The sequence below is a fragment of the Chiloscyllium punctatum genome, chromosome 31, assembly GCF_047496795.1.
Source record: "Chiloscyllium punctatum isolate Juve2018m chromosome 31, sChiPun1.3, whole genome shotgun sequence".
Lineage (NCBI taxonomy): Eukaryota > Metazoa > Chordata > Chondrichthyes > Orectolobiformes > Hemiscylliidae > Chiloscyllium > Chiloscyllium punctatum.
This window is the reverse complement of record NC_092769.1, coordinates 54,833,883-54,978,061: the sequence shown is the minus strand read 5'-3', so window position 1 is coordinate 54,978,061 and position 144,179 is coordinate 54,833,883.

Genomic DNA, 144,179 nt, shown 5'->3' with positions numbered 1-144,179 from the left:
TGTAATCTAATGTAATCGAATGTAATGCAATCTAAAGGAAAGTAATCTAATCTAATGTAATGGAATCTCATGAAATGTAATCTAATCAAATCTAATCTAATCTAATCTAATGGAATGTAATCTAATCTAATGAAATGTAATCTAATGTAATCTAATCTAATCTAATCTAATGTATTTAACTCTAATGTAATGCAAACTAATATAATCTGATCTAACCTGATGTAATCTAATGTAATGTATTCTAATATAATGTAATCTAATGTAATGTAATCGAATGTAATGTAATCTAATGTAATGTAATCTAATCTAAACTAATGTAATCTAATGAAATCTAATCTAATCTAATGCAATGCAATGTAATCTAATGTTATCTAATGTAATCGAATCTAATGTAATGTAATCTAATCTAATGTAAAGTAATCTAATCTAATGTACTCTAATCGAATCTAATGTAATCTAATATTATCTGATCTAATCTGAGGTAATCTAATGTAATGTAATCTAGCATAATGTAATCTAATGTAATGTAATGTAATGTAATCTAATCTGATCTAATGTAATGCAATGTAATCTAATGTAATGTAATCTAATGTAACGTAATGTAATCTAAGGAAATCTAATCTAATTAATGTAATCTAATGTACTCTAACCTAATCTAACGTAATGTAATTTAATCTAATATAATCTAATTTACTCTAACCTAATCTAATGTAATCTAATCTAATCTAATGTATTCTAATCTAATCTAATGCAATCTAATGTAATGTAATCTAATCTAATGTAATCCAATCTAATGTAATGTAGTCTAATGTTATCTAATGTAATCGAATCTAATGTAATGTATGTAATGTAATCTAATATAATGTAATGTAATCTAATCTAATGTAATCAAATCTAATCCAATGTACTCTAATCTAACCTAATGTAATCTAATCTAATCTAATCTAATGTACTGTAATCTAATGTAATCTAATGTAATGTAGTGTAGTGTAATGTAATGTATTCTAATCTAATTTAATGTAATCTAATGGAATGTAACCTAATGTAATCGAATCTAATGTAATCTACTGTAATGTAATGTAATCTAATCTAATGTAATCTAATGTAGTGTAATCTAATCTAATCTAATCTAATCTAATGGAATGTAATCTAATCTAATGTAATGTAATCTAATGTAATCTAATCTAATCTAATGTATTTAACTCTAATGTAATGCAAATTAATATAATCTGATCTAATCTGATGTAATCTAATGTAATGTATTCTAATATAATGTAATCTAATGTAATGTAATCTAATGTAATGTAGTGTAGTGTAATGTAATGTAATCTAATCGAATCTGTTGTAATCTAATCTAATGTAATCCATTCTAATGTAATCTAATCTACATTGAATCCATCATTAGAATTTGATTCAATGATTCAACGAAAGTTGTTTGTTTCATTGAATGAAAGCGTTAAACTCATCATTGACTGATGAGAGTAGCTCTGCTCATTGAATTAACACGTGCAGTTTGGTTCATGGAGTGAATGTGTGCAGTTTGATTGAGACAATGTGTCATAGCTTGTGACTTTGAATGAATGAGTAGCTGACTTCATTGAATTGACAAATGCAGTTTGCTTCATGAACTAAATGTGTGCAATTTGTTTGGTTGAATCAATGCGTTAAGAGTACCTTCATTGAATTATCATGTGCACTCTGTTTCGTTGAATGAATGAGTGTAGTAGGATTGACTCAATAAGTGAGTTAGGTTTGTTCGAATGAAACAAGGAATAAGGTTTGATTCATTGAATCAATGATTCTAGTTTGATTCAATGATTCAATCAATGCAGTTTGTTTCATGAAATGAAAACGGTGAGCTTGACACATCGAATGAATGAGAGAAGCTCTATTCATTGAATTAAGACGGGCAGTTTGGTTCATCTAGTAAACGTGTGCAGCTTGACAGAGACAATGCGTGAAACTTGTGCCATTGAATGAATGAGAGTAGCTCTACTCATTGAATTGACAAATGCAGCCTCTTTCATTGAATATGCAATGAATATGCAGTTTGGTTCACTAAATAAGGGAGGTAGGTTTGTTCCATTGAAACAAGGTTTGATTCATTGAATTCATTGTTTGATTCAATGATTCAATGAATGCAGTTTGTTTCTTTGAATGAAAGCATTAAGCTTGCCGCATTGAATGAATGAGAGAAGCTCGACTCATTGATTTAAGACGTGCAGTCTGTATCATGAGTGCAGCATGCTCCATTGAATGAATGCGCTTTGCTCGTGGCATTGAATGAATGGCTGGAGCACGACTCTTTTAATAAAGACACACAAAGCATTTCATTGAATGAATGGGTGCAGTTTGATTCACGACGTAAATGAGTTAAGTTTGTTCGATGGAATCCATTAATACTGTTTGATTCATTGAGTCAATGATGGCAGTTTGACTCAATGATTCAATGAAGCATTTGGTTTCATTGAATGAAAGTGCTAAGCTCGAGAAAGTGAATAAAAAAGAAAAGCTGTACTCATTGAATTAACACGTGCACTCTGTTTCATTAAATGAATGCATGCAATTTTTATCATTGCATGAACACGTGCAGTTTCTTTCATTGAATGAATGGCAAAAGCTAGATTCATTGGAATAGGACTTACAGTGTACCTCATCGAATGGATGTTTGCAGTTAGATTCATTAATTGCGTTTAGTTTGTGGATTTGAATGAATGAAGGAACCTCTACTCTAATCTAATCAAATCTAATGTAATCTAATCAAATGTAATGTAATCTTATGAAATCTAATCTAATCTAATGTAATGTAATGTAAACTAATCTAATGTCATCTAATGTAATGTAATCTAATGTAATCTAATCTAATGTAATCTAATGTAATGTAGTGTAGTGTAATGTAATGTAATCTAATCTAATTTAATGTAATCTAATGGAATGTAACCTAATGTAATCGAATCTAATGAAATCTAATGTAATTTAATGTAATCTAATCTAAATTAATGTAATCGAATCTAATGTAATCTAATCTAATGAAATTTAATCTAATCTAATCTAATCTAATCTAACCTAATGCAATGTAATCTAATGTTTTCTAATGTAATCTAATCAAATGTACTCTAATCTAATCTAATGTAATCGAATGTAATGTAATCTAATGTAATGTAATCTAATGTAATCGAATGTAATGCAATCTAATGGAAAGTAATCTAATCTAATGTAATGGAATCTCATGAAATGTAATCTAATCTAATCTAATCTAATGGAATGTAATCTAATGTAATCCATTCTAATGTAATCTAATCTACATTGAATCCATCATTAGAATTTGATTCAATGATTCAACGAAAGTTGTTTGTTTCATTGAATGAAAGCGTTAAGCTCATCATTGACTGAAGAGAGAAGCTCTGCTCATTGAATTAACACGTGCAGTTTGGTTCATGGAGTGAATGTGTGCAGTTTGGTTGAGACAATGTGTCATTGCTTGTGACTTTGAATGAATGAGTAGCTGACTTCAGTGAATTGACAAATGCAGTTTGCTTCATGAACTAAATGTGTGCAATTTGTTTGGTTGAATCAATGCGTTAAGAGTACCTTCATTGAATTATCATGTGCACTCTGTTTCGTTGAATGAATGAGTGTAGTAGGATTGACTCAATAAGTGAGTTAGGTTTGTTCGAATGAAACAAGGAATAAGGTTTGATTCATTGAATCAATGATTCTAGTTTGATTCAATGATTCAATCAATGCAGTTTGTTTCATGAAATGAAAACGGTGAGCTTGACACATTGAATGAATGAGAGAAGCTATATTCATTGAATTAAGACGGGCAGTTTGGTTCATCTAGTAAACGTGTGCAGCTTGACAGAGACAATGCGTGAAACTTGTGCCATTGAATGAATGAGAGTAGCTCTACCCTTTTTTTTGACAAATGCAGACTCTTTCATTGAATATGCAATGAATATGCAGTTTGGTTCACTAAATAAGTGAGGTAGGTTTGTTCCATTGAAACAAGGTTTGATTCATTGAATTCATTGTTTGATTCAATGATTCAATGAATGCAGTTTGTTTCTTTGAATGAAAGCGTTAAGCTTGCCGCATTGAATGAATGAGAGAAGCTCGACTCATTGATTTAAGACGTGCAGTCTGTATCATGAGTGCAGCATGCTCCATTGAATGAATGCGCTTTGCTCGTGGCATTGAATGAATGGCTGGAGCACGACTCTTTTAATTAAGACACACAAAGCATTTCATTGAATGAATGGGTGCAGTTTGATTCACGACGTAAATGAGTTAAGTTTGTTCGATGGAATCCATTAATACTGTTTGATTCATTGAGTCAATGATGGCAGTTTGACTCAATGATTCAATGAAGCATTTGGTTTCATTGAATGAAAGTGCTAAGCTCGAGAAAGTGAATAAAAAAGAAAAGCTGTACTCATTCAATTAACACGTGCACTCTGTTTCATTTAATGAATGCATGCAATTTTTATCATTGCATGAACACGTGCAGTTTCTTTCATTGAATGAATGGCAAAAGCTAGATTCATTGGAATAGGACTTACAGTGTACCTCATCGAATCAATGTTTGCAGTTAGATTCATTAATTGCGTTTAGTTTGTGGATTTGAATGAATGTAGGAACCTCTACTCTAATCTAATCAAATCTAATGTAATCTAATCAAATGTAATGTAATCTTATGAAATCTAATCTAATCTAATTTAATGTAATGTAAACTAATCTAATGTCATCTAATGTAATGTAATCTAATGTAATCTAATCTAATGTAATCTAATGTACTGTAATCTAATGTAATCTAATGTAATGTAGTGTAGTGTAATGTAATGTAATCTAATCTAATTTAATGTAATCTAATGGAATGTAACCTAATGTAATCGAATCGAATGTAATCTACTGTAATGTAATGTAATCTAATCTAATGTAATCTAATGTAGTGTAATCTAATCTAATCTAATGTAATCTAATGTAATATAATATAATCTAATGTAATATAATGTAATGTAATGTAATCTAATCTAAATTAATGTAATCGAATCTAATGTAATCTAATCTAATGAAATCTAATCTAATCTAATCTAATCTAATCTAATGCAATGTAATCTAATGTTTTCTAATGTAATCTAATCTAATGTACTCTAATCTAATCTAATGTAATCGAATGTAATGTAATCTAATGTAATGTAATCTAATGTAATCGAATGTAATGCAATCTAAAGGAAAGTAATCTAATCTAATGTAATGTAATCTCATGAAATGTAATCTAATCTAATCTAATCTAATGGAATGTAATCTAATCTAATGTAATGTAATCTAATGTAATGTAGTGTAGTGTAATGTAATGTAATCATATCTAATCTGTTGTAATCTAATCTAATGTAATCCATTCTAATGTAATCTAATCTACATTGAATCCATCATTAGAATTTGATTCAATGATTCAACGAAAGTTGTTTGTTTCATTGAATGAAAGCGTTAAGCTCATCATTGACTGATGAGAGAAGCTCTGCTCATTGAATTAACACGTGCAGTTTGGTTCATGGAGTGAATGTGTGCAGTTTGATTGAGACAATGTGTCATAGCTTGTGACTTTGAATGAATGAGTAGCTGACTTCATTGAATTGACAAATGCAGTTTGCTTCATGAACTAAATGTGTGCAATTTGTTTGGTTGAATCAATGCGTTAAGAGTACCTTCATTGAATTATCATGTGCAGTCTGTTTCGTTGAATGAATGAGTGTAGTAGGATTGACTCAATAAGTGAGTTAGGTTTGTTCGAATGAAACAAGGAATAAGGTTTGATTCATTGAATCAATGATTCTAGTTTGATTCAATGATTCAATCAATGCAGTTTGTTTCATGAAATGAAAACGGTGAGCTTGACACATCGAATGAATGAGAGAAGCTCTATTCATTGAATTAAGACGGGCAGTTTGGTTCATCTAGTAAACGTGTGCAGTTTGACAGAGACAATGCGTGAAACTTGTGCCATTGAATGAATGAGAGTAGCTCTACTCATTGAATTGACAAATGCAGCCTCTTTCATTGAATATGCAATGAATATGCAGTTTGGTTCACTAAATAAGGGAGGTAGGTTTGTTCCATTGAAACAAGGTTTGATTCATTGAATTCATTGTTTGATTCAATGATTCAATGAATGCAGTTTGTTTCTTTGAATGAAAGCGTTAAGCTTGCCGCATTGAATGAATGAGAGAAGCTCGACTCATTGATTTAAGACGTGCAGTCTGTATCATGAGTGCAGCATGCTCCATTGAATGAATGCGCTTTGCTCGTGGCATTGAATGAATGGCTGGAGCACGACTCTTTTAATTAAGACACACAAAGCATTTCATTGAATGAATGGGTGCAGTTTGATTCACGACGTAAATGAGTTAAGTTTGTTCGATGGAATCCATTAATACTGTTTGATTCATTGAGTCAATGATGGCAGTTTGACTCAATGATTCAATGAAGCATTTGGTTTCATTGAATGAAAGTGCTAAGCTCGAGAAAGTGAATAAAAAAGAAAAGCTGTACTCATTGAATTAACACGTGCACTCTGTTTCATTAAATGAATGCATGCAATTTTTATCATTGCATGAACACGTGCAGTTTCTTTCATTGAATCAATGGCAAAAGCTAGATTCATTGGAATAGGACTTACAGTGTACCTCATCGAATGAATGTTTGCAGTTAGATTCATTAATTGCGTTTAGTTTGTGGATTTGAATGAATGAAGGAACCTCTACTCTAATCTAATCAAATCTAATGTAATCTAATCAAATGTAATGTAATCTTATGAAATCTAATCTAATCTAATTTAATGTAATGTAAACTAATCTAATGTCATCTAATGTAATGTAATCTAATGTAATCTAATCTAATGTAATCTAATGTACTGTAATCTAATGTAATCTAATGTAATGTAGTGTAGTGTAATGTAATGTAATCTAATCTAATTTAATGTAATCTAATGGAATGTAACCTAATGTAATCGAATCGAATGTAATCTACTGTAATGTAATGTAATCTAATCTAATGTAATCTAATGTAGTGTAATCTAATCTAATCTAATGTAATCTAATGTAATATAATATAATCTAATGTAATATAATGTAATGTAATGTAATCTAATCTAAATTAATGTAATCGAATCTAATGTAATCTAATCTAATGAAATCTAATCTAATCTAATCTAATCTAATCTAATGCAATGTAATCTAATGTTTTCTAATGTAATCTAATCTAATGTACTCTAATCTAATCTAATGTAATCGAATGTAATGTAATCTAATGTAATGTAATCTAATGTAATCGAATGTAATGCAATCTAAAGGAAAGTAATCTAATCTAATGTAATGTAATCTCATGAAATGTAATCTAATCTAATCTAAACTAATGGAATGTAATCTAATCTAATGTAATGTAATCTAATGTAATGTAGTGTAGTGTAATGTAATGTAATCATATCTAATCTGTTGTAATCTAATCTAATGTAATCCATTCTAATGTAATCTAATCTACATTGAATCCATCATTAGAATTTGATTCAATGATTCAACGAAAGTTGTTTGTTTCATTGAATGAAAGCGTTAAGCTCATCATTGACTGATGAGAGAAGCTCTGCTCATTGAATTAACACGTGCAGTTTGGTTCATGGAGTGAATGTGTGCAGTTTGATTGAGACAATGTGTCATAGCTTGTGACTTTGAATGAATGAGTAGCTGACTTCATTGAATTGACAAATGCAGTTTGCTTCATGAACTAAATGTGTGCAATTTGTTTGGTTGAATCAATGCGTTAAGAGTACCTTCATTGAATTATCATGTGCAGTCTGTTTCGTTGAATGAATGAGTGTAGTAGGATTGACTCAATAAGTGAGTTAGGTTTGTTCGAATGAAACAAGGAATAAGGTTTGATTCATTGAATCAATGATTCTAGTTTGATTCAATGATTCAATCAATGCAGTTTGTTTCATGAAATGAAAACGGTGAGCTTGACACATCGAATGAATGAGAGAAGCTCTTATTCATTGAATTAAGACGGGCAGTTTGGTTCATCTAGTAAACGTGTGCAGTTTGACAGAGACAATGCGTGAAACTTGTGCCATTGAATGAATGAGAGTAGCTCTACTCATTGAATTGACAAATGCAGCCTCTTTCATTGAATATGCAATGAATATGCAGTTTGGTTCACTAAATAAGGGAGGTAGGTTTGTTCCATTGAAACAAGGTTTGATTCATTGAATTCATTGTTTGATTCAATGATTCAATGAATGCAGTTTGTTTCTTTGAATGAAAGCGTTAAGCTTGCCGCATTGAATGAATGAGAGAAGCTCGACTCATTGATTTAAGACGTGCAGTCTGTATCATGAGTGCAGCATGCTCCATTGAATGAATGCGCTTTGCTCGTGGCATTGAATGAATGGCTGGAGCACGACTCTTTTAATTAAGACACACAAAGCATTTCATTGAATGAATGGGTGCAGTTTGATTCACGACGTAAATGAGTTAAGTTTGTTGGATGGAATCCATTAATACTGTTTGATTCATTGAGTCAATGATGGCAGTTTGACTCAATGATTCAATGAAGCATTTGGTTTCATTGAATGAAAGTGCTAAGCTCGAGAAAGTGAATAAAAAAGAAAAGCTGTACTCATTGAATTAACACGTGCACTCTGTTTCATTAAATGAATGCATGCAATTTTTATCATTGCATGAACACGTGCAGTTTCTTTCATTGAATGAATGGCAAAAGCTAGATTCATTGGAATAGGACTTACAGTGTACCTCATCGAATGAATGTTTGCAGTTAGATTCATTAATTGCGTTTAGTTTGTGGATTTGAATGAATGAAGGAACCTCTACTCTAATCTAATCAAATCTAATGTAATCTAATCAAATGTAATGTAATCTTATGAAATCTAATCTAATCTAATTTAATGTAATGTAAACTAATCTAATGTCATCTAATGTAATGTAATCTAATGTAATCTAATCTAATGTAATCTAATGTACTGTAATCTAATGTAATCTAATGTAATGTAGTGTAGTGTAATGTAATGTAATCTAATCTAATTTAATGTAATCTAATGGAATGTAACCTAATGTAATCGAATCGAATGTAATCTACTGTAATGTAATGTAATCTAATCTAATGTAATCTAATGTAGTGTAATCTAATCTAATCTAATGTAATCTAATGTAATATAATATAATCTAATGTAATATAATGTAATGTAATGTAATCTAATCTAAATTAATGTAATCGAATCTAATGTAATCTAATCTAATGAAATCTAATCTAATCTAATCTAATGCATGTAATCTAATGTTTTCTAATGTAATCTAATCTAATGTACTCTAATCTAATCTAATGTAATCGAATGTAATGTAATCTAATGTAATGTAATCTAATGTAATCGAATGTAATGCAATCTAAAGGAAAGTAATCTAATCTAATGTAATGTAATCTCATGAAATGTAATCTAATCTAATCTAATCTAATGGAATGTAATCTAATCTAATGTAATGTAATCTAATGTAATGTAGTGTAGTGTAATGTAATGTAATCATATCTAATCTGTTGTAATCTAATCTAATGTAATCCATTCTAATGTAATCTAATCTACATTGAATCCATCATTAGAATTTGATTCAATGATTCAACGAAAGTTGTTTGTTTCATTGAATGAAAGCGTTAAGCTCATCATTGACTGATGAGAGAAGCTCTGCTCATTGAATTAACACGTGCAGTTTGGTTCATGGAGTGAATGTGTGCAGTTTGATTGAGACAATGTGTCATAGCTTGTGACTTTGAATGAATGAGTAGCTGACTTCATTGAATTGACAAATGCAGTTTGCTTCATGAACTAAATGTGTGCAATTTGTTTGGTTGAATCAATGCGTTAAGAGTACCTTCATTGAATTATCATGTGCAGTCTGTTTCGTTGAATGAATGAGTGTAGTAGGATTGACTCAATAAGTGAGTTAGGTTTGTTCGAATGAAACAAGGAATAAGGTTTGATTCATTGAATCAATGATTCTAGTTTGATTCAATGATTCAATCAATGCAGTTTGTTTCATGAAATGAAAACGGTGAGCTTGACACATCGAATGAATGAGAGAAGCTCTATTCATTGAATTAAGACGGGCAGTTTGGTTCATCTAGTAAACGTGTGCAGTTTGACAGACACAATGCGTGAAACTTGTGCCATTGAATGAATGAGAGTAGCTCTACTCATTGAATTGACAAATGCAGCCTCTTTCATTGAATATGCAATGAATATGCAGTTTGGTTCACTAAATAAGGGAGGTAGGTTTGTTCCATTGAAACAAGGTTTGATTCATTGAATTCATTGTTTGATTCAATGATTCAATGAATGCAGTTTGTTTCTTTGAATGAAAGCGTTAAGCTTGCCGCATTGAATGAATGAGAGAAGCTCGACTCATTGATTTAAGACGTGCAGTCTGTATCATGAGTGCAGCATGCTCCATTGAATGAATGCGCTTTGCTCGTGGCATTGAATGAATGGCTGGAGCACGACTCTTTTAATTAAGACACACAAAGCATTTCATTGAATGAATGGGTGCAGTTTGATTCACGACGTAAATGAGTTAAGTTTGTTGGATGGAATCCATTAATACTGTTTGATTCATTGAGTCAATGATGGCAGTTTGACTCAATGATTCAATGAAGCATTTGGTTTCATTGAATGAAAGTGCTAAGCTCGAGAAAGTGAATAAAAAAGAAAAGCTGTACTCATTGAATTAACACGTGCACTCTGTTTCATTAAATGAATGCATGCAATTTTTATCATTGCATGAACACGTGCAGTTTCTTTCATTGAATGAATGGCAAAAGCTAGATTCATTGGAATAGGACTTACAGTGTACCTCATCGAATGAATGTTTGCAGTTAGATTCATTAATTGCGTTTAGTTTGTGGATTTGAATGAATGAAGGAACCTCTACTCTAATCTAATCAAATCTAATGTAATCTAATCAAATGTAATGTAATCTTATGAAATCTAATCTAATCTAATTTAATGTAATGTAAACTAATCTAATGTCATCTAATGTAATGTAATCTAATGTAATCTAATCTAATGTAATCTAATGTACTGTAATCTAATGTAATCTAATGTAATGTAGTGTAGTGTAATGTAATGTAATCTAATCTAATTTAATGTAATCTAATGGAATGTAACCTAATGTAATCGAATCGAATGTAATCTACTGTAATGTAATGTAATCTAATCTAATGTAATCTAATGTAGTGTAATCTAATCTAATCTAATGTAATCTAATGTAATATAATATAATCTAATGTAATATAATGTAATGTAATCTAATCTAATCTAAATTAATGTAATCGAATCTAATGTAATCTAATCTAATGAAATCTAATCTAATCTAATCTAATCTAATGCAATGTAATCTAATGTTTTCTAATGTAATCTAATCTAATGTACTCTAATCTAATCTAATGTAATCGAATGTAATGTAATCTAATGTAATGTAATCTAATGTAATCGAATGTAATGCAATCTAAAGGAAAGTAATCTAATCTAATGTAATGTAATCTCATGAAATGTAATCTAATCTAATCTAATCTAATGGAATGTAATCTAATCTAATGTAATGTAATCTAATGTAATGTAGTGTAGTGTAATGTAATGTAATCATATCTAATCTGTTGTAATCTAATCTAATGTAATCCATTCTAATGTAATCTAATCTACATTGAATCCATCATTAGAATTTGATTCAATGATTCAACGAAAGTTGTTTGTTTCATTGAATGAAAGCGTTAAGCTCATCATTGACTGATGAGAGAAGCTCTGCTCATTGAATTAACACGTGCAGTTTGGTTCATGGAGTGAATGTGTGCAGTTTGATTGAGACAATGTGTCATAGCTTGTGACTTTGAATGAATGAGTAGCTGACTTCATTGAATTGACAAATGCAGTTTTCTTCATGAACTAAATGTGTGCAATTTGTTTGGTTGAATCAATGCGTTAAGAGTACCTTCATTGAATTATCATGTGCAGTCTGTTTCGTTGAATGAATGAGTGTAGTAGGATTGACTCAATAAGTGAGTTAGGTTTGTTCGAATGAAACAAGGAATAAGGTTTGATTCATTGAATCAATGATTCTAGTTTGATTCAATGATTCAATCAATGCAGTTTGTTTCATGAAATGAAAACGGTGAGCTTGACACATCGAATGAATGAGAGAAGCTCTATTCATTGAATTAAGACGGGCAGTTTGGTTCATCTAGTAAACGTGTGCAGTTTGACAGAGACAATGCGTGAAACTTGTGCCATTGAATGAATGAGAGTAGCTCTACTCATTGAATTGACAAATGCAGCCTCTTTCATTGAATATGCAATGAATATGCAGTTTGGTTCACTAAATAAGGGAGGTAGGTTTGTTCCATTGAAACAAGGTTTGATTCATTGAATTCATTGTTTGATTCAATGATTCAATGAATGCAGTTTGTTTCTTTGAATGAAAGCGTTAAGCTTGCCGCATTGAATGAATGAGAGAAGCTCGACTCATTGATTTAAGACGTGCAGTCTGTATCATGAGTGCAGCATGCTCCATTGAATGAATGCGCTTTGCTCGTGGCATTGAATGAATGGCTGGAGCACGACTCTTTTAATTAAGACACACAAAGCATTTCATTGAATGAATGGGTGCAGTTTGATTCACGACGTAAATGAGTTAAGTTTGTTCGATGGAATCCATTAATACTGTTTGATTCATTGAGTCAATGATGGCAGTTTGACTCAATGATTCAATGAAGCATTTGGTTTCATTGAATGAAAGTGCTAAGCTCGAGAAAGTGAATAAAAAAGAAAAGCTGTACTCATTGAATTAACACGTGCACTCTGTTTCATTAAATGAATGCATGCAATTTTTATCATTGCATGAACACGTGCAGTTTCTTTCATTGAATGAATGGCAAAAGCTAGATTCATTGGAATAGGACTTACAGTGTACCTCATCGAATGAATGTTTGCAGTTAGATTCATTAATTGCGTTTAGTTTGTGGATTTGAATGAATGAAGGAACCTCTACTCTAATCTAATCAAATCTAATGTAATCTAATCAAATGTAATGTAATCTTATGAAATCTAATCTAATCTAATTTAATGTAATGTAAACTAATCTAATGTCATCTAATGTAATGTAATCTAATGTAATCTAATCTAATGTAATCTAATGTACTGTAATCTAATGTAATCTAATGTAATGTAGTGTAGTGTAATGTAATGTAATCTAATCTAATTTAATGTAATCTAATGGAATGTAACCTAATGTAATCGAATCGAATGTAATCTACTGTAATGTAATGTAATCTAATCTAATGTAATCTAATGTAGTGTAATCTAATCTAATCTAATGTAATCTAATGTAATATAATATAATCTAATGTAATATAATGTAATGTAATGTAATCTAATCTAAATTAATGTAATCGAATCTAATGTAATCTAATCTAATGAAATCTAATCTAATCTAATCTAATCTAATCTAATGCAATGTAATCTAATGTTTTCTAATGTAATCTAATCTAATGTACTCTAATCTAATCTAATGTAATCGAATGTAATGTAATCTAATGTAATGTAATCTAATGTAATCGAATGTAATGCAATCTAAAGGAAAGTAATCTAATCTAATGTAATGTAATCTCATGAAATGTAATCTAATCTAATCTAATCTAATGGAATGTAATCTAATGTAATGTAGTGTAGTGTAATGTAATGTAATGATATCTAATCTGTTGTAATCTAATCTAATGTAATCCATTCTAATGTAATCTAATCTACATTGAATCCATCATTAGAATTTGATTCAATGATTCAACGAAAGTTGTTTGTTTCATTGAATAAAAGCGTTAAGCTCATCATTGACTGATGAGAGAAGCTCTGCTCATTGAATTAACACGTGCAGTTTGGTTCATGGAGTGAATGTGTGCAGTTTGATTGAGACAATGTGTCATAGCTTGTGACTTTGAATGAATGAGTAGCTAACTTCATTGAATTGACAAATGCAGTTTGCTTCATGAACTAAATGTGTGCAATTTGTTTGGTTGAATCAATGCGTTAAGAGTACCTTCATTGAATTATCATGTGCAGTCTGTTTCGTTGAATGAATGAGTGTAGTAGGATTGACTCAATAAGTGAGTTAGGTTTGTTAGAATGAAACAAGGAATAAGGTTTGATTCATTGAATCAATGATTCTAGTTTGATTCAATGATTCAATCAATGCAGTTTGTTTCATGAAATGAAAACGGTGAGCTTGACACATCGAATGAATGAGAGAAGCTCTATTCATTGAATTAAGACGGGCAGTTTGGTTCATCTAGTAAACGTGTGCAGTTTGACAGAGACAATGCGTGAAACTTGTGCCATTGAATGAATGAGAGTAGCTCTACTCATTGAATTGACAAATGCAGCCTCTTTCATTGAATATGCAATGAATATGCAGTTTGGTTCACTAAATAAGGGAGGTAGGTTTGTTCCATTGAAACAAGGTTTGATTCATTGAATTCATTGTTTGATTCAATGATTCAATGAATGCAGTTTGTTTCTTTGAATGAAAGCGTTAAGCTTGCCGCATTGAATGAATGAGAGAAGCTCGACTCATTGATTTAAGACGTGCAGTCTGTATCATGAGTGCAGCATGCTCCATTGAATGAATGCGCTTTCCTCGTGGCATTGAATGAATGGCTGGAGCACGACTCTTTTAATTAAGACACACAAAGCATTTCATTGAATGAATGGGTGCAGTTTGATTCACGACGTAAATGAGTTAAGTTTGTTCGATGGAATCCATTAATACTGTTTGATTCATTGAGTCAATGATGGCAGTTTGACTCAATGATTCAATGAAGCATTTGGTTTCATTGAATGAAAGTGCTAAGCTCGAGAAAGTGAATAAAAAAGAAAAGCTGTACTCATTGAATTAACACGTGCACTCTGTTTCATTAAATGAATGCATGCAATTTTTATCATTGCATGAACACGTGCAGTTTCTTTCATTGAATGAATGGCAAAAGCTAGATTCATTGGAATAGGACTTACAGTGTACCTCATCGAATGAATGTTTGCAGTTAGATTCATTAATTGCGTTTAGTTTGTGGATTTGAATGAATGAAGGAACCTCTACTCTAATCTAATCAAATCTAATGTAATCTAATCAAATGTAATGTAATCTTATGAAATCTAATCTAATCTAATTTAATGTAATGTAAACTAATCTAATGTCATCTAATGTAATGTAATCTAATGTAATGTAATCTAATGTAATCTAATGTACTGTAATCTAATGTAATCTAATGTAATGTAGTGTAGTGTAATGTAATGTAATCTAATCTAATTTAATGTAATCTAATGGAATGTAACCTAATGTAATCGAATCGAATGTAATCTACTGTAATGTAATGTAATCTAATCTAATGTAATCTAATGTAGTGTAATCTAATCTAATCTAATGTAATCTAATGTAATATAATATAATCTAATGTAATATAATGTAATGTAATCTAATCTAATCTAAATTAATGTAATCGAATCTAATGTAATCTAATCTAATGAAATCTAATCTAATCTAATCTAATCTAATCTAATGCAATGTAATCTAATGTTTTCTAATGTAATCTAATCTAATGTACTCTAATCTAATCTAATGTAATCGAATGTAATGTAATCTAATGTAATGTAATCTAATGTAATCGAATGTAATGCAATCTAAAGGAAAGTAATCTAATCTAATGTAATGTAATCTCATGAAATGTAATCTAATCTAATCTAATCTAATGGAATGTAATCTAATGTAATGTAGTGTAGTGTAATGTAATGTAATGATATCTAATCTGTTGTAATCTAATCTAATGTAATCCATTCTAATGTAATCTAATCTACATTGAATCCATCATTAGAATTTGATTCAATGATTCAACGAAAGTTGTTTGTTTCATTGAATGAAAGCGTTAAGCTCATCATTGACTGATGAGAGAAGCTCTGCTCATTGAATTAACACGTGCAGTTTGGTTCATGGAGTGAATGTGTGCAGTTTGATTGAGACAATGTGTCATAGCTTGTGACTTTGAATGAATGAGTAGCTGACTTCATTGAATTGACAAATGCAGTTTGCTTCATGAACTAAATGTGTGCAATTTGTTTGGTTGAATCAATGCGTTAAGAGTACCTTCATTGAATTATCATGTGCAGTCTGTTTCGTTGAATGAATGAGTGTAGTAGGATTGACTCAATAAGTGAGTTAGGTTTGTTCGAATGAAACAAGGAATAAGGTTTGATTCATTGAATCAATGATTCTAGTTTGATTCAATGATTCAATCAATGCAGTTTGTTTCATGAAATGAAAACGGTGAGCTTGACACATCGAATGAATGAGAGAAGCTCTATTCATTGAATTAAGACGGGCAGTTTGGTTCATCTAGTAAACGTGTGCAGTTTGACAGAGACAATGCGTGAAACTTGTGCCATTGAATGAATGAGAGTAGCTCTACTCATTGAATTGACAAATGCAGCCTCTTTCATTGAATATGCAATGAATATGCAGTTTGGTTCACTAAATAAGGGAGGTAGGTTTGTTCCATTGAAACAAGGTTTGATTCATTGAATTCATTGTTTGATTCAATGATTCAATGAATGCAGTTTGTTTCTTTGAATGAAAGCGTTAAGCTTGCCGCATTGAATGAATGAGAGAAGCTCGACTCATTGATTTAAGACGTGCAGTCTGTATCATGAGTGCAGCATGCTCCATTGAATGAATGCGCTTTGCTCGTGGCATTGAATGAATGGCTGGAGCACGACTCTTTTAATTAAGACACACAAAGCATTTCATTGAATGAATGGGTGCAGTTTGATTCACGACGTAAATGAGTTAAGTTTGTTCGATGGAATCCATTAATACTGTTTGATTCATTGAGTCAATGATGGCAGTTTGACTCAATGATTCAATGAAGCATTTGGTTTCATTGAATGAAAGTGCTAAGCTCGAGAAAGTGAATAAAAAAGAAAAGCTGTACTCATTGAATTAACACGTGCACTCTGTTTCATTAAATGAATGCATGCAATTTTTATCATTGCATGAACACGTGCAGTTTCTTTCATTGAATGAATGGCAAAAGCTAGATTCATTGGAATAGGACTTACAGTGTACCTCATCGAATGAATGTTTGCAGTTAGATTCATTCATTGCGTTTAGTTTGTGGATTTGAATGAATGAAGGAACCTCTACTCTAATCTAATCAAATCTAATGTAATCTAATCAAATGTAATGTAATCTTATGAAATCTAATCTAATCTAATTTAATGTAATGTAAACTAATCTAATGTCATCTAATGTAATGTAATCTAATGTAATCTAATCTAATGTAATCTAATGTACTGTAATCTAATGTAATCTAATGTAATGTAGTGTAGTGTAATGTAATGTAATCTAATCTAATTTAATGTAATCTAATGGAATGTAACCTAATGTAATCGAATCGAATGTAATCTACTGTAATGTAATGTAATCTAATCTAATGTAATCTAATGTAGTGTAATCTAATCTAATCTAATGTAATCTAATGTAATATAATATAATCTAATGTAATATAATGTAATGTAATCTAATCTAATCTAAATTAATGTAATCGAATCTAATGTAATCTAATCTAATGAAATCTAATCTAATCTAATCTAATCTAATCTAATGCAATGTAATCTAATGTTTTCTAATGTAATCTAATCTAATGTACTCTAATCTAATCTAATGTAATCGAATGTAATGTAATCTAATGTAATGTAATCTAATGTAATCGAATGTAATGCAATCTAAAGGAAAGTAATCTAATCTAATGTAATGTAATCTCATGAAATGTAATCTAATCTAATCTAATCTAATGGAATGTAATCTAATCTAATGTAATGTAATCTAATGTAATGTAGTGTAGTGTAATGTAATGTAATCATATCTAATCTGTTGTAATCTAATCTAATGTAATCCATTCTAATGTAATCTAATCTACATTGAATCCATCATTAGAATTTGATTCAATGATTCAACGAAAGTTGTTTGTTTCATTGAATGAAAGCGTTAAGCTCATCATTGACTGATGAGAGAAGCTCTGCTCATTGAATTAACACGTGCAGTTTGGTTCATGGAGTGAATGTGTGCAGTTTGATTGAGACAATGTGTCATAGCTTGTGACTTTGAATGAATGAGTAGCTGACTTCATTGAATTGACAAATGCAGTTTGCTTCATGAACTAAATGTGTGCAATTTGTTTGGTTGAATCAATGCGTTAAGAGTACCTTCATTGAATTATCATGTGCAGTCTGTTTCGTTGAATGAATGAGTGTAGTAGGATTGACTCAATAAGTGAGTTAGGTTTGTTCGAATGAAACAAGGAATAAGGTTTGATTCATTGAATCAATGATTCTAGTTTGATTCAATGATTCAATCAATGCAGTTTGTTTCATGAAATGAAAACGGTGAGCTTGACACATCGAATGAATGAGAGAAGCTCTATTCATTGAATTAAGACGGGCAGTTTGGTTCATCTAGTAAACGTGTGCAGTTTGACAGAGACAATGCGTGAAACTTGTGCCATTGAATGAATGAGAGTAGCTCTACTCATTGAATTGACAAATGCAGCCTCTTTCATTGAATATGCAATGAATATGCAGTTTGGTTCACTAAATAAGGGAGGTAGGTTTGTTCCATTGAAACAAGGTTTGATTCATTGAATTCATTGTTTGATTCAATGATTCAATGAATGCAGTTTGTTTCTTTGAATGAAAGCGTTAAGCTTGCCGCATTGAATGAATGAGAGAAGCTCGACTCATTGATTTAAGACGTGCAGTCTGTATCATGAGTGCAGCATGCTCCATTGAATGAATGCGCTTTGCTCGTGGCATTGAATGAATGGCTGGAGCACGACTCTTTTAATTAAGACACACAAAGCATTTCATTGAATGAATGGGTGCAGTTTGATTCACGACGTAAATGAGTTAAGTTTGTTCGATGGAATCCATTAATACTGTTTGATTCATTGAGTCAATGATGGCAGTTTGACTCAATGATTCAATGAAGCATTTGGTTTCATTGAATGAAAGTGCTAAGCTCGAGAAAGTGAATAAAAAAGAAAAGCTGTACTCATTGAATTAACACGTGCACTCTGTTTCATTAAATGAATGCATGCAATTTTTATCATTGCATGAACACGTGCAGTTTCTTTCATTGAATGAATGGCAAAAGCTAGATTCATTGGAATAGGACTTACAGTGTACCTCATCGAATGAATGTTTGCAGTTAGATTCATTCATTGCGTTTAGTTTGTGGATTTGAATGAATGAAGGAACCTCTACTCTAATCTAATCAAATCTAATGTAATCTAATCAAATGTAATGTAATCTTATGAAATCTAATCTAATCTAATTTAATGTAATGTAAACTAATCTAATGTCATCTAATGTAATGTAATCTAATGTAATCTAATCTAATGTAATCTAATGTACTGTAATCTAATGTAATCTAATGTAATGTAGTGTAGTGTAATGTAATGTAATCTAATCTAATTTAATGTAATCTAATGGAATGTAACCTAATGTAATCGAATCGAATGTAATCTACTGTAATGTAATGTAATCTAATCTAATGTAATCTAATGTAGTGTAATCTAATCTAATCTAATGTAATCTAATGTAATATAATATAATCTAATGTAATATAATGTAATGTAATGTAATCTAATCTAAATTAATGTAATCGAATCTAATGTAATCTAATCTAATGAAATCTAATCTAATCTAATCTAATGCAATGTAATCTAATGTTTTCTAATGTAATCTAATCTAATGTACTCTAATCTAATCTAATGTAATCGAATGTAATGTAATCTAATGTAATGTAATCTAATGTAATCGAATGTAATGCAATCTAAAGGAAAGTAATCTAATCTAATGTAATGTAATCTCATGAAATGTAATCTAATCTAATCTAATCTAATGGAATGTAATCTAATCTAATGTAATGTAATCTAATGTAATGTAGTGTAGTGTAATGTAATGTAATCATATCTAATCTGTTGTAATCTAATCTAATGTAATCCATTCTAATGTAATCTAATCTACATTGAATCCATCATTAGAATTTGATTCAATGATTCAACGAAAGTTGTTTGTTTCATTGAATGAAAGCGTTAAGCTCATCATTGACTGATGAGAGAAGCTCTGCTCATTGAATTAACACGTGCAGTTTGGTTCATGGAGTGAATGTGTGCAGTTTGATTGAGACAATGTGTCATAGCTTGTGACTTTGAATGAATGAGTAGCTGACTTCATTGAATTGACAAATGCAGTTTGCTTCATGAACTAAATGTGTGCAATTTGTTTGGTTGAATCAATGCGTTAAGAGTACCTTCATTGAATTATCATGTGCAGTCTGTTTCGTTGAATGAATGAGTGTAGTAGGATTGACTCAATAAGTGAGTTAGGTTTGTTCGAATGAAACAAGGAATAAGGTTTGATTCATTGAATCAATGATTCTAGTTTGATTCAATGATTCAATCAATGCAGTTTGTTTCATGAAATGAAAACGGTGAGCTTGACACATCGAATGAATGAGAGAAGCTCTATTCATTGAATTAAGACGGGCAGTTTGGTTCATCTAGTAAACGTGTGCAGTTTGACAGAGACAATGCGTGAAACTTGTGCCATTGAATGAATGAGAGTAGCTCTACTCATTGAATTGACAAATGCAGCCTCTTTCATTGAATATGCAATGAATATGCAGTTTGGTTCACTAAATAAGGGAGGTAGGTTTGTTCCATTGAAACAAGGTTTGATTCATTGAATTCATTGTTTGATTCAATGATTCAATGAATGCAGTTTGTTTCTTTGAATGAAAGCGTTAAGCTTGCCGCATTGAATGAATGAGAGAAGCTCGACTCATTGATTTAAGACGTGCAGTCTGTATCATGAGTGCAGCATGCTCCATTGAATGAATGCGCTTTGCTCGTGGCATTGAATGAATGGCTGGAGCACGACTCTTTTAATTAAGACACACAAAGCATTTCATTGAATGAATGGGTGCAGTTTGATTCACGACGTAAATGAGTTAAGTTTGTTCGATGGAATCCATTAATACTGTTTGATTCATTGAGTCAATGATGGCAGTTTGACTCAATGATTCAATGAAGCATTTGGTTTCATTGAATGAAAGTGCTAAGCTCGAGAAAGTGAATAAAAAAGAAAAGCTGTACTCATTGAATTAACACGTGCACTCTGTTTCATTAAATGAATGCATGCAATTTTTATCATTGCATGAACACGTGCAGTTTCTTTCATTGAATGAATGGCAAAAGCTAGATTCATTGGAATAGGACTTACAGTGTACCTCATCGAATGAATGTTTGCAGTTAGATTCATTCATTGCGTTTAGTTTGTGGATTTGAATGAATGAAGGAACCTCTACTCTAATCTAATCAAATCTAATGTAATCTAATCAAATGTAATGTAATCTTATGAAATCTAATCTAATCTAATTTAATGTAATGTAAACTAATCTAATGTCATCTAATGTAATGTAATCTAATGTAATCTAATCTAATGTAATCTAATGTACTGTAATCTAATGTAATCTAATGTAATGTAGTGTAGTGTAATGTAATGTAATCTAATCTAATTTAATGTAATCTAATGGAATGTAACCTAATGTAATCGAATCGAATGTAATCTACTGTAATGTAATGTAATCTAATCTAATGTAATCTAATGTAGTGTAATCTAATCTAATCTAATGTAATCTAATGTAATATAATATAATCTAATGTAATATAATGTAATGTAATCTAATCTAATCTAAATTAATGTAATCGAATCTAATGTAATCTAATCTAATGAAATCTAATCTAATCTAATCTAATCTAATGCAATGTAATCTAATGTTTTCTAATGTAATCTAATCTAATGTACTCTAATCTAATCTAATGTAATCGAATGTAATGTAATCTAATGTAATGTAATCTAATGTAATCGAATGTAATGCAATCTAAAGGAAAGTAATCTAATCTAATGTAATGTAATCTCATGAAATGTAATCTAATCTAATCTAATCTAATGGAATGTAATCTAATCTAATGTAATGTAATCTAATGTAATGTAGTGTAGTGTAATGTAATGTAATCATATCTAATCTGTTGTAATCTAATCTAATGTAATCCATTCTAATGTAATCTAATCTACATTGAATCCATCATTAGAATTTGATTCAATGATTCAACGAAAGTTGTTTGTTTCATTGAATGAAAGCGTTAAGCTCATCATTGACTGATGAGAGAAGCTCTGCTCATTGAATTAACACGTGCAGTTTGGTTCATGGAGTGAATGTGTGCAGTTTGATTGAGACAATGTGTCATAGCTTGTGACTTTGAATGAATGAGTAGCTGACTTCATTGAATTGACAAATGCAGTTTGCTTCATGAACTAAATGTGTGCAATTTGTTTGGTTGAATCAATGCGTTAAGAGTACCTTCATTGAATTATCATGTGCAGTCTGTTTCGTTGAATGAATGAGTGTAGTAGGATTGACTCAATAAGTGAGTTAGGTTTGTTCGAATGAAACAAGGAATAAGGTTTGATTCATTGAATCAATGATTCTAGTTTGATTCAATGATTCAATCAATGCAGTTTGTTTCATGAAATGAAAACGGTGAGCTTGACACATCGAATGAATGAGAGAAGCTCTATTCATTGAATTAAGACGGGCAGTTTGGTTCATCTAGTAAACGTGTGCAGTTTGACAGAGACAATGCGTGAAACTTGTGCCATTGAATGAATGAGAGTAGCTCTACTCATTGAATTGACAAATGCAGCCTCTTTCATTGAATATGCAATGAATATGCAGTTTGGTTCACTAAATAAGGGAGGTAGGTTTGTTCCATTGAAACAAGGTTTGATTCATTGAATTCATTGTTTGATTCAATGATTCAATGAATGCAGTTTGTTTCTTTGAATGAAAGCGTTAAGCTTGCCGCATTGAATGAATGAGAGAAGCTCGACTCATTGATTTAAGACGTGCAGTCTGTATCATGAGTGCAGCATGCTCCATTGAATGAATGCGCTTTGCTCGTGGCATTGAATGAATGGCTGGAGCACGACTCTTTTAATTAAGACACACAAAGCATTTCATTGAATGAATGGGTGCAGTTTGATTCACGACGTAAATGAGTTAAGTTTGTTCGATGGAATCCATTAATACTGTTTGATTCATTGAGTCAATGATGGCAGTTTGACTCAATGATTCAATGAAGCATTTGGTTTCATTGAATGAAAGTGCTAAGCTCGAGAAAGTGAATAAAAAAGAAAAGCTGTACTCATTGAATTAACACGTGCACTCTGTTTCATTAAATGAAGGCATGCAATTTTTATCATTGCATGAACACGTGCAGTTTCTTTCATTGAATGAATGGCAAAAGCTAGATTCATTGGAATAGGACTTACAGTGTACCTCATCGAATGAATGTTTGCAGTTAGATTCATTAATTGCGTTTAGTTTGTGGATTTGAATGAATGAAGGAACCTCTACTCTAATCTAATCAAATCTAATGTAATCTAATCAAATGTAATGTAATCTTATGAAATCTAATCTAATCTAATTTAATGTAATGTAAACTAATCTAATGTCATCTAATGTAATGTAATCTAATGTAATCTAATCTAATGTAATCTAATGTACTGTAATCTAATGTAATCTAATGTAATGTAGTGTAGTGTAATGTAATGTAATCTAATCTAATTTAATGTAATCTAATGGAATGTAACCTAATGTAATCGAATCGAATGTAATCTACTGTAATGTAATGTAATCTAATCTAATGTAATCTAATGTAGTGTAATCTAATCTAATCTAATGTAATCTAATGTAATATAATATAATCTAATGTAATATAATGTAATGTAATGTAATCTAATCTAAATTAATGTAATCGAATCTAATGTAATCTAATCTAATGAAATCTAATCTAATCTAATCTAATCTAATCTAATGCAATGTAATCTAATGTTTTCTAATGTAATCTAATCTAATGTACTCTAATCTAATCTAATGTAATCGAATGTAATGTAATCTAATGTAATGTAATCTAATGTAATCGAATGTAATGCAATCTAAAGGAAAGTAATCTAATCTAATGTAATGTAATCTCATGAAATGTAATCTAATCTAATCTAATCTAATGGAATGTAATCTAATCTAATGTAATGTAATCTAATGTAATGTAGTGTAGTGTAATGTAATGTAATGATATCTAATCTGTTGTAATCTAATCTAATGTAATCCATTCTAATGTAATCTAATCTACATTGAATCCATCATTAGAATTTGATTCAATGATTCAACGAAAGTTGTTTGTTTCATTGAATGAAAGCGTTAAGCTCATCATTGACTGATGAGAGAAGCTCTGCTCATTGAATTAACACGTGCAGTTTGGTTCATGGAGTGAATGTGTGCAGTTTGATTGAGACAATGTGTCATAGCTTGTGACTTTGAATGAATGAGTAGCTAACTTCATTGAATTGACAAATGCAGTTTGCTTCATGAACTAAATGTGTGCAATTTGTTTGGTTGAATCAATGCGTTAAGAGTACCTTCATTGAATTATCATGTGCAGTCTGTTTCGTTGAATGAATGAGTGTAGTAGGATTGACTCAATAAGTGAGTTAGGTTTGTTCGAATGAAACAAGGAATAAGGTTTGATTCATTGAATCAATGATTCTAGTTTGATTCAATGATTCAATCAATGCAGTTTGTTTCATGAAATGAAAACGGTGAGCTTGACACATCGAATGAATGAGAGAAGCTCTATTCATTGAATTAAGACGGGCAGTTTGGTTCATCTAGTAAACGTGTGCAGTTTGACAGAGACAATGCGTGAAACTTGTGCCATTGAATGAATGAGAGTAGCTCTACTCATTGAATTGACAAATGCAGCCTCTTTCATTGAATATGCAATGAATATGCAGTTTGGTTCACTAAATAAGGGAGGTAGGTTTGTTCCATTGAAACAAGGTTTGATTCATTGAATTCATTGTTTGATTCAATGATTCAATGAATGCAGTTTGTTTCTTTGAATGAAAGCGTTAAGCTTGCCGCATTGAATGAATGAGAGAAGCTCGACTCATTGATTTAAGACGTGCAGTCTGTATCATGAGTGCAGCATGCTCCATTGAATGAATGCGCTTTGCTCGTGGCATTGAATGAATGGCTGGAGCACGACTCTTTTAATTAAGACACACAAAGCATTTCATTGAATGAATGGGTGCAGTTTGATTCACGACGTAAATGAGTTAAGTTTGTTCGATGGAATCCATTAATACTGTTTGATTCATTGAGTCAATGATGGCAGTTTGACTCAATGATTCAATGAAGCATTTGGTTTCATTGAATGAAAGTGCTAAGCTCGAGAAAGTGAATAAAAAAGAAAAGCTGTACTCATTGAATTAACACGTGCACTCTGTTTCATTAAATGAATGCATGCAATTTTTATCATTGCATGAACACGTGCAGTTTCTTTCATTGAATGAATGGCAAAAGCTAGATTCATTGGAATAGGACTTACAGTGTACCTCATCGAATGAATGTTTGCAGTTAGATTCATTAATTGCGTTTAGTTTGTGGATTTGAATGAATGAAGGAACCTCTACTCTAATCTAATCAAATCTAATGTAATCTAATCAAATGTAATGTAATCTTATGAAATCTAATCTAATCTAATTTAATGTAATGTAAACTAATCTAATGTCATCTAATGTAATGTAATCTAATGTAATCTAATCTAATGTAATCTAATGTACTGTAATCTAATGTAATCTAATGTAATGTAGTGTAGTGTAATGTAATGTAATCTAATCTAATTTAATGTAATCTAATGGAATGTAACCTAATGTAATCGAATCGAATGTAATCTACTGTAATGTAATGTAATCTAATCTAATGTAATCTAATGTAGTGTAATCTAATCTAATCTAATGTAATCTAATGTAATATAATATAATCTAATGTAATATAATGTAATGTAATGTAATCTAATCTAAATTAATGTAATCGAATCTAATGTAATCTAATCTAATGAAATCTAATCTAATCTAATCTAATGCAATGTAATCTAATGTTTTCTAATGTAATCTAATCTAATGTACTCTAATCTAATCTAATGTAATCGAATGTAATGTAATCTAATGTAATGTAATCTAATGTAATCGAATGTAATGCAATCTAAAGGAAAGTAATCTAATCTAATGTAATGTAATCTCATGAAATGTAATCTAATCTAATCTAATCTAATGGAATGTAATCTAATCTAATGTAATGTAATCTAATGTAATGTAGTGTCGTGTAATGTAATGTAATCATATCTAATCTGTTGTAATCTAATCTAATGTAATCCATTCTAATGTAATCTAATCTACATTGAATCCATCATTAGAATTTGATTCAATGATTCAACGAAAGTTGTTTGTTTCATTGAATGAAAGCGTTAACCTCATCATTGACTGATGAGAGAAGCTCTGCTCATTGAATTAACACGTGCAGTTTGGTTCATGGAGTGAATGTGTGCAGTTTGATTGAGACAATGTGTCATAGCTTGTGACTTTGAATGAATAAGTAGCTGACTTCATTGAATTGACAAATGCAGTTTTCTTCATGAACTAAATGTGTGCAATTTGTTTGGTTGAATCAATGCGTTAAGAGTACCTTCATTGAATTATCATGTGCAGTCTGTTTCGTTGAATGAATGAGTGTAGTAGGATTGACTCAATAAGTGAGTTAGGTTTGTTCGAATGAAACAAGGAATAAGGTTTGATTCATTGAATCAATGATTCTAGTTTGATTCAATGATTCAATCAATGCAGTTTGTTTCATGAAATGAAAACGGTGAGCTTGACACATCGAATGAATGAGAGAAGCTCTATTCATTGAATTAAGACGGGCAGTTTGGTTCATCTAGTAAACGTGTGCAGTTTGACAGAGACAATGCGTGAAACTTGTGCCATTGAATGAATGAGAGTAGCTCTACTCATTGAATTGACAAATGCAGCCTCTTTCATTGAATATGCAATGAATATGCAGTTTGGTTCACTAAATAAGGGAGGTAGGTTTGTTCCATTGAAACAAGGTTTGATTCATTGAATTCATTGTTTGATTCAATGATTCAATGAATGCAGTTTGTTTCTTTGAATGAAAGCGTTAAGCTTGCCGCATTGAATGAATGAGAGAAGCTCGACTCATTGATTTAAGACGTGCAGTCTGTATCATGAGTGCAGCATGCTCCATTGAATGAATGCGCTTTGCTCGTGGCATTGAATGAATGGCTGGAGCACGACTCTTTTAATTAAGACACACAAAGCATTTCATTGAATGAATGGGTGCAGTTTGATTCACGACGTAAATGAGTTAAGTTTGTTCGATGGAATCCATTAATACTGTTTGATTCATTGAGTCAATGATGGCAGTTTGACTCGATTCAATGAAGCATTTGGTTTCATTGAATGAAAGTGCTAAGCTCGAGAAAGTGAATAAAAAAGAAAAGCTGTACTCATTGAATTAACACGTGCACTCTGTTTCATTTAATGAATGCATGCATTTTTTATCATTGCATGAACACGTGCAGTTTCTTTCATTGAATGAATGGCAAAAGCTAGATTCATTGGAATAGGACTTACAGTGTACCTCATCGAATGAATGTTTGCAGTTAGATTCATTAATTGCGTTTAGTTTGTGGATTTGAATGAATGAAGGAACCTCTACTCTAATCTAATCAAATCTAATGTAATCTAATCAAATGTAATGTAATCTTATGAAATCTAATCTAATCTAATTTAATGTAATGTAAACTAATCTAATGTCATCTAATGTAATGTAATCTAATGTAATCTAATCTAATGTAATCTAATGTACTGTAATCTAATGTAATCTAATGTAATGTAGTGTAGTGTAATGTAATGTAATCTAATCTAATTTAATGTAATCTAATGGAATGTAACCTAATGTAATCGAATCGAATGTAATCTACTGTAATGTAATGTAATCTAATCTAATGTAATCTAATGTAGTGTAATCTAATCTAATCTAATGTAATCTAATGTAATATAATATAATCTAATGTAATATAATGTAATGTAATCTAATCTAATCTAAATTAATGTAATCGAATCTAATGTAATCTAATCTAATGAAATCTAATCTAATCTAATCTAATCTAATCTAATGCAATGTAATCTAATGTTTTCTAATGTAATCTAATCTAATGTACTCTAATCTAATCTAATGTAATCGAATGTAATGTAATCTAATGTAATCGAATGTAATGCAATCTAAAGGAAAGTAATCTAATCTAATGTAATGTAATCTCATGAAATGTAATCTAATCTAATCTAATCTAATGGAATGTAATCTAATCTAATGTAATGTAATCTAATGTAATGTAGTGTAGTGTAATGTAATGTAATGATATCTAATCTGTTGTAATCTAATCTAATGTAATCCATTCTAATGTAATCTAATCTACATTGAATCCATCATTAGAATTTGATTCAATGATTCAACGAAAGTTGTTTGTTTCATTGAATGAAAGCGTTAAGCTCATCATTGACTGATGAGAGAAGCTCTGCTCATTGAATTAACACGTGCAGTTTGGTTCATGGAGTGAATGTGTGCAGTTTGATTGAGACAATGTGTCATAGCTTGTGACTTTGAATGAATGAGTAGCTGACTTCATTGAATTGACAAATGCAGTTTGCTTCATGAACTAAATGTGTGCAATTTGTTTGGTTGAATCAATGCGTTAAGAGTACCTTCATTGAATTATCATGTGCAGTCTGTTTCGTTGAATGAATGAGTGTAGTAGGATTGACTCAATAAGTGAGTTAGGTTTGTTCGAATGAAACAAGGAATAAGGTTTGATTCATTGAATCAATGATTCTAGTTTGATTCAATGATTCAATCAATGCAGTTTGTTTCATGAAATGAAAACGGTGAGCTTGACACATCGAATGAATGAGAGAAGCTCTATTCATTGAATTAAGACGGGCAGTTTGGTTCATCTAGTAAACGTGTGCAGTTTGACAGAGACAATGCGTGAAACTTGTGCCATTGAATGAATGAGAGTAGCTCTACTCATTGAATTGACAAATGCAGCCTCTTTCATTGAATATGCAATGAATATGCAGTTTGGTTCACTAAATAAGGGAGGTAGGTTTGTTCCATTGAAACAAGGTTTGATTCATTGAATTCATTGTTTGATTCAATGATTCAATGAATGCAGTTTGTTTCTTTGAATGAAAGCGTTAAGCTTGCCGCATTGAATGAATGAGAGAAGCTCGACTCATTGATTTAAGACGTGCAGTCTGTATCATGAGTGCAGCATGCTCCATTGAATGAATGCGCTTTGCTCGTGGCATTGAATGAATGGCTGGAGCACGACTCTTTTAATTAAGACACACAAAGCATTTCATTGAATGAATGGGTGCAGTTTGATTCACGACGTAAATGAGTTAAGTTTGTTCGATGGAATCCATTAATACTGTTTGATTCATTGAGTCAATGATGGCAGTTTGACTCAATGATTCAATGAAGCATTTGGTTTCATTGAATGAAAGTGCTAAGCTCGAGAAAGTGAATAAAAAAGAAAAGCTGTACTCATTGAATTAACACGTGCACTCTGTTTCATTAAATGAATGCATGCAATTTTTATCATTGCATGAACACGTGCAGTTTCTTTCATTGAATGAATGGCAAAAGCTAGATTCATTGGAATAGGACTTACAGTGTACCTCATCGAATGAATGTTTGCAGTTAGATTCATTCATTGCGTTTAGTTTGTGGATTTGAATGAATGAAGGAACCTCTACTCTAATCTAATCAAATCTAATGTAATCTAATCAAATGTAATGTAATCTTATGAAATCTAATCTAATCTAATTTAATGTAATGTAAACTAATGTAATGTCATCTAATGTAATGTAATCTAATGTAATCTAATCTAATGTAATCTAATGTACTGTAATCTAATGTAATCTAATGTAATGTAGTGTAGTGTAATGTAATGTAATCTAATCTAATTTAATGTAATCTAATGGAATGTAACCTAATGTAATCGAATCGAATGTAATCTACTGTAATGTAATGTAATCTAATCTAATGTAATCTAATGTAGTGTAATCTAATCTAATCTAATGTAATCTAATGTAATATAATATAATCTAATGTAATATAATGTAATGTAATGTAATCTAATCTAAATTAATGTAATCGAATCTAATGTAATCTAATCTAATGAAATCTAATCTAATCTAATCTAATGCAATGTAATCTAATGTTTTCTAATGTAATCTAATCTAATGTACTCTAATCTAATCTAATGTAATCGAATGTAATGTAATCTAATGTAATGTAATCTAATGTAATCGAATGTAATGCAATCTAAAGGAAAGTAATCTAATCTAATGTAATGTAATCTCATGAAATGTAATCTAATCTAATCTAATCTAATGGAATGTAATCTAATCTAATGTAATGTAATCTAATGTAATGTAGTGTAGTGTAATGTAATGTAATCATATCTAATCTGTTGTAATCTAATCTAATGTAATCCATTCTAATGTAATCTAATCTACATTGAATCCATCATTAGAATTTGATTCAATGATTCAACGAAAGTTGTTTGTTTCATTGAATGAAAGCGTTAAGCTCATCATTGACTGATGAGAGAAGCTCTGCTCATTGAATTAACACGTGCAGTTTGGTTCATGGAGTGAATGTGTGCAGTTTGATTGAGACAATGTGTCATAGCTTGTGACTTTGAATGAATGAGTAGCTGACTTCATTGAATTGACAAATGCAGTTTGCTTCATGAACTAAATGTGTGCAATTTGTTTGGTTGAATCAATGCGTTAAGAGTACCTTCATTGAATTATCATGTGCAGTCTGTTTCGTTGAATGAATGAGTGTAGTAGGATTGACTCAATAAGTGAGTTAGGTTTGTTCGAATGAAACAAGGAATAAGGTTTGATTCATTGAATCAATGATTCTAGTTTGATTCAATGATTCAATCAATGCAGTTTGTTTCATGAAATGAAAACGGTGAGCTTGACACATCGAATGAATGAGAGAAGCTCTATTCATTGAATTAAGACGGGCAGTTTGGTTCATCTAGTAAACGTGTGCAGTTTGACAGAGACAATGCGTGAAACTTGTGCCATTGAATGAATGAGAGTAGCTCTACTCATTGAATTGACAAATGCAGCCTCTTTCATTGAATATGCAATGAATATGCAGTTTGGTTCACTAAATAAGGGAGGTAGGTTTGTTCCATTGAAACAAGGTTTGATTCATTGAATTCATTGTTTGATTCAATGATTCAATGAATGCAGTTTGTTTCTTTGAATGAAAGCGTTAAGCTTGCCGCATTGAATGAATGAGAGAAGCTCGACTCATTGATTTAAGACGTGCAGTCTGTATCATGAGTGCAGCATGCTCCATTGAATGAATGCGCTTTGCTCGTGGCATTGAATGAATGGCTGGAGCACGACTCTTTTAATTAAGACACACAAAGCATTTCATTGAATGAATGGGTGCAGTTTGATTCACGACGTAAATGAGTTAAGTTTGTTCGATGGAATCCATTAATACTGTTTGATTCATTGAGTCAATGATGGCAGTTTGACTCAATGATTCAATGAAGCATTTGGTTTCATTGAATGAAAGTGCTAAGCTCGAGAAAGTGAATAAAAAAGAAAAGCTGTACTCATTGAATTAACACGTGCACTCTGTTTCATTAAATGAATGCATGCAATTTTTATCATTGCATGAACACGTGCAGTTTCTTTCATTGAATCAATGGCAAAAGCTAGATTCATTGGAATAGGACTTACAGTGTACCTCATCGAATGAATGTTTGCAGTTAGATTCATTAATTGCGTTTAGTTTGTGGATTTGAATGAATGAAGGAACCTCTACTCTAATCTAATCAAATCTAATGTAATCTAATCAAATGTAATGTAATCTTATGAAATCTAATCTAATCTAATTTAATGTAATGTAAACTAATCTAATGTCATCTAATGTAATGTAATCTAATGTAATCTAATGTACTGTAATCTAATGTAATCTAATGTAATGTAGTGTAGTGTAATGTAATGTAATCTAATCTAATTTAATGTAATCTAATGGAATGTAACCTAATGTAATCGAATCGAATGTAATCTACTGTAATGTAATGTAATCTAATCTAATGTAATCTAATGTAGTGTAATCTAATCTAATCTAATGTAATCTAATGTAATATAATATAATCTAATGTAATATAATGTAATGTAATGTAATCTAATCTAAATTAATGTAATCGAATCTAATGTAATCTAATCTAATGAAATCTAATCTAATCTAATCTAATGCAATGTAATCTAATGTTTTCTAATGTAATCTAATCTAATGTACTCTAATCTAATCTAATGTAATCGAATGTAATGTAATCTAATGTAATGTAATCTAATGTAATCGAATGTAATGCAATCTAAAGGAAAGTAATCTAATCTAATGTAATGTAATCTCATGAAATGTAATCTAATCTAATCTAATCTAATGGAATGTAATCTAATCTAATGTAATGTAATCTAATGTAATGTAGTGTAGTGTAATGTAATGTAATCATATCTAATCTGTTGTAATCTAATCTAATGTAATCCATTCTAATGTAATCTAATCTACATTGAATCCATCATTAGAATTTGATTCAATGATTCAACGAAAGTTGTTTGTTTCATTGAATGAAAGCGTTAAGCTCATCATTGACTGATGAGAGAAGCTCTGCTCATTGAATTAACACGTGCAGTTTGGTTCATGGAGTGAATGTGTGCAGTTTGATTGAGACAATGTGTCATAGCTTGTGACTTTGAATGAATGAGTAGCTGACTTCATTGAATTGACAAATGCAGTTTGCTTCATGAACTAAATGTGTGCAATTTGTTTGGTTGAATCAATGCGTTAAGAGTACCTTCATTGAATTATCATGTGCAGTCTGTTTCGTTGAATGAATGAGTGTAGTAGGATTGACTCAATAAGTGAGTTAAGTTTGTTCGAATGAAACAAGGAATAAGGTTTGATTCATTGAATCAATGATTCTAGTTTGATTCAATGATTCAATCAATGCAGTTTGTTTCATGAAATGAAAACGGTGAGCTTGACACATCGAATGAATGAGAGAAGCTCTATTCATTGAATTAAGACGGGCAGTTTGGTTCATCTAGTAAACGTGTGCAGTTTGACAGAGACAATGCGTGAAACTTGTGCCATTGAATGAATGAGAGTAGCTCTACTCATTGAATTGACAAATGCAGCCTCTTTCATTGAATATGCAATGAATATGCAGTTTGGTTCACTAAATAAGGGAGGTAGGTTTGTTCCATTGAAACAAGGTTTGATTCATTGAATTCATTGTTTGATTCAATGATTCAATGAATGCAGTTTGTTTCTTTGAATGAAAGCGTTAAGCTTGCCGCATTGAATGAATGAGAGAAGCTCGACTCATTGATTTAAGACGTGCAGTCTGTATCATGAGTGCAGCATGCTCCATTGAATGAATGCGCTTTGCTCGTGGCATTGAATGAATGGCTGGAGCACGACTCTTTTAATTAAGACACACAAAGCATTTCATTGAATGAATGGGTGCAGTTTGATTCACGACGTAAATGAGTTAAGTTTGTTGGATGGAATCCATTAATACTGTTTGATTCATTGAGTCAATGATGGCAGTTTGACTCAATGATTCAATGAAGCATTTGGTTTCATTGAATGAAAGTGCTAAGCTCGAGAAAGTGAATAAAAAAGAAAAGCTGTACTCATTGAATTAACACGTGCACTCTGTTTCATTAAATGAATGCATGCAATTTTTATCATTGCATGAACACGTGCAGTTTCTTTCATTGAATGAATGGCAAAAGCTAGATTCATTGGAATAGGACTTACAGTGTACCTCATCGAATGAATGTTTGCAGTTAGATTCATTAATTGCGTTTAGTTTGTGGATTTGAATGAATGAAGGAACCTCTACTCTAATCTAATCAAATCTAATGTAATCTAATCAAATGTAATGTAATCTTATGAAATCTAATCTAATCTAATTTAATGTAATGTAAACTAATCTAATGTCATCTAATGTAATGTAATCTAATGTAATCTAATCTAATGTAATCTAATGTACTGTAATCTAATGTAATCTAATGTAATGTAGTGTAGTGTAATGTAATGTAATCTAATCTAATTTAATGTAATCTAATGGAATGTAACCTAATGTAATCGAATCGAATGTAATCTACTGTAATGTAATGTAATCTAATCTAATGTAATCTAATGTAGTGTAATCTAATCTAATCTAATGTAATCTAATGTAATATAATATAATCTAATGTAATATAATGTAATGTAATGTAATCTAATCTAAATTAATGTAATCGAATCTAATGTAATCTAATCTAATGAAATCTAATCTAATCTAATCTAATGCAATGTAATCTAATGTTTTCTAATGTAATCTAATCTAATGTACTCTAATCTAATCTAATGTAATCGAATGTAATGTAATCTAATGTAATGTAATCTAATGTAATCGAATGTAATGCAATCTAAAGGAAAGTAATCTAATCTAATGTAATGTAATCTCATGAAATGTAATCTAATCTAATCTAATCTAATGGAATGTAATCTAATCTAATGTAATGTAATCTAATGTAATGTAGTGTAGTGTAATGTAATGTAATCATATCTAATCTGTTGTAATCTAATCTAATGTAATCCATTCTAATGTAATCTAATCTACATTGAATCCATCATTAGAATTTGATTCAATGATTCAACGAAAGTTGTTTGTTTCATTGAATGAAAGCGTTAAGCTCATCATTGACTGATGAGAGAAGCTCTGCTCATTGAATTAACACGTGCAGTTTGGTTCATGGAGTGAATGTGTGCAGTTTGATTGAGACAATGTGTCATAGCTTGTGACTTTGAATGAATGAGTAGCTGACTTCATTGAATTGACAAATGCAGTTTGCTTCATGAACTAAATGTGTGCAATTTGTTTGGTTGAATCAATGCGTTAAGAGTACCTTCATTGAATTATCATGTGCAGTCTGTTTCGTTGAATGAATGAGTGTAGTAGGATTGACTCAATAAGTGAGTTAGGTTTGTTCGAATGAAACAAGGAATAAGGTTTGATTCATTGAATCAATGATTCTAGTTTGATTCAATGATTCAATCAATGCAGTTTGTTTCATGAAATGAAAACGGTGAGCTTGACACATCGAATGAATGAGAGAAGCTCTATTCATTGAATTAAGACGGGCAGTTTGGTTCATCTAGTAAACGTGTGCAGTTTGACAGAGACAATGCGTGAAACTTGTGCCATTGAATGAATGAGAGTAGCTCTACTCATTGAATTGACAAATGCAGCCTCTTTCATTGAATATGCAATGAATATGCAGTTTGGTTCACTAAATAAGGGAGGTAGGTTTGTTCCATTGAAACAAGGTTTGATTCATTGAATTCATTGTTTGATTCAATGATTCAATGAATGCAGTTTGTTTCTTTGAATGAAAGCGTTAAGCTTGCCGCATTGAATGAATGAGAGAAGCTCGACTCATTGATTTAAGACGTGCAGTCTGTATCATGAGTGCAGCATGCTCCATTGAATGAATGCGCTTTGCTCGTGGCATTGAATGAATGGCTGGAGCACGACTCTTTTAATTAAGACACACAAAGCATTTCATTGAATGAATGGGTGCAGTTTGATTCACGACGTAAATGAGTTAAGTTTGTTGGATGGAATCCATTAATACTGTTTGATTCATTGAGTCAATGATGGCAGTTTGACTCAATGATTCAATGAAGCATTTGGTTTCATTGAATGAAAGTGCTAAGCTCGAGAAAGTGAATAAAAAAGAAAAGCTGTACTCATTGAATTAACACGTGCACTCTGTTTCATTAAATGAATGCATGCAATTTTTATCATTGCATGAACACGTGCAGTTTCTTTCATTGAATGAATGGCAAAAGCTAGATTCATTGGAATAGGACTTACAGTGTACCTCATCGAATGAATGTTTGCAGTTAGATTCATTAATTGCGTTTAGTTTGTGGATTTGAATGAATGAAGGAACCTCTACTCTAATCTAATCAAATCTAATGTAATCTAATCAAATGTAATGTAATCTTATGAAATCTAATCTAATCTAATTTAATGTAATGTAAACTAATCTAATGTCATCTAATGTAATGTAATCTAATGTAATCTAATCTAATGTAATCTAATGTACTGTAATCTAATGTAATCTAATGTAATGTAGTGTAGTGTAATGTAATGTAATCTAATCTAATTTAATGTAATCTAATGGAATGTAACCTAATGTAATCGAATCGAATGTAATCTACTGTAATGTAATGTAATCTAATCTAATGTAATCTAATGTAGTGTAATCTAATCTAATCTAATGTAATCTAATGTAATATAATATAATCTAATGTAATATAATGTAATGTAATGTAATCTAATCTAAATTAATGTAATCGAATCTAATGTAATCTAATCTAATGAAATCTAATCTAATCTAATCTAATGCAATGTAATCTAATGTTTTCTAATGTAATCTAATCTAATGTACTCTAATCTAATCTAATGTAATCGAATGTAATGTAATCTAATGTAATGTAATCTAATGTAATCGAATGTAATGCAATCTAAAGGAAAGTAATCTAATCTAATGTAATGTAATCTCATGAAATGTAATCTAATCTAATCTAATCTAATGGAATGTAATCTAATCTAATGTAATGTAATCTAATGTAATGTAGTGTAGTGTAATGTAATGTAATCATATCTAATCTGTTGTAATCTAATCTAATGTAATCCATTCTAATGTAATCTAATCTACATTGAATCCATCATTAGAATTTGATTCAATGATTCAACGAAAGTTGTTTGTTTCATTGAATGAAAGCGTTAAGCTCATCATTGACTGATGAGAGAAGCTCTGCTCATTGAATTAACACGTGCAGTTTGGTTCATGGAGTGAATGTGTGCAGTTTGATTGAGACAATGTGTCATAGCTTGTGACTTTGAATGAATGAGTAGCTGACTTCATTGAATTGACAAATGCAGTTTGCTTCATGAACTAAATGTGTGCAATTTGTTTGGTTGAATCAATGCGTTAAGAGTACCTTCATTGAATTATCATGTGCAGTCTGTTTCGTTGAATGAATGAGTGTAGTAGGATTGACTCAATAAGTGAGTTAAGTTTGTTCGAATGAAACAAGGAATAAGGTTTGATTCATTGAATCAATGATTCTAGTTTGATTCAATGATTCAATCAATGCAGTTTGTTTCATGAAATGAAAACGGTGAGCTTGACACATCGAATGAATGAGAGAAGCTCTATTCATTGAATTAAGACGGGCAGTTTGGTTCATCTAGTAAACGTGTGCAGTTTGACAGAGACAATGCGTGAAACTTGTGCCATTGAATGAATGAGAGTAGCTCTACTCATTGAATTGACAAATGCAGCCTCTTTCATTGAATATGCAATGAATATGCAGTTTGGTTCACTAAATAAGGGAGGTAGGTTTGTTCCATTGAAACAAGGTTTGATTCATTGAATTCATTGTTTGATTCAATGATTCAATGAATGCAGTTTGTTTCTTTGAATGAAAGCGTTAAGCTTGCCGCATTGAATGAATGAGAGAAGCTCGACTCATTGATTTAAGACGTGCAGTCTGTATCATGAGTGCAGCATGCTCCATTGAATGAATGCGCTTTGCTCGTGGCATTGAATGAATGGCTGGAGCACGACTCTTTTAATTAAGACACACAAAGCATTTCATTGAATGAATGGGTGCAGTTTGATTCACGACGTAAATGAGTTAAGTTTGTTCGATGGAATCCATTAATACTGTTTGATTCATTGAGTCAATGATGGCAGTTTGACTCAATGATTCAATGAAGCATTTGGTTTCATTGAATGAAAGTGCTAAGCTCGAGAAAGTGAATAAAAAAGAAAAGCTGTACTCATTGAATTAACACGTGCACTCTGTTTCATTAAATGAATGCATGCAATTTTTATCATTGCATGAACACGTGCAGTTTCTTTCATTGAATGAATGGCAAAAGCTAGATTCATTGGAATAGGACTTACAGTGTACCTCATCGAATGAATGTTTGCAGTTAGATTCATTAATTGCGTTTAGTTTGTGGATTTGAATGAATGAAGGAACCTCTACTCTAATCTAATCAAATCTAATGTAATCTAATCAAATGTAATGTAATCTTATGAAATCTAATCTAATCTAATTTAATGTAATGTAAACTAATCTAATGTCATCTAATGTAATGTAATCTAATGTAATCTAATCTAATGTAATCTAATGTACTGTAATCTAATGTAATCTAATGTAATGTAGTGTAGTGTAATGTAATGTAATCTAATCTAATTTAATGTAATCTAATGGAATGTAACCTAATGTAATCGAATCGAATGTAATCTACTGTAATGTAATGTAATCTAATCTAATGTAATCTAATGTAGTGTAATCTAATCTAATCTAATGTAATCTAATGTAATATAATATAATCTAATGTAATATAATGTAATGTAATGTAATCTAATCTAAATTAATGTAATCGAATCTAATGTAATCTAATCTAATGAAATCTAATCTAATCTAATCTAATGCAATGTAATCTAATGTTTTCTAATGTAATCTAATCTAATGTACTCTAATCTAATCTAATGTAATCGAATGTAATGTAATCTAATGTAATGTAATCTAATGTAATCGAATGTAATGCAATCTAAAGGAAAGTAATGTAATCTAATGTAATGTAATCTCATGAAATGTAATGTAATCTAATCTAATCTAATGGAATGTAATCTAATCTAATGTAATGTAATCTAATGTAATGTAGTGTAGTGTAATGTAATGTAATCATATCTAATCTGTTGTAATCTAATCTAATGTAATCCATTCTAATGTAATCTAATCTACATTGAATCCATCATTAGAATTTGATTCAATGATTCAACGAAAGTTGTTTGTTTCATTGAATGAAAGCGTTAAGCTCATCATTGACTGATGAGAGAAGCTCTGCTCATTGAATTAACACGTGCAGTTTGGTTCATGGAGTGAATGTGTGCAGTTTGATTGAGACAATGTGTCATAGCTTGTGACTTTGAATGAATGAGTAGCTGACTTCATTGAATTGACAAATGCAGTTTGCTTCATGAACTAAATGTGTGCAATTTGTTTGGTTGAATCAATGCGTTAAGAGTACCTTCATTGAATTATCATGTGCAGTCTGTTTCGTTGAATGAATGAGTGTAGTAGGATTGACTCAATAAGTGAGTTAGGTTTGTTCGAATGAAACAAGGAATAAGGTTTGATTCATTGAATCAATGATTCTAGTTTGATTCAATGATTCAATCAATGCAGTTTGTTTCATGAAATGAAAACGGTGAGCTTGACACATCGAATGAATGAGAGAAGCTCTATTCATTGAATTAAGACGGGCAGTTTGGTTCATCTAGTAAACGTGTGCAGTTTGACAGAGACAATGCGTGAAACTTGTGCCATTGAATGAATGAGAGTAGCTCTACTCATTGAATTGACAAATGCAGCCTCTTTCATTGAATATGCAATGAATATGCAGTTTGGTTCACTAAATAAGGGAGGTAGGTTTGTTCCATTGAAACAAGGTTTGATTCATTGAATTCATTGTTTGATTCAATGATTCAATGAATGCAGTTTGTTTCTTTGAATGAAAGCGTTAAGCTTGCCGCATTGAATGAATGAGAGAAGCTCGACTCATTGATTTAAGACGTGCAGTCTGTATCATGAGTGCAGCATGCTCCATTGAATGAATGCGCTTTGCTCGTGGCATTGAATGAATGGCTGGAGCACGACTCTTTTAATTAAGACACACAAAGCATTTCATTGAATGAATGGGTGCAGTTTGATTCACGACGTAAATGAGTTAAGTTTGTTGGATGGAATCCATTAATACTGTTTGATTCATTGAGTCAATGATGGCAGTTTGACTCAATGATTCAATGAAGCATTTGGTTTCATTGAATGAAAGTGCTAAGCTCGAGAAAGTGAATAAAAAAGAAAAGCTGTACTCATTGAATTAACACGTGCACTCTGTTTCATTAAATGAATGCATGCAATTTTTATCATTGCATGAACACGTGCAGTTTCTTTCATTGAATGAATGGCAAAAGCTAGATTCATTGGAATAGGACTTACAGTGTACCTCATCGAATGAATGTTTGCAGTTAGATTCATTAATTGCGTTTAGTTTGTGGATTTGAATGAATGAAGGAACCTCTACTCTAATCTAATCAAATCTAATGTAATCTAATCAAATGTAATGTAATCTTATGAAATCTAATCTAATCTAATTTAATGTAATGTAAACTAATCTAATGTCATCTAATGTAATGTAATCTAATGTAATCTAATCTAATGTAATCTAATGTACTGTAATCTAATGTAATCTAATGTAATGTAGTGTAGTGTAATGTAATGTAATCTAATCTAATTTAATGTAATCTAATGGAATGTAACCTAATGTAATCGAATCGAATGTAATCTACTGTAATGTAATGTAATCTAATCTAATGTAATCTAATGTAGTGTAATCTAATCTAATCTAATGTAATCTAATGTAATATAATATAATCTAATGTAATATAATGTAATGTAATGTAATCTAATCTAAATTAATGTAATCGAATCTAATGTAATCTAATCTAATGAAATCTAATCTAATCTAATCTAATGCAATGTAATCTAATGTTTTCTAATGTAATCTAATCTAATGTACTCTAATCTAATCTAATGTAATCGAATGTAATGTAATCTAATGTAATGTAATCTAATGTAATCGAATGTAATGCAATCTAAAGGAAAGTAATCTAATCTAATGTAATGTAATCTCATGAAATGTAATCTAATCTAATCTAATCTAATGGAATGTAATCTAATCTAATGTAATGTAATCTAATGTAATGTAGTGTAGTGTAATGTAATGTAATCATATCTAATCTGTTGTAATCTAATCTAATGTAATCCATTCTAATGTAATCTAATCTACATTGAATCCATCATTAGAATTTGATTCAATGATTCAACGAAAGTTGTTTGTTTCATTGAATGAAAGCGTTAAGCTCATCATTGACTGATGAGAGAAGCTCTGCTCATTGAATTAACACGTGCAGTTTGGTTCATGGAGTGAATGTGTGCAGTTTGATTGAGACAATGTGTCATAGCTTGTGACTTTGAATGAATGAGTAGCTGACTTCATTGAATTGACAAATGCAGTTTGCTTCATGAACTAAATGTGTGCAATTTGTTTGGTTGAATCAATGCGTTAAGAGTACCTTCATTGAATTATCATGTGCAGTCTGTTTCGTTGAATGAATGAGTGTAGTAGGATTGACTCAATAAGTGAGTTAGGTTTGTTCGAATGAAACAAGGAATAAGGTTTGATTCATTGAATCAATGATTCTAGTTTGATTCAATGATTCAATCAATGCAGTTTGTTTCATGAAATGAAAACGGTGAGCTTGACACATCGAATGAATGAGAGAAGCTCTATTCATTGAATTAAGACGGGCAGTTTGGTTCATCTAGTAAACGTGTGCAGTTTGACAGAGACAATGCGTGAAACTTGTGCCATTGAATGAATGAGAGTAGCTCTACTCATTGAATTGACAAATGCAGCCTCTTTCATTGAATATGCAATGAATATGCAGTTTGGTTCACTAAATAAGGGAGGTAGGTTTGTTCCATTGAAACAAGGTTTGATTCATTGAATTCATTGTTTGATTCAATGATTCAATGAATGCAGTTTGTTTCTTTGAATGAAAGCGTTAAGCTTGCCGCATTGAATGAATGAGAGAAGCTCGACTCATTGATTTAAGACGTGCAGTCTGTATCATGAGTGCAGCATGCTCCATTGAATGAATGCGCTTTGCTCGTGGCATTGAATGAATGGCTGGAGCACGACTCTTTTAATTAAGACACACAAAGCATTTCATTGAATGAATGGGTGCAGTTTGATTCACGACGTAAATGAGTTAAGTTTGTTGGATGGAATCCATTAATACTGTTTGATTCATTGAGTCAATGATGGCAGTTTGACTCAATGATTCAATGAAGCATTTGGTTTCATTGAATGAAAGTGCTAAGCTCGAGAAAGTGAATAAAAAAGAAAAGCTGTACTCATTGAATTAACACGTGCACTCTGTTTCATTAAATGAATGCATGCAATTTTTATCATTGCATGAACACGTGCAGTTTCTTTCATTGAATGAATGGCAAAAGCTAGATTCATTGGAATAGGACTTACAGTGTACCTCATCGAATGAATGTTTGCAGTTAGATTCATTAATTGCGTTTAGTTTGTGGATTTGAATGAATGAAGGAACCTCTACTCTAATCTAATCAAATCTAATGTAATCTAATCAAATGTAATGTAATCTTATGAAATCTAATCTAATCTAATTTAATGTAATGTAAACTAATCTAATGTCATCTAATGTAATGTAATCTAATGTAATGTAATCTAATGTAATCTAATGTACTGTAATCTAATGTAATCTAATGTAATGTAGTGTAGTGTAATGTAATGTAATCTAATCTAATTTAATGTAATCTAATGGAATGTAACCTAATGTAATCGAATCGAATGTAATCTACTGTAATGTAATGTAATCTAATCTAATGTAATCTAATGTAGTGTAATCTAATCTAATCTAATGTAATCTAATGTAATATAATATAATCTAATGTAATATAATGTAATGTAATGTAATCTAATCTAAATTAATGTAATCGAATCTAATGTAATCTAATCTAATGAAATCTAATCTAATCTAATCTAATGCAATGTAATCTAATGTTTTCTAATGTAATCTAATCTAATGTACTCTAATCTAATCTAATGTAATCGAATGTAATGTAATCTAATGTAATGTAATCTAATGTAATCGAATGTAATGCAATCTAAAGGAAAGTAATCTAATCTAATGTAATGTAATCTCATGAAATGTAATCTAATCTAATCTAATCTAATGGAATGTAATCTAATCTAATGTAATGTAATCTAATGTAATGTAGTGTAGTGTAATGTAATGTAATCATATCTAATCTGTTGTAATCTAATCTAATGTAATCCATTCTAATGTAATCTAATCTACATTGAATCCATCATTAGAATTTGATTCAATGATTCAACGAAAGTTGTTTGTTTCATTGAATGAAAGCGTTAAGCTCATCATTGACTGATGAGAGAAGCTCTGCTCATTGAATTAACACGTGCAGTTTGGTTCATGGAGTGAATGTGTGCAGTTTGATTGAGACAATGTGTCATAGCTTGTGACTTTGAATGAATGAGTAGCTGACTTCATTGAATTGACAAATGCAGTTTGCTTCATGAACTAAATGTGTGCAATTTGTTTGGTTGAATCAATGCGTTAAGAGTACCTTCATTGAATTATCATGTGCAGTCTGTTTCGTTGAATGAATGAGTGTAGTAGGATTGACTCAATAAGTGAGTTAGGTTTGTTCGAATGAAACAAGGAATAAGGTTTGATTCATTGAATCAATGATTCTAGTTTGATTCAATGATTCAATCAATGCAGTTTGTTTCATGAAATGAAAACGGTGAGCTTGACACATCGAATGAATGAGAGAAGCTCTATTCATTGAATTAAGACGGGCAGTTTGGTTCATCTAGTAAACGTGTGCAGTTTGACAGAGACAATGCGTGAAACTTGTGCCATTGAATGAATGAGAGTAGCTCTACTCATTGAATTGACAAATGCAGCCTCTTTCATTGAATATGCAATGAATATGCAGTTTGGTTCACTAAATAAGGGAGGTAGGTTTGTTCCATTGAAACAAGGTTTGATTCATTGAATTCATTGTTTGATTCAATGATTCAATGAATGCAGTTTGTTTCTTTGAATGAAAGCGTTAAGCTTGCCGCATTGAATGAATGAGAGAAGCTCGACTCATTGATTTAAGACGTGCAGTCTGTATCATGAGTGCAGCATGCTCCATTGAATGAATGCGCTTTGCTCGTGGCATTGAATGAATGGCTGGAGCACGACTCTTTTAATTAAGACACACAAAGCATTTCATTGAATGAATGGGTGCAGTTTGATTCACGACGTAAATGAGTTAAGTTTGTTCGATGGAATCCATTAATACTGTTTGATTCATTGAGTCAATGATGGCAGTTTGACTCAATGATTCAATGAAGCATTTGGTTTCATTGAATGAAAGTGCTAAGCTCGAGAAAGTGAATAAAAAAGAAAAGCTGTACTCATTGAATTAACACGTGCACTCTGTTTCATTAAATGAATGCATGCAATTTTTATCATTGCATGAACACGTGCAGTTTCTTTCATTGAATGAATGGCAAAAGCTAGATTCATTGGAATAGGACTTACAGTGTACCTCATCGAATGAATGTTTGCAGTTAGATTCATTCATTGCGTTTAGTTTGTGGATTTGAATGAATGAAGGAACCTCTACTCTAATCTAATCAAATCTAATGTAATCTAATCAAATGTAATGTAATCTTATGAAATCTAATCTAATCTAATTTAATGTAATGTAAACTAATCTAATGTCATCTAATGTAATGTAATCTAATGTAATCTAATCTAATGTAATCTAATGTACTGTAATCTAATGTAATCTAATGTAATGTAGTGTAGTGTAATGTAATGTAATCTAATCTAATTTAATGTAATCTAATGGAATGTAACCTAATGTAATCGAATCGAATGTAATCTACTGTAATGTAATGTAATCTAATCTAATGTAATCTAATGTAGTGTAATCTAATCTAATCTAATGTAATCTAATGTAATATAATATAATCTAATGTAATATAATGTAATGTAATGTAATCTAATCTAAATTAATGTAATCGAATCTAATGTAATCTAATCTAATGAAATCTAATCTAATCTAATCTAATGCAATGTAATCTAATGTTTTCTAATGTAATCTAATCTAATGTACTCTAATCTAATCTAATGTAATCGAATGTAATGTAATCTAATGTAATGTAATCTAATGTAATCGAATGTAATGCAATCTAAAGGAAAGTAATCTAATCTAATGTAATGTAATCTCATGAAATGTAATCTAATCTAATCTAATCTAATGGAATGTAATCTAATCTAATGTAATGTAATCTAATGTAATGTAGTGTAGTGTAATGTAATGTAATCATATCTAATCTGTTGTAATCTAATCTAATGTAATCCATTCTAATGTAATCTAATCTACATTGAATCCATCATTAGAATTTGATTCAATGATTCAACGAAAGTTGTTTGTTTCATTGAATGAAAGCGTTAAGCTCATCATTGACTGATGAGAGAAGCTCTGCTCATTGAATTAACACGTGCAGTTTGGTTCATGGAGTGAATGTGTGCAGTTTGATTGAGACAATGTGTCATAGCTTGTGACTTTGAATGAATGAGTAGCTGACTTCATTGAATTGACAAATGCAGTTTGCTTCATGAACTAAATGTGTGCAATTTGTTTGGTTGAATCAATGCGTTAAGAGTACCTTCATTGAATTATCATGTGCAGTCTGTTTCGTTGAATGAATGAGTGTAGTAGGATTGACTCAATAAGTGAGTTAGGTTTGTTCGAATGAAACAAGGAATAAGGTTTGATTCATTGAATCAATGATTCTAGTTTGATTCAATGATTCAATCAATGCAGTTTGTTTCATGAAATGAAAACGGTGAGCTTGACACATCGAATGAATGAGAGAAGCTCTATTCATTGAATTAAGACGGGCAGTTTGGTTCATCTAGTAAACGTGTGCAGTTTGACAGAGACAATGCGTGAAACTTGTGCCATTGAATGAATGAGAGTAGCTCTACTCATTGAATTGACAAATGCAGCCTCTTTCATTGAATATGCAATGAATATGCAGTTTGGTTCACTAAATAAGGGAGGTAGGTTTGTTCCATTGAAACAAGGTTTGATTCATTGAATTCATTGTTTGATTCAATGATTCAATGAATGCAGTTTGTTTCTTTGAATGAAAGCGTTAAGCTTGCCGCATTGAATGAATGAGAGAAGCTCGACTCATTGATTTAAGACGTGCAGTCTGTATCATGAGTGCAGCATGCTCCATTGAATGAATGCGCTTTGCTCGTGGCATTGAATGAATGGCTGGAGCACGACTCTTTTAATTAAGACACACAAAGCATTTCATTGAATGAATGGGTGCAGTTTGATTCACGACGTAAATGAGTTAAGTTTGTTGGATGGAATCCATTAATACTGTTTGATTCATTGAGTCAATGATGGCAGTTTGACTCAATGATTCAATGAAGCATTTGGTTTCATTGAATGAAAGTGCTAAGCTCGAGAAAGTGAATAAAAAAGAAAAGCTGTACTCATTGAATTAACACGTGCACTCTGTTTCATTAAATGAATGCATGCAATTTTTATCATTGCATGAACACGTGCAGTTTCTTTCATTGAATGAATGGCAAAAGCTAGATTCATTGGAATAGGACTTACAGTGTACCTCATCGAATGAATGTTTGCAGTTAGATTCATTAATTGCGTTTAGTTTGTGGATTTGAATGAATGAAGGAACCTCTACTCTAATCTAATCAAATCTAATGTAATCTAATCAAATGTAATGTAATCTTATGAAATCTAATCTAATCTAATTTAATGTAATGTAAACTAATCTAATGTCATCTAATGTAATGTAATCTAATGTAATGTAATCTAATGTAATCTAATGTACTGTAATCTAATGTAATCTAATGTAATGTAGTGTAGTGTAATGTAATGTAATCTAATCTAATTTAATGTAATCTAATGGAATGTAACCTAATGTAATCGAATCGAATGTAATCTACTGTAATGTAATGTAATCTAATCTAATGTAATCTAATGTAGTGTAATCTAATCTAATCTAATGTAATCTAATGTAATATAATATAATCTAATGTAATATAATGTAATGTAATGTAATCTAATCTAAATTAATGTAATCGAATCTAATGTAATCTAATCTAATGAAATCTAATCTAATCTAATCTAATGCAATGTAATCTAATGTTTTCTAATGTAATCTAATCTAATGTACTCTAATCTAATCTAATGTAATCGAATGTAATGTAATCTAATGTAATGTAATCTAATGTAATCGAATGTAATGCAATCTAAAGGAAAGTAATCTAATCTAATGTAATGTAATCTCATGAAATGTAATCTAATCTAATCTAATCTAATGGAATGTAATCTAATCTAATGTAATGTAATCTAATGTAATGTAGTGTAGTGTAATGTAATGTAATCATATCTAATCTGTTGTAATCTAATCTAATGTAATCCATTCTAATGTAATCTAATCTACATTGAATCCATCATTAGAATTTGATTCAATGATTCAACGAAAGTTGTTTGTTTCATTGAATGAAAGCGTTAAGCTCATCATTGACTGATGAGAGAAGCTCTGCTCATTGAATTAACACGTGCAGTTTGGTTCATGGAGTGAATGTGTGCAGTTTGATTGAGACAATGTGTCATAGCTTGTGACTTTGAATGAATGAGTAGCTGACTTCATTGAATTGACAAATGCAGTTTGCTTCATGAACTAAATGTGTGCAATTTGTTTGGTTGAATCAATGCGTTAAGAGTACCTTCATTGAATTATCATGTGCAGTCTGTTTCGTTGAATGAATGAGTGTAGTAGGATTGACTCAATAAGTGAGTTAGGTTTGTTCGAATGAAACAAGGAATAAGGTTTGATTCATTGAATCAATGATTCTAGTTTGATTCAATGATTCAATCAATGCAGTTTGTTTCATGAAATGAAAACGGTGAGCTTGACACATCGAATGAATGAGAGAAGCTCTATTCATTGAATTAAGACGGGCAGTTTGGTTCATCTAGTAAACGTGTGCAGTTTGACAGAGACAATGCGTGAAACTTGTGCCATTGAATGAATGAGAGTAGCTCTACTCATTGAATTGACAAATGCAGCCTCTTTCATTGAATATGCAATGAATATGCAGTTTGGTTCACTAAATAAGGGAGGTAGGTTTGTTCCATTGAAACAAGGTTTGATTCATTGAATTCATTGTTTGATTCAATGATTCAATGAATGCAGTTTGTTTCTTTGAATGAAAGCGTTAAGCTTGCCGCATTGAATGAATGAGAGAAGCTCGACTCATTGATTTAAGACGTGCAGTCTGTATCATGAGTGCAGCATGCTCCATTGAATGAATGCGCTTTGCTCGTGGCATTGAATGAATGGCTGGAGCACGACTCTTTTAATTAAGACACACAAAGCATTTCATTGAATGAATGGGTGCAGTTTGATTCACGACGTAAATGAGTTAAGTTTGTTGGATGGAATCCATTAATACTGTTTGATTCATTGAGTCAATGATGGCAGTTTGACTCAATGATTCAATGAAGCATTTGGTTTCATTGAATGAAAGTGCTAAGCTCGAGAAAGTGAATAAAAAAGAAAAGCTGTACTCATTGAATTAACACGTGCACTCTGTTTCATTAAATGAATGCATGCAATTTTTATCATTGCATGAACACGTGCAGTTTCTTTCATTGAATGAATGGCAAAAGCTAGATTCATTGGAATAGGACTTACAGTGTACCTCATCGAATGAATGTTTGCAGTTAGATTCATTCATTGCGTTTAGTTTGTGGATTTGAATGAATGAAGGAACCTCTACTCTAATCTAATCAAATCTAATGTAATCTAATCAAATGTAATGTAATCTTATGAAATCTAATCTAATCTAATTTAATGTAATGTAAACTAATCTAATGTCATCTAATGTAATGTAATCTAATGTAATGTAATCTAATGTAATCTAATGTACTGTAATCTAATGTAATCTAATGTAATGTAGTGTAGTGTAATGTAATCTAATCTAATCTAATTTAATGTAATCTAATGGAATGTAACCTAATGTAATCGAATCGAATGTAATCTACTGTAATGTAATGTAATCTAATCTAATGTAATCTAATGTAGTGTAATCTAATCTAATCTAATGTAATCTAATGTAATATAATATAATCTAATGTAATATAATGTAATGTAATGTAATCTAATCTAAATTAATGTAATCGAATCTAATGTAATCTAATCTAATGAAATCTAATCTAATCTAATCTAATGCAATGTAATCTAATGTTTTCTAATGTAATCTAATCTAATGTACTCTAATCTAATCTAATGTAATCGAATGTAATGTAATCTAATGTAATGTAATCTAATGTAATCGAATGTAATGCAATCTAAAGGAAAGTAATCTAATCTAATGTAATGTAATCTCATGAAATGTAATCTAATCTAATCTAATCTAATGGAATGTAATCTAATCTAATGTAATGTAATCTAATGTAATGTAGTGTAGTGTAATGTAATGTAATCATATCTAATCTGTTGTAATCTAATCTAATGTAATCCATTCTAATGTAATCTAATCTACATTGAATCCATCATTAGAATTTGATTCAATGATTCAACGAAAGTTGTTTGTTTCATTGAATGAAAGCGTTAAGCTCATCATTGACTGATGAGAGAAGCTCTGCTCATTGAATTAACACGTGCAGTTTGGTTCATGGAGTGAATGTGTGCAGTTTGATTGAGACAATGTGTCATAGCTTGTGACTTTGAATGAATGAGTAGCTGACTTCATTGAATTGACAAATGCAGTTTGCTTCATGAACTAAATGTGTGCAATTTGTTTGGTTGAATCAATGCGTTAAGAGTACCTTCATTGAATTATCATGTGCAGTCTGTTTCGTTGAATGAATGAGTGTAGTAGGATTGACTCAATAAGTGAGTTAGGTTTGTTCGAATGAAACAAGGAATAAGGTTTGATTCATTGAATCAATGATTCTAGTTTGATTCAATGATTCAATCAATGCAGTTTGTTTCATGAAATGAAAACGGTGAGCTTGACACATCGAATGAATGAGAGAAGCTCTATTCATTGAATTAAGACGGGCAGTTTGGTTCATCTAGTAAACGTGTGCAGTTTGACAGAGACAATGCGTGAAACTTGTGCCATTGAATGAATGAGAGTAGCTCTACTCATTGAATTGACAAATGCAGCCTCTTTCATTGAATATGCAATGAATATGCAGTTTGGTTCACTAAATAAGGGAGGTAGGTTTGTTCCATTGAAACAAGGTTTGATTCATTGAATTCATTGTTTGATTCAATGATTCAATGAATGCAGTTTGTTTCTTTGAATGAAAGCGTTAAGCTTGCCGCATTGAATGAATGAGAGAAGCTCGACTCATTGATTTAAGACGTGCAGTCTGTATCATGAGTGCAGCATGCTCCATTGAATGAATGCGCTTTGCTCGTGGCATTGAATGAATGGCTGGAGCACGACTCTTTTAATTAAGACACACAAAGCATTTCATTGAATGAATGGGTGCAGTTTGATTCACGACGTAAATGAGTTAAGTTTGTTGGATGGAATCCATTAATACTGTTTGATTCATTGAGTCAATGATGGCAGTTTGACTCAATGATTCAATGAAGCATTTGGTTTCATTGAATGAAAGTGCTAAGCTCGAGAAAGTGAATAAAAAAGAAAAGCTGTACTCATTGAATTAACACGTGCACTCTGTTTCATTAAATGAATGCATGCAATTTTTATCATTGCATGAACACGTGCAGTTTCTTTCATTGAATGAATGGCAAAAGCTAGATTCATTGGAATAGGACTTACAGTGTACCTCATCGAATGAATGTTTGCAGTTAGATTCATTAATTGCGTTTAGTTTGTGGATTTGAATGAATGAAGGAACCTCTACTCTAATCTAATCAAATCTAATGTAATCTAATCAAATGTAATGTAATCTTATGAAATCTAATCTAATCTAATTTAATGTAATGTAAACTAATCTAATGTCATCTAATGTAATGTAATCTAATGTAATGTAATCTAATGTAATCTAATGTACTGTAATCTAATGTAATCTAATGTAATGTAGTGTAGTGTAATGTAATGTAATCTAATCTAATTTAATGTAATCTAATGGAATGTAACCTAATGTAATCGAATCGAATGTAATCTACTGTAATGTAATGTAATCTAATCTAATGTAATCTAATGTAGTGTAATCTAATCTAATCTAATGTAATCTAATGTAATATAATATAATCTAATGTAATATAATGTAATGTAATGTAATCTAATCTAAATTAATGTAATCGAATCTAATGTAATCTAATCTAATGAAATCTAATCTAATCTAATCTAATGCAATGTAATCTAATGTTTTCTAATGTAATCTAATCTAATGTACTCTAATCTAATCTAATGTAATCGAATGTAATGTAATCTAATGTAATCGAATGTAATGCAATCTAAAGGAAAGTAATCTAATCTAATGTAATGGAATCTCATGAAATGTAATCTAATCTAATCTAATCTAATGGAATGTAATCTAATCTAATGTAATGTAATCTAATGTAATGTAGTGTAGTGTAATGTAATGTAATCATATCTAATCTGTTGTAATCTAATCTAATGTAATCCATTCTAATGTAATCTAATCTACATTGAATCCATCATTAGAATTTGATTCAATGATTCAACGAAAGTTGTTTGTTTCATTGAATGAAAGCGTTAAGCTCATCATTGACTGATGAGAGAAGCTCTGCTCATTGAATTAACACGTGCAGTTTGGTTCATGGAGTGAATGTGTGCAGTTTGATTGAGACAATGTGTCATAGCTTGTGACTTTGAATGAATGAGTAGCTGACTTCATTGAATTGACAAATGCAGTTTGCTTCATGAACTAAATGTGTGCAATTTGTTTGGTTGAATCAATGCGTTAAGAGTACCTTCATTGAATTATCATGTGCAGTCTGTTTCGTTGAATGAATGAGTGTAGTAGGATTGACTCAATAAGTGAGTTAGGTTTGTTCGAATGAAACAAGGAATAAGGTTTGATTCATTGAATCAATGATTCTAGTTTGATTCAATGATTCAATCAATGCAGTTTGTTTCATGAAATGAAAACGGTGAGCTTGACACATCGAATGAATGAGAGAAGCTCTATTCATTGAATTAAGACGGGCAGTTTGGTTCATCTAGTAAACGTGTGCAGTTTGACAGAGACAATGCGTGAAACTTGTGCCATTGAATGAATGAGAGTAGCTCTACTCATTGAATTGACAAATGCAGCCTCTTTCATTGAATATGCAATGAATATGCAGTTTGGTTCACTAAATAAGGGAGGTAGGTTTGTTCCATTGAAACAAGGTTTGATTCATTGAATTCATTGTTTGATTCAATGATTCAATGAATGCAGTTTGTTTCTTTGAATGAAAGCGTTAAGCTTGCCGCATTGAATGAATGAGAGAAGCTCGACTCATTGATTTAAGACGTGCAGTCTGTATCATGAGTGCAGCATGCTCCATTGAATGAATGCGCTTTGCTCGTGGCATTGAATGAATGGCTGGAGCACGACTCTTTTAATTAAGACACACAAAGCATTTCATTGAATGAATGGGTGCAGTTTGATTCACGACGTAAATGAGTTAAGTTTGTTGGATGGAATCCATTAATACTGTTTGATTCATTGAGTCAATGATGGCAGTTTGACTCAATGATTCAATGAAGCATTTGGTTTCATTGAATGAAAGTGCTAAGCTCGAGAAAGTGAATAAAAAAGAAAAGCTGTACTCATTGAATTAACACGTGCACTCTGTTTCATTAAATGAATGCATGCAATTTTTATCATTGCATGAACACGTGCAGTTTCTTTCATTGAATGAATGGCAAAAGCTAGATTCATTGGAATAGGACTTACAGTGTACCTCATCGAATGAATGTTTGCAGTTAGATTCATTAATTGCGTTTAGTTTGTGGATTTGAATGAATGAAGGAAATTCTACTCTAATCTAATCAAATCTAATGTAATCTAATCAAATGTAATGTAATCTTATGAAATCTAATCTAATCTAATTTAATGTAATGTAAACTAATCTAATGTCATCTAATGTAATGTAATCTAATGTAATCTAATCTAATGTAATCTAATGTACTGTAATCTAATGTAATCTAATGTAATGTAGTGTAGTGTAATGTAATGTAATCTAATCTAATTTAATGTAATCTAATGGAATGTAACCTAATGTAATCGAATCGAATGTAATCTACTGTAATGTAATGTAATCTAATCTAATGTAATCTAATGTAGTGTAATCTAATCTAATCTAATGTAATCTAATGTAATATAATATAATCTAATGTAATATAATGTAATGTAATGTAATCTAATCTAAATTAATGTAATCGAATCTAATGTAATCTAATCTAATGAAATCTAATCTAATCTAATCTAATGCAATGTAATCTAATGTTTTCTAATGTAATCTAATCTAATGTACTCTAATCTAATCTAATGTAATCGAATGTAATGTAATCTAATGTAATCGAATGTAATGCAATCTAAAGGAAAGTAATCTAATCTAATGTAATGGAATCTCATGAAATGTAATCTAATCTAATCTAATCTAATGGAATGTAATCTAATCTAATGTAATGTAATCTAATGTAATGTAGTGTAGTGTAATGTAATGTAATCATATCTAATCTGTTGTAATCTAATCTAATGTAATCCATTCTAATGTAATCTAATCTACATTGAATCCATCATTAGAATTTGATTCAATGATTCAACGAAAGTTGTTTGTTTCATTGAATGAAAGCGTTAAGCTCATCATTGACTGATGAGAGAAGCTCTGCTCATTGAATTAACACGTGCAGTTTGGTTCATGGAGTGAATGTGTGCAGTTTGATTGAGACAATGTGTCATAGCTTGTGACTTTGAATGAATGAGTAGCTGACTTCATTGAATTGACAAATGCAGTTTGCTTCATGAACTAAATGTGTGCAATTTGTTTGGTTGAATCAATGCGTTAAGAGTACCTTCATTGAATTATCATGTGCAGTCTGTTTCGTTGAATGAATGAGTGTAGTAGGATTGACTCAATAAGTGAGTTAGGTTTGTTCGAATGAAACAAGGAATAAGGTTTGATTCATTGAATCAATGATTCTAGTTTGATTCAATGATTCAATCAATGCAGTTTGTTTCATGAAATGAAAACGGTGAGCTTGACACATCGAATGAATGAGAGAAGCTCTATTCATTGAATTAAGACGGGCAGTTTGGTTCATCTAGTAAACGTGTGCAGTTTGACAGAGACAATGCGTGAAACTTGTGCCATTGAATGAATGAGAGTAGCTCTACTCATTGAATTGACAAATGCAGCCTCTTTCATTGAATATGCAATGAATATGCAGTTTGGTTCACTAAATAAGGGAGGTAGGTTTGTTCCATTGAAACAAGGTTTGATTCATTGAATTCATTGTTTGATTCAATGATTCAATGAATGCAGTTTGTTTCTTTGAATGAAAGCGTTAAGCTTGCCGCATTGAATGAATGAGAGAAGCTCGACTCATTGATTTAAGACGTGCAGTCTGTATCATGAGTGCAGCATGCTCCATTGAATGAATGCGCTTTGCTCGTGGCATTGAATGAATGGCTGGAGCACGACTCTTTTAATTAAGACACACAAAGCATTTCATTGAATGAATGGGTGCAGTTTGATTCACGACGTAAATGAGTTAAGTTTGTTGGATGGAATCCATTAATACTGTTTGATTCATTGAGTCAATGATGGCAGTTTGACTCAATGATTCAATGAAGCATTTGGTTTCATTGAATGAAAGTGCTAAGCTCGAGAAAGTGAATAAAAAAGAAAAGCTGTACTCATTGAATTAACACGTGCACTCTGTTTCATTAAATGAATGCATGCAATTTTTATCATTGCATGAACACGTGCAGTTTCTTTCATTGAATGAATGGCAAAAGCTAGATTCATTGGAATAGGACTTACAGTGTACCTCATCGAATGAATGTTTGCAGTTAGATTCATTAATTGCGTTTAGTTTGTGGATTTGAATGAATGAAGGAAATTCTACTCTAATCTAATCAAATCTAATGTAATCTAATCAAATGTAATGTAATCTTATGAAATCTAATCTAATCTAATTTAATGTAATGTAAACTAATCTAATGTCATCTAATGTAATGTAATCTAATGTAATCTAATCTAATGTAATCTAATGTACTGTAATCTAATGTAATCTAATGTAATGTAGTGTAGTGTAATGTAATGTAATCTAATCTAATTTAATGTAATCTAATGGAATGTAACCTAATGTAATCGAATCGAATGTAATCTACTGTAATGTAATGTAATCTAATCTAATGTAATCTAATGTAGTGTAATCTAATCTAATCTAATGTAATCTAATGTAATATAATATAATCTAATGTAATATAATGTAATGTAATGTAATCTAATCTAAATTAATGTAATCGAATCTAATGTAATCTAATCTAATGAAATCTAATCTAATCTAATCTAATGCAATGTAATCTAATGTTTTCTAATGTAATCTAATCTAATGTACTCTAATCTAATCTAATGTAATCGAATGTAATGTAATCTAATGTAATGTAATCTAATGTAATCGAATGTAATGCAATCTAAAGGAAAGTAATCTAATCTAATGTAATGTAATCTCATGAAATGTAATCTAATCTAATCTAATCTAATGGAATGTAATCTAATCTAATGTAATGTAATCTAATGTAATGTAGTGTAGTGTAATGTAATGTAATCATATCTAATCTGTTGTAATCTAATCTAATGTAATCCATTCTAATGTAATCTAATCTACATTGAATCCATCATTAGAATTTGATTCAATGATTCAACGAAAGTTGTTTGTTTCATTGAATGAAAGCGTTAAGCTCATCATTGACTGATGAGAGAAGCTCTGCTCATTGAATTAACACGTGCAGTTTGGTTCATGGAGTGAATGTGTGCAGTTTGATTGAGACAATGTGTCATAGCTTGTGACTTTGAATGAATGAGTAGCTGACTTCATTGAATTGACAAATGCAGTTTGCTTCATGAACTAAATGTGTGCAATTTGTTTGGTTGAATCAATGCGTTAAGAGTACCTTCATTGAATTATCATGTGCAGTCTGTTTCGTTGAATGAATGAGTGTAGTAGGATTGACTCAATAAGTGAGTTAGGTTTGTTCGAATGAAACAAGGAATAAGGTTTGATTCATTGAATCAATGATTCTAGTTTGATTCAATGATTCAATCAATGCAGTTTGTTTCATGAAATGAAAACGGTGAGCTTGACACATCGAATGAATGAGAGAAGCTCTATTCATTGAATTAAGACGGGCAGTTTGGTTCATCTAGTAAACGTGTGCAGTTTGACAGAGACAATGCGTGAAACTTGTGCCATTGAATGAATGAGAGTAGCTCTACTCATTGAATTGACAAATGCAGCCTCTTTCATTGAATATGCAATGAATATGCAGTTTGGTTCACTAAATAAGGGAGGTAGGTTTGTTCCATTGAAACAAGGTTTGATTCATTGAATTCATTGTTTGATTCAATGATTCAATGAATGCAGTTTGTTTCTTTGAATGAAAGCGTTAAGCTTGCCGCATTGAATGAATGAGAGAAGCTCGATTTAAGACGTGCAGTCTGTATCATGAGTGCAGCATGCTCCATTGAATGAATGCGCTTTGCTCGTGGCATTGAATGAATGGCTGGAGCACGACTCTTTTAATTAAGACACACAAAGCATTTCATTGAATGAATGGGTGCAGTTTGATTCACGACGTAAATGAGTTAAGTTTGTTGGATGGAATCCATTAATACTGTTTGATTCATTGAGTCAATGATGGCAGTTTGACTCAATGATTCAATGAAGCATTTGGTTTCATTGAATGAAAGTGCTAAGCTCGAGAAAGTGAATAAAAAAGAAAAGCTGTACTCATTGAATTAACACGTGCACTCTGTTTCATTAAATGAATGCATGCAATTTTTATCATTGCATGAACACGTGCAGTTTCTTTCATTGAATGAATGGCAAAAGCTAGATTCATTGGAATAGGACTTACAGTGTACCTCATCGAATGAATGTTTGCAGTTAGATTCATTAATTGCGTTTAGTTTGTGGATTTGAATGAATGAAGGAAATTCTACTCTAATCTAATCAAATCTAATGTAATCTAATCAAATGTAATGTAATCTTATGAAATCTAATCTAATCTAATTTAATGTAATGTAAACTAATCTAATGTCATCTAATGTAATGTAATCTAATGTAATCTAATCTAATGTAATCTAATGTACTGTAATCTAATGTAATCTAATGTAATGTAGTGTAGTGTAATGTAATGTAATCTAATCTAATTTAATGTAATCTAATGGAATGTAACCTAATGTAATCGAATCGAATGTAATCTACTGTAATGTAATGTAATCTAATCTAATGTAATCTAATGTAGTGTAATCTAATCTAATCTAATGTAATCTAATGTAATATAATATAATCTAATGTAATATAATGTAATGTAATGTAATCTAATCTAAATTAATGTAATCGAATCTAATGTAATCTAATCTAATGAAATCTAATCTAATCTAATCTAATGCAATGTAATCTAATGTTTTCTAATGTAATCTAATCTAATGTACTCTAATCTAATCTAATGTAATCGAATGTAATGTAATCTAATGTAATGTAATCTAATGTAATCGAATGTAATGCAATCTAAAGGAAAGTAATCTAATCTAATGTAATGTAATCTCATGAAATGTAATCTAATCTAATCTAATCTAATGGAATGTAATCTAATCTAATGTAATGTAATCTAATGTAATGTAGTGTAGTGTAATGTAATGTAATCATATCTAATCTGTTGTAATCTAATCTAATGTAATCCATTCTAATGTAATCTAATCTACATTGAATCCATCATTAGAATTTGATTCAATGATTCAACGAAAGTTGTTTGTTTCATTGAATGAAAGCGTTAAGCTCATCATTGACTGATGAGAGAAGCTCTGCTCATTGAATTAACACGTGCAGTTTGGTTCATGGAGTGAATGTGTGCAGTTTGATTGAGACAATGTGTCATAGCTTGTGACTTTGAATGAATGAGTAGCTGACTTCATTGAATTGACAAATGCAGTTTGCTTCATGAACTAAATGTGTGCAATTTGTTTGGTTGAATCAATGCGTTAAGAGTACCTTCATTGAATTATCATGTGCAGTCTGTTTCGTTGAATGAATGAGTGTAGTAGGATTGACTCAATAAGTGAGTTAGGTTTGTTCGAATGAAACAAGGAATAAGGTTTGATTCATTGAATCAATGATTCTAGTTTGATTCAATGATTCAATCAATGCAGTTTGTTTCATGAAATGAAAACGGTGAGCTTGACACATCGAATGAATGAGAGAAGCTCTATTCATTGAATTAAGACGGGCAGTTTGGTTCATCTAGTAAACGTGTGCAGTTTGACAGAGACAATGCGTGAAACTTGTGCCATTGAATGAATGAGAGTAGCTCTACTCATTGAATTGACAAATGCAGCCTCTTTCATTGAATATGCAATGAATATGCAGTTTGGTTCACTAAATAAGGGAGGTAGGTTTGTTCCATTGAAACAAGGTTTGATTCATTGAATTCATTGTTTGATTCAATGATTCAATGAATGCAGTTTGTTTCTTTGAATGAAAGCGTTAAGCTTGCCGCATTGAATGAATGAGAGAAGCTCGACTCATTGATTTAAGACGTGCAGTCTGTATCATGAGTGCAGCATGCTCCATTGAATGAATGCGCTTTGCTCGTGGCATTGAATGAATGGCTGGAGCACGACTCTTTTAATTAAGACACACAAAGCATTTCATTGAATGAATGGGTGCAGTTTGATTCACGACGTAAATGAGTTAAGTTTGTTGGATGGAATCCATTAATACTGTTTGATTCATTGAGTCAATGATGGCAGTTTGACTCAATGATTCAATGAAGCATTTGGTTTCATTGAATGAAAGTGCTAAGCTCGAGAAAGTGAATAAAAAAGAAAAGCTGTACTCATTGAATTAACACGTGCACTCTGTTTCATTAAATGAATGCATGCAATTTTTATCATTGCATGAACACGTGCAGTTTCTTTCATTGAATGAATGGCAAAAGCTAGATTCATTGGAATAGGACTTACAGTGTACCTCATCGAATGAATGTTTGCAGTTAGATTCATTAATTGCGTTTAGTTTGTGGATTTGAATGAATGAAGGAACCTCTACTCTAATCTAATCAAATCTAATGTAATCTAATCAAATGTAATGTAATCTTATGAAATCTAATCTAATCTAATTTAATGTAATGTAAACTAATCTAATGTCATCTAATGTAATGTAATCTAATGTAATCTAATCTAATGTAATCTAATGTACTGTAATCTAATGTAATCTAATGTAATGTAGTGTAGTGTAATGTAATGTAATCTAATCTAATTTAATGTAATCTAATGGAATGTAACCTAATGTAATCGAATCGAATGTAATCTACTGTAATGTAATGTAATCTAATCTAATGTAATCTAATGTAGTGTAATCTAATCTAATCTAATGTAATCTAATGTAATATAATATAATCTAATGTAATATAATGTAATGTAATGTAATCTAATCTAAATTAATGTAATCGAATCTAATGTAATCTAATCTAATGAAATCTAATCTAATCTAATCTAATGCAATGTAATCTAATGTTTTCTAATGTAATCTAATCTAATGTACTCTAATCTAATCTAATGTAATCGAATGTAATGTAATCTAATGTAATGTAATCTAATGTAATCGAATGTAATGCAATCTAAAGGAAAGTAATCTAATCTAATGTAATGTAATCTCATGAAATGTAATCTAATCTAATCTAATCTAATGGAATGTAATCTAATCTAATGTAATGTAATCTAATGTAATGTAGTGTAGTGTAATGTAATGTAATCATATCTAATCTGTTGTAATCTAATCTAATGTAATCCATTCTAATGTAATCTAATCTACATTGAATCCATCATTAGAATTTGATTCAATGATTCAACGAAAGTTGTTTGTTTCATTGAATGAAAGCGTTAAGCTCATCATTGACTGATGAGAGAAGCTCTGCTCATTGAATTAACACGTGCAGTTTGGTTCATGGAGTGAATGTGTGCAGTTTGATTGAGACAATGTGTCATAGCTTGTGACTTTGAATGAATGAGTAGCTGACTTCATTGAATTGACAAATGCAGTTTGCTTCATGAACTAAATGTGTGCAATTTGTTTGGTTGAATCAATGCGTTAAGAGTACCTTCATTGAATTATCATGTGCAGTCTGTTTCGTTGAATGAATGAGTGTAGTAGGATTGACTCAATAAGTGAGTTAGGTTTGTTCGAATGAAACAAGGAATAAGGTTTGATTCATTGAATCAATGATTCTAGTTTGATTCAATGATTCAATCAATGCAGTTTGTTTCATGAAATGAAAACGGTGAGCTTGACACATCGAATGAATGAGAGAAGCTCTATTCATTGAATTAAGACGGGCAGTTTGGTTCATCTAGTAAACGTGTGCAGTTTGACAGAGACAATGCGTGAAACTTGTGCCATTGAATGAATGAGAGTAGCTCTACTCATTGAATTGACAAATGCAGCCTCTTTCATTGAATATGCAATGAATATGCAGTTTGGTTCACTAAATAAGGGAGGTAGGTTTGTTCCATTGAAACAAGGTTTGATTCATTGAATTCATTGTTTGATTCAATGATTCAATGAATGCAGTTTGTTTCTTTGAATGAAAGCGTTAAGCTTGCCGCATTGAATGAATGAGAGAAGCTCGACTCATTGATTTAAGACGTGCAGTCTGTATCATGAGTGCAGCATGCTCCATTGAATGAATGCGCTTTGCTCGTGGCATTGAATGAATGGCTGGAGCACGACTCTTTTAATTAAGACACACAAAGCATTTCATTGAATGAATGGGTGCAGTTTGATTCACGACGTAAATGAGTTAAGTTTGTTGGATGGAATCCATTAATACTGTTTGATTCATTGAGTCAATGATGGCAGTTTGACTCAATGATTCAATGAAGCATTTGGTTTCATTGAATGAAAGTGCTAAGCTCGAGAAAGTGAATAAAAAAGAAAAGCTGTACTCATTGAATTAACACGTGCACTCTGTTTCATTAAATGAATGCATGCAATTTTTATCATTGCATGAACACGTGCAGTTTCTTTCATTGAATGAATGGCAAAAGCTAGATTCATTGGAATAGGACTTACAGTGTACCTCATCGAATGAATGTTTGCAGTTAGATTCATTAATTGCGTTTAGTTTGTGGATTTGAATGAATGAAGGAACCTCTACTCTAATCTAATCAAATCTAATGTAATCTAATCAAATGTAATGTAATCTTATGAAATCTAATCTAATCTAATTTAATGTAATGTAAACTAATCTAATGTCATCTAATGTAATGTAATCTAATGTAATCTAATCTAATGTAATCTAATGTACTGTAATCTAATGTAATCTAATGTAATGTAGTGTAGTGTAATGTAATGTAATCTAATCTAATTTAATGTAATCTAATGGAATGTAACCTAATGTAATCGAATCGAATGTAATCTACTGTAATGTAATGTAATCTAATCTAATGTAATCTAATGTAGTGTAATCTAATCTAATCTAATGTAATCTAATGTAATATAATATAATCTAATGTAATATAATGTAATGTAATGTAATCTAATCTAAATTAATGTAATCGAATCTAATGTAATCTAATCTAATGAAATCTAATCTAATCTAATCTAATGCAATGTAATCTAATGTTTTCTAATGTAATCTAATCTAATGTACTCTAATCTAATCTAATGTAATCGAATGTAATGTAATCTAATGTAATGTAATCTAATGTAATCGAATGTAATGCAATCTAAAGGAAAGTAATCTAATCTAATGTAATGGAATCTCATGAAATGTAATCTAATCTAATCTAATCTAATGGAATGTAATCTAATCTAATGTAATGTAATCTAATGTAATGTAGTGTAGTGTAATGTAATGTAATCATATCTAATCTGTTGTAATCTAATCTAATGTAATCCATTCTAATGTAATCTAATCTACATTGAATCCATCATTAGAATTTGATTCAATGATTCAACGAAAGTTGTTTGTTTCATTGAATGAAAGCGTTAAGCTCATCATTGACTGATGAGAGAAGCTCTGCTCATTGAATTAACACGTGCAGTTTGGTTCATGGAGTGAATGTGTGCAGTTTGATTGAGACAATGTGTCATAGCTTGTGACTTTGAATGAATGAGTAGCTGACTTCATTGAATTGACAAATGCAGTTTGCTTCATGAACTAAATGTGTGCAATTTGTTTGGTTGAATCAATGCGTTAAGAGTACCTTCATTGAATTATCATGTGCAGTCTGTTTCGTTGAATGAATGAGTGTAGTAGGATTGACTCAATAAGTGAGTTAGGTTTGTTCGAATGAAACAAGGAATAAGGTTTGATTCATTGAATCAATGATTCTAGTTTGATTCAATGATTCAATCAATGCAGTTTGTTTCATGAAATGAAAACGGTGAGCTTGACACATCGAATGAATGAGAGAAGCTCTATTCATTGAATTAAGACGGGCAGTTTGGTTCATCTAGTAAACGTGTGCAGTTTGACAGAGACAATGCGTGAAACTTGTGCCATTGAATGAATGAGAGTAGCTCTACTCATTGAATTGACAAATGCAGCCTCTTTCATTGAATATGCAATGAATATGCAGTTTGGTTCACTAAATAAGGGAGGTAGGTTTGTTCCATTGAAACAAGGTTTGATTCATTGAATTCATTGTTTGATTCAATGATTCAATGAATGCAGTTTGTTTCTTTGAATGAAAGCGTTAAGCTTGCCGCATTGAATGAATGAGAGAAGCTCGACTCATTGATTTAAGACGTGCAGTCTGTATCATGAGTGCAGCATGCTCCATTGAATGAATGCGCTTTGCTCGTGGCATTGAATGAATGGCTGGAGCACGACTCTTTTAATTAAGACACACAAAGCATTTCATTGAATGAATGGGTGCAGTTTGATTCACGACGTAAATGAGTTAAGTTTGTTGGATGGAATCCATTAATACTGTTTGATTCATTGAGTCAATGATGGCAGTTTGACTCAATGATTCAATGAAGCATTTGGTTTCATTGAATGAAAGTGCTAAGCTCGAGAAAGTGAATAAAAAAGAAAAGCTGTACTCATTGAATTAACACGTGCACTCTGTTTCATTAAATGAATGCATGCAATTTTTATCATTGCATGAACACGTGCAGTTTCTTTCATTGAATGAATGGCAAAAGCTAGATTCATTGGAATAGGACTTACAGTGTACCTCATCGAATGAATGTTTGCAGTTAGATTCATTAATTGCGTTTAGTTTGTGGATTTGAATGAATGAAGGAACCTCTACTCTAATCTAATCAAATCTAATGTAATCTAATCAAATGTAATGTAATCTTATGAAATCTAATCTAATCTAATTTAATGTAATGTAAACTAATCTAATGTCATCTAATGTAATGTAATCTAATGTAATGTAATCTAATGTAATCTAATGTACTGTAATCTAATGTAATCTAATGTAATGTAGTGTAGTGTAATGTAATGTAATCTAATCTAATTTAATGTAATCTAATGGAATGTAACCTAATGTAATCGAATCGAATGTAATCTACTGTAATGTAATGTAATCTAATCTAATGTAATCTAATGTAGTGTAATCTAATCTAATCTAATGTAATCTAATGTAATATAATATAATCTAATGTAATATAATGTAATGTAATGTAATCTAATCTAAATTAATGTAATCGAATCTAATGTAATCTAATCTAATGAAATCTAATCTAATCTAATCTAATGCAATGTAATCTAATGTTTTCTAATGTAATCTAATCTAATGTACTCTAATCTAATCTAATGTAATCGAATGTAATGTAATCTAATGTAATGTAATCTAATGTAATCGAATGTAATGCAATCTAAAGGAAAGTAATCTAATCTAATGTAATGTAATCTCATGAAATGTAATCTAATCTAATCTAATCTAATGGAATGTAATCTAATCTAATGTAATGTAATCTAATGTAATGTAGTGTAGTGTAATGTAATGTAATCATATCTAATCTGTTGTAATCTAATCTAATGTAATCCATTCTAATGTAATCTAATCTACATTGAATCCATCATTAGAATTTGATTCAATGATTCAACGAAAGTTGTTTGTTTCATTGAATGAAAGCGTTAAGCTCATCATTGACTGATGAGAGAAGCTCTGCTCATTGAATTAACACGTGCAGTTTGGTTCATGGAGTGAATGTGTGCAGTTTGATTGAGACAATGTGTCATAGCTTGTGACTTTGAATGAATGAGTAGCTGACTTCATTGAATTGACAAATGCAGTTTGCTTCATGAACTAAATGTGTGCAATTTGTTTGGTTGAATCAATGCGTTAAGAGTACCTTCATTGAATTATCATGTGCAGTCTGTTTCGTTGAATGAATGAGTGTAGTAGGATTGACTCAATAAGTGAGTTAGGTTTGTTCGAATGAAACAAGGAATAAGGTTTGATTCATTGAATCAATGATTCTAGTTTGATTCAATGATTCAATCAATGCAGTTTGTTTCATGAAATGAAAACGGTGAGCTTGACACATCGAATGAATGAGAGAAGCTCTATTCATTGAATTAAGACGGGCAGTTTGGTTCATCTAGTAAACGTGTGCAGTTTGACAGAGACAATGCGTGAAACTTGTGCCATTGAATGAATGAGAGTAGCTCTACTCATTGAATTGACAAATGCAGCCTCTTTCATTGAATATGCAATGAATATGCAGTTTGGTTCACTAAATAAGGGAGGTAGGTTTGTTCCATTGAAACAAGGTTTGATTCATTGAATTCATTGTTTGATTCAATGATTCAATGAATGCAGTTTGTTTCTTTGAATGAAAGCGTTAAGCTTGCCGCATTGAATGAATGAGAGAAGCTCGACTCATTGATTTAAGACGTGCAGTCTGTATCATGAGTGCAGCATGCTCCATTGAATGAATGCGCTTTGCTCGTGGCATTGAATGAATGGCTGGAGCACGACTCTTTTAATTAAGACACACAAAGCATTTCATTGAATGAATGGGTGCAGTTTGATTCACGACGTAAATGAGTTAAGTTTGTTCGATGGAATCCATTAATACTGTTTGATTCATTGAGTCAATGATGGCAGTTTGACTCAATGATTCAATGAAGCATTTGGTTTCATTGAATGAAAGTGCTAAGCTCGAGAAAGTGAATAAAAAAGAAAAGCTGTACTCATTGAATTAACACGTGCACTCTGTTTCATTAAATGAATGCATGCAATTTTTATCATTGCATGAACACGTGCAGTTTCTTTCATTGAATGAATGGCAAAAGCTAGATTCATTGGAATAGGACTTACAGTGTACCTCATCGAATGAATGTTTGCAGTTAGATTCATTAATTGCGTTTAGTTTGTGGATTTGAATGAATGAAGGAACCTCTACTCTAATCTAATCAAATCTAATGTAATCTAATCAAATGTAATGTAATCTTATGAAATCTAATCTAATCTAATTTAATGTAATGTAAACTAATCTAATGTCATCTAATGTAATGTAATCTAATGTAATGTAATCTAATGTAATCTAATGTACTGTAATCTAATGTAATCTAATGTAATGTAGTGTAGTGTAATGTAATGTAATCTAATCTAATTTAATGTAATCTAATGGAATGTAACCTAATGTAATCGAATCGAATGTAATCTACTGTAATGTAATGTAATCTAATCTAATGTAATCTAATGTAGTGTAATCTAATCTAATCTAATGTAATCTAATGTAATATAATATAATCTAATGTAATATAATGTAATGTAATGTAATCTAATCTAAATTAATGTAATCGAATCTAATGTAATCTAATCTAATGAAATCTAATCTAATCGAATCTAATCTAATCTAATGCAATGTAATCTAATGTTTTCTAATGTAATCTAATCTAATGTACTCTAATCTAATCTAATGTAATCGAATGTAATGTAATCTAATGTAATGTAATCTAATGTAATCGAATGTAATGCAATCTAAAGGAAAGTAATCTAATCTAATGTAATGTAATCTCATGAAATGTAATCTAATCTAATCTAATCTAATGGAATGTAATCTAATCTAATGTAATGTAATCTAATGTAATGTAGTGTAGTGTAATGTAATGTAATCATATCTAATCTGTTGTAATCTAATCTAATGTAATCCATTCTAATGTAATCTAATCTACATTGAATCCATCATTAGAATTTGATTCAATGATTCAACGAAAGTTGTTTGTTTCATTGAATGAAAGCGTTAAGCTCATCATTGACTGATGAGAGAAGCTCTGCTCATTGAATTAACACGTGCAGTTTGGTTCATGGAGTGAATGTGTGCAGTTTGATTGAGACAATGTGTCATAGCTTGTGACTTTGAATGAATGAGTAGCTGACTTCATTGAATTGACAAATGCAGTTTGCTTCATGAACTAAATGTGTGCAATTTGTTTGGTTGAATCAATGCGTTAAGAGTACCTTCATTGAATTATCATGTGCAGTCTGTTTCGTTGAATGAATGAGTGTAGTAGGATTGACTCAATAAGTGAGTTAGGTTTGTTCGAATGAAACAAGGAATAAGGTTTGATTCATTGAATCAATGATTCTAGTTTGATTCAATGATTCAATCAATGCAGTTTGTTTCATGAAATGAAAACGGTGAGCTTGACACATCGAATGAATGAGAGAAGCTCTATTCATTGAATTAAGACGGGCAGTTTGGTTCATCTAGTAAACGTGTGCAGTTTGACAGAGACAATGCGTGAAACTTGTGCCATTGAATGAATGAGAGTAGCTCTACTCATTGAATTGACAAATGCAGCCTCTTTCATTGAATATGCAATGAATATGCAGTTTGGTTCACTAAATAAGGGAGGTAGGTTTGTTCCATTGAAACAAGGTTTGATTCATTGAATTCATTGTTTGATTCAATGATTCAATGAATGCAGTTTGTTTCTTTGAATGAAAGCGTTAAGCTTGCCGCATTGAATGAATGAGAGAAGCTCGACTCATTGATTTAAGACGTGCAGTCTGTATCATGAGTGCAGCATGCTCCATTGAATGAATGCGCTTTGCTCGTGGCATTGAATGAATGGCTGGAGCACGACTCTTTTAATTAAGACACACAAAGCATTTCATTGAATGAATGGGTGCAGTTTGATTCACGACGTAAATGAGTTAAGTTTGTTGGATGGAATCCATTAATACTGTTTGATTCATTGAGTCAATGATGGCAGTTTGACTCAATGATTCAATGAAGCATTTGGTTTCATTGAATGAAAGTGCTAAGCTCGAGAAAGTGAATAAAAAAGAAAAGCTGTACTCATTGAATTAACACGTGCACTCTGTTTCATTAAATGAATGCATGCAATTTTTATCATTGCATGAACACGTGCAGTTTCTTTCATTGAATGAATGGCAAAAGCTAGATTCATTGGAATAGGACTTACAGTGTACCTCATCGAATGAATGTTTGCAGTTAGATTCATTAATTGCGTTTAGTTTGTGGATTTGAATGAATGAAGGAACCTCTACTCTAATCTAATCAAATCTAATGTAATCTAATCAAATGTAATGTAATCTTATGAAATCTAATCTAATCTAATTTAATGTAATGTAAACTAATCTAATGTCATCTAATGTAATGTAATCTAATGTAATGTAATCTAATGTAATCTAATGTACTGTAATCTAATGTAATCTAATGTAATGTAGTGTAGTGTAATGTAATGTAATCTAATCTAATTTAATGTAATCTAATGGAATGTAACCTAATGTAATCGAATCGAATGTAATCTACTGTAATGTAATGTAATCTAATCTAATGTAATCGAATGTAATGTAATCTAATGTAATGTAATCTAATGTAATCGAATGTAATGCAATCTAAAGGAAAGTAATCTAATCTAATGTAATGTAATCTCATGAAATGTAATCTAATCTAATCTAATCTAATGGAATGTAATCTAATCTAATGTAATGTAATCTAATGTAATGTAGTGTAGTGTAATGTAATGTAATCATATCTAATCTGTTGTAATCTAATCTAATGTAATCCATTCTAATGTAATCTAATCTACATTGAATCCATCATTAGAATTTGATTCAATGATTCAACGAAAGTTGTTTGTTTCATTGAATGAAAGCGTTAAGCTCATCATTGACTGATGAGAGAAGCTCTGCTCATTGAATTAACACGTGCAGTTTGGTTCATGGAGTGAATGTGTGCAGTTTGATTGAGACAATGTGTCATAGCTTGTGACTTTGAATGAATGAGTAGCTGACTTCATTGAATTGACAAATGCAGTTTGCTTCATGAACTAAATGTGTGCAATTTGTTTGGTTGAATCAATGCGTTAAGAGTACCTTCATTGAATTATCATGTGCAGTCTGTTTCGTTGAATGAATGAGTGTAGTAGGATTGACTCAATAAGTGAGTTAGGTTTGTTCGAATGAAACAAGGAATAAGGTTTGATTCATTGAATCAATGATTCTAGTTTGATTCAATGATTCAATCAATGCAGTTTGTTTCATGAAATGAAAACGGTGAGCTTGACACATCGAATGAATGAGAGAAGCTCTATTCATTGAATTAAGACGGGCAGTTTGGTTCATCTAGTAAACGTGTGCAGTTTGACAGAGACAATGCGTGAAACTTGTGCCATTGAATGAATGAGAGTAGCTCTACTCATTGAATTGACAAATGCAGCCTCTTTCATTGAATATGCAATGAATATGCAGTTTGGTTCACTAAATAAGGGAGGTAGGTTTGTTCCATTGAAACAAGGTTTGATTCATTGAATTCATTGTTTGATTCAATGATTCAATGAATGCAGTTTGTTTCTTTGAATGAAAGCGTTAAGCTTGCCGCATTGAATGAATGAGAGAAGCTCGACTCATTGATTTAAGACGTGCAGTCTGTATCATGAGTGCAGCATGCTCCATTGAATGAATGCGCTTTGCTCGTGGCATTGAATGAATGGCTGGAGCACGACTCTTTTAATTAAGACACACAAAGCATTTCATTGAATGAATGGGTGCAGTTTGATTCACGACGTAAATGAGTTAAGTTTGTTCGATGGAATCCATTAATACTGTTTGATTCATTGAGTCAATGATGGCAGTTTGACTCAATGATTCAATGAAGCATTTGGTTTCATTGAATGAAAGTGCTAAGCTCGAGAAAGTGAATAAAAAAGAAAAGCTGTACTCATTGAATTAACACGTGCACTCTGTTTCATTAAATGAATGCATGCAATTTTTATCATTGCATGAACACGTGCAGTTTCTTTCATTGAATGAATGGCAAAAGCTAGATTCATTGGAATAGGACTTACAGTGTACCTCATCGAATGAATGTTTGCAGTTAGATTCATTAATTGCGTTTAGTTTGTGGATTTGAATGAATGAAGGAACCTCTACTCTAATCTAATCAAATCTAATGTAATCTAATCAAATGTAATGTAATCTTATGAAATCTAATCTAATCTAATTTAATGTAATGTAAACTAATCTAATGTCATCTAATGTAATGTAATCTAATGTAATGTAATCTAATGTAATCTAATGTACTGTAATCTAATGTAATCTAATGTAATGTAGTGTAGTGTAATGTAATGTAATCTAATCTAATTTAATGTAATCTAATGGAATGTAACCTAATGTAATCGAATCGAATGTAATCTACTGTAATGTAATGTAATCTAATCTAATGTAATCTAATGTAGTGTAATCTAATCTAATCTAATGTAATCTAATGTAATATAATATAATCTAATGTAATATAATGTAATGTAATGTAATCTAATCTAAATTAATGTAATCGAATCTAATGTAATCTAATCTAATGAAATCTAATCTAATCGAATCTAATCTAATCTAATGCAATGTAATCTAATGTTTTCTAATGTAATCTAATCTAATGTACTCTAATCTAATCTAATGTAATCGAATGTAATGTAATCTAATGTAATGTAATCTAATGTAATCGAATGTAATGCAATCTAAAGGAAAGTAATCTAATCTAATGTAATGTAATCTCATGAAATGTAATCTAATCTAATCTAATCTAATGGAATGTAATCTAATCTAATGTAATGTAATCTAATGTAATGTAGTGTAGTGTAATGTAATGTAATCATATCTAATCTGTTGTAATCTAATCTAATGTAATCCATTCTAATGTAATCTAATCTACATTGAATCCATCATTAGAATTTGATTCAATGATTCAACGAAAGTTGTTTGTTTCATTGAATGAAAGCGTTAAGCTCATCATTGACTGATGAGAGAAGCTCTGCTCATTGAATTAACACGTGCAGTTTGGTTCATGGAGTGAATGTGTGCAGTTTGATTGAGACAATGTGTCATAGCTTGTGACTTTGAATGAATGAGTAGCTGACTTCATTGAATTGACAAATGCAGTTTGCTTCATGAACTAAATGTGTGCAATTTGTTTGGTTGAATCAATGCGTTAAGAGTACCTTCATTGAATTATCATGTGCAGTCTGTTTCGTTGAATGAATGAGTGTAGTAGGATTGACTCAATAAGTGAGTTAGGTTTGTTCGAATGAAACAAGGAATAAGGTTTGATTCATTGAATCAATGATTCTAGTTTGATTCAATGATTCAATCAATGCAGTTTGTTTCATGAAATGAAAACGGTGAGCTTGACACATCGAATGAATGAGAGAAGCTCTATTCATTGAATTAAGACGGGCAGTTTGGTTCATCTAGTAAACGTGTGCAGTTTGACAGAGACAATGCGTGAAACTTGTGCCATTGAATGAATGAGAGTAGCTCTACTCATTGAATTGACAAATGCAGCCTCTTTCATTGAATATGCAATGAATATGCAGTTTGGTTCACTAAATAAGGGAGGTAGGTTTGTTCCATTGAAACAAGGTTTGATTCATTGAATTCATTGTTTGATTCAATGATTCAATGAATGCAGTTTGTTTCTTTGAATGAAAGCGTTAAGCTTGCCGCATTGAATGAATGAGAGAAGCTCGACTCATTGATTTAAGACGTGCAGTCTGTATCATGAGTGCAGCATGCTCCATTGAATGAATGCGCTTTGCTCGTGGCATTGAATGAATGGCTGGAGCACGACTCTTTTAATTAAGACACACAAAGCATTTCATTGAATGAATGGGTGCAGTTTGATTCACGACGTAAATGAGTTAAGTTTGTTCGATGGAATCCATTAATACTGTTTGATTCATTGAGTCAATGATGGCAGTTTGACTCAATGATTCAATGAAGCATTTGGTTTCATTGAATGAAAGTGCTAAGCTCGAGAAAGTGAATAAAAAAGAAAAGCTGTACTCATTGAATTAACACGTGCACTCTGTTTCATTAAATGAATGCATGCAATTTTTATCATTGCATGAACACGTGCAGTTTCTTTCATTGAATGAATGGCAAAAGCTAGATTCATTGGAATAGGACTTACAGTGTACCTCATCGAATGAATGTTTGCAGTTAGATTCATTAATTGCGTTTAGTTTGTGGATTTGAATGAATGAAGGAACCTCTACTCTAATCTAATCAAATCTAATGTAATCTAATCAAATGTAATGTAATCTTATGAAATCTAATCTAATCTAATTTAATGTAATGTAAACTAATCTAATGTCATCTAATGTAATGTAATCTAATGTAATGTAATCTAATGTAATCTAATGTACTGTAATCTAATGTAATCTAATGTAATGTAGTGTAGTGTAATGTAATGTAATCTAATCTAATTTAATGTAATCTAATGGAATGTAACCTAATGTAATCGAATCGAATGTAATCTACTGTAATGTAATGTAATCTAATCTAATGTAATCTAATGTAGTGTAATCTAATCTAATCTAATGTAATCTAATGTAATATAATATAATCTAATGTAATATAATGTAATGTAATGTAATCTAATCTAAATTAATGTAATCGAATCTAATGTAATCTAATCTAATGAAATCTAATCTAATCTAATCTAATCTAATCTAATGCAATGTAATCTAATGTTTTCTAATGTAATCTAATCTAATGTACTCTAATCTAATCTAATGTAATCGAATGTAATGTAATCTAATGTAATGTAATCTAATGTAATCGAATGTAATGCAATCTAAAGGAAAGTAATCTAATCTAATGTAATGGAATCTCATGAAATGTAATCTAATCTAATCTAATCTAATGGAATGTAATCTAATCTAATGTAATGTAATCTAATGTAATGTAGTGTAGTGTAATGTAATGTAATCATATCTAATCTGTTGTAATCTAATCTAATGTAATCCATTCTAATGTAATCTAATCTACATTGAATCCATCATTAGAATTTGATTCAATGATTCAACGAAAGTTGTTTGTTTCATTGAATGAAAGCGTTAAGCTCATCATTGACTGATGAGAGAAGCTCTGCTCATTGAATTAACACGTGCAGTTTGGTTCATGGAGTGAATGTGTGCAGTTTGATTGAGACAATGTGTCATAGCTTGTGACTTTGAATGAATGAGTAGCTGACTTCATTGAATTGACAAATGCAGTTTGCTTCATGAACTAAATGTGTGCAATTTGTTTGGTTGAATCAATGCGTTAAGAGTACCTTCATTGAATTATCATGTGCAGTCTGTTTCGTTGAATGAATGAGTGTAGTAGGATTGACTCAATAAGTGAGTTAGGTTTGTTCGAATGAAACAAGGAATAAGGTTTGATTCATTGAATCAATGATTCTAGTTTGATTCAATGATTCAATCAATGCAGTTTGTTTCATGAAATGAAAACGGTGAGCTTGACACATCGAATGAATGAGAGAAGCTCTATTCATTGAATTAAGACGGGCAGTTTGGTTCATCTAGTAAACGTGTGCAGTTTGACAGAGACAATGCGTGAAACTTGTGCCATTGAATGAATGAGAGTAGCTCTACTCATTGAATTGACAAATGCAGCCTCTTTCATTGAATATGCAATGAATATGCAGTTTGGTTCACTAAATAAGGGAGGTAGGTTTGTTCCATTGAAACAAGGTTTGATTCATTGAATTCATTGTTTGATTCAATGATTCAATGAATGCAGTTTGTTTCTTTGAATGAAAGCGTTAAGCTTGCCGCATTGAATGAATGAGAGAAGCTCGACTCATTGATTTAAGACGTGCAGTCTGTATCATGAGTGCAGCATGCTCCATTGAATGAATGCGCTTTGCTCGTGGCATTGAATGAATGGCTGGAGCACGACTCTTTTAATTAAGACACACAAAGCATTTCATTGAATGAATGGGTGCAGTTTGATTCACGACGTAAATGAGTTAAGTTTGTTGGATGGAATCCATTAATACTGTTTGATTCATTGAGTCAATGATGGCAGTTTGACTCAATGATTCAATGAAGCATTTGGTTTCATTGAATGAAAGTGCTAAGCTCGAGAAAGTGAATAAAAAAGAAAAGCTGTACTCATTGAATTAACACGTGCACTCTGTTTCATTAAATGAATGCATGCAATTTTTATCATTGCATGAACACGTGCAGTTTCTTTCATTGAATGAATGGCAAAAGCTAGATTCATTGGAATAGGACTTACAGTGTACCTCATCGAATGAATGTTTGCAGTTAGATTCATTAATTGCGTTTAGTTTGTGGATTTGAATGAATGAAGGAACCTCTACTCTAATCTAATCAAATCTAATGTAATCTAATCAAATGTAATGTAATCTTATGAAATCTAATCTAATCTAATTTAATGTAATGTAAACTAATCTAATGTCATCTAATGTAATGTAATCTAATGTAATCTAATCTAATGTAATCTAATGTACTGTAATCTAATGTAATCTAATGTAATGTAGTGTAGTGTAATGTAATGTAATCTAATCTAATTTAATGTAATCTAATGGAATGTAACCTAATGTAATCGAATCGAATGTAATCTACTGTAATGTAATGTAATCTAATCTAATGTAATCTAATGTAGTGTAATCTAATCTAATCTAATGTAATCTAATGTAATATAATATAATCTAATGTAATATAATGTAATGTAATGTAATCTAATCTAAATTAATGTAATCGAATCTAATGTAATCTAATCTAATGAAATCTAATCTAATCTAATCTAATGCAATGTAATCTAATGTTTTCTAATGTAATCTAATCTAATGTACTCTAATCTAATCTAATGTAATCGAATGTAATGTAATCTAATGTAATGTAATCTAATGTAATCGAATGTAATGCAATCTAAAGGAAAGTAATCTAATCTAATGTAATGTAATCTCATGAAATGTAATCTAATCTAATCTAATCTAATGGAATGTAATCTAATGTAATGTAATGTAATCTAATGTAATGTAGTGTAGTGTAATGTAATGTAATCATATCTAATCTGTTGTAATCTAATCTAATGTAATCCATTCTAATGTAATCTAATCTACATTGAATCCATCATTAGAATTTGATTCAATGATTCAACGAAAGTTGTTTGTTTCATTGAATGAAAGCGTTAAGCTCATCATTGACTGATGAGAGAAGCTCTGCTCATTGAATTAACACGTGCAGTTTGGTTCATGGAGTGAATGTGTGCAGTTTGATTGAGACAATGTGTCATAGCTTGTGACTTTGAATGAATGAGTAGCTGACTTCATTGAATTGACAAATGCAGTTTGCTTCATGAACTAAATGTGTGCAATTTGTTTGGTTGAATCAATGCGTTAAGAGTACCTTCATTGAATTATCATGTGCAGTCTGTTTCGTTGAATGAATGAGTGTAGTAGGATTGACTCAATAAGTGAGTTAGGTTTGTTCGAATGAAACAAGGAATAAGGTTTGATTCATTGAATCAATGATTCTAGTTTGATTCAATGATTCAATCAATGCAGTTTGTTTCATGAAATGAAAACGGTGAGCTTGACACATCGAATGAATGAGAGAAGCTCTATTCATTGAATTAAGACGGGCAGTTTGGTTCATCTAGTAAACGTGTGCAGTTTGACAGAGACAATGCGTGAAACTTGTGCCATTGAATGAATGAGAGTAGCTCTACTCATTGAATTGACAAATGCAGCCTCTTTCATTGAATATGCAATGAATATGCAGTTTGGTTCACTAAATAAGGGAGGTAGGTTTGTTCCATTGAAACAAGGTTTGATTCATTGAATTCATTGTTTGATTCAATGATTCAATGAATGCAGTTTGTTTCTTTGAATGAAAGCGTTAAGCTTGCCGCATTGAATGAATGAGAGAAGCTCGACTCATTGATTTAAGACGTGCAGTCTGTATCATGAGTGCAGCATGCTCCATTGAATGAATGCGCTTTGCTCGTGGCATTGAATGAATGGCTGGAGCACGACTCTTTTAATTAAGACACACAAAGCATTTCATTGAATGAATGGGTGCAGTTTGATTCACGACGTAAATGAGTTAAGTTTGTTGGATGGAATCCATTAATACTGTTTGATTCATTGAGTCAATGATGGCAGTTTGACTCAATGATTCAATGAAGCATTTGGTTTCATTGAATGAAAGTGCTAAGCTCGAGAAAGTGAATAAAAAAGAAAAGCTGTACTCATTGAATTAACACGTGCACTCTGTTTCATTAAATGAATGCATGCAATTTTTATCATTGCATGAACACGTGCAGTTTCTTTCATTGAATGAATGGCAAAAGCTAGATTCATTGGAATAGGACTTACAGTGTACCTCATCGAATGAATGTTTGCAGTTAGATTCATTAATTGCGTTTAGTTTGTGGATTTGAATGAATGAAGGAACCTCTACTCTAATCTAATCAAATCTAATGTAATCTAATCAAATGTAATGTAATCTTATGAAATCTAATCTAATCTAATTTAATGTAATGTAAACTAATCTAATGTCATCTAATGTAATGTAATCTAATGTAATGTAATCTAATGTAATCTAATGTACTGTAATCTAATGTAATCTAATGTAATGTAGTGTAGTGTAATGTAATGTAATCTAATCTAATTTAATGTAATCTAATGGAATGTAACCTAATGTAATCGAATCGAATGTAATCTACTGTAATGTAATGTAATCTAATCTAATGTAATCTAATGTAGTGTAATCTAATCTAATCTAATGTAATCTAATGTAATATAATATAATCTAATGTAATATAATGTAATGTAATGTAATCTAATCTAAATTAATGTAATCGAATCTAATGTAATCTAATCTAATGAAATCTAATCTAATCTAATCTAATGCAATGTAATCTAATGTTTTCTAATGTAATCTAATCTAATGTACTCTAATCTAATCTAATGTAATCGAATGTAATGTAATCTAATGTAATGTAATCTAATGTAATCGAATGTAATGCAATCTAAAGGAAAGTAATCTAATCTAATGTAATGTAATCTCATGAAATGTAATCTAATCTAATCTAATCTAATGGAATGTAATCTAATCTAATGTAATGTAATCTAATGTAATGTAGTGTAGTGTAATGTAATGTAATCATATCTAATCTGTTGTAATCTAATCTAATGTAATCCATTCTAATGTAATCTAATCTACATTGAATCCATCATTAGAATTTGATTCAATGATTCAACGAAAGTTGTTTGTTTCATTGAATGAAAGCGTTAAGCTCATCATTGACTGATGAGAGAAGCTCTGCTCATTGAATTAACACGTGCAGTTTGGTTCATGGAGTGAATGTGTGCAGTTTGATTGAGACAATGTGTCATAGCTTGTGACTTTGAATGAATGAGTAGCTGACTTCATTGAATTGACAAATGCAGTTTGCTTCATGAACTAAATGTGTGCAATTTGTTTGGTTGAATCAATGCGTTAAGAGTACCTTCATTGAATTATCATGTGCAGTCTGTTTCGTTGAATGAATGAGTGTAGTAGGATTGACTCAATAAGTGAGTTAGGTTTGTTCGAATGAAACAAGGAATAAGGTTTGATTCATTGAATCAATGATTCTAGTTTGATTCAATGATTCAATCAATGCAGTTTGTTTCATGAAATGAAAACGGTGAGCTTGACACATCGAATGAATGAGAGAAGCTCTATTCATTGAATTAAGACGGGCAGTTTGGTTCATCTAGTAAACGTGTGCAGTTTGACAGAGACAATGCGTGAAACTTGTGCCATTGAATGAATGAGAGTAGCTCTACTCATTGAATTGACAAATGCAGCCTCTTTCATTGAATATGCAATGAATATGCAGTTTGGTTCACTAAATAAGGGAGGTAGGTTTGTTCCATTGAAACAAGGTTTGATTCATTGAATTCATTGTTTGATTCAATGATTCAATGAATGCAGTTTGTTTCTTTGAATGAAAGCGTTAAGCTTGCCGCATTGAATGAATGAGAGAAGCTCGACTCATTGATTTAAGACGTGCAGTCTGTATCATGAGTGCAGCATGCTCCATTGAATGAATGCGCTTTGCTCGTGGCATTGAATGAATGGCTGGAGCACGACTCTTTTAATTAAGACACACAAAGCATTTCATTGAATGAATGGGTGCAGTTTGATTCACGACGTAAATGAGTTAAGTTTGTTGGATGGAATCCATTAATACTGTTTGATTCATTGAGTCAATGATGGCAGTTTGACTCAATGATTCAATGAAGCATTTGGTTTCATTGAATGAAAGTGCTAAGCTCGAGAAAGTGAATAAAAAAGAAAAGCTGTACTCATTGAATTAACACGTGCACTCTGTTTCATTAAATGAATGCATGCAATTTTTATCATTGCATGAACACGTGCAGTTTCTTTCATTGAATCAATGGCAAAAGCTAGATTCATTGGAATAGGACTTACAGTGTACCTCATCGAATGAATGTTTGCAGTTAGATTCATTAATTGCGTTTAGTTTGTGGATTTGAATGAATGAAGGAACCTCTACTCTAATCTAATCAAATCTAATGTAATCTAATCAAATGTAATGTAATCTTATGAAATCTAATCTAATCTAATTTAATGTAATGTAAACTAATCTAATGTCATCTAATGTAATGTAATCTAATGTAATGTAATCTAATGTAATCTAATGTACTGTAATCTAATGTAATCTAATGTAATGTAGTGTAGTGTAATGTAATGTAATCTAATCTAATTTAATGTAATCTAATGGAATGTAACCTAATGTAATCGAATCGAATGTAATCTACTGTAATGTAATGTAATCTAATCTAATGTAATCTAATGTAGTGTAATCTAATCTAATCTAATGTAATCTAATGTAATATAATATAATCTAATGTAATATAATGTAATGTAATGTAATCTAATCTAAATTAATGTAATCGAATCTAATGTAATCTAATCTAATGAAATCTAATCTAATCTAATCTAATGCAATGTAATCTAATGTTTTCTAATGTAATCTAATCTAATGTACTCTAATCTAATCTAATGTAATCGAATGTAATGTAATCTAATGTAATGTAATCTAATGTAATCGAATGTAATGCAATCTAAAGGAAAGTAATCTAATCTAATGTAATGTAATCTCATGAAATGTAATCTAATCTAATCTAATCTAATGGAATGTAATCTAATCTAATGTAATGTAATCTAATGTAATGTAGTGTAGTGTAATGTAATGTAATCATATCTAATCTGTTGTAATCTAATCTAATGTAATCCATTCTAATGTAATCTAATCTACATTGAATCCATCATTAGAATTTGATTCAATGATTCAACGAAAGTTGTTTGTTTCATTGAATGAAAGCGTTAAGCTCATCATTGACTGATGAGAGAAGCTCTGCTCATTGAATTAACACGTGCAGTTTGGTTCATGGAGTGAATGTGTGCAGTTTGATTGAGACAATGTGTCATAGCTTGTGACTTTGAATGAATGAGTAGCTGACTTCATTGAATTGACAAATGCAGTTTGCTTCATGAACTAAATGTGTGCAATTTGTTTGGTTGAATCAATGCGTTAAGAGTACCTTCATTGAATTATCATGTGCAGTCTGTTTCGTTGAATGAATGAGTGTAGTAGGATTGACTCAATAAGTGAGTTAGGTTTGTTCGAATGAAACAAGGAATAAGGTTTGATTCATTGAATCAATGATTCTAGTTTGATTCAATGATTCAATCAATGCAGTTTGTTTCATGAAATGAAAACGGTGAGCTTGACACATCGAATGAATGAGAGAAGCTCTATTCATTGAATTAAGACGGGCAGTTTGGTTCATCTAGTAAACGTGTGCAGTTTGACAGAGACAATGCGTGAAACTTGTGCCATTGAATGAATGAGAGTAGCTCTACTCATTGAATTGACAAATGCAGCCTCTTTCATTGAATATGCAATGAATATGCAGTTTGGTTCACTAAATAAGGGAGGTAGGTTTGTTCCATTGAAACAAGGTTTGATTCATTGAATTCATTGTTTGATTCAATGATTCAATGAATGCAGTTTGTTTCTTTGAATGAAAGCGTTAAGCTTGCCGCATTGAATGAATGAGAGAAGCTCGACTCATTGATTTAAGACGTGCAGTCTGTATCATGAGTGCAGCATGCTCCATTGAATGAATGCGCTTTGCTCGTGGCATTGAATGAATGGCTGGAGCACGACTCTTTTAATTAAGACACACAAAGCATTTCATTGAATGAATGGGTGCAGTTTGATTCACGACGTAAATGAGTTAAGTTTGTTCGATGGAATCCATTAATACTGTTTGATTCATTGAGTCAATGATGGCAGTTTGACTCAATGATTCAATGAAGCATTTGGTTTCATTGAATGAAAGTGCTAAGCTCGAGAAAGTGAATAAAAAAGAAAAGCTGTACTCATTGAATTAACACGTGCACTCTGTTTCATTAAATGAATGCATGCAATTTTTATCATTGCATGAACACGTGCAGTTTCTTTCATTGAATGAATGGCAAAAGCTAGATTCATTGGAATAGGACTTACAGTGTACCTCATCGAATGAATGTTTGCAGTTAGATTCATTAATTGCGTTTAGTTTGTGGATTTGAATGAATGAAGGAACCTCTACTCTAATCTAATCAAATCTAATGTAATCTAATCAAATGTAATGTAATCTTATGAAATCTAATCTAATCTAATTTAATGTAATGTAAACTAATCTAATGTCATCTAATGTAATGTAATCTAATGTAATGTAATCTAATGTAATCTAATGTACTGTAATCTAATGTAATCTAATGTAATGTAGTGTAGTGTAATGTAATGTAATCTAATCTAATTTAATGTAATCTAATGGAATGTAACCTAATGTAATCGAATCGAATGTAATCTACTGTAATGTAATGTAATCTAATCTAATGTAATCTAATGTAGTGTAATCTAATCTAATCTAATGTAATCTAATGTAATATAATATAATCTAATGTAATATAATGTAATGTAATGTAATCTAATCTAAATTAATGTAATCGAATCTAATGTAATCTAATCTAATGAAATCTAATCTAATCTAATCTAATGCAATGTAATCTAATGTTTTCTAATGTAATCTAATCTAATGTACTCTAATCTAATCTAATGTAATCGAATGTAATGTAATCTAATGTAATGTAATCTAATGTAATCGAATGTAATGCAATCTAAAGGAAAGTAATCTAATCTAATGTAATGTAATCTCATGAAATGTAATCTAATCTAATCTAATCTAATGGAATGTAATCTAATCTAATGTAATGTAATCTAATGTAATGTAGTGTAGTGTAATGTAATGTAATCATATCTAATCTGTTGTAATCTAATCTAATGTAATCCATTCTAATGTAATCTAATCTACATTGAATCCATCATTAGAATTTGATTCAATGATTCAACGAAAGTTGTTTGTTTCATTGAATGAAAGCGTTAAGCTCATCATTGACTGATGAGAGAAGCTCTGCTCATTGAATTAACACGTGCAGTTTGGTTCATGGAGTGAATGTGTGCAGTTTGATTGAGACAATGTGTCATAGCTTGTGACTTTGAATGAATGAGTAGCTGACTTCATTGAATTGACAAATGCAGTTTGCTTCATGAACTAAATGTGTGCAATTTGTTTGGTTGAATCAATGCGTTAAGAGTACCTTCATTGAATTATCATGTGCAGTCTGTTTCGTTGAATGAATGAGTGTAGTAGGATTGACTCAATAAGTGAGTTAGGTTTGTTCGAATGAAACAAGGAATAAGGTTTGATTCATTGAATCAATGATTCTAGTTTGATTCAATGATTCAATCAATGCAGTTTGTTTCATGAAATGAAAACGGTGAGCTTGACACATCGAATGAATGAGAGAAGCTCTATTCATTGAATTAAGACGGGCAGTTTGGTTCATCTAGTAAACGTGTGCAGTTTGACAGAGACAATGCGTGAAACTTGTGCCATTGAATGAATGAGAGTAGCTCTACTCATTGAATTGACAAATGCAGCCTCTTTCATTGAATATGCAATGAATATGCAGTTTGGTTCACTAAATAAGGGAGGTAGGTTTGTTCCATTGAAACAAGGTTTGATTCATTGAATTCATTGTTTGATTCAATGATTCAATGAATGCAGTTTGTTTCTTTGAATGAAAGCGTTAAGCTTGCCGCATTGAATGAATGAGAGAAGCTCGACTCATTGATTTAAGACGTGCAGTCTGTATCATGAGTGCAGCATGCTCCATTGAATGAATGCGCTTTGCTCGTGGCATTGAATGAATGGCTGGAGCACGACTCTTTTAATTAAGACACACAAAGCATTTCATTGAATGAATGGGTGCAGTTTGATTCACGACGTAAATGAGTTAAGTTTGTTGGATGGAATCCACTAATACTGTTTGATTCATTGAGTCAATGATGGCAGTTTGACTCAATGATTCAATGAAGCATTTGGTTTCATTGAATGAAAGTGCTAAGCTCGAGAAAGTGAATAAAAAAGAAAAGCTGTACTCATTGAATTAACACGTGCACTCTGTTTCATTAAATGAATGCATGCAATTTTTATCATTGCATGAACACGTGCAGTTTCTTTCATTGAATGAATGGCAAAAGCTAGATTCATTGGAATAGGACTTACAGTGTACCTCATCGAATGAATGTTTGCAGTTAGATTCATTAATTGCGTTTAGTTTGTGGATTTGAATGAATGAAGGAACCTCTACTCTAATCTAATCAAATCTAATGTAATCTAATCAAATGTAATGTAATCTTATGAAATCTAATCTAATCTAATTTAATGTAATGTAAACTAATCTAATGTCATCTAATGTAATGTAATCTAATGTAATGTAATCTAATGTAATCTAATGTACTGTAATCTAATGTAATCTAATGTAATGTAGTGTAGTGTAATGTAATGTAATCTAATCTAATTTAATGTAATCTAATGGAATGTAACCTAATGTAATCGAATCGAATGTAATCTACTGTAATGTAATGTAATCTAATCTAATGTAATCTAATGTAGTGTAATCTAATCTAATCTAATGTAATCTAATGTAATATAATATAATCTAATGTAATATAATGTAATGTAATGTAATCTAATCTAAATTAATGTAATCGAATCTAATGTAATCTAATCTAATGAAATCTAATCTAATCTAATCTAATCTAATCTAATGCAATGTAATCTAATGTTTTCTAATGTAATCTAATCTAATGTACTCTAATCTAATCTAATGTAATCGAATGTAATGTAATCTAATGTAATGTAATCTAATGTAATCGAATGTAATGCAATCTAAAGGAAAGTAATCTAATCTAATGTAATGTAATCTCATGAAATGTAATCTAATCTAATCTAATCTAATGGAATGTAATCTAATCTAATGTAATGTAATCTAATGTAATGTAGTGTAGTGTAATGTAATGTAATCATATCTAATCTGTTGTAATCTAATCTAATGTAATCCATTCTAATGTAATCTAATCTACATTGAATCCATCATTAGAATTTGATTCAATGATTCAACGAAAGTTGTTTGTTTCATTGAATGAAAGCGTTAAGCTCATCATTGACTGATGAGAGAAGCTCTGCTCATTGAATTAACACGTGCAGTTTGGTTCATGGAGTGAATGTGTGCAGTTTGATTGAGACAATGTGTCATAGCTTGTGACTTTGAATGAATGAGTAGCTGACTTCATTGAATTGACAAATGCAGTTTGCTTCATGAACTAAATGTGTGCAATTTGTTTGGTTGAATCAATGCGTTAAGAGTACCTTCATTGAATTATCATGTGCAGTCTGTTTCGTTGAATGAATGAGTGTAGTAGGATTGACTCAATAAGTGAGTTAGGTTTGTTCGAATGAAACAAGGAATAAGGTTTGATTCATTGAATCAATGATTCTAGTTTGATTCAATGATTCAATCAATGCAGTTTGTTTCATGAAATGAAAACGGTGAGCTTGACACATCGAATGAATGAGAGAAGCTCTATTCATTGAATTAAGACGGGCAGTTTGGTTCATCTAGTAAACGTGTGCAGTTTGACAGAGACAATGCGTGAAACTTGTGCCATTGAATGAATGAGAGTAGCTCTACTCATTGAATTGACAAATGCAGCCTCTTTCATTGAATATGCAATGAATATGCAGTTTGGTTCACTAAATAAGGGAGGTAGGTTTGTTCCATTGAAACAAGGTTTGATTCATTGAATTCATTGTTTGATTCAATGATTCAATGAATGCAGTTTGTTTCTTTGAATGAAAGCGTTAAGCTTGCCGCATTGAATGAATGAGAGAAGCTCGACTCATTGATTTAAGACGTGCAGTCTGTATCATGAGTGCAGCATGCTCCATTGAATGAATGCGCTTTGCTCGTGGCATTGAATGAATGGCTGGAGCACGACTCTTTTAATTAAGACACACAAAGCATTTCATTGAATGAATGGGTGCAGTTTGATTCACGACGTAAATGAGTTAAGTTTGTTGGATGGAATCCATTAATACTGTTTGATTCATTGAGTCAATGATGGCAGTTTGACTCAATGATTCAATGAAGCATTTGGTTTCATTGAATGAAAGTGCTAAGCTCGAGAAAGTGAATAAAAAAGAAAAGCTGTACTCATTGAATTAACACGTGCACTCTGTTTCATTAAATGAATGCATGCAATTTTTATCATTGCATGAACACGTGCAGTTTCTTTCATTGAATGAATGGCAAAAGCTAGATTCATTGGAATAGGACTTACAGTGTACCTCATCGAATGAATGTTTGCAGTTAGATTCATTAATTGCGTTTAGTTTGTGGATTTGAATGAATGAAGGAACCTCTACTCTAATCTAATCAAATCTAATGTAATCTAATCAAATGTAATGTAATCTTATGAAATCTAATCTAATCTAATTTAATGTAATGTAAACTAATCTAATGTCATCTAATGTAATGTAATCTAATGTAATGTAATCTAATGTAATCTAATGTACTGTAATCTAATGTAATCTAATGTAATGTAGTGTAGTGTAATGTAATGTAATCTAATCTAATTTAATGTAATCTAATGGAATGTAACCTAATGTAATCGAATCGAATGTAATCTACTGTAATGTAATGTAATCTAATCTAATGTAATCGAATGTAATGTAATCTAATGTAATGTAATCTAATGTAATCGAATGTAATGCAATCTAAAGGAAAGTAATCTAATCTAATGTAATGTAATCTCATGAAATGTAATCTAATCTAATCTAATCTAATGGAATGTAATCTAATCTAATGTAATGTAATCTAATGTAATGTAGTGTAGTGTAATGTAATGTAATCATATCTAATCTGTTGTAATCTAATCTAATGTAATCCATTCTAATGTAATCTAATCTACATTGAATCCATCATTAGAATTTGATTCAATGATTCAACGAAAGTTGTTTGTTTCATTGAATGAAAGCGTTAAGCTCATCATTGACTGATGAGAGAAGCTCTGCTCATTGAATTAACACGTGCAGTTTGGTTCATGGAGTGAATGTGTGCAGTTTGATTGAGACAATGTGTCATAGCTTGTGACTTTGAATGAATGAGTAGCTGACTTCATTGAATTGACAAATGCAGTTTGCTTCATGAACTAAATGTGTGCAATTTGTTTGGTTGAATCAATGCGTTAAGAGTACCTTCATTGAATTATCATGTGCAGTCTGTTTCGTTGAATGAATGAGTGTAGTAGGATTGACTCAATAAGTGAGTTAGGTTTGTTCGAATGAAACAAGGAATAAGGTTTGATTCATTGAATCAATGATTCTAGTTTGATTCAATGATTCAATCAATGCAGTTTGTTTCATGAAATGAAAACGGTGAGCTTGACACATCGAATGAATGAGAGAAGCTCTATTCATTGAATTAAGACGGGCAGTTTGGTTCATCTAGTAAACGTGTGCAGTTTGACAGAGACAATGCGTGAAACTTGTGCCATTGAATGAATGAGAGTAGCTCTACTCATTGAATTGACAAATGCAGCCTCTTTCATTGAATATGCAATGAATATGCAGTTTGGTTCACTAAATAAGGGAGGTAGGTTTGTTCCATTGAAACAAGGTTTGATTCATTGAATTCATTGTTTGATTCAATGATTCAATGAATGCAGTTTGTTTCTTTGAATGAAAGCGTTAAGCTTGCCGCATTGAATGAATGAGAGAAGCTCGACTCATTGATTTAAGACGTGCAGTCTGTATCATGAGTGCAGCATGCTCCATTGAATGAATGCGCTTTGCTCGTGGCATTGAATGAATGGCTGGAGCACGACTCTTTTAATTAAGACACACAAAGCATTTCATTGAATGAATGGGTGCAGTTTGATTCACGACGTAAATGAGTTAAGTTTGTTGGATGGAATCCACTAATACTGTTTGATTCATTGAGTCAATGATGGCAGTTTGACTCAATGATTCAATGAAGCATTTGGTTTCATTGAATGAAAGTGCTAAGCTCGAGAAAGTGAATAAAAAAGAAAAGCTGTACTCATTGAATTAACACGTGCACTCTGTTTCATTAAATGAATGCATGCAATTTTTATCATTGCATGAACACGTGCAGTTTCTTTCATTGAATGAATGGCAAAAGCTAGATTCATTGGAATAGGACTTACAGTGTACCTCATCGAATGAATGTTTGCAGTTAGATTCATTAATTGCGTTTAGTTTGTGGATTTGAATGAATGAAGGAACCTCTACTCTAATCTAATCAAATCTAATGTAATCTAATCAAATGTAATGTAATCTTATGAAATCTAATCTAATCTAATTTAATGTAATGTAAACTAATCTAATGTCATCTAATGTAATGTAATCTAATGTAATGTAATCTAATGTAATCTAATGTACTGTAATCTAATGTAATCTAATGTAATGTAGTGTAGTGTAATGTAATGTAATCTAATCTAATTTAATGTAATCTAATGGAATGTAACCTAATGTAATCGAATCGAATGTAATCTACTGTAATGTAATGTAATCTAATCTAATGTAATCTAATGTAGTGTAATCTAATCTAATCTAATGTAATCTAATGTAATATAATATAATCTAATGTAATATAATGTAATGTAATCTAATCTAATCTAAATTAATGTAATCGAATCTAATGTAATCTAATCTAATGAAATCTAATCTAATCTAATCTAATGCAATGTAATCTAATGTTTTCTAATGTAATCTAATCTAATGTACTCTAATCTAATCTAATGTAATCGAATGTAATGTAATCTAATGTAATGTAATCTAATGTAATCGAATGTAATGCAATCTAAAGGAAAGTAATCTAATCTAATGTAATGTAATCTCATGAAATGTAATCTAATCTAATCTAATCTAATGGAATGTAATCTAATCTAATGTAATGTAATCTAATGTAATGTAGTGTAGTGTAATGTAATGTAATCATATCTAATCTGTTGTAATCTAATCTAATGTAATCCATTCTAATGTAATCTAATCTACATTGAATCCATCATTAGAATTTGATTCAATGATTCAACGAAAGTTGTTTGTTTCATTGAATGAAAGCGTTAAGCTCATCATTGACTGATGAGAGAAGCTCTGCTCATTGAATTAACACGTGCAGTTTGGTTCATGGAGTGAATGTGTGCAGTTTGATTGAGACAATGTGTCATAGCTTGTGACTTTGAATGAATGAGTAGCTGACTTCATTGAATTGACAAATGCAGTTTGCTTCATGAACTAAATGTGTGCAATTTGTTTGGTTGAATCAATGCGTTAAGAGTACCTTCATTGAATTATCATGTGCAGTCTGTTTCGTTGAATGAATGAGTGTAGTAGGATTGACTCAATAAGTGAGTTAGGTTTGTTCGAATGAAACAAGGAATAAGGTTTGATTCATTGAATCAATGATTCTAGTTTGATTCAATGATTCAATCAATGCAGTTTGTTTCATGAAATGAAAACGGTGAGCTTGACACATCGAATGAATGAGAGAAGCTCTATTCATTGAATTAAGACGGGCAGTTTGGTTCATCTAGTAAACGTGTGCAGTTTGACAGAGACAATGCGTGAAACTTGTGCCATTGAATGAATGAGAGTAGCTCTACTCATTGAATTGACAAATGCAGCCTCTTTCATTGAATATGCAATGAATATGCAGTTTGGTTCACTAAATAAGGGAGGTAGGTTTGTTCCATTGAAACAAGGTTTGATTCATTGAATTCATTGTTTGATTCAATGATTCAATGAATGCAGTTTGTTTCTTTGAATGAAAGCGTTAAGCTTGCCGCATTGAATGAATGAGAGAAGCTCGACTCATTGATTTAAGACGTGCAGTCTGTATCATGAGTGCAGCATGCTCCATTGAATGAATGCGCTTTGCTCGTGGCATTGAATGAATGGCTGGAGCACGACTCTTTTAATTAAGACACACAAAGCATTTCATTGAATGAATGGGTGCAGTTTGATTCACGACGTAAATGAGTTAAGTTTGTTCGATGGAATCCATTAATACTGTTTGATTCATTGAGTCAATGATGGCAGTTTGACTCAATGATTCAATGAAGCATTTGGTTTCATTGAATGAAAGTGCTAAGCTCGAGAAAGTGAATAAAAAAGAAAAGCTGTACTCATTGAATTAACACGTGCACTCTGTTTCATTAAATGAATGCATGCAATTTTTATCATTGCATGAACACGTGCAGTTTCTTTCATTGAATGAATGGCAAAAGCTAGATTCATTGGAATAGGACTTACAGTGTACCTCATCGAATGAATGTTTGCAGTTAGATTCATTAATTGCGTTTAGTTTGTGGATTTGAATGAATGAAGGAACCTCTACTCTAATCTAATCAAATCTAATGTAATCTAATCAAATGTAATGTAATCTTATGAAATCTAATCTAATCTAATTTAATGTAATGTAAACTAATCTAATGTCATCTAATGTAATGTAATCTAATGTAATGTAATCTAATGTAATCTAATGTACTGTAATCTAATGTAATCTAATGTAATGTAGTGTAGTGTAATGTAATGTAATCTAATCTAATTTAATGTAATCTAATGGAATGTAACCTAATGTAATCGAATCGAATGTAATCTACTGTAATGTAATGTAATCTAATCTAATGTAATCTAATGTAGTGTAATCTAATCTAATCTAATGTAATCTAATGTAATATAATATAATCTAATGTAATATAATGTAATGTAATGTAATCTAATCTAAATTAATGTAATCGAATCTAATGTAATCTAATCTAATGAAATCTAATCTAATCTAATCTAATCTAATCTAATGCAATGTAATCTAATGTTTTCTAATGTAATCTAATCTAATGTACTCTAATCTAATCTAATGTAATCGAATGTAATGTAATCTAATGTAATGTAATCTAATGTAATCGAATGTAATGCAATCTAAAGGAAAGTAATCTAATCTAATGTAATGTAATCTCATGAAATGTAATCTAATCTAATCTAATCTAATGGAATGTAATCTAATCTAATGTAATGTAATCTAATGTAATGTAGTGTAGTGTAATGTAATGTAATCATATCTAATCTGTTGTAATCTAATCTAATGTAATCCATTCTAATGTAATCTAATCTACATTGAATCCATCATTAGAATTTGATTCAATGATTCAACGAAAGTTGTTTGTTTCATTGAATGAAAGCGTTAAGCTCATCATTGACTGATGAGAGAAGCTCTGCTCATTGAATTAACACGTGCAGTTTGGTTCATGGAGTGAATGTGTGCAGTTTGATTGAGACAATGTGTCATAGCTTGTGACTTTGAATGAATGAGTAGCTGACTTCATTGAATTGACAAATGCAGTTTGCTTCATGAACTAAATGTGTGCAATTTGTTTGGTTGAATCAATGCGTTAAGAGTACCTTCATTGAATTATCATGTGCAGTCTGTTTCGTTGAATGAATGAGTGTAGTAGGATTGACTCAATAAGTGAGTTAGGTTTGTTCGAATGAAACAAGGAATAAGGTTTGATTCATTGAATCAATGATTCTAGTTTGATTCAATGATTCAATCAATGCAGTTTGTTTCATGAAATGAAAACGGTGAGCTTGACACATCGAATGAATGAGAGAAGCTCTATTCATTGAATTAAGACGGGCAGTTTGGTTCATCTAGTAAACGTGTGCAGTTTGACAGAGACAATGCGTGAAACTTGTGCCATTGAATGAATGAGAGTAGCTCTACTCATTGAATTGACAAATGCAGCCTCTTTCATTGAATATGCAATGAATATGCAGTTTGGTTCACTAAATAAGGGAGGTAGGTTTGTTCCATTGAAACAAGGTTTGATTCATTGAATTCATTGTTTGATTCAATGATTCAATGAATGCAGTTTGTTTCTTTGAATGAAAGCGTTAAGCTTGCCGCATTGAATGAATGAGAGAAGCTCGACTCATTGATTTAAGACGTGCAGTCTGTATCATGAGTGCAGCATGCTCCATTGAATGAATGCGCTTTGCTCGTGGCATTGAATGAATGGCTGGAGCACGACTCTTTTAATTAAGACACACAAAGCATTTCATTGAATGAATGGGTGCAGTTTGATTCACGACGTAAATGAGTTAAGTTTGTTCGATGGAATCCATTAATACTGTTTGATTCATTGAGTCAATGATGGCAGTTTGACTCAATGATTCAATGAAGCATTTGGTTTCATTGAATGAAAGTGCTAAGCTCGAGAAAGTGAATAAAAAAGAAAAGCTGTACTCATTGAATTAACACGTGCACTCTGTTTCATTAAATGAATGCATGCAATTTTTATCATTGCATGAATTCGTGCAGTTTCTTTCATTGAATGAATGGCAAAAGCTAGATTCATTGGAATAGGACTTACAGTGTACCTCATCGAATGAATGTTTGCAGTTAGATTCATTAATTGCGTTTAGTTTGTGGATTTGAATGAATGAAGGAACCTCTACTCTAATCTAATCAAATCTAATGTAATCTAATCAAATGTAATGTAATCTTATGAAATCTAATCTAATCTAATTTAATGTAATGTAAACTAATCTAATGTCATCTAATGTAATGTAATCTAATGTAATGTAATCTAATGTAATCTAATGTACTGTAATCTAATGTAATCTAATGTAATGTAGTGTAGTGTAATGTAATGTAATCTAATCTAATTTAATGTAATCTAATGGAATGTAACCTAATGTAATCGAATCGAATGTAATCTACTGTAATGTAATGTAATCTAATCTAATGTAATCTAATGTAGTGTAATCTAATCTAATCTAATGTAATCTAATGTAATATAATATAATCTAATGTAATATAATGTAATGTAATGTAATCTAATCTAAATTAATGTAATCGAATCTAATGTAATCTAATCTAATGAAATCTAATCTAATCTAATCTAATGCAATGTAATCTAATGTTTTCTAATGTAATCTAATCTAATGTACTCTAATCTAATCTAATGTAATCGAATGTAATGTAATCTAATGTAATGTAATCTAATGTAATCGAATGTAATGCAATCTAAAGGAAAGTAATCTAATCTAATGTAATGTAATCTCATGAAATGTAATCTAATCTAATCTAATCTAATGGAATGTAATCTAATCTAATGTAATGTAATCTAATGTAATGTAGTGTAGTGTAATGTAATGTAATCATATCTAATCTGTTGTAATCTAATCTAATGTAATCCATTCTAATGTAATCTAATCTACATTGAATCCATCATTAGAATTTGATTCAATGATTCAACGAAAGTTGTTTGTTTCATTGAATGAAAGCGTTAAGCTCATCATTGACTGATGAGAGAAGCTCTGCTCATTGAATTAACACGTGCAGTTTGGTTCATGGAGTGAATGTGTGCAGTTTGATTGAGACAATGTGTCATAGCTTGTGACTTTGAATGAATGAGTAGCTGACTTCATTGAATTGACAAATGCAGTTTGCTTCATGAACTAAATGTGTGCAATTTGTTTGGTTGAATCAATGCGTTAAGAGTACCTTCATTGAATTATCATGTGCAGTCTGTTTCGTTGAATGAATGAGTGTAGTAGGATTGACTCAATAAGTGAGTTAGGTTTGTTCGAATGAAACAAGGAATAAGGTTTGATTCATTGAATCAATGATTCTAGTTTGATTCAATGATTCAATCAATGCAGTTTGTTTCATGAAATGAAAACGGTGAGCTTGACACATCGAATGAATGAGAGAAGCTCTATTCATTGAATTAAGACGGGCAGTTTGGTTCATCTAGTAAACGTGTGCAGTTTGACAGAGACAATGCGTGAAACTTGTGCCATTGAATGAATGAGAGTAGCTCTACTCATTGAATTGACAAATGCAGCCTCTTTCATTGAATATGCAATGAATATGCAGTTTGGTTCACTAAATAAGGGAGGTAGGTTTGTTCCATTGAAACAAGGTTTGATTCATTGAATTCATTGTTTGATTCAATGATTCAATGAATGCAGTTTGTTTCTTTGAATGAAAGCGTTAAGCTTGCCGCATTGAATGAATGAGAGAAGCTCGACTCATTGATTTAAGACGTGCAGTCTGTATCATGAGTGCAGCATGCTCCATTGAATGAATGCGCTTTGCTCGTGGCATTGAATGAATGGCTGGAGCACGACTCTTTTAATTAAGACACACAAAGCATTTCATTGAATGAATGGGTGCAGTTTGATTCACGACGTAAATGAGTTAAGTTTGTTCGATGGAATCCATTAATACTGTTTGATTCATTGAGTCAATGATGGCAGTTTGACTCAATGATTCAATGAAGCATTTGGTTTCATTGAATGAAAGTGCTAAGCTCGAGAAAGTGAATAAAAAAGAAAAGCTGTACTCATTGAATTAACACGTGCACTCTGTTTCATTAAATGAATGCATGCAATTTTTATCATTGCATGAATTCGTGCAGTTTCTTTCATTGAATGAATGGCAAAAGCTAGATTCATTGGAATAGGACTTACAGTGTACCTCATCGAATGAATGTTTGCAGTTAGATTCATTAATTGCGTTTAGTTTGTGGATTTGAATGAATGAAGGAACCTCTACTCTAATCTAATCAAATCTAATGTAATCTAATCAAATGTAATGTAATCTTATGAAATCTAATCTAATCTAATTTAATGTAATGTAAACTAATCTAATGTCATCTAATGTAATGTAATCTAATGTAATGTAATCTAATGTAATCTAATGTACTGTAATCTAATGTAATCTAATGTAATGTAGTGTAGTGTAATGTAATGTAATCTAATCTAATTTAATGTAATCTAATGGAATGTAACCTAATGTAATCGAATCGAATGTAATCTACTGTAATGTAATGTAATCTAATCTAATGTAATCTAATGTAGTGTAATCTAATCTAATCTAATGTAATCTAATGTAATATAATATAATCTAATGTAATATAATGTAATGTAATGTAATCTAATCTAAATTAATGTAATCGAATCTAATGTAATCTAATCTAATGAAATCTAATCTAATCTAATCTAATGCAATGTAATCTAATGTTTTCTAATGTAATCTAATCTAATGTACTCTAATCTAATCTAATGTAATCGAATGTAATGTAATCTAATGTAATGTAATCTAATGTAATCGAATGTAATGCAATCTAAAGGAAAGTAATCTAATCTAATGTAATGTAATCTCATGAAATGTAATCTAATCTAATCTAATCTAATGGAATGTAATCTAATCTAATGTAATGTAATCTAATGTAATGTAGTGTAGTGTAATGTAATGTAATCATATCTAATCTGTTGTAATCTAATCTAATGTAATCCATTCTAATGTAATCTAATCTACATTGAATCCATCATTAGAATTTGATTCAATGATTCAACGAAAGTTGTTTGTTTCATTGAATGAAAGCGTTAAGCTCATCATTGACTGATGAGAGAAGCTCTGCTCATTGAATTAACACGTGCAGTTTGGTTCATGGAGTGAATGTGTGCAGTTTGATTGAGACAATGTGTCATAGCTTGTGACTTTGAATGAATGAGTAGCTGACTTCATTGAATTGACAAATGCAGTTTGCTTCATGAACTAAATGTGTGCAATTTGTTTGGTTGAATCAATGCGTTAAGAGTACCTTCATTGAATTATCATGTGCAGTCTGTTTCGTTGAATGAATGAGTGTAGTAGGATTGACTCAATAAGTGAGTTAGGTTTGTTCGAATGAAACAAGGAATAAGGTTTGATTCATTGAATCAATGATTCTAGTTTGATTCAATGATTCAATCAATGCAGTTTGTTTCATGAAATGAAAACGGTGAGCTTGACACATCGAATGAATGAGAGAAGCTCTATTCATTGAATTAAGACGGGCAGTTTGGTTCATCTAGTAAACGTGTGCAGTTTGACAGAGACAATGCGTGAAACTTGTGCCATTGAATGAATGAGAGTAGCTCTACTCATTGAATTGACAAATGCAGCCTCTTTCATTGAATATGCAATGAATATGCAGTTTGGTTCACTAAATAAGGGAGGTAGGTTTGTTCCATTGAAACAAGGTTTGATTCATTGAATTCATTGTTTGATTCAATGATTCAATGAATGCAGTTTGTTTCTTTGAATGAAAGCGTTAAGCTTGCCGCATTGAATGAATGAGAGAAGCTCGACTCATTGATTTAAGACGTGCAGTCTGTATCATGAGTGCAGCATGCTCCATTGAATGAATGCGCTTTGCTCGTGGCATTGAATGAATGGCTGGAGCACGACTCTTTTAATTAAGACACACAAAGCATTTCATTGAATGAATGGGTGCAGTTTGATTCACGACGTAAATGAGTTAAGTTTGTTCGATGGAATCCATTAATACTGTTTGATTCATTGAGTCAATGATGGCAGTTTGACTCAATGATTCAATGAAGCATTTGGTTTCATTGAATGAAAGTGCTAAGCTCGAGAAAGTGAATAAAAAAGAAAAGCTGTACTCATTGAATTAACACGTGCACTCTGTTTCATTAAATGAATGCATGCAATTTTTATCATTGCATGAACACGTGCAGTTTCTTTCATTGAATGAATGGCAAAAGCTAGATTCATTGGAATAGGACTTACAGTGTACCTCAACGAATGAATGTTTGCAGTTAGATTCATTAATTGCGTTTAGTTTGTGGATTTGAATGAATGAAGGAACCTCTACTCTAATCTAATCAAATCTAATGTAATCTAATCAAATGTAATGTAATCTTATGAAATCTAATCTAATCTAATTTAATGTAATGTAAACTAATCTAATGTCATCTAATGTAATGTAATCTAATGTAATGTAATCTAATGTAATCTAATGTACTGTAATCTAATGTAATCTAATGTAATGTAGTGTAGTGTAATGTAATGTAATCTAATCTAATTTAATGTAATCTAATGGAATGTAACCTAATGTAATCGAATCGAATGTAATCTACTGTAATGTAATGTAATCTAATCTAATGTAATCTAATGTAGTGTAATCTAATCTAATCTAATGTAATCTAATGTAATATAATATAATCTAATGTAATATAATGTAATGTAATGTAATCTAATCTAAATTAATGTAATCGAATCTAATGTAATCTAATCTAATGAAATCTAATCTAATCTAATCTAATCTAATCTAATGCAATGTAATCTAATGTTTTCTAATGTAATCTAATCTAATGTACTCTAATCTAATCTAATGTAATCGAATGTAATGTAATCTAATGTAATGTAATCTAATGTAATCGAATGTAATGCAATCTAAAGGAAAGTAATCTAATCTAATGTAATGTAATCTCATGAAATGTAATCTAATCTAATCTAATCTAATGGAATGTAATCTAATCTAATGTAATGTAATCTAATGTAATGTAGTGTAGTGTAATGTAATGTAATCATATCTAATCTGTTGTAATCTAATCTAATGTAATCCATTCTAATGTAATCTAATCTACATTGAATCCATCATTAGAATTTGATTCAATGATTCAACGAAAGTTGTTTGTTTCATTGAATGAAAGCGTTAAGCTCATCATTGACTGATGAGAGAAGCTCTGCTCATTGAATTAACACGTGCAGTTTGGTTCATGGAGTGAATGTGTGCAGTTTGATTGAGACAATGTGTCATAGCTTGTGACTTTGAATGAATGAGTAGCTGACTTCATTGAATTGACAAATGCAGTTTGCTTCATGAACTAAATGTGTGCAATTTGTTTGGTTGAATCAATGCGTTAAGAGTACCTTCATTGAATTATCATGTGCAGTCTGTTTCGTTGAATGAATGAGTGTAGTAGGATTGACTCAATAAGTGAGTTAGGTTTGTTCGAATGAAACAAGGAATAAGGTTTGATTCATTGAATCAATGATTCTAGTTTGATTCAATGATTCAATCAATGCAGTTTGTTTCATGAAATGAAAACGGTGAGCTTGACACATCGAATGAATGAGAGAAGCTCTATTCATTGAATTAAGACGGGCAGTTTGGTTCATCTAGTAAACGTGTGCAGTTTGACAGAGACAATGCGTGAAACTTGTGCCATTGAATGAATGAGAGTAGCTCTACTCATTGAATTGACAAATGCAGCCTCTTTCATTGAATATGCAATGAATATGCAGTTTGGTTCACTAAATAAGGGAGGTAGGTTTGTTCCATTGAAACAAGGTTTGATTCATTGAATTCATTGTTTGATTCAATGATTCAATGAATGCAGTTTGTTTCTTTGAATGAAAGCGTTAAGCTTGCCGCATTGAATGAATGAGAGAAGCTCGACTCATTGATTTAAGACGTGCAGTCTGTATCATGAGTGCAGCATGCTCCATTGAATGAATGCGCTTTGCTCGTGGCATTGAATGAATGGCTGGAGCACGACTCTTTTAATTAAGACACACAAAGCATTTCATTGAATGAATGGGTGCAGTTTGATTCACGACGTAAATGAGTTAAGTTTGTTCGATGGAATCCATTAATACTGTTTGATTCATTGAGTCAATGATGGCAGTTTGACTCAATGATTCAATGAAGCATTTGGTTTCATTGAATGAAAGTGCTAAGCTCGAGAAAGTGAATAAAAAAGAAAAGCTGTACTCATTGAATTAACACGTGCACTCTGTTTCATTAAATGAATGCATGCAATTTTTATCATTGCATGAACACGTGCAGTTTCTTTCATTGAATGAATGGCAAAAGCTAGATTCATTGGAATAGGACTTACAGTGTACCTCATCGAATGAATGTTTGCAGTTAGATTCATTAATTGCGTTTAGTTTGTGGATTTGAATGAATGAAGGAACCTCTACTCTAATCTAATCAAATCTAATGTAATCTAATCAAATGTAATGTAATCTTATGAAATCTAATCTAATCTAATTTAATGTAATGTAAACTAATCTAATGTCATCTAATGTAATGTAATCTAATGTAATGTAATCTAATGTAATCTAATGTACTGTAATCTAATGTAATCTAATGTAATGTAGTGTAGTGTAATGTAATGTAATCTAATCTAATTTAATGTAATCTAATGGAATGTAACCTAATGTAATCGAATCGAATGTAATCTACTGTAATGTAATGTAATCTAATCTAATGTAATCTAATGTAGTGTAATCTAATCTAATCTAATGTAATCTAATGTAATATAATATAATCTAATGTAATATAATGTAATGTAATGTAATCTAATCTAAATTAATGTAATCGAATCTAATGTAATCTAATCTAATGAAATCTAATCTAATCTAATCTAATCTAATCTAATGCAATGTAATCTAATGTTTTCTAATGTAATCTAATCTAATGTACTCTAATCTAATCTAATGTAATCGAATGTAATGTAATCTAATGTAATGTAATCTAATGTAATCGAATGTAATGCAATCTAAAGGAAAGTAATCTAATCTAATGTAATGTAATCTCATGAAATGTAATCTAATCTAATCTAATCTAATGGAATGTAATCTAATCTAATGTAATGTAATCTAATGTAATGTAGTGTAGTGTAATGTAATGTAATCATATCTAATCTGTTGTAATCTAATCTAATGTAATCCATTCTAATGTAATCTAATCTACATTGAATCCATCATTAGAATTTGATTCAATGATTCAACGAAAGTTGTTTGTTTCATTGAATGAAAGCGTTAAGCTCATCATTGACTGATGAGAGAAGCTCTGCTCATTGAATTAACACGTGCAGTTTGGTTCATGGAGTGAATGTGTGCAGTTTGATTGAGACAATGTGTCATAGCTTGTGACTTTGAATGAATGAGTAGCTGACTTCATTGAATTGACAAATGCAGTTTGCTTCATGAACTAAATGTGTGCAATTTGTTTGGTTGAATCAATGCGTTAAGAGTACCTTCATTGAATTATCATGTGCAGTCTGTTTCGTTGAATGAATGAGTGTAGTAGGATTGACTCAATAAGTGAGTTAGGTTTGTTCGAATGAAACAAGGAATAAGGTTTGATTCATTGAATCAATGATTCTAGTTTGATTCAATGATTCAATCAATGCAGTTTGTTTCATGAAATGAAAACGGTGAGCTTGACACATCGAATGAATGAGAGAAGCTCTATTCATTGAATTAAGACGGGCAGTTTGGTTCATCTAGTAAACGTGTGCAGTTTGACAGAGACAATGCGTGAAACTTGTGCCATTGAATGAATGAGAGTAGCTCTACTCATTGAATTGACAAATGCAGCCTCTTTCATTGAATATGCAATGAATATGCAGTTTGGTTCACTAAATAAGGGAGGTAGGTTTGTTCCATTGAAACAAGGTTTGATTCATTGAATTCATTGTTTGATTCAATGATTCAATGAATGCAGTTTGTTTCTTTGAATGAAAGCGTTAAGCTTGCCGCATTGAATGAATGAGAGAAGCTCGACTCATTGATTTAAGACGTGCAGTCTGTATCATGAGTGCAGCATGCTCCATTGAATGAATGCGCTTTGCTCGTGGCATTGAATGAATGGCTGGAGCACGACTCTTTTAATTAAGACACACAAAGCATTTCATTGAATGAATGGGTGCAGTTTGATTCACGACGTAAATGAGTTAAGTTTGTTCGATGGAATCCATTAATACTGTTTGATTCATTGAGTCAATGATGGCAGTTTGACTCAATGATTCAATGAAGCATTTGGTTTCATTGAATGAAAGTGCTAAGCTCGAGAAAGTGAATAAAAAAGAAAAGCTGTACTCATTGAATTAACACGTGCACTCTGTTTCATTAAATGAATGCATGCAATTTTTATCATTGCATGAATTCGTGCAGTTTCTTTCATTGAATGAATGGCAAAAGCTAGATTCATTGGAATAGGACTTACAGTGTACCTCATCGAATGAATGTTTGCAGTTAGATTCATTAATTGCGTTTAGTTTGTGGATTTGAATGAATGAAGGAACCTCTACTCTAATCTAATCAAATCTAATGTAATCTAATCAAATGTAATGTAATCTTATGAAATCTAATCTAATCTAATTTAATGTAATGTAAACTAATCTAATGTCATCTAATGTAATGTAATCTAATGTAATGTAATCTAATGTAATCTAATGTACTGTAATCTAATGTAATCTAATGTAATGTAGTGTAGTGTAATGTAATGTAATCTAATCTAATTTAATGTAATCTAATGGAATGTAACCTAATGTAATCGAATCGAATGTAATCTACTGTAATGTAATGTAATCTAATCTAATGTAATCTAATGTAGTGTAATCTAATCTAATCTAATGTAATCTAATGTAATATAATATAATCTAATGTAATATAATGTAATGTAATGTAATCTAATCTAAATTAATGTAATCGAATCTAATGTAATCTAATCTAATGAAATCTAATCTAATCTAATCTAATGCAATGTAATCTAATGTTTTCTAATGTAATCTAATCTAATGTACTCTAATCTAATCTAATGTAATCGAATGTAATGTAATCTAATGTAATGTAATCTAATGTAATCGAATGTAATGCAATCTAAAGGAAAGTAATCTAATCTAATGTAATGTAATCTCATGAAATGTAATCTAATCTAATCTAATCTAATGGAATGTAATCTAATCTAATGTAATGTAATCTAATGTAATGTAGTGTAGTGTAATGTAATGTAATCATATCTAATCTGTTGTAATCTAATCTAATGTAATCCATTCTAATGTAATCTAATCTACATTGAATCCATCATTAGAATTTGATTCAATGATTCAACGAAAGTTGTTTGTTTCATTGAATGAAAGCGTTAAGCTCATCATTGACTGATGAGAGAAGCTCTGCTCATTGAATTAACACGTGCAGTTTGGTTCATGGAGTGAATGTGTGCAGTTTGATTGAGACAATGTGTCATAGCTTGTGACTTTGAATGAATGAGTAGCTGACTTCATTGAATTGACAAATGCAGTTTGCTTCATGAACTAAATGTGTGCAATTTGTTTGGTTGAATCAATGCGTTAAGAGTACCTTCATTGAATTATCATGTGCAGTCTGTTTCGTTGAATGAATGAGTGTAGTAGGACTGACTCAATAAGTGAGTTAGGTTTGTTCGAATGAAACAAGGAATAAGGTTTGATTCATTGAATCAATGATTCTAGTTTGATTCAATGATTCAATCAATGCAGTTTGTTTCATGAAATGAAAACGGTGAGCTTGACACATCGAATGAATGAGAGAAGCTCTATTCATTGAATTAAGACGGGCAGTTTGGTTCATCTAGTAAACGTGTGCAGTTTGACAGAGACAATGCGTGAAACTTGTGCCATTGAATGAATGAGAGTAGCTCTACTCATTGAATTGACAAATGCAGCCTCTTTCATTGAATATGCAATGAATATGCAGTTTGGTTCACTAAATAAGGGAGGTAGGTTTGTTCCATTGAAACAAGGTTTGATTCATTGAATTCATTGTTTGATTCAATGATTCAATGAATGCAGTTTGTTTCTTTGAATGAAAGCGTTAAGCTTGCCGCATTGAATGAATGAGAGAAGCTCGACTCATTGATTTAAGACGTGCAGTCTGTATCATGAGTGCAGCATGCTCCATTGAATGAATGCGCTTTGCTCGTGGCATTGAATGAATGGCTGGAGCACGACTCTTTTAATTAAGACACACAAAGCATTTCATTGAATGAATGGGTGCAGTTTGATTCACGACGTAAATGAGTTAAGTTTGTTCGATGGAATCCATTAATACTGTTTGATTCATTGAGTCAATGATGGCAGTTTGACTCAATGATTCAATGAAGCATTTGGTTTCATTGAATGAAAGTGCTAAGCTCGAGAAAGTGAATAAAAAAGAAAAGCTGTACTCATTGAATTAACACGTGCACTCTGTTTCATTAAATGAATGCATGCAATTTTTATCATTGCATGAACACGTGCAGTTTCTTTCATTGAATGAATGGCAAAAGCTAGATTCATTGGAATAGGACTTACAGTGTACCTCAACGAATGAATGTTTGCAGTTAGATTCATTAATTGCGTTTAGTTTGTGGATTTGAATGAATGAAGGAACCTCTACTCTAATCTAATCAAATCTAATGTAATCTAATCAAATGTAATGTAATCTTATGAAATCTAATCTAATCTAATTTAATGTAATGTAAACTAATCTAATGTCATCTAATGTAATGTAATCTAATGTAATGTAATCTAATGTAATCTAATGTACTGTAATCTAATGTAATCTAATGTAATGTAGTGTAGTGTAATGTAATGTAATCTAATCTAATTTAATGTAATCTAATGGAATGTAACCTAATGTAATCGAATCGAATGTAATCTACTGTAATGTAATGTAATCTAATCTAATGTAATCTAATGTAGTGTAATCTAATCTAATCTAATGTAATCTAATGTAATATAATATAATCTAATGTAATATAATGTAATGTAATGTAATCTAATCTAAATTAATGTAATCGAATCTAATGTAATCTAATCTAATGAAATCTAATCTAATCTAATCTAATCTAATCTAATGCAATGTAATCTAATGTTTTCTAATGTAATCTAATCTAATGTACTCTAATCTAATCTAATGTAATCGAATGTAATGTAATCTAATGTAATGTAATCTAATGTAATCGAATGTAATGCAATCTAAAGGAAAGTAATCTAATCTAATGTAATGTAATCTCATGAAATGTAATCTAATCTAATCTAATCTAATGGAATGTAATCTAATCTAATGTAATGTAATCTAATGTAATGTAGTGTAGTGTAATGTAATGTAATCATATCTAATCTGTTGTAATCTAATCTAATGTAATCCATTCTAATGTAATCTAATCTACATTGAATCCATCATTAGAATTTGATTCAATGATTCAACGAAAGTTGTTTGTTTCATTGAATGAAAGCGTTAAGCTCATCATTGACTGATGAGAGAAGCTCTGCTCATTGAATTAACACGTGCAGTTTGGTTCATGGAGTGAATGTGTGCAGTTTGATTGAGACAATGTGTCATAGCTTGTGACTTTGAATGAATGAGTAGCTGACTTCATTGAATTGACAAATGCAGTTTGCTTCATGAACTAAATGTGTGCAATTTGTTTGGTTGAATCAATGCGTTAAGAGTACCTTCATTGAATTATCATGTGCAGTCTGTTTCGTTGAATGAATGAGTGTAGTAGGATTGACTCAATAAGTGAGTTAGGTTTGTTCGAATGAAACAAGGAATAAGGTTTGATTCATTGAATCAATGATTCTAGTTTGATTCAATGATTCAATCAATGCAGTTTGTTTCATGAAATGAAAACGGTGAGCTTGACACATCGAATGAATGAGAGAAGCTCTATTCATTGAATTAAGACGGGCAGTTTGGTTCATCTAGTAAACGTGTGCAGTTTGACAGAGACAATGCGTGAAACTTGTGCCATTGAATGAATGAGAGTAGCTCTACTCATTGAATTGACAAATGCAGCCTCTTTCATTGAATATGCAATGAATATGCAGTTTGGTTCACTAAATAAGGGAGGTAGGTTTGTTCCATTGAAACAAGGTTTGATTCATTGAATTCATTGTTTGCCGCATTGAATGAATGAGAGAAGCTCGACTCATTGATTTAAGACGTGCAGTCTGTATCATGAGTGCAGCATGCTCCATTGAATGAATGCGCTTTGCTCGTGGCATTGAATGAATGGCTGGAGCACGACTCTTTTAATTAAGACACACAAAGCATTTCATTGAATGAATGGGTGCAGTTTGATTCACGACGTAAATGAGTTAAGTTTGTTCGATGGAATCCATTAATACTGTTTGATTCATTGAGTCAATGATGGCAGTTTGACTCAATGATTCAATGAAGCATTTGGTTTCATTGAATGAAAGTGCTAAGCTCGAGAAAGTGAATAAAAAAGAAAAGCTGTACTCATTGAATTAACACGTGCACTCTGTTTCATTAAATGAATGCATGCAATTTTTATCATTGCATGAACACGTGCAGTTTCTTTCATTGAATGAATGGCAAAAGCTAGATTCATTGGAATAGGACTTACAGTGTACCTCATCGAATGAATGTTTGCAGTTAGATTCATTAATTGCGTTTAGTTTGTGGATTTGAATGAATGAAGGAACCTCTACTCTAATCTAATCAAATCTAATGTAATCTAATCAAATGTAATGTAATCTTATGAAATCTAATCTAATCTAATTTAATGTAATGTAAACTAATCTAATGTCATCTAATGTAATGTAATCTAATGTAATCTAATCTAATGTAATCTAATGTACTGTAATCTAATGTAATCTAATGTAATGTAGTGTAGTGTAATGTAATGTAATCTAATCTAATTTAATGTAATCTAATGGAATGTAACCTAATGTAATCGAATCGAATGTAATCTACTGTAATGTAATGTAATCTAATCTAATGTAATCTAATGTAGTGTAATCTAATCTAATCTAATGTAATCTAATGTAATATAATATAATCTAATGTAATATAATGTAATGTAATCTAATCTAATCTAAATTAATGTAATCGAATCTAATGTAATCTAATCTAATGAAATCTAATCTAATCTAATCTAATGCAATGTAATCTAATGTTTTCTAATGTAATCTAATCTAATGTACTCTAATCTAATCTAATGTAATCGAATGTAATGTAATCTAATGTAATGTAATCTAATGTAATCGAATGTAATGCAATCTAAAGGAAAGTAATCTAATCTAATGTAATGTAATCTCATGAAATGTAATCTAATCTAATCTAATCTAATGGAATGTAATCTAATCTAATGTAATGTAATCTAATGTAATGTAGTGTAGTGTAATGTAATGTAATCATATCTAATCTGTTGTAATCTAATCTAATGTAATCCATTCTAATGTAATCTAATCTACATTGAATCCATCATTAGAATTTGATTCAATGATTCAACGAAAGTTGTTTGTTTCATTGAATGAAAGCGTTAAGCTCATCATTGACTGATGAGAGAAGCTCTGCTCATTGAATTAACACGTGCAGTTTGGTTCATGGAGTGAATGTGTGCAGTTTGATTGAGACAATGTGTCATAGCTTGTGACTTTGAATGAATGAGTAGCTGACTTCATTGAATTGACAAATGCAGTTTGCTTCATGAACTAAATGTGTGCAATTTGTTTGGTTGAATCAATGCGTTGAGTACCTTCATTGAATTATCATGTGCAGTCTGTTTCGTTGAATGAATGAGTGTAGTAGGATTGACTCAATAAGTGAGTTAGGTTTGTTCGAATGAAACAAGGAATAAGGTTTGATTCATTGAATCAATGATTCTAGTTTGATTCAATGATTCAATCAATGCAGTTTGTTTCATGAAATGAAAACGGTGAGCTTGACACATCGAATGAATGAGAGAAGCTCTATTCATTGAATTAAGACGGGCAGTTTGGTTCATCTAGTAAACGTGTGCAGTTTGACAGAGACAATGCGTGAAACTTGTGCCATTGAATGAATGAGAGTAGCTCTACTCATTGAATTGACAAATGCAGCCTCTTTCATTGAATATGCAATGAATATGCAGTTTGGTTCACTAAATAAGGGAGGTAGGTTTGTTCCATTGAAACAAGGTTTGATTCATTGAATTCATTGTTTGATTCAATGATTCAATGAATGCAGTTTGTTTCTTTGAATGAAAGCGTTAAGCTTGCCGCATTGAATGAATGAGAGAAGCTCGACTCATTGATTTAAGACGTGCAGTCTGTATCATGAGTGCAGCATGCTCCATTGAATGAATGCGCTTTGCTCGTGGCATTGAATGAATGGCTGGAGCACGACTCTTTTAATTAAGACACACAAAGCATTTCATTGAATGAATGGGTGCAGTTTGATTCACGACGTAAATGAGTTAAGTTTGTTGGATGGAATCCATTAATACTGTTTGATTCATTGAGTCAATGATGGCAGTTTGACTCAATGATTCAATGAAGCATTTGGTTTCATTGAATGAAAGTGCTAAGCTCGAGAAAGTGAATAAAAAAGAAAAGCTGTACTCATTGAATTAACACGTGCACTCTGTTTCATTAAATGAATGCATGCAATTTTTATCATTGCATGAACACGTGCAGTTTCTTTCATTGAATGAATGGCAAAAGCTAGATTCATTGGAATAGGACTTACAGTGTACCTCATCGAATGAATGTTTGCAGTTAGATTCATTAATTGCGTTTAGTTTGTGGATTTGAATGAATGAAGGAACCTCTACTCTAATCTAATCAAATCTAATGTAATCTAATCAAATGTAATGTAATCTTATGAAATCTAATCTAATCTAATTTAATGTAATGTAAACTAATCTAATGTAATCTAATGTACTGTAATCTAATGTAATCTAATGTAATGTAGTGTAGTGTAATGTAATGTAATCTAATCTAATTTAATGTAATCTAATGGAATGTAACCTAATGTAATCGAATCGAATGTAATCTACTGTAATGTAATGTAATCTAATCTAATGTAATCTAATGTAGTGTAATCTAATCTAATCTAATGTAATCTAATGTAATATAATATAATCTAATGTAATATAATGTAATGTAATGTAATCTAATCTAAATTAATGTAATCGAATCTAATGTAATCTAATCTAATGAAATCTAATCTAATCGAATCTAATCTAATCTAATGCAATGTAATCTAATGTTTTCTAATGTAATCTAATCTAATGTACTCTAATCTAATCTAATGTAATCGAATGTAATGTAATCTAATGTAATGTAATCTAATGTAATCGAATGTAATGCAATCTAAAGGAAAGTAATCTAATCTAATGTAATGTAATCTCATGAAATGTAATCTAATCTAATCTAATCTAATGGAATGTAATCTAATCTAATGTAATGTAATCTAATGTAATGTAGTGTAGTGTAATGTAATGTAATCATATCTAATCTGTTGTAATCTAATCTAATGTAATCCATTCTAATGTAATCTAATCTACATTGAATCCATCATTAGAATTTGATTCAATGATTCAACGAAAGTTGTTTGTTTCATTGAATGAAAGCGTTAAGCTCATCATTGACTGATGAGAGAAGCTCTGCTCATTGAATTAACACGTGCAGTTTGGTTCATGGAGTGAATGTGTGCAGTTTGATTGAGACAATGTGTCATAGCTTGTGACTTTGAATGAATGAGTAGCTGACTTCATTGAATTGACAAATGCAGTTTGCTTCATGAACTAAATGTGTGCAATTTGTTTGGTTGAATCAATGCGTTAAGAGTACCTTCATTGAATTATCATGTGCAGTCTGTTTCGTTGAATGAATGAGTGTAGTAGGATTGACTCAATAAGTGAGTTAGGTTTGTTCGAATGAAACAAAGAATAAGGTTTGATTCATTGAATCAATGATTCTAGTTTGATTCAATGATTCAATCAATGCAGTTTGTTTCATGAAATGAAAACGGTGAGCTTGACACATCGAATGAATGAGAGAAGCTCTATTCATTGAATTAAGACGGGCAGTTTGGTTCATCTAGTAAACGTGTGCAGTTTGACAGAGACAATGCGTGAAACTTGTGCCATTGAATGAATGAGAGTAGCTCTACTCATTGAATTGACAAATGCAGCCTCTTTCATTGAATATGCAATGAATATGCAGTTTGGTTCACTAAATAAGGGAGGTAGGTTTGTTCCATTGAAACAAGGTTTGATTCATTGAATTCATTGTTTGATTCAATGATTCAATGAATGCAGTTTGTTTCTTTGAATGAAAGCGTTAAGCTTGCCGCATTGAATGAATGAGAGAAGCTCGACTCATTGATTTAAGACGTGCAGTCTGTATCATGAGTGCAGCATGCTCCATTGAATGAATGCGCTTTGCTCGTGGCATTGAATGAATGGCTGGAGCACGACTCTTTTAATTAAGACACACAAAGCATTTCATTGAATGAATGGGTGCAGTTTGATTCACGACGTAAATGAGTTAAGTTTGTTGGATGGAATCCATTAATACTGTTTGATTCATTGAGTCAATGATGGCAGTTTGACTCAATGATTCAATGAAGCATTTGGTTTCATTGAATGAAAGTGCTAAGCTCGAGAAAGTGAATAAAAAAGAAAAGCTGTACTCATTGAATTAACACGTGCACTCTGTTTCATTAAATGAATGCATGCAATTTTTATCATTGCATGAACACGTGCAGTTTCTTTCATTGAATGAATGGCAAAAGCTAGATTCATTGGAATAGGACTTACAGTGTACCTCATCGAATGAATGTTTGCAGTTAGATTCATTAATTGCGTTTAGTTTGTGGATTTGAATGAATGAAGGAACCTCTACTCTAATCTAATCAAATCTAATGTAATCTAATCAAATGTAATGTAATCTTATGAAATCTAATCTAATCTAATTTAATGTAATGTAAACTAATCTAATGTCATCTAATGTAATGTAATCTAATGTAATCTAATCTAATGTAATCTAATGTACTGTAATCTAATGTAATCTAATGTAATGTAGTGTAGTGTAATGTAATGTAATCTAATCTAATTTAATGTAATCTAATGGAATGTAACCTAATGTAATCGAATCGAATGTAATCTACTGTAATGTAATGTAATCTAATCTAATGTAATCTAATGTAGTGTAATCTAATCTAATCTAATGTAATCTAATGTAATATAATATAATCTAATGTAATATAATGTAATGTAATCTAATCTAATCTAAATTAATGTAATCGAATCTAATGTAATCTAATCTAATGAAATCTAATCTAATCTAATCTAATGCAATGTAATCTAATGTTTTCTAATGTAATCTAATCTAATGTACTCTAATCTAATCTAATGTAATCGAATGTAATGTAATCTAATGTAATGTAATCTAATGTAATCGAATGTAATGCAATCTAAAGGAAAGTAATCTAATCTAATGTAATGTAATCTCATGAAATGTAATCTAATGTAATCTAATCTAATGGAATGTAATCTAATCTAATGTAATGTAATCTAATGTAATGTAGTGTAGTGTAATGTAATGTAATCATATCTAATCTGTTGTAATCTAATCTAATGTAATCCATTCTAATGTAATCTAATCTACATTGAATCCATCATTAGAATTTGATTCAATGATTCAACGAAAGTTGTTTGTTTCATTGAATGAAAGCGTTAAGCTCATCATTGACTGATGAGAGAAGCTCTGCTCATTGAATTAACACGTGCAGTTTGGTTCATGGAGTGAATGTGTGCAGTTTGATTGAGACAATGTGTCATAGCTTGTGACTTTGAATGAATGAGTAGCTGACTTCATTGAATTGACAAATGCAGTTTGCTTCATGAACTAAATGTGTGCAATTTGTTTGGTTGAATCAATGCGTTAAGAGTACCTTCATTGAATTATCATGTGCAGTCTGTTTCGTTGAATGAATGAGTGTAGTAGGATTGACTCAATAAGTGAGTTAGGTTTGTTCGAATGAAACAAGGAATAAGGTTTGATTCATTGAATCAATGATTCTAGTTTGATTCAATGATTCAATCAATGCAGTTTGTTTCATGAAATGAAAACGGTGAGCTTGACACATCGAATGAATGAGAGAAGCTCTATTCATTGAATTAAGACGGGCAGTTTGGTTCATCTAGTAAACGTGTGCAGTTTGACAGAGACAATGCGTGAAACTTGTGCCATTGAATGAATGAGAGTAGCTCTACTCATTGAATTGACAAATGCAGCCTCTTTCATTGAATATGCAATGAATATGCAGTTTGGTTCACTAAATAAGGGAGGTAGGTTTGTTCCATTGAAACAAGGTTTGATTCATTGAATTCATTGTTTGATTCAATGATTCAATGAATGCAGTTTGTTTCTTTGAATGAAAGCGTTAAGCTTGCCGCATTGAATGAATGAGAGAAGCTCGACTCATTGATTTAAGACGTGCAGTCTGTATCATGAGTGCAGCATGCTCCATTGAATGAATGCGCTTTGCTCGTGGCATTGAATGAATGGCTGGAGCACGACTCTTTTAATTAAGACACACAAAGCATTTCATTGAATGAATGGGTGCAGTTTGATTCACGACGTAAATGAGTTAAGTTTGTTCGATGGAATCCATTAATACTGTTTGATTCATTGAGTCAATGATGGCAGTTTGACTCAATGATTCAATGAAGCATTTGGTTTCATTGAATGAAAGTGCTAAGCTCGAGAAAGTGAATAAAAAAGAAAAGCTGTACTCATTGAATTAACACGTGCACTCTGTTTCATTAAATGAATGCATGCAATTTTTATCATTGCATGAACACGTGCAGTTTCTTTCATTGAATGAATGGCAAAAGCTAGATTCATTGGAATAGGACTTACAGTGTACCTCATCGAATGAATGTTTGCAGTTAGATTCATTAATTGCGTTTAGTTTGTGGATTTGAATGAATGAAGGAACCTCTACTCTAATCTAATCAAATCTAATGTAATCTAATCAAATGTAATGTAATCTTATGAAATCTAATCTAATCTAATTTAATGTAATGTAAACTAATCTAATGTCATCTAATGTAATGTAATCTAATGTAATCTAATCTAATGTAATCTAATGTACTGTAATCTAATGTAATCTAATGTAATGTAGTGTAGTGTAATGTAATGTAATCTAATCTAAATTAATGTAATCTAATGGAATGTAACCTAATGTAATCGAATCGAATGTAATCTACTGTAATGTAATGTAATCTAATCTAATGTAATCTAATGTAGTGTAATCTAATCTAATCTAATGTAATCTAATGTAATATAATATAATCTAATGTAATATAATGTAATGTAATGTAATCTAATCTAAATTAATGTAATCGAATCTAATGTAATCTAATCTAATGAAATCTAATCTAATCTAATCTAATGCAATGTAATCTAATGTTTTCTAATGTAATCTAATCTAATGTACTCTAATCTAATCTAATGTAATCGAATGTAATGTAATCTAATGTAATGTAATCTAATGTAATCGAATGTAATGCAATCTAAAGGAAAGTAATCTAATCTAATGTAATGTAATCTCATGAAATGTAATCTAATCTAATCTAATCTAATGGAATGTAATCTAATCTAATGTAATGTAATCTAATGTAATGTAGTGTAGTGTAATGTAATGTAATCATATCTAATCTGTTGTAATCTAATCTAATGTAATCCATTCTAATGTAATCTAATCTACATTGAATCCATCATTAGAATTTGATTCAATGATTCAACGAAAGTTGTTTGTTTCATTGAATGAAAGCGTTAAGCTCATCATTGACTGATGAGAGAAGCTCTGCTCATTGAATTAACACGTGCAGTTTGGTTCATGGAGTGAATGTGTGCAGTTTGATTGAGACAATGTGTCATAGCTTGTGACTTTGAATGAATGAGTAGCTAACTTCATTGAATTGACAAATGCAGTTTGCTTCATGAACTAAATGTGTGCAATTTGTTTGGTTGAATCAATGCGTTGAGTACCTTCATTGAATTATCATGTGCAGTCTGTTTCGTTGAATGAATGAGTGTAGTAGGATTGACTCAATAAGTGAGTTAGGTTTGTTCGAATGAAACAAGGAATAAGGTTTGATTCATTGAATCAATGATTCTGGTTTGATTCAATGATTCAATCAATGCAGTTTGTTTCATGAAATGAAAACGGTGAGCTTGACACATCGAATGAATGAGAGAAGCTCTATTCATTGAATTAAGACGGGCAGTTTGGTTCATCTAGTAAACGTGTGCAGTTTGACAGAGACAATGCGTGAAACTTGTGCCATTGAATGAATGAGAGTAGCTCTACTCATTGAATTGACAAATGCAGCCTCTTTCATTGAATATGCAATGAATATGCAGTTTGGTTCACTAAATAAGGGAGGTAGGTTTGTTCCATTGAAACAAGGTTTGATTCATTGAATTCATTGTTTGATTCAATGATTCAATGAATGCAGTTTGTTTCTTTGAATGAAAGCGTTAAGCTTGCCGCATTGAATGAATGAGAGAAGCTCGACTCATTGATTTAAGACGTGCAGTCTGTATCATGAGTGCAGCATGCTCCATTGAATGAATGCGCTTTGCTCGTGGCATTGAATGAATGGCTGGAGCACGACTCTTTTAATTAAGACACACAAAGCATTTCATTGAATGAATGGGTGCAGTTTGATTCACGACGTAAATGAGTTAAGTTTGTTGGATGGAATCCATTAATACTGTTTGATTCATTGAGTCAATGATGGCAGTTTGACTCAATGATTCAATGAAGCATTTGGTTTCATTGAATGAAAGTGCTAAGCTCGAGAAAGTGAATAAAAAAGAAAAGCTGTACTCATTGAATTAACACGTGCACTCTGTTTCATTAAATGAATGCATGCAATTTTTATCATTGCATGAACACGTGCAGTTTCTTTCATTGAATGAATGGCAAAAGCTAGATTCATTGGAATAGGACTTACAGTGTACCTCAACGAATGAATGTTTGCAGTTAGATTCATTAATTGCGTTTAGTTTGTGGATTTGAATGAATGAAGGAACCTCTACTCTAATCTAATCAAATCTAATGTAATCTAATCAAATGTAATGTAATCTTATGAAATCTAATCTAATCTAATTTAATGTAATGTAAACTAATCTAATGTCATCTAATGTAATGTAATCTAATGTAATGTAATCTAATGTAATCTAATGTACTGTAATCTAATGTAATCTAATGTAATGTAGTGTAGTGTAATGTAATGTAATCTAATCTAATTTAATGTAATCTAATGGAATGTAACCTAATGTAATCGAATCGAATGTAATCTACTGTAATGTAATGTAATCTAATCTAATGTAATCTAATGTAGTGTAATCTAATCTAATCTAATGTAATCTAATGTAATATAATATAATCTAATGTAATATAATGTAATGTAATGTAATCTAATCTAAATTAATGTAATCGAATCTAATGTAATCTAATCTAATGAAATCTAATCTAATCTAATCTAATCTAATCTAATGCAATGTAATCTAATGTTTTCTAATGTAATCTAATCTAATGTACTCTAATCTAATCTAATGTAATCGAATGTAATGTAATCTAATGTAATGTAATCTAATGTAATCGAATGTAATGCAATCTAAAGGAAAGTAATCTAATCTAATGTAATGTAATCTCATGAAATGTAATCTAATCTAATCTAATCTAATGGAATGTAATCTAATCTAATGTAATGTAATCTAATGTAATGTAGTGTAGTGTAATGTAATGTAATCATATCTAATCTGTTGTAATCTAATCTAATGTAATCCATTCTAATGTAATCTAATCTACATTGAATCCATCATTAGAATTTGATTCAATGATTCAACGAAAGTTGTTTGTTTCATTGAATGAAAGCGTTAAGCTCATCATTGACTGATGAGAGAAGCTCTGCTCATTGAATTAACACGTGCAGTTTGGTTCATGGAGTGAATGTGTGCAGTTTGATTGAGACAATGTGTCATAGCTTGTGACTTTGAATGAATAAGTAGCTGACTTCATTGAATTGACAAATGCAGTTTGCTTCATGAACTAAATGTGTGCAATTTGTTTGGTTGAATCAATGCGTTAAGAGTACCTTCATTGAATTATCATGTGCAGTCTGTTTCGTTGAATGAATGAGTGTAGTAGGATTGACTCAATAAGTGAGTTAGGTTTGTTCGAATGAAACAAGGAATAAGGTTTGATTCATTGAATCAATGATTCTAGTTTGATTCAATGATTCAATCAATGCAGTTTGTTTCATGAAATGAAAACGGTGAGCTTGACACATCGAATGAATGAGAGAAGCTCTATTCATTGAATTAAGACGGGCAGTTTGGTTCATCTAGTAAACGTGTGCAGTTTGACAGAGACAATGCGTGAAACTTGTGCCATTGAATGAATGAGAGTAGCTCTACTCATTGAATTGACAAATGCAGCCTCTTTCATTGAATATGCAATGAATATGCAGTTTGGTTCACTAAATAAGGGAGGTAGGTTTGTTCCATTGAAACAAGGTTTGATTCATTGAATTCATTGTTTGCCGCATTGAATGAATGAGAGAAGCTCGACTCATTGATTTAAGACGTGCAGTCTGTATCATGAGTGCAGCATGCTCCATTGAATGAATGCGCTTTGCTCGTGGCATTGAATGAATGGCTGGAGCACGACTCTTTTAATTAAGACACACAAAGCATTTCATTGAATGAATGGGTGCAGTTTGATTCACGACGTAAATGAGTTAAGTTTGTTCGATGGAATCCATTAATACTGTTTGATTCATTGAGTAAATGATGGCAGTTTGACTCAATGATTCAATGAAGCATTTGGTTTCATTGAATGAAAGTGCTAAGCTCGAGAAAGTGAATAAAAAAGAAAAGCTGTACTCATTGAATTAACACGTGCACTCTGTTTCATTAAATGAATGCATGCAATTTTTATCATTGCATGAACACGTGCAGTTTCTTTCATTGAATGAATGGCAAAAGCTAGATTCATTGGAATAGGACTTACAGTGTACCTCATCGAATGAATGTTTGCAGTTAGATTCATTAATTGCGTTTAGTTTGTGGATTTGAATGAATGAAGGAACCTCTACTCTAATCTAATCAAATCTAATGTAATCTAATCAAATGTAATGTAATCTTATGAAATCTAATCTAATCTAATTTAATGTAATGTAAACTAATCTAATGTCATCTAATGTAATGTAATCTAATGTAATCTAATCTAATGTAATCTAATGTACTGTAATCTAATGTAATCTAATGTAATGTAGTGTAGTGTAATGTAATGTAATCTAATCTAATTTAATGTAATCTAATGGAATGTAACCTAATGTAATCGAATCGAATGTAATCTACTGTAATGTAATGTAATCTAATCTAATGTAATCTAATGTAGTGTAATCTAATCTAATCTAATGTAATCTAATGTAATATAATATAATCTAATGTAATATAATGTAATGTAATCTAATCTAATCTAAATTAATGTAATCGAATCTAATGTAATCTAATCTAATGAAATCTAATCTAATCTAATCTAATGCAATGTAATCTAATGTTTTCTAATGTAATCTAATCTAATGTACTCTAATCTAATCTAATGTAATCGAATGTAATGTAATCTAATGTAATGTAATCTAATGTAATCGAATGTAATGCAATCTAAAGGAAAGTAATCTAATCTAATGTAATGTAATCTCATGAAATGTAATCAAATCTAATCTAATCTAATGGAATGTAATCTAATCTAATGTAATGTAATCTAATGTAATGTAGTGTAGTGTAATGTAATGTAATCATATCTAATCTGTTGTAATCTAATCTAATGTAATCCATTCTAATGTAATCTAATCTACATTGAATCCATCATTAGAATTTGATTCAATGATTCAACGAAAGTTGTTTGTTTCATTGAATGAAAGCGTTAAGCTCATCATTGACTGATGAGAGAAGCTCTGCTCATTGAATTAACACGTGCAGTTTGGTTCATGGAGTGAATGTGTGCAGTTTGATTGAGACAATGTGTCATAGCTTGTGACTTTGAATGAATGAGTAGCTAACTTCATTGAATTGACAAATGCAGTTTGCTTCATGAACTAAATGTGTGCAATTTGTTTGGTTGAATCAATGCGTTGAGTACCTTCATTGAATTATCATGTGCAGTCTGTTTCGTTGAATGAATGAGTGTAGTAGGATTGACTCAATAAGTGAGTTAGGTTTGTTCGAATGAAACAAGGAATAAGGTTTGATTCATTGAATCAATGATTCTAGTTTGATTCAATGATTCAATCAATGCAGTTTGTTTCATGAAATGAAAACGGTGAGCTTGACACATCGAATGAATGAGAGAAGCTCTATTCATTGAATTAAGACGGGCAGTTTGGTTCATCTAGTAAACGTGTGCAGTTTGACAGAGACAATGCGTGAAACTTGTGCCATTGAATGAATGAGAGTAGCTCTACTCATTGAATTGACAAATGCAGCCTCTTTCATTGAATATGCAATGAATATGCAGTTTGGTTCACTAAATAAGGGAGGTAGGTTTGTTCCATTGAAACAAGGTTTGATTCATTGAATTCATTGTTTGATTCAATGATTCAATGAATGCAGTTTGTTTCTTTGAATGAAAGCGTTAAGCTTGCCGCATTGAATGAATGAGAGAAGCTCGACTCATTGATTTAAGACGTGCAGTCTGTATCATGAGTGCAGCATGCTCCATTGAATGAATGCGCTTTGCTCGTGGCATTGAATGAATGGCTGGAGCACGACTCTTTTAATTAAGACACACAAAGCATTTCATTGAATGAATGGGTGCAGTTTGATTCACGACGTAAATGAGTTAAGTTTGTTCGATGGAATCCATTAATACTGTTTGATTCATTGAGTCAATGATGGCAGTTTGACTCAATGATTCAATGAAGCATTTGGTTTCATTGAATGAAAGTGCTAAGCTCGAGAAAGTGAATAAAAAAGAAAAGCTGTACTCATTGAATTAACACGTGCACTCTGTTTCATTAAATGAATGCATGCAATTTTTATCATTGCATGAACACGTGCAGTTTCTTTCATTGAATGAATGGCAAAAGCTAGATTCATTGGAATAGGACTTACAGTGTACCTCATCGAATGAATGTTTGCAGTTAGATTCATTAATTGCGTTTAGTTTGTGGATTTGAATGAATGAAGGAACCTCTACTCTAATCTAATCAAATCTAATGTAATCTAATCAAATGTAATGTAATCTTATGAAATCTAATCTAATCTAATTTAATGTAATGTAAACTAATCTAATGTCATCTAATGTAATGTAATCTAATGTAATCTAATCTAATGTAATCTAATGTACTGTAATCTAATGTAATCTAATGTAATGTAGTGTAGTGTAATGTAATGTAATCTAATCTAAATTAATGTAATCTAATGGAATGTAACCTAATGTAATCGAATCGAATGTAATCTACTGTAATGTAATGTAATCTAATCTAATGTAATCTAATGTAGTGTAATCTAATCTAATCTAATGTAATCTAATGTAATATAATATAATCTAATGTAATATAATGTAATGTAATGTAATCTAATCTAAATTAATGTAATCGAATCTAATGTAATCTAATCTAATGAAATCTAATCTAATCTAATCTAATGCAATGTAATCTAATGTTTTCTAATGTAATCTAATCTAATGTACTCTAATCTAATCTAATGTAATCGAATGTAATGTAATCTAATGTAATGTAATCTAATGTAATCGAATGTAATGCAATCTAAAGGAAAGTAATCTAATCTAATGTAATGTAATCTCATGAAATGTAATCTAATCTAATCTAATCTAATGGAATGTAATCTAATCTAATGTAATGTAATCTAATGTAATGTAGTGTAGTGTAATGTAATGTAATCATATCTAATCTGTTGTAATCTAATCTAATGTAATCCATTCTAATGTAATCTAATCTACATTGAATCCATCATTAGAATTTGATTCAATGATTCAACGAAAGTTGTTTGTTTCATTGAATGAAAGCGTTAAGCTCATCATTGACTGATGAGAGAAGCTCTGCTCATTGAATTAACACGTGCAGTTTGGTTCATGGAGTGAATGTGTGCAGTTTGATTGAGACAATGTGTCATAGCTTGTGACTTTGAATGAATGAGTAGCTAACTTCATTGAATTGACAAATGCAGTTTGCTTCATGAACTAAATGTGTGCAATTTGTTTGGTTGAATCAATGCGTTGAGTACCTTCATTGAATTATCATGTGCAGTCTGTTTCGTTGAATGAATGAGTGTAGTAGGATTGACTCAATAAGTGAGTTAGGTTTGTTCGAATGAAACAAGGAATAAGGTTTGATTCATTGAATCAATGATTCTGGTTTGATTCAATGATTCAATCAATGCAGTTTGTTTCATGAAATGAAAACGGTGAGCTTGACACATCGAATGAATGAGAGAAGCTCTATTCATTGAATTAAGACGGGCAGTTTGGTTCATCTAGTAAACGTGTGCAGTTTGACAGAGACAATGCGTGAAACTTGTGCCATTGAATGAATGAGAGTAGCTCTACTCATTGAATTGACAAATGCAGCCTCTTTCATTGAATATGCAATGAATATGCAGTTTGGTTCACTAAATAAGGGAGGTAGGTTTGTTCCATTGAAACAAGGTTTGATTCATTGAATTCATTGTTTGATTCAATGATTCAATGAATGCAGTTTGTTTCTTTGAATGAAAGCGTTAAGCTTGCCGCATTGAATGAATGAGAGAAGCTCGACTCATTGATTTAAGACGTGCAGTCTGTATCATGAGTGCAGCATGCTCCATTGAATGAATGCGCTTTGCTCGTGGCATTGAATGAATGGCTGGAGCACGACTCTTTTAATTAAGACACACAAAGCATTTCATTGAATGAATGGGTGCAGTTTGATTCACGACGTAAATGAGTTAAGTTTGTTGGATGGAATCCATTAATACTGTTTGATTCATTGAGTCAATGATGGCAGTTTGACTCAATGATTCAATGAAGCATTTGGTTTCATTGAATGAAAGTGCTAAGCTCGAGAAAGTGAATAAAAAAGAAAAGCTGTACTCATTGAATTAACACGTGCACTCTGTTTCATTAAATGAATGCATGCAATTTTTATCATTGCATGAACACGTGCAGTTTCTTTCATTGAATGAATGGCAAAAGCTAGATTCATTGGAATAGGACTTACAGTGTACCTCAACGAATGAATGTTTGCAGTTAGATTCATTAATTGCGTTTAGTTTGTGGATTTGAATGAATGAAGGAACCTCTACTCTAATCTAATCAAATCTAATGTAATCTAATCAAATGTAATGTAATCTTATGAAATCTAATCTAATCTAATTTAATGTAATGTAAACTAATCTAATGTCATCTAATGTAATGTAATCTAATGTAATGTAATCTAATGTAATCTAATGTACTGTAATCTAATGTAATCTAATGTAATGTAGTGTAGTGTAATGTAATGTAATCTAATCTAATTTAATGTAATCTAATGGAATGTAACCTAATGTAATCGAATCGAATGTAATCTACTGTAATGTAATGTAATCTAATCTAATGTAATCTAATGTAGTGTAATCTAATCTAATCTAATGTAATCTAATGTAATATAATATAATCTAATGTAATATAATGTAATGTAATGTAATCTAATCTAAATTAATGTAATCGAATCTAATGTAATCTAATCTAATGAAATCTAATCTAATCTAATCTAATCTAATCTAATGCAATGTAATCTAATGTTTTCTAATGTAATCTAATCTAATGTACTCTAATCTAATCTAATGTAATCGAATGTAATGTAATCTAATGTAATGTAATCTAATGTAATCGAATGTAATGCAATCTAAAGGAAAGTAATCTAATCTAATGTAATGTAATCTCATGAAATGTAATCTAATCTAATCTAATCTAATGGAATGTAATCTAATCTAATGTAATGTAATCTAATGTAATGTAGTGTAGTGTAATGTAATGTAATCATATCTAATCTGTTGTAATCTAATCTAATGTAATCCATTCTAATGTAATCTAATCTACATTGAATCCATCATTAGAATTTGATTCAATGATTCAACGAAAGTTGTTTGTTTCATTGAATGAAAGCGTTAAGCTCATCATTGACTGATGAGAGAAGCTCTGCTCATTGAATTAACACGTGCAGTTTGGTTCATGGAGTGAATGTGTGCAGTTTGATTGAGACAATGTGTCATAGCTTGTGACTTTGAATGAATAAGTAGCTGACTTCATTGAATTGACAAATGCAGTTTGCTTCATGAACTAAATGTGTGCAATTTGTTTGGTTGAATCAATGCGTTAAGAGTACCTTCATTGAATTATCATGTGCAGTCTGTTTCGTTGAATGAATGAGTGTAGTAGGATTGACTCAATAAGTGAGTTAGGTTTGTTCGAATGAAACAAGGAATAAGGTTTGATTCATTGAATCAATGATTCTAGTTTGATTCAATGATTCAATCAATGCAGTTTGTTTCATGAAATGAAAACGGTGAGCTTGACACATCGAATGAATGAGAGAAGCTCTATTCATTGAATTAAGACGGGCAGTTTGGTTCATCTAGTAAACGTGTGCAGTTTGACAGAGACAATGCGTGAAACTTGTGCCATTGAATGAATGAGAGTAGCTCTACTCATTGAATTGACAAATGCAGCCTCTTTCATTGAATATGCAATGAATATGCAGTTTGGTTCACTAAATAAGGGAGGTAGGTTTGTTCCATTGAAACAAGGTTTGATTCATTGAATTCATTGTTTGCCGCATTGAATGAATGAGAGAAGCTCGACTCATTGATTTAAGACGTGCAGTCTGTATCATGAGTGCAGCATGCTCCATTGAATGAATGCGCTTTGCTCGTGGCATTGAATGAATGGCTGGAGCACGACTCTTTTAATTAAGACACACAAAGCATTTCATTGAATGAATGGGTGCAGTTTGATTCACGACGTAAATGAGTTAAGTTTGTTCGATGGAATCCATTAATACTGTTTGATTCATTGAGTAAATGATGGCAGTTTGACTCAATGATTCAATGAAGCATTTGGTTTCATTGAATGAAAGTGCTAAGCTCGAGAAAGTGAATAAAAAAGAAAAGCTGTACTCATTGAATTAACACGTGCACTCTGTTTCATTAAATGAATGCATGCAATTTTTATCATTGCATGAACACGTGCAGTTTCTTTCATTGAATGAATGGCAAAAGCTAGATTCATTGGAATAGGACTTACAGTGTACCTCATCGAATGAATGTTTGCAGTTAGATTCATTAATTGCGTTTAGTTTGTGGATTTGAATGAATGAAGGAACCTCTACTCTAATCTAATCAAATCTAATGTAATCTAATCAAATGTAATGTAATCTTATGAAATCTAATCTAATCTAATTTAATGTAATGTAAACTAATCTAATGTCATCTAATGTAATGTAATCTAATGTAATCTAATCTAATGTAATCTAATGTACTGTAATCTAATGTAATCTAATGTAATGTAGTGTAGTGTAATGTAATGTAATCTAATCTAATTTAATGTAATCTAATGGAATGTAACCTAATGTAATCGAATCGAATGTAATCTACTGTAATGTAATGTAATCTAATCTAATGTAATCTAATGTAGTGTAATCTAATCTAATCTAATGTAATCTAATGTAATATAATATAATCTAATGTAATATAATGTAATGTAATCTAATCTAATCTAAATTAATGTAATCGAATCTAATGTAATCTAATCTAATGAAATCTAATCTAATCTAATCTAATGCAATGTAATCTAATGTTTTCTAATGTAATCTAATCTAATGTACTCTAATCTAATCTAATGTAATCGAATGTAATGTAATCTAATGTAATGTAATCTAATGTAATCGAATGTAATGCAATCTAAAGGAAAGTAATCTAATCTAATGTAATGTAATCTCATGAAATGTAATCAAATCTAATCTAATCTAATGGAATGTAATCTAATCTAATGTAATGTAATCTAATGTAATGTAGTGTAGTGTAATGTAATGTAATCATATCTAATCTGTTGTAATCTAATCTAATGTAATCCATTCTAATGTAATCTAATCTACATTGAATCCATCATTAGAATTTGATTCAATGATTCAACGAAAGTTGTTTGTTTCATTGAATGAAAGCGTTAAGCTCATCATTGACTGATGAGAGAAGCTCTGCTCATTGAATTAACACGTGCAGTTTGGTTCATGGAGTGAATGTGTGCAGTTTGATTGAGACAATGTGTCATAGCTTGTGACTTTGAATGAATGAGTAGCTAACTTCATTGAATTGACAAATGCAGTTTGCTTCATGAACTAAATGTGTGCAATTTGTTTGGTTGAATCAATGCGTTGAGTACCTTCATTGAATTATCATGTGCAGTCTGTTTCGTTGAATGAATGAGTGCAGTAGGATTGACTCAATAAGTGAGTTAGGTTTGTTCGAATGAAACAAGGAATAAGGTTTGATTCATTGAATCAATGATTCTAGTTTGATTCAATGATTCAATCAATGCAGTTTGTTTCATGAAATGAAAACGGTGAGCTTGACACATCGAATGAATGAGAGAAGCTCTATTCATTGAATTAAGACGGGCAGTTTGACAGAGACAATGCGTGAAACTTGTGCCATTGAATGAATGAGAGTAGCTCTACTCATTGAATTGACAAATGCAGCCTCTTTCATTGAATATGCAATGAATATGCAGTTTGGTTCACTAAATAAGGGAGGTAGGTTTGTTCCATTGAAACAAGGTTTGATTCATTGAATTCATTGTTTGATTCAATGATTCAATGAATGCAGTTTGTTTCTTTGAATGAAAGCGTTAAGCTTGCCGCATTGAATGAATGAGAGAAGCTCGACTCATTGATTTAAGACGTGCAGTCTGTATCATGAGTGCAGCATGCTCCATTGAATGAATGCGCTTTGCTCGTGGCATTGAATGAATGGCTGGAGCACGACTCTTTTAATTAAGACACACAAAGCATTTCATTGAATGAATGGGTGCAGTTTGATTCACGACGTAAATGAGTTAAGTTTGTTGGATGGAATCCATTAATACTGTTTGATTCATTGAGTCAATGATGGCAGTTTGACTCAATGATTCAATGAAGCATTTGGTTTCATTGAATGAAAGTGCTAAGCTCGAGAAAGTGAATAAAAAAGAAAAGCTGTACTCATTGAATTAACACGTGCACTCTGTTTCATTAAATGAATGCATGCAATTTTTATCATTGCATGAACACGTGCAGTTTCTTTCATTGAATGAATGGCAAAAGCTAGATTCATTGGAATAGGACTTACAGTGTACCTCAACGAATGAATGTTTGCAGTTAGATTCATTAATTGCGTTTAGTTTGTGGATTTGAATGAATGAAGGAACCTCTACTCTAATCTAATCAAATCTAATGTAATCTAATCAAATGTAATGTAATCTTATGAAATCTAATCTAATCTAATTTAATGTAATGTAAACTAATCTAATGTCATCTAATGTAATGTAATCTAATGTAATGTAATCTAATGTAATCTAATGTACTGTAATCTAATGTAATCTAATGTAATGTAGTGTAGTGTAATGTAATGTAATCTAATCTAATTTAATGTAATCTAATGGAATGTAACCTAATGTAATCGAATCGAATGTAATCTACTGTAATGTAATGTAATCTAATCTAATGTAATCTAATGTAGTGTAATCTAATCTAATCTAATGTAATCTAATGTAATATAATATAATCTAATGTAATATAATGTAATGTAATGTAATCTAATCTAAATTAATGTAATCGAATCTAATGTAATCTAATCTAATGAAATCTAATCTAATCTAATCTAATCTAATCTAATGCAATGTAATCTAATGTTTTCTAATGTAATCTAATCTAATGTACTCTAATCTAATCTAATGTAATCGAATGTAATGTAATCTAATGTAATGTAATCTAATGTAATCGAATGTAATGCAATCTAAAGGAAAGTAATCTAATCTAATGTAATGTAATCTCATGAAATGTAATCTAATCTAATCTAATCTAATGGAATGTAATCTAATCTAATGTAATGTAATCTAATGTAATGTAGTGTAGTGTAATGTAATGTAATCATATCTAATCTGTTGTAATCTAATCTAATGTAATCCATTCTAATGTAATCTAATCTACATTGAATCCATCATTAGAATTTGATTCAATGATTCAACGAAAGTTGTTTGTTTCATTGAATGAAAGCGTTAAGCTCATCATTGACTGATGAGAGAAGCTCTGCTCATTGAATTAACACGTGCAGTTTGGTTCATGGAGTGAATGTGTGCAGTTTGATTGAGACAATGTGTCATAGCTTGTGACTTTGAATGAATAAGTAGCTGACTTCATTGAATTGACAAATGCAGTTTGCTTCATGAACTAAATGTGTGCAATTTGTTTGGTTGAATCAATGCGTTAAGAGTACCTTCATTGAATTATCATGTGCAGTCTGTTTCGTTGAATGAATGAGTGTAGTAGGATTGACTCAATAAGTGAGTTAGGTTTGTTCGAATGAAACAAGGAATAAGGTTTGATTCATTGAATCAATGATTCTAGTTTGATTCAATGATTCAATCAATGCAGTTTGTTTCATGAAATGAAAACGGTGAGCTTGACACATCGAATGAATGAGAGAAGCTCTATTCATTGAATTAAGACGGGCAGTTTGGTTCATCTAGTAAACGTGTGCAGTTTGACAGAGACAATGCGTGAAACTTGTGCCATTGAATGAATGAGAGTAGCTCTACTCATTGAATTGACAAATGCAGCCTCTTTCATTGAATATGCAATGAATATGCAGTTTGGTTCACTAAATAAGGGAGGTAGGTTTGTTCCATTGAAACAAGGTTTGATTCATTGAATTCATTGTTTGCCGCATTGAATGAATGAGAGAAGCTCGACTCATTGATTTAAGACGTGCAGTCTGTATCATGAGTGCAGCATGCTCCATTGAATGAATGCGCTTTGCTCGTGGCATTGAATGAATGGCTGGAGCACGACTCTTTTAATTAAGACACACAAAGCATTTCATTGAATGAATGGGTGCAGTTTGATTCACGACGTAAATGAGTTAAGTTTGTTCGATGGAATCCATTAATACTGTTTGATTCATTGAGTCAATGATGGCAGTTTGACTCAATGATTCAATGAAGCATTTGGTTTCATTGAATGAAAGTGCTAAGCTCGAGAAAGTGAATAAAAAAGAAAAGCTGTACTCATTGAATTAACACGTGCACTCTGTTTCATTAAATGAATGCATGCAATTTTTATCATTGCATGAACACGTGCAGTTTCTTTCATTGAATGAATGGCAAAAGCTAGATTCATTGGAATAGGACTTACAGTGTACCTCAACGAATGAATGTTTGCAGTTAGATTCATTAATTGCGTTTAGTTTGTGGATTGAATGAATGAAGGAACCTCTACTCTAATCTAATCAAATCTAATGTAATCTAATCAAATGTAATGTAATCTTATGAAATCTAATCTAATCTAATTTAATGTAATGTAAACTAATCTAATGTCATCTAATGTAATGTAATCTAATGTAATCTAATCTAATGTAATCTAATGTACTGTAATCTAATGTAATCTATGTAATGTAGTGTAGTGTAATGTAATGTAATCTAATCTAATTTAATGTAATCTAATGGAATGTAACCTAATGTAATCGAATCGAATGTAATCTACTGTAATGTAATGTAATCTAATCTAATGTAATCTAATGTAGTGTAATCTAATCTAATCTAATGTAATCTAATGTAATATAATATAATCTAATGTAATATAATGTAATGTAATCTAATCTAATCTAAATTAATGTAATCGAATCTAATGTAATCTAATCTAATGAAATCTAATCTAATCTAATCTAATGCAATGTAATCTAATGTTTTCTAATGTAATCTAATCTAATGTACTCTAATCTAATCTAATGTAATCGAATGTAATGTAATCTAATGTAATGTAATCTAATGTAATCGAATGTAATGCAATCTAAAGGAAAGTAATCTAATCTAATGTAATGTAATCTCATGAAATGTAATCTAATCTAATCTAATCTAATGGAATGTAATCTAATCTAATGTAATGTAATCTAATGTAATGTAGTGTAGTGTAATGTAATGTAATCATATCTAATCTGTTGTAATCTAATCTAATGTAATCCATTCTAATGTAATCTAATCTACATTGAATCCATCATTAGAATTTGATTCAATGATTCAACGAAAGTTGTTTGTTTCATTGAATGAAAGCGTTAAGCTCATCATTGACTGATGAGAGAAGCTCTGCTCATTGAATTAACACGTGCAGTTTGGTTCATGGAGTGAATGTGTGCAGTTTGATTGAGACAATGTGTCATAGCTTGTGACTTTGAATGAATGAGTAGCTGACTTCATTGAATTGACAAATGCAGTTTGCTTCATGAACTAAATGTGTGCAATTTGTTTGGTTGAATCAATGCGTTAAGAGTACCTTCATTGAATTATCATGTGCAGTCTGTTTCGTTGAATGAATGAGTGTAGTAGGATTGACTCAATAAGTGAGTTAGGTTTGTTCGAATGAAACAGGAATAAGGTTTGATTCATTGAATCAATGATTCTAGTTTGATTCAATGATTCAATCAATGCAGTTTGTTTCATGAAATGAAAACGGTGAGCTTGACACATCGAATGAATGAGAGAAGCTCTATTCATTGAATTAAGACGGGCAGTTTGGTTCATCTAGTAAACGTGTGCAGTTTGACAGAGACAATGCGTGAAACTTGTGCCATTGAATGAATGAGAGTAGCTCTACTCATTGAATTGACAAATGCAGCCTCTTTCATTGAATATGCAATGAATATGCAGTTTGGTTCACTAAATAAGGGAGGTAGGTTTGTTCCATTGAAACAAGGTTTGATTCATTGAATTCATTGTTTGATTCAATGATTCAATGAATGCAGTTTGTTTCTTTGAATGAAAGCGTTAAGCTTGCCGCATTGAATGAATGAGAGAAGCTCGACTCATTGATTTAAGACGTGCAGTCTGTATCATGAGTGCAGCATGCTCCATTGAATGAATGCGCTTTGCTCGTGGCATTGAATGAATGGCTGGAGCACGACTCTTTTAATTAAGACACACAAAGCATTTCATTGAATGAATGGGTGCAGTTTGATTCACGACGTAAATGAGTTAAGTTTGTTCGATGGAATCCATTAATACTGTTTGATTCATTGAGTCAATGATGGCAGTTTGACTCAATGATTCAATGAAGCATTTGGTTTCATTGAATGAAAGTGCTAAGCTCGAGAAAGTGAATAAAAAAGAAAAGCTGTACTCATTGAATTAACACGTGCACTCTGTTTCATTAAATGAATGCATGCAATTTTTATCATTGCATGAACACGTGCAGTTTCTTTCATTGAATGAATGGCAAAAGCTAGATTCATTGGAATAGGACTTACAGTGTACCTCATCGAATGAATGTTTGCAGTTAGATTCATTAATTGCGTTTAGTTTGTGGATTTGAATGAATGAAGGAACCTCTACTCTAATCTAATCAAATCTAATGTAATCTAATCAAATGTAATGTAATCTTATGAAATCTAATCTAATCTAATTTAATGTAATGTAAACTAATCTAATGTCATCTAATGTAATGTAATCTAATGTAATCTAATCTAATGTAATCTAATGTACTGTAATCTAATGTAATCTAATGTAATGTACTGTAGTGTAATGTAATGTAATCTAATCTAATTTAATGTAATCTAATGGAATGTAACCTAATGTAATCGAATCGAATGTAATCTACTGTAATGTAATGTAATCTAATCTAATGTAATCTAATGTAGTGTAATCTAATCTAATCTAATGTAATCTAATGTAATATAATATAATCTAATGTAATATAATGTAATGTAATCTAATCTAATCTAAATTAATGTAATCGAATCTAATGTAATCTAATCTAATGAAATCTAATCTAATCGAATCTAATCTAATCTAATGCAATGTAATCTAATGTTTTCTAATGTAATCTAATCTAATGTACTCTAATCTAATCTAATGTAATCGAATGTAATGTAATCTAATGTAATGTAATCTAATGTAATCGAATGTAATGCAATCTAAAGGAAAGTAATCTAATCTAATGTAATGTAATCTCATGAAATGTAATCTAATCTAATCTAATCTAATGGAATGTAATCTAATCTAATGTAATGTAATCTAATGTAATGTAGTGTAGTGTAATGTAATGTAATCATATCTAATCTGTTGTAATCTAATCTAATGTAATCCATTCTAATGTAATCTAATCTACATTGAATCCATCTTTAGAATTTGATTCAATGATTCAACGAAAGTTGTTTGTTTCATTGAATGAAAGCGTTAAGCTCATCATTGACTGATGAGAGAAGCTCTGCTCATTGAATTAACACGTGCAGTTTGGTTCATGGAGTGAATGTGTGCAGTTTGATTGAGACAATGTGTCATAGCTTGTGACTTTGAATGAATGAGTAGCTGACTTCATTGAATTGACAAATGCAGTTTGCTTCATGAACTAAATGTGTGCAATTTGTTTGGTTGAATCAATGCGTTAAGAGTACCTTCATTGAATTATCATGTGCAGTCTGTTTCGTTGAATGAATGAGTGTAGTAGGATTGACTCAATAAGTGAGTTAGGTTTGTTCGAATGAAACAAGGAATAAGGTTTGATTCATTGAATCAATGATTCTAGTTTGATTCAATGATTCAATCAATGCAGTTTGTTTCATGAAATGAAAACGGTGAGCTTGACACATCGAATGAATGAGAGAAGCTCTATTCATTGAATTAAGACGGGCAGTTTGGTTCATCTAGTAAACGTGTGCCGTTTGACAGAGACAATGCGTGAAACTTGTGCCATTGAATGAATGAGAGTAGCTCTACTCATTGAATTGACAAATGCAGCCTCTTTCATTGAATATGCAATGAATATGCAGTTTGGTTCACTAAATAAGGGAGGTAGGTTTGTTCCATTGAAACAAGGTTTGATTCATTGAATTCATTGTTTGATTCAATGATTCAATGAATGCAGTTTGTTTCTTTGAATGAAAGCGTTAAGCTTGCCGCATTGAATGAATGAGAGAAGCTCGACTCATTGATTTAAGACGTGCAGTCTGTATCATGTGTGCAGCATGCTCCATTGAATGAATGCGCTTTGCTCGTGGCATTGAATGAATGGCTGGAGCACGACTCTTTTAATTAAGACACACAAAGCATTTCATTGAATGAATGGGTGCAGTTTGATTCACGACGTAAATGAGTTAAGTTTGTTGGATGGAATCCATTAATACTGTTTGATTCATTGAGTCAATGATGGCAGTTTGACTCAATGATTCAATGAAGCATTTGGTTTCATTGAATGAAAGTGCTAAGCTCGAGAAAGTGAATAAAAAAGAAAAGCTGTACTCATTGAATTAACACGTGCACTCTGTTTCATTAAATGAATGCATGCAATTTTTATCATTGCATGAACACGTGCAGTTTCTTTCATTGAATGAATGGCAAAAGCTAGATTCATTGGAATAGGACTTACAGTGTACCTCATCGAATGAATGTTTGCAGTTAGATTCATTAATTGCGTTTAGTTTGTGGATTTGAATGAATGAAGGAACCTCTACTCTAATCAAATCAAATCTAATGTAATCTAATCAAATGTAATGTAATCTTATGAAATCTAATCTAATCTAATTTAATGTAATGTAAACTAATCTAATGTCATCTAATGTAATGTAATCTAATGTAATCTAATCTAATGTAATCTAATGTACTGTAATCTAATGTAATCTAATGTAATGTAGTGTAGTGTAATGTAATGTAATCTAATCTAATTTAATGTAATCTAATGGAATGTAACCTAATGTAATCGAATCGAATGTAATCTACTGTAATGTAATGTAATCTAATCTAATGTAATCTAATGTAGTGTAATCTAATCTAATCTAATGTAATCTAATGTAATATAATGTAATGTAATGTAATCTAATCTAAATTAATGTAATCGAATCTAATGTAATCTAATCTAATGAAGTCTAATCTAATCTAATCTAATGCAATGTAATCTAATGTTTTCTAATGTAATCTAATCTAATGTACTCTAATCTAATCTAATGTAATCGAATGTAATGTAATCTAATGTAATGTAATCTAATGTAATCGAATGTAATGCAATCTAAAGGAAAGTAATCTAATCTAATGTAATGTAATCTCATGAAATGTAATCTAATCTAATCTAATCTAATGGAATGTAATCTAATCTAATGTAATGTAATCTAATGTAATGTAGTGTAGTGTAATGTAATGTAATCATATCTAATCTGTTGTAATCTAATCTAATGTAATCCATTCTAATGTAATCTAATCTACATTGAATCCATCATTAGAATTTGATTCAATGATTCAACGAAAGTTGTTTGTTTCATTGAATGAAAGCGTTAAGCTCATCATTGACTGATGAGAGAAGCTCTGCTCATTGAATTAACACGTGCAGTTTGGTTCATGGAGTGAATGTGTGCAGTTTGATTGAGACAATGTGTCATAGCTTGTGACTTTGAATGAATGAGTAGCTGACTTCATTGAATTGACAAATGCAGTTTGCTTCATGAACTAAATGTGTGCAATTTGTTTGGTTGAATCAATGCGTTAAGAGTACCTTCATTGAATTATCATGTGCAGTCTGTTTCGTTGAATGAATGAGTGTAGTAGGATTGACTCAATAAGTGAGTTAGGTTTGTTCGAATGAAACAAGGAATAATGTTTGATTCATTGAATCAATGATTCTAGTTTGATTCAATGATTCAATCAATGCAGTTTGTTTCATGAAATGAAAACGGTGAGCTTGACACATCGAATGAATGAGAGAAGCTCTATTCATTGAATTAAGACGGGCAGTTTGGTTCATCTAGTAAACGTGTGCCGTTTGACAGAGACAATGCGTGAAACTTGTGCCATTGAATGAATGAGAGTAGCTCTACTCATTGAATTGACAAATGCAGCCTCTTTCATTGAATATGCAATGAATATGCAGTTTGGTTCACTAAATAAGGGAGGTAGGTTTGTTCCATTGAAACAAGGTTTGATTCATTGAATTCATTGTTTGATTCAATGATTCAATGAATGCAGTTTGTTTCTTTGAATGAAAGCGTTAAGCTTGCCGCATTGAATGAATGAGAGAAGCTCGACTCATTGATTTAAGACGTGCAGTCTGTATCATGAGTGCAGCATGCTCCATTGAATGAATGCGCTTTGCTCGTGGCATTGAATGAATGGCTGGAGCACGACTCTTTTAATTAAGACACACAAAGCATTTCATTGAATGAATGGGTGCAGTTTGATTCACGACGTAAATGAGTTAAGTTTGTTCGATGGAATCCATTAATACTGTTTGATTCATTGAGTCAATGATGGCAGTTTGACTCAATGATTCAATGAAGCATTTGGTTTCATTGAATGAAAGTGCTAAGCTCGAGAAAGTGAATAAAAAAGAAAAGCTGTACTCATTGAATTAACACGTGCACTCTGTTTCATTAAATGAATGCATGCAATTTTTATCATTGCATGAACACGTGCAGTTTCTTTCATTGAATGAATGGCAAAAGCTAGATTCATTGGAATAGGACTTACAGTGTACCTCATCGAATGAATGTTTGCAGTTAGATTCATTAATTGCGTTTAGTTTGTGGATTTGAATGAATGAAGGAACCTCTACTCTAATCTAATCAAATCTAATGTAATCTAATCAAATGTAATGTAATCTTATGAAATCTAATCTAATCTAATTTAATGTAATGTAAACTAATCTAATGTCATCTAATGTAATGTAATCTAATGTAATCTAATCTAATGTAATCTAATGTACTGTAATCTAATGTAATCTAATGTAATGTAGTGTAGTGTAATGTAATGTAATCTAATCTAATTTAATGTAATCTAATGGAATGTAACCTAATGTAATCGAATCGAATGTAATCTACTGTAATGTAATGTAATCTAATCTAATGTAATCTAATGTAGTGTAATCTAATCTAATCTAATGTAATCTAATGTAATATAATATAATCTAATGTAATATAATGTAATGTAATGTAATCTAATCTAAATTAATGTAATCGAATCTAATGTAATCTAATCTAATGAAATCTAATCTAATCTAATCTAATCTAATGCAATGTAATCTAATGTTTTCTAATGTAATCTAATCTAATGTACTCTAATCTAATCTAATGTAATCGAATGTAATGTAATCTAATGTAATGTAATCTAATGTAATCGAATGTAATGCAATCTAAAGGAAAGTAATCTAATCTAATGTAATGTAATCTCATGAAATGTAATCTAATCTAATCTAATCTAATGGAATGTAATCTAATCTAATGTAATGTAATCTAATGTAATGTAGTGTAGTGTAGTGTAATGTAATCATATCTAATCTGTTGTAATCTAATCTAATGTAATCCATTCTAATGTAATCTAATCTACATTGAATCCATCATTAGAATTTGATTCAATGATTCAACGAAAGTTGTTTGTTTCATTGAATGAAAGCGTTAAGCTCATCATTGACTGATGAGAGAAGCTCTGCTCATTGAATTAACACGTGCAGTTTGGTTCATGGAGTGAATGTGTGCAGTTTGATTGAGACAATGTGTCATAGCTTGTGACTTTGAATGAATGAGTAGCTAACTTCATTGAATTGACAAATGCAGTTTGCTTCATGAACTAAATGTGTGCAATTTGTTTGGTTGAATCAATGCGTTAAGAGTACCTTCATTGAATTATCATGTGCAGTCTGTTTCGTTGAATGAATGAGTGTAGTAGGATTGACTCAATAAGTGAGTTAGGTTTGTTCGAATGAAACAAGGAATAAGGTTTGATTCATTGAATCAATGATTCTAGTTTGATTCAATGATTCAATCAATGCAGTTTGTTTCATGAAATGAAAACGGTGAGCTTGACACATCGAATGAATGAGAGAAGCTCTATTCATTGAATTAAGACGGGCAGTTTGGTTCATCTAGTAAACGTGTGCAGTTTGACAGAGACAATGCGTGAAACTTGTGCCATTGAATGAATGAGAGTAGCTCTACTCATTGAATTGACAAATGCAGCCTCTTTCATTGAATATGCAATGAATATGCAGTTTGGTTCACTAAATAAGGGAGGTAGGTTTGTTCCATTGAAACAAGGTTTGATTCATTGAATTCATTGTTTGATTCAATGATTCAATGAATGCAGTTTGTTTCTTTGAATGAAAGCGTTAAGCTTGCCGCATTGAATGAATGAGAGAAGCTCGACTCATTGATTTAAGACGTGCAGTCTGTATCATGAGTGCAGCATGCTCCATTGAATGAATGCGCTTTGCTCGTGGCATTGAATGAATGGCTGGAGCACGACTCTTTTAATTAAGACACACAAAGCATTTCATTGAATGAATGGGTGCAGTTTGATTCACGACGTAAATGAGTTAAGTTTGTTCGATGGAATCCATTAATACTGTTTGATTCATTGAGTCAATGATGGCAGTTTGACTCAATGATTCAATGAAGCATTTGGTTTCATTGAATGAAAGTGCTAAGCTCGAGAAAGTGAATAAAAAAGAAAAGCTGTACTCATTGAATTAACACGTGCACTCTGTTTCATTAAATGAATGCATGCAATTTTTATCATTGCATGAACACGTGCAGTTTCTTTCATTGAATGAATGGCAAAAGCTAGATTCATTGGAATAGGACTTACAGTGTACCTCATCGAATGAATGTTTGCAGTTAGATTCATTAATTGCGTTTAGTTTGTGGATTTGAATGAATGAAGGAACCTCTACTCTAATCTAATCAAATCTAATGTAATCTAATCAAATGTAATGTAATCTTATGAAATCTAATCTAATCTAATTTAATGTAATGTAAACTAATCTAATGTCATCTAATGTAATGTAATCTAATGTAATCTAATCTAATGTAATCTAATGTACTGTAATCTAATGTAATCTAATGTAATGTAGTGTAGTGTAATGTAATGTAATCTAATCTAATTTAATGTAATCTAATGGAATGTAACCTAATGTAATCGAATCGAATGTAATCTACTGTAATGTAATGTAATCTAATCTAATGTAATCTAATGTAGTGTAATCTAATCTAATCTAATGTAATCTAATGTAATATAATATAATCTAATGTAATATAATGTAATGTAATGTAATCTAATCTAAATTAATGTAATCGAATCTAATGTAATCTAATCTAATGAAATCTAATCTAATCTAATCTAATCTAATCTAATGCAATGTAATCTAATGTTTTCTAATGTAATCTAATCTAATGTACTCTAATCTAATCTAATGTAATCGAATGTAATGTAATCTAATGTAATGTAATCTAATGTAATCGAATGTAATGCAATCTAAAGGAAAGTAATCTAATCTAATGTAATGTAATCTCATGAAATGTAATCTAATCTAATCTAATCTAATGGAATGTAATCTAATCTAATGTAATGTAATCTAATGTAATGTAGTGTAGTGTAATGTAATGTAATCATATCTAATCTGTTGTAATCTAATCTAATGTAATCCATTCTAATGTAATCTAATCTACATTGAATCCATCATTAGAATTTGATTCAATGATTCAACGAAAGTTGTTTGTTTCATTGAATGAAAGCGTTAAGCTCATCATTGACTGATGAGAGAAGCTCTGCTCATTGAATTAACACGTGCAGTTTGGTTCATGGAGTGAATGTGTGCAGTTTGATTGAGACAATGTGTCATAGCTTGTGACTTTGAATGAATAAGTAGCTGACTTCATTGAATTGACAAATGCAGTTTGCTTCATGAACTAAATGTGTGCAATTTGTTTGGTTGAATCAATGCGTTAAGAGTACCTTCATTGAATTATCATGTGCAGTCTGTTTCGTTGAATGAATGAGTGTAGTAGGATTGACTCAATAAGTGAGTTAGGTTTGTTCGAATGAAACAAGGAATAAGGTTTGATTCATTGAATCAATGATTCTAGTTTGATTCAATGATTCAATCAATGCAGTTTGTTTCATGAAATGAAAACGGTGAGCTTGACACATCGAATGAATGAGAGAAGCTCTATTCATTGAATTAAGACGGGCAGTTTGGTTCATCTAGTAAACGTGTGCAGTTTGACAGAGACAATGCGTGAAACTTGTGCCATTGAATGAATGAGAGTAGCTCTACTCATTGAATTGACAAATGCAGCCTCTTTCATTGAATATGCAATGAATATGCAGTTTGGTTCACTAAATAAGGGAGGTAGGTTTGTTCCATTGAAACAAGGTTTGATTCATTGAATTCATTGTTTGATTCAATGATTCAATGAATGCAGTTTGTTTCTTTGAATGAAAGCGTTAAGCTTGCCGCATTGAATGAATGAGAGAAGCTCGACTCATTGATTTAAGACGTGCAGTCTGTATCATGAGTGCAGCATGCTCCATTGAATGAATGCGCTTTGCTCGTGGCATTGAATGAATGGCTGGAGCACGACTCTTTTAATTAAGACACACAAAGCATTTCATTGAATGAATGGGTGCAGTTTGATTCACGACGTAAATGAGTTAAGTTTGTTGGATGGAATCCATTAATACTGTTTGATTCATTGAGTCAATGATGGCAGTTTGACTCAATGATTCAATGAAGCATTTGGTTTCATTGAATGAAAGTGCTAAGCTCGAGAAAGTGAATAAAAAAGAAAAGCTGTACTCATTGAATTAACACGTGCACTCTGTTTCATTAAATGAATGCATGCAATTTTTATCATTGCATGAACACGTGCAGTTTCTTTCATTGAATGAATGGCAAAAGCTAGATTCATTGGAATAGGACTTACAGTGTACCTCATCGAATGAATGTTTGCAGTTAGATTCATTAATTGCGTTTAGTTTGTGGATTTGAATGAATGAAGGAACCTCTACTCTAATCTAATCAAATCTAATGTAATCTAATCAAATGTAATGTAATCTTATGAAATCTAATCTAATCTAATTTAATGTAATGTAAACTAATCTAATGTCATCTAATGTAATGTAATCTAATGTAATCTAATCTAATGTAATCTAATGTACTGTAATCTAATGTAATCTAATGTAATGTAGTGTAGTGTAATGTAATGTAATCTAATCTAATTTAATGTAATCTAATGGAATGTAACCTAATGTAATCGAATCGAATGTAATCTACTGTAATGTAATGTAATCTAATCTAATGTAATCTAATGTAGTGTAATCTAATCTAATCTAATGTAATCTAATGTAATATAATATAATCTAATGTAATATAATGTAATGTAATGTAATCTAATCTAAATTAATGTAATCGAATCTAATGTAATCTAATCAAATGAAATCTAATCTAATCGAATCTAATCTAATCTAATGCAATGTAATCTAATGTTTTCTAATGTAATCTAATCTAATGTACTCTAATCTAATCTAATGTAATCGAATGTAATGTAATCTAATGTAATGTAATCTAATGTAATCGAATGTAATGCAATCTAAAGGAAAGTAATCTAATCTAATGTAATGTAATCTCATGAAATGTAATCTAATCTAATCTAATCTAATGGAATGTAATCTAATCTAATGTAATGTAATCTAATGTAATGTAGTGTAGTGTAATGTAATGTAATCATATCTAATCTGTTGTAATCTAATCTAATGTAATCCATTCTAATGTAATCTAATCTACATTGAATCCATCATTAGAATTTGATTCAATGATTCAACGAAAGTTGTTTGTTTCATTGAATGAAAGCGTTAAGCTCATCATTGACTGATGAGAGAAGCTCTGCTCATTGAATTAACACGTGCAGTTTGGTTCATGGAGTGAATGTGTGCAGTTTGATTGAGACAATGTGTCATAGCTTGTGACTTTGAATGAATGAGTAGCTGACTTCATTGAATTGACAAATGCAGTTTGCTTCATGAACTAAATGTGTGCAATTTGTTTGGTTGAATCAATGCGTTAAGAGTACCTTCATTGAATTATCATGTGCAGTCTGTTTCGTTGAATGAATGAGTGTAGTAGGATTGACTCAATAAGTGAGTTAGGTTTGTTCGAATGAAATAAGGTTTGATTCATTGAATCAATGATTCTAGTTTGATTCAATGATTCAATCAATGCAGTTTGTTTCATGAAATGAAAACGGTGAGCTTGACACATCGAATGAATGAGAGAAGCTCTATTCATTGAATTAAGACGGGCAGTTTGGTTCATCTAGTAAACGTGTGCAGTTTGACAGAGACAATGCGTGAAACTTGTGCCATTGAATGAATGAGAGTAGCTCTACTCATTGAATTGACAAATGCAGCCTCTTTCATTGAATATGCAATGAATATGCAGTTTGGTTCACTAAATAAGGGAGGTAGGTTTGTTCCATTGAAACAAGGTTTGATTCATTGAATTCATTGTTTGATTCAATGATTCAATGAATGCAGTTTGTTTCTTTGAATGAAAGCGTTAAGCTTGCCGCATTGAATGAATGAGAGAAGCTCGACTCATTGATTTAAGACGTGCAGTCTGTATCATGAGTGCAGCATGCTCCATTGAATGAATGCGCTTTGCTCGTGGCATTGAATGAATGGCTGGAGCACGACTCTTTTAATTAAGACACACAAAGCATTTCATTGAATGAATGGCTGCAGTTTGATTCACGACGTAAATGAGTTAAGTTTGTTGGATGGAATCCATTAATACTGTTTGATTCATTGAGTCAATGATGGCAGTTTGACTCAATGATTCAATGAAGCATTTGGTTTCATTGAATGAAAGTGCTAAGCTCGAGAAAGTGAATAAAAAAGAAAAGCTGTACTCATTGAATTAACACGTGCACTCTGTTTCATTAAATGAATGCATGCAATTTTTATCATTGCATGAACACGTGCAGTTTCTTTCATTGAATGAATGGCAAAAGCTAGATTCATTGGAATAGGACTTACAGTGTACCTCATCGAATGAATGTTTGCAGTTAGATTCATTAATTGCGTTTAGTTTGTGGATTTGAATGAATGAAGGAACCTCTACTCTAATCTAATCAAATCTAATGTAATCTAATCAAATGTAATGTAATCTTATGAAATCTAATCTAATCTAATTTAATGTAATGTAAACTAATCTAATGTCATCTAATGTAATGTAATCTAATGTAATCTAATCTAATGTAATCTAATGTACTGTAATCTAATGTAATCTAATGTAATGTAGTGTAGTGTAATGTAATGTAATCTAATCTAATTTAATGTAATCTAATGGAATGTAACCTAATGTAATCGAATCGAATGTAATCTACTGTAATGTAATGTAATCTAATCTAATGTAATCTAATGTAGTGTAATCTAATCTAATCTAATGTAATCTAATGTAATATAATATAATCTAATGTAATATAATGTAATGTAATGTAATCTAATCTAAATTAATGTAATCGAATCTAATGTAATCTAATCTAATGAAATCTAATCTAATCTAATCGAATCTAATCTAATCTAATGCAATGTAATCTAATGTTTTCTAATGTAATCTAATCTAATGTACTCTAATCTAATCTAATGTAATCGAATGTAATGTAATCTAATGTAATGTAATCTAATGTAATCGAATGTAATGCAATCTAAAGGAAAGTAATCTAATCTAATGTAATGTAATCTCATGAAATGTAATCTATTCTAATCTAATGTAATCTAATGTAATATAATATAATCTAATGTAATATAATGTAATGTAATGTAATCTAATCTAAATTAATGTAATCGAATCTAATGTAATCTAATCTAATGAAATCTAATCTAATCTAATCTAATCTAATCTAATGCAATGTAATCTAATGTTTTCTAATGTAATCTAATCTAATGTACTCTAATCTAATCTAATGTAATCGAATGTAATGTAATCTAATGTAATGTAATCTAATGTAATCGAATGTAATGCAATCTAAAGGAAAGTAATCTAATCTAATGTAATGTAATCTCATGAAATGTAATCTAATCTAATCTAATCTAATGGAATGTAATCTAATCTAATGTAATGTAATCTAATGTAATGTAGTGTAGTGTAATGTAATGTAATCATATCTAATCTGTTGTAATCTAATCTAATGTAATCCATTCTAATGTAATCTAATCTACATTGAATCCATCATTAGAATTTGATTCAATGATTCAACGAAAGTTGTTTGTTTCATTGAATGAAAGCGTTAAGCTCATCATTGACTGATGAGAGAAGCTCTGCTCATTGAATTAACACGTGCAGTTTGGTTCATGGAGTGAATGTGTGCAGTTTGATTGAGACAATGTGTCATAGCTTGTGACTTTGAATGAATGAGTAGCTGACTTCATTGAATTGACAAATGCAGTTTGCTTCATGAACTAAATGTGTGCAATTTGTTTGGTTGAATCAATGCGTTAAGAGTACCTTCATTGAATTATCATGTGCAGTCTGTTTCGTTGAATGAATGAGTGTAGTAGGATTGACTCAATAAGTGAGTTAGGTTTGTTCGAATGAAACAAGGAATAAGGTTTGATTCATTGAATCAATGATTCTAGTTTGATTCAATGATTCAATCAATGCAGTTTGTTTCATGAAATGAAAACGGTGAGCTTGACACATCGAATGAATGAGAGAAGCTCTATTCATTGAATTAAGACGGTCAGTTTGGTTCATCTAGTAAACGTGTGCAGTTTGACAGAGACAATGCGTGAAACTTGTGCCATTGAATGAATGAGAGTAGCTCTACTCATTGAATTGACAAATGCAGCCTCTTTCATTGAATATGCAATGAATATGCAGTTTGGTTCACTAAATAAGGGAGGTAGGTTTGTTCCATTGAAACAAGGTTTGATTCATTGAATTCATTGTTTGATTCAATGATTCAATGAATGCAGTTTGTTTCTTTGAATGAAAGCGTTAAGCTTGCCGCATTGAATGAATGAGAGAAGCTCGACTCATTGATTTAAGACGTGCAGTCTGTATCATGAGTGCAGCATGCTCCATTGAATGAATGCGCTTTGCTCGTGGCATTGAATGAATGGCTGGAGCACGACTCTTTTAATTAAGACACACAAAGCATTTCATTGAATGAATGGGTGCAGTTTGATTCACGACGTAAATGAGTTAAGTTTGTTCGATGGAATCCATTAATACTGTTTGATTCATTGAGTCAATGATGGCAGTTTGACTCAATGATTCAATGAAGCATTTGGTTTCATTGAATGAAAGTGCTAAGCTCGAGAAAGTGAATAAAAAAGAAAAGCTGTACTCATTGAATTAACACGTGCACTCTGTTTCATTTAATGAATGCATGCAATTTTTATCATTGCATGAACACGTGCAGTTTCTTTCATTGAATGAATGGCAAAAGCTAGATTCATTGGAATAGGACTTACAGTGTACCTCATCGAATGGATGTTTGCAGTTAGATTCATTAATTGCGTTTAGTTTGTGGATTTGAATGAATGAAGGAACCTCTACTCTAATCTAATCAAATCTAATGTAATCTAATCAAATGTAATGTAATCTTATGAAATCTAATCTAATCTAATTTAATGTAATGTAAACTAATCTAATGTCATCTAATGTAATGTAATCTAATGTAATCTAATCTAATGTAATCTAATGTACTGTAATCTAATGTAATCTAATGTAATGTAGTGTAGTGTAATGTAATGTAATCTAATCTAATTTAATGTAATCTAATGGAATGTAACCTAATGTAATCGAATGTAATGTAATCTACTGTAATGTAATGTAATCTAATCTAATGTAATCTAATGTAGTGTAATCTAATCTAATCTAATGTAATCTAATGTAATATAATATAATCTAATGTAATATAATGTAATGTAATGTAATCTAATCTAAATTAATGTAATCGAATCTAATGTAATCTAATCTAATGAAATCTAATCTAATCTAATCTAATGCAATGTAATCTAATGTTTTCTAATGTAATCTAATCTAATGTACTCTAATCTAATCTAATGTAATCGAATGTAATGTAATCTAATGTAATGTAATCTAATGTAATCGAATGTAATGCAATCTAAAGGAAAGTAATCTAATCTAATGTAATGTAATCTCATGAAATGTAATCTAATCTAATCTAATCTAATGGAATGTAATCTAATCTAATGTAATGTAATCTAATGTAATGTAGTGTAGTGTAATGTAATGTAATCATATCTAATCTGTTGTAATCTAATCTAATGTAATCCATTCTAATGTAATCTAATCTACATTGAATCCATCATTAGAATTTGATTCAATGATTCAACGAAAGTTGTTTGTTTCATTGAATGAAAGCGTTAAGCTCATCATTGACTGATGAGAGAAGCTCTGCTCATTGAATTAACACGTGCAGTTTGGTTCATGGAGTGAATGTGTGCAGTTTGATTGAGACAATGTGTCATAGCTTGTGACTTTGAATGAATAAGTAGCTGACTTCATTGAATTGACAAATGCAGTTTGCTTCATGAACTAAATGTGTGCAATTTGTTTGGTTGAATCAATGCGTTAAGAGTACCTTCATTGAATTATCATGTGCAGTCTGTTTCGTTGAATGAATGAGTGTAGTAGGATTGACTCAATAAGTGAGTTAGGTTTGTTCGAATGAAACAAGGAATAAGGTTTGATTCATTGAATCAATGATTCTAGTTTGATTCAATGATTCAATCAATGCAGTTTGTTTCATGAAATGAAAACGGTGAGCTTGACACATCGAATGAATGAGAGAAGCTCTATTCATTGAATTAAGACGGGCAGTTTGGTTCATCTAGTAAACGTGTGCAGTTTGACAGAGACAATGCGTGAAACTTGTGCCATTGAATGAATGAGAGTAGCTCTACTCATTGAATTGACAAATGCAGCCTCTTTCATTGAATATGCAATGAATATGCAGTTTGGTTCACTAAATAAGGGAGGTAGGTTTGTTCCATTGAAACAAGGTTTGATTCATTGAATTCATTGTTTGATTCAATGATTCAATGAATGCAGTTTGTTTCTTTGAATGAAAGCGTTAAGCTTGCCGCATTGAATGAATGAGAGAAGCTCGACTCATTGATTTAAGACGTGCAGTCTGTATCATGAGTGCAGCATGCTCCATTGAATGAATGCGCTTTGCTCGTGGCATTGAATGAATGGCTGGAGCACGACTCTTTTAATTAAGACACACAAAGCATTTCATTGAATGAATGGGTGCAGTTTGATTCACGACGTAAATGAGTTAAGTTTGTTGGATGGAATCCATTAATACTGTTTGATTCATTGAGTCAATGATGGCAGTTTGACTCAATGATTCAATGAAGCATTTGGTTTCATTGAATGAAAGTGCTAAGCTCGAGAAAGTGAATAAAAAAGAAAAGCTGTACTCATTGAATTAACACGTGCACTCTGTTTCATTAAATGAATGCATGCAATTTTTATCATTGCATGAACACGTGCAGTTTCTTTCATTGAATGAATGGCAAAAGCTAGATTCATTGGAATAGGACTTACAGTGTACCTCATCGAATGAATGTTTGCAGTTAGATTCATTAATTGCGTTTAGTTTGTGGATTTGAATGAATGAAGGAACCTCTACTCTAATCTAATCAAATCTAATGTAATCTAATCAAATGTAATGTAATCTTATGAAATCTAATCTAATCTAATTTAATGTAATGTAAACTAATCTAATGTCATCTAATGTAATGTAATCTAATGTAATCTAATCTAATGTAATCTAATGTACTGTAATCTAATGTAATCTAATGTAATGTAGTGTAGTGTAATGTAATGTAATCTAATCTAATTTAATGTAATCTAATGGAATGTAACCTAATGTAATCGAATCGAATGTAATCTACTGTAATGTAATGTAATCTAATCTAATGTAATTTAATGTAGTGTAATCTAATCTAATCTAATGTAATCTAATGTAATATAATATAATCTAATGTAATATAATGTAATGTAATGTAATCTAATCTAAATTAATGTAATCGAATCTAATGTAATCTAATCTAATGAAATCTAATCTAATCTAATCTAATCTAATCTAATGCAATGTAATCTAATGTTTTCTAATGTAATCTAATCTAATGTACTCTAATCTAATCTAATGTAATCGAATGTAATGTAATCTAATGTAAAGTAATCTAATGTAATCGAATGTAATGCAATCTAAAGGAAAGTAATCTAATCTAATGTAATGTAATCTCATGAAATGTAATCTAATCTAATCTAATCTAATGGAATGTAATCTAATCTAATGTAATGTAATCTAATGTAATGTAGTGTAGTGTAATGTAATGTAATCATATCTAATCTGTTGTAATCTAATCTAATGTAATCCATTCTAATGTAATCTAATCTACATTGAATCCATCATTAGAATTTGATTCAATGATTCAACGAAAGTTGTTTGTTTCATTGAATGAACGCGTTAAGCTCATCATTGACTGATGAGAGAAGCTCTGCTCATTGAATTAACACGTGCAGTTTGGTTCATGGAGTGAATGTGTGCAGTTTGATTGAGACAATGTGTCATAGCTTGTGACTTTGAATGAATGAGTAGCTGACTTCATTGAATTGACAAATGCAGTTTGCTTCATGAACTAAATGTGTGCAATTTGTTTGGTTGAATCAATGCGTTAAGAGTACCTTCATTGAATTATCATGTGCAGTCTGTTTCGTTGAATGAATGAGTGTAGTAGGATTGACTCAATAAGTGAGTTAGGTTTGTTCGAATGAAACAAGGAATAAGGTTTGATTCATTGAATCAATGATTCTAGTTTGATTCAATGATTCAATCAATGCAGTTTGTTTCAAGAAATGAAAACGGTGAGCTTGACACATTGAATGAATGAGAGAAGCTCTATTCATTGAATTAAGACGGGCAGTTTGGTTCATCTAGTAAACGTGTGCAGCTTGACAGAGACAATGCGTGAAACTTGTGCCATTGAATGAATGAGAGTAGCTCTACTTATTTATTTGACAAATGCAGCCTCTTTCATTGAATATGCAATGAATATGCAGTTTGGTTCACTAAATAAGGGAGGTAGGTTTGTTCCATTGAAACAAGGTTTGATTCATTGAATTCATTGTTTGATTCAATGAATGCAGTTTGTTTCTTTGAATGAAAGCGTTAAGCTTGCCGCATTGAATGAATGAGAGAAGCTCGACTCATTGATTTAAGACGTGCAGTCTGTATCATGAGTGCAGCATGCTCCATTGAATGAATGCGCTTTGCTCGTGGCATTGAATGAATGGCTGGAGCACGACTCTTTTAATTAAGACACACAAAGCATTTCATTGAATGAATGGGTGCAGTTTGATTCACGACGTAAATGAGTTAAGTTTGTTCGATGGAATCCATTAATACTGTTTGATTCATTGAGTCAATGATGGCAGTTTGACTCAATGATTCAATGAAGCATTTGGTTTCATTGAATGAAAGTGCTAAGCTCGAGAAAGTGAATAAAAAAGAAAAGCTGTACTCATTGAATTAACACGTGCACTCTGTTTCATTAAATGAATGCATGCAATTTTTATCATTGCATGAACACGTGCAGTTTCTTTCATTGAATGAATGGCAAAAGCTAGATTCATTGGAATAGGACTTACAGTGTACCTCATCGAATGAATGTTTGCAGTTAGATTCATTAATTGCGTTTAGTTTGTGGATTTGAATGAATGAAGGAACCTCTACTCTAATCTAATCAAATCTAATGTAATCTAATCAAATGTAATGTAATCTTATGAAATCTAATCTAATCTAATTTAATGTAATGTAAACTAATCTAATGTCATCTAATGTAATGTAATCTAATGTAATCTAATCTAATGTAATCTAATGTACTGTAATCTAATGTAATCTAATGTAATGTAGTGTAGTGTAATGTAATGTAATCTAATCTAATTTAATGTAATCTAATGGAATGTAACCTAATGTAATCGAATCGAATGTAATCTACTGTAATGTAATGTAATCTAATCTAATGTAATCTAATGTAGTGTAATCTAATCTAATCTAATGTAATATAATATAATCTAATGTAATATAATGTAATGTAATGTAATCTAATCTAAATTAATGTAATCGAATCTAATGTAATCTAATCTAATGAAATCTAATCTAATCTAATCTAATGCAATGTAATCTAATGTTTTCTAATGTAATCTAATCTAATGTACTCTAATCTAATCTAATGTAATCGAATGTAATGTAATCTAATGTAATGTAATCTAATGTAATCGAATGTAATGCAATCTAAAGGAAAGTAATCTAATCTAATGTAATGTAATCTCATGAAATGTAATCTAATCTAATCTAATCTAATGGAATGTAATCTAATCTAATGTAATGTAATCTAATGTAATGTAGTGTAGTGTAATGTAATGTAATCATATCTAATCTGTTGTAATCTAATCTAATGTAATCCATTCTAATGTAATCTAATCTACATTGAATCCATCATTAG